Source organism: Primulina eburnea, chromosome 1 (genome assembly GCF_022965805.1).
Source record: "Primulina eburnea isolate SZY01 chromosome 1, ASM2296580v1, whole genome shotgun sequence".
NCBI lineage: Eukaryota > Viridiplantae > Streptophyta > Magnoliopsida > Lamiales > Gesneriaceae > Primulina > Primulina eburnea.
The window spans coordinates 44,305,461-44,449,639 of NC_133101.1; the positions used below are offsets into that span (position 1 = coordinate 44,305,461).

Consider the following 144,179-nt stretch of genomic DNA (forward strand, 5'->3'; position numbering starts at 1 on the left):
CTAAAAGTGGAAATTGCTGAGCTCAATGCTGGAAGAAGCAGGAATCAATCAATGATTCAGAAGTTGATGCATGAAAATTCAAAGCAAACTGAGCTTGTTCAAGTTTGGAACAAATCATCTGCTGCATTAACTGATATACAGAACATACAGAATCATTTACTGATAAAACTGGTTTAGGGTTCAGTAACCAAGATGAAATGCCTTCCAATGATACTCGACCAAAACTGAATATGGATAAAGGGAAATACATTCACTTTTTCAAACCAGTTGTGGCGCAAGAACAAACTGAGCCAATTAAACTGGTTGAACAGCCTACTGAAAGTACGAACAAGGATAAAAGATATGGTATTGGTTATAGCCCAAAAGTTTTAATTGACTCACGCAGTAAGTCGTCAAAAAGATTCAGCAAGAATTATTCAAATGACTACTCCAATTAATATAACAACAAGCCAGTTCAGAAAAGATATCGGCTGAACAATCAGTTGAACAGAGCCAAATCACATGTTTTCTCATCTACACACTACACACCAAGCACACACAAATCGAGAAAGACCATTTGGAATACAGCAACTGGACAGTTAGTTAGACTGATCCAAGTCTGGATTCCTAAAGGACTAATCAATTTTGGACCCAAATAGTAAAGGGTACCCATATTATATTTTGTGTGTGATTGCAGGTAACAGGTATAAGCAAGGAATCAATCTTGTACTTGGATAGTGGATGCTCACGACACATGGCGGGAGATGAAAATTTGTTATCTCAACTGATCAAGTACACTGGACCAAAATTAGTTTCGGAGATAATTCCAAAGGTAAAACTGTGGGTAAGGGTAAGCTTATCCATGGAAACTTTATCATTAACGATGTTTTATTAATTGAGAATCTCAAGTATAATCTGATTAGCACTAGTCAGTTATGCGATAATGGATTCTCAGTTCAATTTGACAAATATTCTTATTCAGTCAAAGATGCAACTGATGAGGTCATACTAACTGGCAAACGGTGTGGAAACCCTTACAAATTCAGTTGGAATGATCAACCTTATGCACTAGTATGCTTCATTGCTTCAAAATCTTCTAAAAACTAGTTGTGGCAGAAAAGATTCAGCAAGAATTACTCAAATGGCTACTCCAATTAATATAACAACAAGCCAGTTCAGAAAAGATATCGGCTGAACAATCAGTTGAACAAAGCTAAATCACATGTTGTCTCATCTGTACACTACATACCAAGCACACACAAATCGAGAAATACCATGTAGAATACAGCAACTAGATAGTCAGTTAGACTGATCCAAGTCTGGATTCCTAAAGGACTAATCTTGGACCCAAATAGAAAAGGGTACCAATATTATATTTTGTGTGTTATTGCAGGTAACAGGTACAAGCAAGGAATCAATCTGGTACTTGGATAGTGGATGCTCACGACACATTACAGAAGATGCAAATTTGCTATCTCAACTGATCAAGTGCATTGGACCAAACATCAGTTTTGGAGATAATTCCAAAGGTAAAACTCTAGGTAAGGGTAAGCTTATCCATGGTAACTTTATCATTAATGATGTTTTACTAGTCGAGAATCTCAAGTATAATCTGATTAGCATTAGTCAGTTATGCGATAATGGATTCTCAGTTCAGTTTGACAAACATTCTTGTTCATCAAAGATGCAACTGATGAGGTCATATTAACTGGCAAACGGTGTGGAAACACTTACAAAGTCAGTTGGAATGATCAACCTTATGCACCAGTATGTTTTATTGCTTCAAAATCTTTTAAAAACTTGTTGTGGCATAAGAGATTAAACCACCTGAACTTTAAATCTATTGCATATCTGAGTAATCACGATCTTGTCACTGGTTTGCCTAAAATGGATTTTACCAAAGATAAAATTTGCTCAGTATGTCAGTTTGGTAAACAAGTTAAATCTTCTTTTAAAAACAAGGGCAGTATATATTCTTCCCGATTCTTAGAGCTGTTACATATAGATCTATTTTCTCCAATGCCAGTCATGAGCTTAGGGGGAATGAAATACACCTTGGTGGTTGTAGATGATTTTTCAAGATTTACTTGGGTTATTTTTCTCAAATCCAAAGTCCAAACTGCTGCTCAACTGATCAAGCTTTCCAAAAGAATATTAAACGAGAAATCAGTTGGAATTGATAGCATCAGATCCGATTGAGGAACTAAATTCATCAATCAAATTCTTTCAAATTTTTTAAAAAATGTTGGAATTAAGCATGAGCTCTCAGCAGCTAGAACTCCTCAGCAAAATGGTGTAGCTGAGAGGAGAAATCGGACCCTTAAAGAAGAAGCTAGAACGATGCTTGCTGATTCTGGTATTTCTCAAATGTTTTGGGCAGAGGAAGTAAACATTGCGTGTTATACTCAGAACAGATCGATGATTAATAAAAATCATTTGAAAACACCTTATGAGATCTGGCATGGACGAAAAAGTGTGGTTTCTTATTTCAAAATATTCGGATGCAGATGTTTTATTCTTGACAATGACAAAAATCATTTAAAAGCCTTTGCTAAATCTGCAGAAGGAATATTTTAGGATATTCGTCAGTTATCAAAGCTTATAGAGTCTTTAACAAGAGCACATTAAATGTTGAAGAGTCTATATGTGTTTTTTTTGATGAAACTGTTCTAACTGATAAGCAAACTGATCCAGTTGAGCTAGTTGATCGATTTACAGATACCAGTTTGGAGGATGATCATGAAGAAGAAAATCATATCAATCGAAACATCCTTCAAACACCTGAACCTGAAATTGTGGATCAATCAGTTGAACAGGAAGTAGTTCCTGAAAATCAGTTGGAAGAGCAAAGAAATAATATTCAGTTACCAACTGAAATAGCTTCAACTGAAACTGAAACATTCAGTTGCCTACTGAAGAAATTGCTGATACAGAAGCAACAAACGCTGAACTCAGATGAAAGAAATCACATTTTCCAGAATTGGTGATAGGTAATTGATATATGTGATTTTTACGTGTTTTTATTTCGTTATTTTGAGTCCGTAATTGCATAATTTTATTTTGTTGTGTCTGTATTTTATCCATTTAGTTTATAATTTATATTTTTGAGTCACTCCTTAATTATGTTGATTATTTTACAGAAAAATTGCAAAAACAAAAAGATGGAATCAAACACAGCTGAAAAAATAAAAATCTGGACAGAATGGTCCGCGCTCGAGCGGCCATTTTCGACTGCTCGAGCGCGAGACGCGCGCAAGAAATATCTCGGGAAAGAAAATCCATGGAAAGAGTGGAGCCCACCGATTTTGACTGGAAAAGAGCCGACTTTGACTTTGAGATTTTGGGCTCACGTGAAAAGCTATGAATTGAAGAAAGAGAATTGCAAGTTAAGTGGGCCCCCTCAATTGCAATTCTCTTTCTTCAATTCATAGCTTTTCACGTGAGCCCAAAATCTCAAAGTCAAAGTCGGCTCTTTTCCAGTCAAAATCGGTGGGCTCCACTCTTTCCATGGATTTTCTTTCCCGAGATATTTCTTGCGCGCGTCTCGCGCTCGAGCAGTCGAAAATGGCCGCTCGAGCGCGGACCATTCTGTCCAGATTTTTATTTTTTCAGCTGTGTTTGATTCCATCTTTTTGTTTTTGCAATTTTTCTGTAAAATAATCAACATAATTAAGAAGTGACTCGAAAATATAAATTATAAACTAAATGGATAAAATACAGACACAACAAAATAAAATTATGCAATTACGGACTCAAAATAACGAAATAAAAACACGTAAAAATCACATATATCAACCCCCTCATACTAACCTTTTGCTCGCCTCGAGCAAAATAGGTGACAAGACACAACAAAAACTAAAAACAAAAACAAAAATCAAATAAATAAAATAAAATGAAAACTAATTCAATGATATGTAATGGCTCAACTCATGCATCAACAAATCTTAAGTATATTTTCCATTGATCAACGTACAACACAAGTCATCGCACACCCCTTGAAATTTCCACACTAATTTTTCTGCGTTGAACGTGAACGTGTGTGAGTGCAATGTTTTTTCCAGTATCGTGTCTTTCAAGTAGATTCATTCCTAAAATTTGCAAGATAACTCGATTTACATGTTAAATGCAAGTTCACTTTCATGCTCCAGTCTCCACTCATTGCTAACAAGTAAACACAACTAATTAGGACTTCATATTTGCGCAATAGGATTCAATTATTATCAAATTTAATCAATTGATTAAAAGACGATAATACACAGCTCATTTTCATTATGCACTTGTCAGATTTTTTATCCGACATTCCTCGTCTCTTTACATATCCAACTTTTTAGCCTAGGAATAGGATTTCATTCCTTTATTTGGCTCTCCCTCACCTTACATCTCCTTTTTTTTTCTTTTTTTTTAAGTGCACAATTTTCACTATGTACTCCATATTCAAATCCATAAAAAAAAATTGTCTAATTCATTATTGTGCCACTAGTTAGTAATTTATTTCATAGACATGCACTCAAGTTCAACTCACACCTCATGCTTCTCAAATTCCCCACAAAAATTCAAAATTTCACTACTGTTCATGTGGGGACCCGGACGCTAATCAAAATGAAACAGGGTCTAAATTTTTTATTTTTTTTTCTTTTTAAAGTGCGGAACGTAGTGAAATTAAAACATATATACATATCCGTATATAAAATACAAATCCTGTATTTCAACATTTATTCAAACTAGGGTTTAGACTAAAGTCAAGTTTTTAACCCTATATCTAGTCCAAGTCCGGTGCCACCACTCTAATCACGATCTAGTTCTTCATCTCCTCGACCCTGGACCTGTCCCACCTGTTGTCAAGTACACATACAGACAAGACAACAGCCGGATATACCGGTGAGAATATAATCCCCAGTATAAATCAATAAAACATGCAATCATATAAATCATATAAAGCATGAAATCAGGTAACATGAATACGTATCAAAATCTGAAACATAAACAATATCAAATCAAACTGTCGACATAAATCATAATTCAGACTAGACTCAATCCTAGTCTAGGGATCCCGGTTTCCAGATGTGGTATTCCTATATCGAATTCCGTAAAGGATGGAACCATAATATCTATTACTCGATATAACCAGTGCCCTGATATTCCTATATCGAATTCCGTAATAGAAGAATTCCGATACCCTTTACTCGATATAACCAAATATGGTGTTCCTATATCGAATTCCGTAATAGATTCCATTACTCGATATAACCAAACATCCAGTGTCCTGACCTAACCGTCAAGGACTATAGCTCTATCACTAGCATCCTATCTTGAGACATAGTGCAATGTGCCGTGGCGATACCACCACTATCCGGCACTTCTGTCACAAGATAACTTGTCTAATACCTGTCATCTAAATACAAGAGAACAAGTACATTAATCAATGTAATGCAAATATCCATGCAATAAAATGAAGTATGTGATTTAGAGAAACCCAAGTCTAAACCGACTCAAGTCCATCTCCCAATACCACATTGACTTATACCTTTCTTTCGTCGGTTTCTGGCTCAGTCGAAGTCCTGAACTCACAATCTGTCAGGTACTGACAATACAATCTATAATCAATCCATAATCCAAATCTGTCCGGTATCAACTGATTATAATCCGAAAATCATAACAATTCCATAATCAGTCTATTTCTTAATTTGACTTCGATTCTACGATGTCTAACATATCAAGAACATCATATATGAATCCTATTTAATTCTGACAATAGCATAATTTCAAAGCATGTCAAAACGTAGCAAAACTTACGTCAAAGTGTAGCCTACGTCGATAGGATAACAGTGCCGAAGTCGGATTACAATTCGGACGGACGGATTGATCACACGATTGAAATTGAATTCAAATTCCAAAACTTTCTCTCAATTCCTCGATTTTTCGTTTCTGAAAGAAATAAATTGCAATGTATATATATATATATATATATATATATACACGTACATGCAATTGCCAAATGTCGAATTTTCCTTCTGCATGACTCGCGCATATGCGCCACATCTTCCGCGCATATGTGCGAGACCTACTGGATTCGGCCTCGGCAGCTCGCGCATATGCGCGACTCTTTCCGCGCATATACGCGAGGGCTACTGGAGTTTATCGTGGCGTTCCGCACAACTCGCGCATATGCGCGCACATTCATCGCGCATATGCGCGAGACCTTCTGTCCTGTTGGCGCATGTGCGCGCATTGGTTCGCGCATGTGCGCCACAGCTACTGTCCTCGCACATTCCTTTTCACATGTAATCTTATTTCGTGTCTCGGTTAATTCTTTCATAATCATATCAAATTATAATTCAATAATTACTGATTACTGGGATTAATTTTCCAGGCATTACAGTTCACAAAATTCACTAGTTACAACATGTGTTTAAAAATATTCAACATTCAAGCAAAAATTTCATGCTTCAACAACAGGGGTATCTAAAACTAATGAAGAAACAAGATCAATCAGCATGTTTATCATCAATTCGCATTCATCATTGGCCAAATTTCGTCATCCAACTTTTTTTATATTTTTTTATTTTTTATTATTTTTATTTTATTTTTTTTCAAATGACACCAAATAACTAAAAGAAAATACCTACCTCACCCCCTCATACTAAATTCGTGCAATATCCCCATTGCACTCGACTGACATAGAAAAATTAAATAAATAAATAAAACCAAACAACTAAATGCATGCATCATAATAATAATAATAATAATAATAATAATAATTAAAATTTAATAATAATAAAATAAAAACTCCCCTGGTTGATTATACTGTAGTAGTTGTAGACATCAATCATCTCCTATTGTACGAGCTCCTAAGGCCATCAATCTCCCACGTCCTCCAGTATGCTCACCTCCCAAGTAGCGCCTGATTTCTAGTTGTCGGCTTGACCCTCCGAAGTCCTTATCAAAGAGCGGCTGATGCCCAAAGTAAGTGTCATATGACACCACATCTGGGTCTGGATTCCATATGCCCTCAAGTCTGGCTAGATATAGACACATTAAGCTCGTCACCTCAGCAACACACAACTCTGAATAATCGGCATGAGATGAGAAACACAGTGTCGGCACTCCTTTATCAGAAAATTCTTCAAAAATCTCTTCCGACTGAGGCTCACATATCAGCGAAGGTTCAAACAACTCTAGATGTTCAGTCTTATCCAACTCATTCTCACTATCTTGGTTGTTTGAGTCATCATCATCAAACCAAACCGGAGCGATCACCGGTTGAGTATCTCGCTTCATTTCATGTTCTCGGCGACTCTGAAAGATGAATTTCTTGATATTCTCTATTTGCTCCTCAAGGTTGCGCAGAGAATTAATTTGATTTTCTATAGCTGCCTCAGTCAGTGCCACATACCTATTCCCGATATCTTCTAGTTGAGTCGTGATCAGTTCATGGCTATCTCTCTCATCATTTTGAAACTCAAATGGTTGGTCTATAAACTCTGGGTAATGATCTTGTGTGTATTGATGACTCCAACACTGTGGTGAAAGACCCCAATACCTATGGTAGTCAAAGTCCGCCATATCACCCAACAAAAGTATCATTTCTTAATCATCTCGGCAAAATAGTGGACTGCCTGTTGTTAGTGCTCCGTCGATCACCCATCTTCGTGTTACTGCATCCAAACCATTAAGGAAAAGTTTAAGAAGAGAATAATTAGAAAAATCATGATACAGGAAATTGTTTGCTAAATAATCGAATCTCTCCCATGCTGCATAAAAAGGCTCTCTGCGTTGTTGGGCAAATCTTGTGAATACTTTTCGATGAAACATCTCAAAGTATTGTACAAGAAAATTTCCTGCAAAAAGAAAATAGAAAAAGGGAGATTACGCAAGAATGAAATAAAATAAATAACAAAAAAAATTTATAATAACTAAATAAAATAACAAAAAGAAAAATTTGTCAATTTCAGTCCCCGGCAACGGCGCCAAAAACTTGATCGAGCAAAACTTGCACAGTGAAATCCCCAATAAAATATGATTTTGTATGCTCAAAAATTAATCGCAAGTGCACGATGTCAAGTAATAATATAGTGTACGTGAGTACGACTATCGTTCCACTGAAGACTGTGTTTTACAATTATTATTTTCAGTTATTTAACATTTAGCAACGAAATTTGAGTGATTATTTTATAACTAATAAAACTTAATAAAACTAAATAAACAAGTTTAAGAATTTAATGATAAAATATGAATGCTCGATCAATTGATTAAATTTCAATAATAAAGGAATTTGTTGGGAATTCTGGTTCACCTACCCCTTATTAATTAATTAATTCGTTCGATCGTGTTCTACGCTTCCGACAGGATTTCCTATTCAATTGAACACACTCTCTCGAGCTATGCCAAAATAATTCTACTCAGTAGAGTAATTAAATGTCTTTAATTATTTACCAAGAGTGAATCACATTTCGATTTATGAAACCCCCTAGTTTTCGACCCTAAGGACTATAACTATCGGCACGTATCCAATTTCATATGTCTATGCAAATTGTAGATCCGCGGATTATACTACTCGATCCTATCACTAGTTATTCTCTCGAACTAACTCGTGATATAAAAATGTCGTTAAAGTTAGCTACGCTCGAACGACACAATGAAAATCGTAGTACAATCAAGAACAAAGCACAAATCAAAATATAAATTAACTAAATAACAGTTTGGGGTAGGATCCCCTTAAATCCCAATGAATATTAAAGGAGATAAAGAGAAAAAGCTGTTGAGTTCTTGTTCCGGTTCCGTTGAGCTATCGCATGCTACAGTGCTCTTCTCGTCCAAATCGCGGCGCCTCCTCCCTCTATATTTTCTGTCTCCCCTTCGTATTTTATTCGTGCGCGACCTTCAGATTTCTTTTCGTACGGCCCAATTCAATTGCAAGTTAAGTGGGCCCCTTCAATTGCAATTCTCTTTCTTCAATTCATAGCTTTTCACGTGAGCCCAAAATCTCAAAGTCAAAGTCGGCTCTTTTCCAGTCAAAATCGGTGGGCTCCACTCTTTCCATGGATTTTCTTTCCCGAGATATTTCTTGCGCGCGTCTCGCGCTCGAGCAGTCGAAAATGGCCGCTCGAGCGCGGACCATTCTGTCCAGATTTTTATTTTTTCAGCTATGTTTGATTCCATCTTTTTGTTTTTGCAATTTTTCTGTAAAATAATCAACATAATTAAGGAGTGACTCAAAAATATAAATTATAAACTAAATGGATAAAATACAGACACAACAAAATAAAATTATGCAATTACGGACTCAAAATAACGAAATAAAAACACGTAAAAATCACATATATCAGTAATCCATCTGACCCGGTAAGAACATGGAATCAAATGCTTAATCTATTTATTCATTCAGCTTTTGTATCACAATTGGAACCGAAGAAAACTGATGAAGCTCTTGCTGATCCAAACTGGACAAATGCAATGCAAGAAGAGCTGAATCAGTTTATCCATAACAATGTCTGGAACTTAGTTCCAAAACCAGTTTCAAAAACTATTATAGGTACAAAATGGGTGTACAGGAATAAATTGAACGAAGATGGTTCAGTTGTGCGAAACAAGGCGAGACTGGTAGCACAAGGATATAGGCAAGAAGAAAGGATTGATTATGATGAAACATATGCACCAGTTGCAAGACTGTAAGCTATCAAAATATTCCTTGCCTATGCATCATTCAAGAACTTCAAAGTCTACCAGATGGATGTAAAGAGTGCATTCCTGAATGGCCAGTTGCAAGAGGAAGTCTATGTTGAAAAACCTCCAGGTTTTATCAATCATCATTTTCTTGATCATGTCTACCATTTGAACAAAGCCTTATATGGTCTTAAACAAGCTCCAAGAGCTTGGTATGAAACTCTTTCAAAATTCCTAACTGATCACGACTTTTCTGTTGAATCAATTGATAAGACATTATTCAAATTTTCAAAGAATGATCACATTTTACGCGTTCAAATTTATGTTGATGACATCATATTCGGGTCAACTAACCCCAAATTATGCAAGAAATTTGCTAAGTTGATGCAGGAGAAATTTGAAATGAGCATGATGGGTGAACTGACATTCTTTTTTGGATTACAAGTGAAGCAACTGGAGACAGGCACTTTTATTAGTCAAACAAAATACACGAAGGAGTTGCTGAAGAAATTTGGCATGGAATCATGTTCAGCTGCAAGTACTCCCATGAACTCATCAGTAAAACTGGACACTGATCAAGGGGGAATATCAGTTGAGACGACACTTTACAGAGGTTTAATAGGTTCATTATTGTACCTAACTGCTAGTCGTCCTGATATTGTATTTGCTGTCTGTATGTTTGCTAGATTTCAGGCAAACCCTAAGCAATCACATTTTTCAGCTGCCAAGCGTATTTTAAAATATCTTAAGGGAACACAAAATGTTGGATTATGGTATTCTAAAGACTCCACTTTCAATTTAGCTGGATATTCAGATTCAGATTATGCAGGATGTAAGCTTGATCGTAAAAATACAAGTGGATCATGTCAGTTTCTAGGAGACAGACTGATATCTTGATTCAACAAGAAGCAAACATCCATAGAAACTTCCACAACTGAAGCAGAATACCTTGCTGCTGGAAGCTGATGTGCTCAACTGCTCTGGGTTCAGCAACAACGGAGAGATTATGGAGTTGACGCCTAAAGAATCGCCCATATTCTGTGACAATACAAGCAAGATTGCTATTACCTACAATCCAGTTCTTCACTCGAGGACCAATCACATAGATGTAAGGCATCACTTCATCAGATATCATGCCTTGAACAAGGACATAAGACTGGAATATGTCTCAACTGAGCAGCAAGCAGCAGATATCTTCACCAAACCATTGCCCAAGATTAAGTTTTCTCACTTTCGCAATATACTTGGATTAATTGATTTATCCTAATTAGTTTTGCTGTTGATATATCAATTGTTAATTAATTTGTGTCATCTATCAGTTCTATTGTCAGTTACTATTCATTCAGTTTGTTATTTTATCCATTTGAATTTCAACTGTTGTCAGTTAATCATTTGTCAGTTATTATGTTCAGTTTATGAATTACTTCTCAACTGATGAGATTAACTATTTCAGGAAAATAAAAGACAAAGATAAACGAAATAAACATTTTATTCACTTGAAGAAATTGGTGCAAATTACGTCATACAACTCTTCCTGAACAAAAGACCTCCACTTGTTCAACCAGCGGTTTAAATCACCGGTGGAAGTCTTAAGGAAGCTATCGGAGTCAGCTATACTCTCAAGGATCATCCTTTCCTTGTAGAGCATCAGCCGGTAGACATTGTCTTCGTCGAAGATGTCCACCGTGTTAGCACAATGCAAGCATTCCTGATATTTCTCCAGTTTTGCCATCAGTCTGGGAGTGGTAGCCATCCCACACTCCTGGAGATACTGGTGTCCTTGCAGGTCCTCCCAGTAGCAAAGGATTTTATGGAAGACTTCATCTTCCATCTCAGCTTTTCGTTTTTCCAAAGCTGAGCTCATGAAGTCTTCAGCCATGTTTGGAGTCTTTGAGCTACCTGCACCTGTCATTCTAGCTGCTGAATATTATTTGATGTTATGTTTAAGACTAACTGAGCTACTCTTATTTATAGCACAGGGTCGAGGAAGATGAAAAGAAAAAGTCATTACATTAGACGATTAACCTTCTAATAATAAGATTTTATTTAATTCGTCTTGCTTAAATTTCTCGTAATCTTTATATGCATTTATTAAGGGGGAATATTGGTTTAAAAGGTTAACTGAGAAGACAGCAGTTAGTAAATTATCAACTGAAAAGACACAGTTTCACAACTGATCGTTCAGCTGATTATTTTACTAATCTGCTCACATAAGTTAACAAATTAACCATTTTTATTCCAAATTTAGCGATGTGATTGATTATCAAGCGCTAAATGCTATCTTTTAACAAATAACAAGTTGAAATATGGACCCTTTTTAATCCATGTATTTTCAACAGGATTTTACCACACGTACACACGTACACACGTCTTTTATTCAGAATTTCCTGGACTCACACGTGTCCAATAATTCGAACAGTCACGTACTTTAGTACTTTACCCGCTCCATTTCAGTTCTTCTTCCTTACGCTTACTAAAAATTCTCAGAGCAAAAGCAAATTCAAGCTTTCTTTTTCACAGGAAATCATTCACTTCAAATGGCAAATCAAATTCCCGTTCACATGTTGAATTCTATGGCTATCAACTTTGGATCAGTTCTATCAGTCAGAGAAGCTGATGTCAAGAATGTCTTTCTGAAGCTAGAATCAACTGGGCTGAGGACATTTTTGGGGCAATCTTCACAAGAGAACTACCCAAAGGAACTTCAAGACTTCTACTCCAATGGAAAGATAAATTCTGATGGAAGCATCATTACCCAAATCAAGCAAAGAAAATCTCATAGTTTTATGGAAAACATGCATGTGATGCATAAGCAAGGGAGATGTGCCAAGCGTGAAGATATCAAAAATCAAAGACGAAAAATATGTTTTTAAATTAGAAAAAATTTAAAAGCAAAGCAAAAAGGGAAATGGTTTTGGGTTTCATTTCCCTTTCCTCCCATTTTCCTCCGAATTGGCGACGGGAAAACGGTCTATTTGGTAAGCCACCTCAACTATAACCAATGACCCATCATTAACAAACCCATTCTACTGACAATGGTCAGTTGTTGACCATCTCTGAAGATTCTTTTGGAGAAATGTTCTTGTTGCCTTCTGATGGACTGGCACATCTTGCTGAAGTCAAAGCATCTGATGTCGAAGATATGCAAATCCTACTCTCTGCTGATGGACAGAAAATCAAATTTTCCGATCCAAAGAAGGAACTGAAGCATGAAGTTCAGTTGCTGGCCGATATTGTAGCCAAGGGACTATTGGCGAAGGCAGGCTCTTTTGCTACTCTAACTTTGGAAAAATTTCAAGCCATTACTGTTATCATGGCTGGACGAAGACTTAATTGGAAGCACCTTATCTTCAACATCTTGAAAAATATGTTTCAATCCACCAAGCAGTCCAAAGGATTTGCAGTTCAGCTGAGTTATCTGCTGAAAGTCAAAGGGCTGGTGGCTGATGATTCAGAGAGCATCAAAATTCAAAGTTTTCAATGCCAAAAATGTTCAGCCACCAAAGACTAAACTGGACATCTCTCCTGATGAGTTTGTTAAGATCAAAAAGGAGATTGGGACTCAGCAGGCTGCTCCCAAATCAGTAAAAAAGGCCAAGACTCTGGCACAACTGAATAATACCAAGAGAAAACTGATCGTCAGTGGATCAGATTCTGAGGAAACACCTTATCAGTTGATTACCAAGATACAAAGGACGCAGAAGACAAATCCAGTAGCAACATTGGCATCTTTCACTGCTGAGAGGTTGAAGCCATCAGATGCTCAACAGCCTATTCAGGCTATTCCCTTGAAAGCTATTCCAGCTGATGTTTCAGCTAAAGATCATTTACCTCCACCAACTGATCTATCCAAGAAGGCCGTCTCTGCAGCTGATAAGAAGAAGAAGAAATCAGCAAAAGTTGCACATCCCTTAATCAATATCAAACGACCTACAATTCTTGCTCCTGCTCGACCCAAGGGAATCATCATTTAGGAACGAGTGGACACTACTCACTCTGGACTGATCATTCCACATAATCTTTCTGATGAGAAAGGAAAGGGCAAGTTGATAGAAGAGACCAGGCCATCAAATTCCATTCAGACTCACATTATCCTCACACAAGGGCTTGTGCTCTCAACTAGCTGATTTCTTCATGCTAACTGCCCATGCTTTGAATCCTCTTCAAAGCTATTGTTTGATCTTCAATATGTTGTATTTATAAGCCCCAACAATGATATATACGTTAGACACGAGAATATGACCGTTTGAAAAGTTTCTGTACTGTTTCCGAGATTGTAACGGTCAAATTCAGCTTGCTGGGCATTTTCCCGACTGGTCAACTCTGGTCAACTCAACTGGTCGTTCAGTTCAACTGGTCAGTAACTGGTTCAGTTCAGTTGGTCAACTGCTGGTTCAGTTCAGTTGGTTGGTCAGCAGGTCAGCAGCTGGTTCAGTTGGTTCAGTTTCAGCTGGTGTGCTGAAATCAGCCTAGCTGATTTCAGTTTGTGCAGAACCAGTAGCTTCATTGTCATTTATCAGCATCGTAAGCTTCGAGTCAAACTTTGACTTCTCAGAATGATTTGTAGATCATTGTCTTATCTTTCCAACGCATACTGAATCGCTTCGTTTCGATAACCGAGCTGAGAGATATGACCAAAATACCGCAGCTGCTCAAACCCAGCTGATTGATGTTTTCCTGTGATCAGTTCGGTAATTGAGCGATCAGTTAGACCATGATAAATTCCGATTTGGCCCAAGTGACGTGAAATACGACTTGTTCCAAATTGAGTTTTCTGATCAGTCCAATTGGCGGAATGTCATTTGAATCATCCAGTTAAGAGATATCATCAAAAATCCGAAGCTTGCCAGAAATTCAGTTTGTGCATAATTCAGTTTCAGCTTTCTTCTTGTGTTTGCAACTTCACACTTGAGTAAATATGTTAGAAACACAATAAAAAGTTTTGTTAACATCAAAATCAAGATTGAGAACTTGAAAAGTTCCAACAGAGTTACTAAATAATTAACGATTTTTAAAGGATTAAATATGATATATCTTGGTCATATGAAGTCCAAATGAGTTGAAATTTAGATATAACGTAGAAAACTCAAAGATATAGAAGTTTCATGTTTTGAGTTTTGGAAAAATTTTATCATTGACTGGTTCAAATGGATATACCGGTATTAAAATGTTAAATATTATTTATTATATTATATTATATTATATTATTAATATAATATAATATAATATTTAAAAAAAAAGGAAAATTGATTGAGTCGGTGGAATTCATATTTGAATTCCACCGAACTCATCAGAAACAATTGAAACAGAGGAGAGGTGAGAGAAAAGACGGTATACGGTATTGATTTTCTTTTCGATCGTGCGGCTTATCGTTTTATCCAATTGACTAACCGACTTCAGTTTTGGAATCGTTGACACGAGGTCTTCGATTTGAGGTATATATTTTATAGTTTTGGTGATGTTTGAAATTCGTCGATTTCTAGAATAAATCCGATAAATTGTTAAATCATACAGAAATTGAAGATTGTTGAATAGTGTATGTAGAGAAGATTATGGTATTGTTGTTTTGACTTATTCCCAATTTATGATAATTAGGGATTTTTAATCGTTGAATTGAAATTGGTGAGTTGTTTATCAGTTGTTATTAATTCTGATTATATATTCGGAGTCTACGAAGTATAGGCTACACGTTGATATAAAGTTTTCGTAATCTGACGGATGTTGTAAAATAGCATATTATTTGAAGTTAATTAATTAGGGTGTATTTGATGGTAGTATTGTGAATTAAATACACCAGAATATTAAATTGTTGCACGATAAGAATTTATAATCGAGTTTTATATTTTGTTGAATTAATTTTTGTTGGGCTATTTGATGTTATATATTGAGGCTGTTATGATTGTATTGATACGATGATAATGATCTGATAATTGTTGTTGAATTATTTAGATACAACACAAGCCTCGGGATCAAAGAAATAGCCAAATTATATATATACTCGATTATCAGGTACGTGTTGACGTACGAGCATATGTTATTATTGTTTAGTTGTAAGGCCCGAGAATTTTATTCTGTTAATCTGAAATGATTTGGGGATAACTGATATGATTATAGACGGCAAGGATTGGACCGGGAAAGACGAGAAAATGCATGAAAATGTGCGAGGAAAAACAGTAGCCTCGCGCATATGCGCGGCACAGATGCGCGCATATGCGCGACAGAGGCAGAGGACCTCGCGCATATGCGCCAATCAGCCAATAACCAGACGAATCAGCTGGTGACTAGGCGAATCAGCCAATGACTAAACGAATCAGTAATCAATACATGCAGTGGCTATGAATCAATAGACTACAAACATCAATTTCAAATATCAATGCAATAAACTAAGTATGTGATTTAGGGAAACTCGAGTCAAACCTCACTCGAGTTGTGCAATCCCAACTCAACATTAATTTATACCTTTCTTTCTGATATTCTGACTCTGTCGAAGTCTCGAACTCAAAGCCTGTCAATACTCAATCTGACAATAACAATATCGAGGGTACGGTGTCAATACATCACTTAATCAATACTGGATATAATCAGAATTCAATCAAATTCTGTTTCAACGGCATAACATTATAATCTCAATATATCCAGCAATCCCATATCAGTCAGATATCAATTCTAACGTCTTATACTCGATAATCACTCAATCTTGATATCAAATCTTACTCAAATCAACTCTAAAAATCATAACAATTTCATATGGTATCTGTTTCTCAATCCAGTTTCAGTTATACGATGTCTAACATACCAAGAACATCATATATGAATCATATCATATTCTGACAATACCATAATTCAAAAACATATCAAAAAGTAGTAAAACTTATGTCCAGTTGTAGCCTACGTTGATAGGAACACAATACCGTAGTCAGATTCAAAATCGGATGGACGGATTTCTCACAAAAGGCGTAAGAATTTTTCGTAACTTTCTTCGGCCCTTTCTCGATTCTTCTTTTCTACGGCTGTTTCGCCCAGACACTGGATGTATGAATTATATCGATGCCGTTTAGGGTTGATTCATTCCTACCGAGTGAGATTCGATATAATTATTAATATCCAGACATCGGGATCCCTAGGTTAGAGTTGAGTCGAGTTTGAGACGACGCGATGTTTGAGTCGAGTCTGAGTCTGAGTGTGATTCATTGCTTGATATTGATTTATGTTTCTGATTTGATACATGTTATGAATATTTCTTATATGATTTTGTATAGGCTTTTATATGATTGCATGTATACATTGTTTATACTTGGATGTAATTCTCACCGGAGTTATCCGGCTGTTGTCTTGTTTTGTATATGTGCATGACAACAGGTGGGGCTGGATCAAGGTCAAGAAGAGAATGAGGGAAGACAGTTAGCAGTGGAGATCCGGACTTAGGAGTATATCTGTTACATCACCTGAGATAGTGTGAAGAAACAGTAGATATGATGATTTACGTTTGTACAGGACTTGTACTTAGATCTGAATAGTGATCTTATAAATGAGATAAGACTTATTTCATATGCTGCGTACTCTTGTATTTTAAAAAAAGAATTTAGACCCTGTTTATTTTAATTGATTAATTATTCCCTGAAAGTGATTAAGAATTGAATTACGTTCGGGTCCCCACAACAGGTGGGGAGAAATGTAAGGCTCGAGAATTTTATACTGTTAATCTGAAATGATTTGGGGATAACTGATATGATTATAGACGGAAAAGATCGGATCGGGAAAGACGAGAAAATGCATGAAAATGTGCGAGTAACAGTAGCCTCGCGCATATGCGCGGCACAGATACGCGCATATGCGCGACAGAGGCAGAGGACCTCGCGCATATGCGCGAAGTGAGTCGCGCATATGCGCGAGCCCTTGAAAGCGAAGTCCAGAGGACCTCGCGCATATGCGCGGAAATAAGTCGCGCATATGCGCGAGCTGTCGAGAAGCCGAGAACCGAGACCAGTAGGTCTCTCGCATATACGCCGATGATGTCGCGCATATGCGCGAGACGTGTAATAGGCGGAATGAGCCACTCGTCCTCTTGCATGTACGTGGATGTATATATATATATATATATATACACGAATCCTTCATTGTTCAGAAGAAAGGAAACGAAAAGAAAATTGAGAAAAGGTTTCTGAAAAGGGTTGAAAATCCTTACGACTTTTGTGAGAAATCCGCCCGTCCGATTTTGAATCTGACTACGGTATTGTGTTCCTATCGACGTAGGCTACAACTGGACGTAAGTTTTGCTATGTTTTGATATGTTTTGAAATTATGGTATTGTCAGAATCTGATATGATTCATATATGATGTTCTTGACATGTTAGATATCGTATAATTGAAACTAGATTGAGGAACAGATACCATATAAAAAATGTTATGATTTTTAGAGTTGAGTTGATTGAGATTTGATATCAGAATTGACTTGTTATCGAATATGAGATGTTAGAATTAATATCTGACTGATATGGTAATGATGGGTATACTGAGACTATGACGTTATACTGTTGAAACAGAATTTGATTGAATTCTGATTATATCCAATATTGATTGAGTGGTATATTGATACCGTACGCTCGATATTGTTATTGTCAGATTGAGTATTAACAGGCTTTGAGTTCGAGGCTTCAACGGAGTCAGAGTATCAGAAAAAAAAGGTATAATTTAATGTGGAGTTGGGATTGCACAACTCGAGTGAGGTTTGACTCGAGTTTCCCTAAATCACATACTTAGTTTATTGCATTGATATTTTTAATTGATGAGATTGATGTTTGTAGTCTATTGATTTATAGCCACTGCAGGTATTGATTACTGATTCGTTTAGTTATTGGCTGATTCGCCTAGTCACCGGTTGATTCGTCTGGTTATCGACTGATTCGTCTAAACTTTGGCTGGTTCGCTTAATTACTGGCTGATTCGTCTAGTTATTGGCTGATTCGCTTAATCCTTGACTGATTCGTCAATTCTGCAGCTGTTTCGCCCAGACACTGGATGTATGAATTATATTGATGCCGTTTAGGGTTGATTCATTCCTACCGACTGAGATTCGATATAATTATTAATATCCAGACATCGGGATCCCTAGGTTAGAGTTGAGTCGAGTCTGAGACGACCCGTTGTTGAGTCGAGTCTGACCTTGAGTATGATGCATTGCTTGATATTGATTTATGTTTCTGATTTGATACATGTTATGAATATTTCTTATATGCTTTTGTATAGGTTTTTATATGATTGCATGTATACATTGTTTATACTGGGTTGTAATTCTCACCGGAGTTATCCGACTGTTGTCTTGTTTTGTATGTGTGCATGAAAACAGGTTGGGCTAGATCAGGGTCAAGAAGAGGATGAGAGAAGACAATTAGCGTGGAGATCCGGACTTAGGAGTATATCTGTTATATCACCTGAGATGTAGTGAAGAAACAGTAGTTATTATGATTTCTTGTTATACAGGACTTGTACTTAGATCTGATTAGTGATCTTGTAAATGAGATAAGACTTATTCATAAGCTGCGTACTCTCGTGTTTTTTAAAAAAAATTTAGACCTTGTTTATTTTAATTGATTAATTATTCTCAGCAAGTGATGAAGAATTGATGAATATTATTGTGTTGAACGACGATAAATCACTGGATTTGGGTGATTTTGTATTATAGTTGTTGTTGTTTATTATTGTTGATGTTGTTGGCTATCGTTGTTGGGAGACGTGTTGTTGATGTTGTCACGTTGATGTTGTTCGTTCAACCATATTGTTGTCGCCGGTGTTGGGGTGCGACGTATCGTTTATGTTGTTATTCGTTCGACGATATTGCTGTCGCCGGTGTTGGGGTGCGACGTATCGTCGATGTTGTTGTTCGTTTGACGATATTTTTGTCGCCGGTGTTGGGGTGCGACGTATCGTCGATGTTGTTGCATTGTGATGTTGTTGAGGTTGTTGTTGGCTGATTGTCCAGAAATGGCAAATGGGGTATTTCTATTATGATTTCAGTTATATTTTATGTTGTTAATATAACTGTTATGTATTACGATGATGATTGTTGTATATGATCACCCTTTGAGGGCTGTTTCTGTTGGGCAGGTTACAGGACTATGCGTGAGACATGATAGTGGTGAAGGACTAGGTGTGTCTAGTCAACAGTCCTGTAGTTGATAGTAGATAGAGACAATATAGCTTATTTTCTTACTTGAGTTGTATGTGTATATTTATTATACTGTTTCTGCTGCATTGACGTAGATAGTGTGGTGATTGAACTATTTTGTCGTATATGCATTATATTATGACTTCGTCGAAAAGTAATTTTTGTATGACGTCGCATGTTGTATGACTACGTGGCGAGTTTTGAGGCGCCACATTTGGTGGTATCAGAGCATATGTTAGATGTCTGGGATGGTTAGGAGTTGGGTTGGTGATGAGGGAGTTGGATGACGATATTATTTGCGTGTGTCTGTGCATTTGAGTTGGTCTTGATATGATTGATCGTTCTTTAGTTGTGTGTGCTTTCGTGCGAAAGGTGTGATGATGATTACTGGATTGTAATTGTTAAATGTTATAATTAACAATTTGATTTCCAGTGATGGCAGCTAGAGAACAGGTACATCCACGCGAAGAAACGGACGAGGTTGACAGTGGGTTTGGTCAGATGAATCCATTGCCACTCCTCCTATGGGACAGGCACCTGCAGATCAGCCTTTATTACCTGGTGAGTTGACTTTGGCACAATTCAGCAGTTATTTTCCGCCGAGATTTGATAGTTCTGAGATTGGTGATCGAGCAGAGGAGTGGATTGAGAGGATAGAGCAGATATTTGTGACCGCTCCGTTTTCTAGGTCTGCTTGGTTACGATTGGCTACATTTCAGCTTTCGAGGAATGTACTGTTGTGGTGGCAGATGAGTGAGGCCGGATTGAGAGCTCAGGGCCGTACTGTTGATTGTGATGTGTTTCGATCTCGTTTTCTTGATAAATATTTTTCTATAGCAGCCAGACAGAAGAAAGAAAAAGAATTCGAGGATTTGAGACAGGGTAGTATGTCTGTTGCTGAGTATGAGTCTCGGTATTCTGCATTTCTGAAATATGTGCCACATATTGCTACAAATGTTCATGCTAAGATGAGGCACTTCTTGAAAGGGTTGAAGTTAGAGTTATTTGATCGTGTGCAATCAAATAACCCGATATCGTTTGAGGATGCAGTGACGAGGACTGAGATGGCTGAGTTGGTGATGCAGGAGTATGGGGCTCAGGGACGATTATCAGAGCCGACTAGGGAGTCATTGCGACCACAGGGACAGTCTTTTAAATATCAGAAGGGTTCATCTTCTTCATCCTCATCTAGGGAAGCACCGATTTGATTCACGACGTGTTGAGAGCCGTGGGGGCAGTTCTCAATCTGTTCAAGGGCAGAGATGGGAGTCCAGAGCAGTGAGATGTTTTCGTTGTGGGGGACCTCATCTGATCAGAGAGTGTACGCAGACCGAGATCACCTGTTTTGAGTGTGGCGGTGTTGGTCATCTGGCGAGACAGTGTCCTAGTCATGAGGGACAGCGAGAGCGTAGGAGTGCTAGAGGTAGATCCTCAGAGAGAGGAAGATGATAGCCTCAGCAGTTTACACCACGACCTTCTGGAGGACAGCCACGTATGCAGGGAGCTGGTCCGTCTCAGGCACAGGTATATGCTTTGACAGGAGAGTAGGCAGAGGAGGCACGAGAGGAGATGATAGCGGGTAAGTGTTATTTGTGTTCTTATCCTGCTTATATTCTTATTGATACTGGTGCCTCGCATACATTTATATCGAAAAGGTTTGTGGTTGAGCATCATATGCGCTCGTCTCCATTGTCTATGTCTCTTTCTGTTTCGACACCTTCTGGAGTTGATATATCGGTTGTATCGATGATATCAGATGGTATTATTTCTTATGAGGAATATGAGCTGAGATCTGATATGATTATTTTGGACATGACTGATTTTGATTGTATCGTGGGAATTAATGTGCTAAAGAGATATTGTGCGACTGTTGATTGTTATCAGCGGGTAGTATATTTTTATACAGATGAGAAAGAGTGTTGGACATTTTATGGGAAGGGTTCTCGTCCCCGTGTTCTGTTGGTATCTGCCATCCGGATGTCTCGGTTATTGGAACATGGACATGAGGGTTATCTTATTTATGCTGTAGATGTGACAGAGAAGAAGAAGGAGGTGGGAATAGAGGAGATACCTGTAGTTGCTGAGTTTGCCGATGTATTTCCTGATGAGATTCTAGGCTTCCCACCAGCCCGTGATGTGGAGTTTGGGATTGAGTTGATGCCAGGTACTTCCCCTATTTCTCGTACTCCTTACAGAATGGCACCAGCAGAGTTGAGAGAGTTGAAAGCCCAATTGCAGGACTTGCTGGACAAGGGATACATTCTCCCTAGTGTATCGTCTTGGGGTGCACCAGTCCTATTTGTAAGAAAGAAAGATGGAACGATGCGACTTTGTATTGACTATCGACAGCTGAATAAGGTAACGATTAAGAATAAATATCCCCTCCCTCGTATTGATGATTTGTTTGATCAGTTACAGGGAACCTCAGTATATTCGAAGATTGATTTGAGGTCAGGATATTATCAGATACGAGTTAGAGAGGAGGATATTCAGAATACAGCATTCAGGACCAGATATGGGCATTATGAGTTTTTGGTTATGCCGTTTGGGTTGACGAATGCTCCAGCTGTGTTCATGAGTTTGATGAATAGGGTATTTCAGCCTTATCTGGATCGATTTATTATTGTGTTTATTGATGATATATTGATATATTCCAGGAGTGAGGTTGAGCATGTTGGGCATTTGCGTTCAGTGTTACAGGTTCTACGAGATAGACAGTTGTATGCAAAACTCAGTAAGTGTGAGTTTTGGTTGGATCGAGTGGTCTTCTTGGGTCATGTTATATCGAGAGATGGGATTTCCGTTGATCCAACGAAGGTTGAAGCCATGTTACAGTGGTCTGCACCTACATCTGTACCAGAGATCTGTAGTTTCTTGGGTTTAGCAGGTTATTATCGTCGATTTATCGAGGGATTTTCAAAGATTCCTAGGCCTTTGACACAGTTGACTCAGAAGGGTGTGCGATTTCAGTGATCTGAAGCATGTGAGAGGAGTTTTCAGGAGTTGAAGCACTGACTGACGACCGCACCGGTGTTATCAATTCCTACAGAAAACGGGAGGTTTATTGTTTATATTGATGCATCATTACATGGGTTGGGATGTGTTTTGATGCAGGATCGACATGTTGTGGCATATGCCTCGAGACAGCTGAAACCACACGAAACAAGGTATCCCGTGCATGACTTGGAGTTAGCAGCCATTATCTTTGCTTTGAAGATATGGCGACACTATTTATATGGTACCTCGTTTACGATTTATACTGATCATAAGATCTTGAGATTTCTGTTTACACAGACAGATTTGAATATGAGACAGAGATGGTGGTTAGATTTGCTGAAGGATTATGATTGTGAGATTGAATATCATCTTGGTCGAGCTAATCTTACTGCTGATGCATTGAGTCGTAAAGTTAGCTGTACTGCAGAGGATGTGGGTCGTTTATCAGCTATGATGATATCTTGTTGTTCCTTGGGATATGATTTTGATATCTCGACGACTCCTATCCAGATATCTACCTTATTAGCTGAACCTGATATATATGGTTGTATTCGTGATGCACAGATGACAGATGAGAGAGTTCAGCGATGGAAGGAGTTGGTTTCTCGGAAACAAGATACTTGTTTTAGAGTGGCTGATGATGGAAGTTTGAGGATGAAGTATAGATGGATAGTTCCTGATGCATCTGAGTTGCGCCAGGGTCTGTTGCGGCGTGCACATTGTAGTCGGTATTCTATCCACCCTAGTGGCAAGAAGATGTATAAGGATCTACGCTCTCAGTTTTGGTGGAAGGGATTGAAACGTGATGTGATTGATTTTGTACGTCGATGTCTCAATTGTCAACAAATCAAAGCTGAGAGGAGAAGGCCGGGAGGTGAATTGAGGAGTTTAGAAGTACCGACTTGGAAATGGGAACACATATCGATGGATTTTGTGACTCATTTGCCAAGAAGCACTGGAACTATTGATGCTATTTGGGTGATTGTTGATCGATTGACGAAAGTTGCACATTTTATTCCCTATAGCATGAGTAGTACATACTTGACGATGGCACAGTTGTATATACGAGAGATTGTACGATTGCATGGGATTCCAGTGTCTATTATTTCTGATAGAGATCCTCGATTTACTTTTCATTTTTGGGAAGGACTGCAGACTGCGATGGGGACAGAGTTGAGATTGAGTACGGCTTATCATCCACAGACAGATGGTCAGACTGAGCGTACTATTCAGACGCTGGAGGATATGCTGCGTCCTTATGTCATGGATTTTAAATCTGTTTGGCAGTCATATATTCCATTGGTAGAGTTTGCATATAACAACAGTTATCAGAGTAGTATTCAGATGGCTCCATTTGAAGCATTGTATGGGAGGCGTTGTAGATCTCCTTTATACTGGGATGATGTTGATCGAGCTGCAGTTACCGGTCCTGATATGATTCATGAGATGGAACAGAAAGTAAAGGTGATACAGCAACGATTGAAAACAGCTCAAGATAGACAGGCCGCCTATGCAAATAAAATACGAAGACCCTTAGAGTTTCAGCAGGGCGATCGAGTATTTTTGAAATTTTCTCCTTTTCGTGGCACAGTGCAATTTGGTATGAAAGGAAAGTTGGCACCGAGGTATGTTGGTCCGTATGAGATATTGCAGCGGATAGGCACTTTGGCTTATCGATTGGCTCTACCTCCATCCTTATCTGGTATTCATGATGTGTTTCATGTGTCGATGTTACGGAAGTATGAGCCAGACCCTTCACATGTGTTGGATATTTCTGAAGTTCGGTTAGATCCTGATGTGTCTTATGTTGAGAGACCAGTTTGTATTTTGGATCGATCTGAACGGAAGCTTCGTAGTAAGCTTATACCGATGGTAAAGGTTCAGTGGGAGCACAGAGGTGTCGAAGAGGCCACTTGGGAGACAGAGCGGCATATGAGGGAGCTCTACCCCTACTTATTCTGATGGTATGACGTATCTGTTATTTATGCATTTTATTACTGTTGTTGATTAATTTCGGGGTCGAAATTCATTTAAGGGGAGTAGAAATGTAATGCCTGAAGTAAATATTACAAATTGTTGATTTAGTAACGTGAGTTACTAAATAATTAACGATTTTTAAATAATGAAATATGATATATCTTGGTCATATGAAGTCCAAATGAGTTGAAATTTAGATATAACGTAGAAAACTCAAAGATATAGAAGTTTCATGTTTTGAGTTTTGGAAAAAATATATCATTGACTGATTCAAATGGATATACCGGTGGTAAAATGTTAAATATTATTTATTATATTATATTATATTATTAATATAATATAATATAATATTTTAAAAAAAAGGAAAATGGATTGAGTCGGTGGAATTCATATTTGAATTCCACCGAACTCATCAGAAACAATTGAAACAGAGGAGAGGTGAGAGAAAAGACGGTATATGGTTTTTGATTTTCTTTTCGATCGTGCGACTTATCGGTTTATCCAATATACTAACAGACTTCAGTTTTGGAATCGTTGACACGAGGTCTTCGATTTGAGGTATAAATTTTATAGTTTTGGTGAGGTTTGAAATTCGTCGATTTCTAGAATAAATCCGATAAATTGTTAAATCATACAGAAATTGAAGATTGTTGAATAGTGTATGATTTTAACGAAGTAGAGAAGATTATAGTATTTTTGTTTTGACTTATTCCCAATGTATGATAATTAGGGATTTTTAATCGTTGAATTGAAATTGATGAGTTGTTTATCAGTTGTTATTAATTCTGATTATATATTCGGAGTCTACGAAGTATAGGCTACACGTTGATATAAAGTTTTCGTAATTTGACGGATGTTGTAAAATATCCTATTATTTGAAGTTAATTAATTAAGGTGTATTTGATGGTAGTATTGTGAATTAAATACACCAGAATATTAAATTGTTGCACGATAAGAATTTATAATCGAGTTTTATATTTTGTTGAATTAATTGTTGTTGGGCTATTTGATGTTATATATTGAGGCTGTTATGATTGTATTGATACGGTGATAATGATCTGATAATTGTTGTTGAATTATTTAGATACAACACAAGCCTCGGGATCAAAGAAATAGCCAAATTATATATATACTCGATTATCAGGTACGTGTTGACGTACGAGCATATGTTATCATTGTTTAGTATTGATGAATACTATTGTGTTGAACGACGATAAATCACTAGATTTGGGTGATTTGGTATTATAGTTGTTGTTGTTTATTATTGTTGATGTTGTTGGCTATCGTTGTTGGGAGACGTCTCGTTGATGTTGTCTCGTTGATGTTGTTCGTTCAACGATATTGTTGTCGCCGGTGTTGGGGTGCGACGTATCGTGGATGTTGTTATTCGTTCGACGATATTGTTGTCGCCGGTGTTGGGGTGCCACGTATCGTCGATGTTGTTGTTCGTTCGACGATATTGCTGTCGCCGGTGTTGGGGTGCGACGTATAGTCGATGTTGTTGCATTGTGATGTTGTTGAGGTTGTTGTTGGCTGATTGTCCAGAAACGAAAAAGGGGTATTTCTCTTATGATTTTAGTTATATTTTATGTTGTTAATATAACTGTTATGTATTACGATGATGATTGTTGTGTATGCTCACCCTTTGAGGGTTGTTTCTGTTGGGCAGGTTACAGGACTATGCGTGAGACATGATAGTGGTGAAGGACTAGGTATGTCTAGTCAAACAGTCCTGTAGTTGATAGTAGTTAGAGACAGTATAGCTTATTGTCTTACTTGAGTTGTATGCGTGTATTTATTATACTGTTTCTGCTGCATTGACGTAGATAGTGTGGTGATTGCACTATTTTGTCGTATATGCATTATATTATGACGTCGTCGAAAAGAAATTTTTTTATGACGTCACATGTTGTATGATTACGTGGCGAGGTTTGAGGCGCCACATCCAGGCTCTCAAGGCTGCTTCTAGGAATAATTTAGAATGTGTTAGTGTGTTTTTGGTTCAATGGTTCAAGTCCATACACGCACAAACAAGGAAATGACAGCAACATTTCCCTCAAGTGCAGAAATGGAGTGACGGTTTTTGTCATTGAATGGTTTAAGGGGGTATTCGAAACTTGGCTATCCTAGGGGCTGTAGCCATGGTTAGAACCCTCCCTTATCATTTCTAGGACGTGATCATATTAGTTTTTCAAAGATTTGGTCATGGTTCCATCAGATTTTTAAAACAGCAACACAAGCATCACTCGAAAATTTATGGGCTGTGATTAACTTCGGTTTTGAGGTGTTGGGATGGGCTGTGGCTGGCTTGTAGCCCATAGCCATGGTTCATACTACACTTCATCGTGTCTAGATCGAGCCATGGTTGATCATATTGCCACTGGAACGATCTAAGATGACAAAACAATTCAATTTACACCCCTGCACAGAATATGCACTCTTGGCTAGCATGTTGTATTGTCCCATGTGTTGGCTCGGTTTGTGGGTGGATTTTAGCCCTTAGCCATGGTCCAAGCCATGCCTTAGGATGTCGGTAAGATTCCTTGGGCGGTGGTTCAAGCCATTGGTCATTAAATTTCAGTTTACACCACAAACACACAAGCTGCTACTGCTGTAATTTGACAGCAACTTTCAGTTCGGTTTTGGTGCTTGTTTGAGTTCTTGGTTGGCTTTTAGCCCATGGCCTTGGACTGTACAGTATCTTAATGAGTTAGAAAAGTCATGTTTTTGGTCGTTCGTGATTAGGTCGAGTTTAGAGGTCGTACGAGAATTTACGTTGAAAGGTACCAAAATGACTCTCGAAATAGTGTTTTATGTTTTTGGATTCTTTTCACCCATTTTGTGTTTTACAGTTATTATGCATATTTTTCAGTATGTTTGGGGTATTTTTAATCATGGTTAAACGTCGGTTTAATGTTGGTTCGGGTTGGTACGAAGCCATGATTAAAAATCAAGTTATTGGTTCTAATCGTCTCGTTTTTAGTTCGATTGTTAAGTTTTTGTCAAGTTAAGATTTATTGCATGTGTCACATATTAGAATTAAGTCGCAGCAAGCCTGTGAACGATCCAACTCATCCGGTAAAAATCAAGTTATAATTATATTACGTGCATAAAAATATAAAATGTTTATTTTTGAGATATATGTTATATGTCTTGTGGCCACATTATGTTTATGGGTTTGGAAGTCGGTAGGCGTAACCGAGGACCTCTCCACCCGGTGACTTACGACCAGTTTATGATTATGTATGGGTACGTACATCCAGTCCAAGGACTGTGATTGATCTCTACCGTCCAGTATACTGTGGTTTAGTCTGATCAGGCGCTCATGTTATGTTATGGCCACTTGCTTAGAAATATTATCTCTACCAAAAAATTATGACATGACATGACAGAGCTCTATTGAGCAAAGCTTTTACGTATGATTTTCAGATATGCACGTAGTTATAATTATTCATGATACGATTTTCACCATGCGCTTTACGATACCATATTTTTACGTTGTGTGCGATTTTATGATATATTTACTTGTTATTCATGATATATACATGTTGAGTCTTTAGACTCACTAGACTTGATTGTTGTAGGTACTGATGAGGTCGAGACGGAGGGCGTAGACCAGTGAGAAATCTTGTGGCAGCAGTAGTAAACCCGAGGACCTCATGTTTTAGTTTATGCACCTTTTATTATTCAAACTCAGTTTTAATACGTTGGATTATTTTTAAATTGTTGTTTACGTTGGATTATTTTGAAATTGTTGTTTGAAAACAATATTTGTTTCCGCTGTTATTTTAAAGTTCAAATTATTTACATGTTTATTTTATAAATGAGGCAAGATAATTATTTATTTAGAAAATTTTTAATAATTCCGCTAAAATATGAATACGAAATACGGGCCTTTACATCGCCTAAGCATGGTTCGATTCCCAAGTCGTTTGGAAATTCGTAGGTTATTTTAATTAATTTGGGGTCCCATGAGCACATTTGGGCTCTTGTGCTAAGTTTTGTTAGTTAAATTTTAAGGTTGTGGCAGCAAGTCCGAGGTGTTCCAACGAAGTCCACGATGTTCAAAAATATGTATCACATGCAAAATAATTATTTTTGAGCTATGCGATTTATCTTTGGCAAAATTATGTTACGGGTTTGGAAGCCGGAGAACGTGTCCGAGGACCTCTTCAACCTCTTCGGAGGATAATAATATGTTAGGGTGCGGATATCCAGTCCGAGGGTTGTGGTGATCCCTGCCGGCCCAGTACTGTGGTTTAGTTTGATCAGACAATTTATGTGTATGGGCCACTTGCACTGAACAGAACTCTACGCAAAATTATTTACATTTATGATTATGCATAACAAGTATGAAAATATGATTTTATGAAATTGTTTATGCAAGGAAGTCGCGTTATACATATTTATGCCTATAATATTTTATGTACGAGCTAAGTTTAAATTGCGTGGATTTTATTATGTATTACTCGTTATTCAGGATTTATGCATGCCGAGTCATTAGATTCACTAGACTTGATCGATACAGATGATGTAGATGAAAGAGACTGGAGGTGGTGACCAGTGAGAATGCTCGGGCCAATGGTAGGCCAAACCCGAAGACCTTGTAGTTTATGTTATATTTTTACACACGTTTTTAAAATATTTACTCTGACTTTTGATTTATTAGGATTGGTGATAAGCAAAAAAAAAAATTTAATTTATAATTGAATTTTATTTGTCTATTTTTAAATTAAATTAGTTTTTTTTTTTTTTTTGGATTTTTGGATTAATTGGATAGAGGTGTTTTATTTTAAATGATGCAGTTTTAATAGTAATATTATTATAGTATGAGTGGTGACCGTTAATTTATTTTAAGAGCTATACTTTTAATAAATTATTTAATAAGAAAATTTTAAATATTTCCGCAAATGTTAAAGTATTAGTATTTTAAAATACGGTTCGTCACAATACGAGTGTCCAAAGATATTGTTTAGACGTCAAAATAAAAATTTTAAAAGTTTCACTGCGTTTTGGACACGAGAAAACCGATTTCCCTACATATTACACAAATATGCCACCAAATCTTGCTACTAACTCATTCATACAAGCTAGTTAAGTTTATATAGTCTAAAATATATCTTAATCTTTGAAGTAGTGACCGACGATTTCGGTTGGGAATAATCCTAGCAAGCGGACTAGGTCAAGTTATAGTAAATGGACGAACAGTCCAAGTATCGATCCCACAGAGACTATTATTTAAGTACCAAGAATTTATTATTTGATTTAATCTAGGCAACGATAAAAAGTGATTTGATGATTATTTAAATTAATTAAATTGAACTAATTTATGATAAGTAGATGACTAGAATCAGATTAACAGAAACGCTTGGAACTCGGGGGTTTTCGAATTTAAATAAAGTGACCGGGACACACAACGGTAACAAACTCAGATTTTATCACGCACTGGAATAATTTAACCACAGGTTATTCGCTGTCACGATGCAATTCTCTAATTTAATTATAAATCTATTTCTAGAATTTATAATCCTATTTTCATTTAACAGTCCAATTATTTCTAATTGAATTTAATTAAACAAAAACGCATTTAACAATGATAGAATCGCAGCTGTCGCCTAAAATCGCACACTGAAATCGAATACTATTTCTAGTCGATTTAACCGTGTGTTGATTAAAGACTCAAACGGTCCAAAGATCGCCTAAATCATCCCTAAGTCACCATCGTTCGTATTTTCGCTTCGAGGGCTAATCAGACAAGTTCTAGGGATCGTTGTTCGATATATATATATATTTTTTATTTTTTTATTTTTTTTATTTTTTTATTTTTTTTTTTAGTTCACAATTCACCCATTCACTATCAATGAGTAAAAGTTTGACCACGTGCATTGAACAAAATGTTGATACAAAACTGGTTCATGTTAGACTCTCTCCTTGAAACTACGACTCCTCTCACTCAATACTAGGCATGAAGCAATTTTCCGGGTGATCCCAAAATCTAACAAATTAATCCGATTATCAAGTGAAACACGAGTTCTTAGTCTACAAATAGTGCCATCCTACGTGAAAAGTGTTGTTAAGTGTTGTGCAACGATGTGTAACAAAACTGACTCACCCCCACACTTTGAACTCGACACTGTCCTCAGTGTAAAACAATATAAACAGAACTATCGAGAATGTGAAAGCAAAAAAAACACTTCCCTGGTTAGATGTCGAGTACGTGGTGGACAGAGGTAAAGATCAGCAACTCCTGAAAGAAATACATCGAATGCACCAAACCCAAAAACGTAAAATGGAAAAGATAAAGCACGCAAACACTTTAATAAATTCAAAAATAGCGTACACATAAAGAGCATGTCCACAAATATCAACACAGCATACGAATGAAATGATAAAGTCCAGAAATGTGAATACAGTCCTCCACACAGTCTAACAAAATAAAGCTCCTAATCGTCGGCGGAGTCCGCATCCAAATCCTCCATGTCGTCAAGGCCAGATCTGTCATAGGGGGGCGCGGAGACATCGTCAGCAGAGGGCGGAATCCCTAGATGATGCTCAATGCGAGCCATTCTGGTGCTGAGGTTGTCCAAGGCATCAAACAATGACGAGTAAACCTGATGTCTACTCCCCGAGGCTCTCTGTCGTGGTGGCACATGACCCTGAGGGTCGGCGCGATCATCGAAGCCCGCTTCTTCCCGTGCACGATCGTCCCAAGCTCGGTCATCGATGGCGGGTGGAGGTACCGGTGGGTCACGGGGGTGCGGAGTGATATGTCGACTCGAAGGGTTACGGTACCAAGCACCCTGGCGGAAGATGAAGTACATGCCCTGCATAGCCTGGGGGGTGAGCATCTGTGTAGAGGTGGGGAGGAGGGATGTCTCGCCACTGAGATCTACGCCGTGGGCCGATAGAATCCGGGAGATGATAATCGGAAAAGGGGCATATGGCCGCTTGTTCTTTGTGGGGTCAACATGCGCGACAGAGCGCATATGACCGAGAATGATCGACGCGACCGGAATCGCAGGTATGGCCCCCAATCCATTCAGCAGCTTGTCAATAATGTACAAGTCCAAAATGCGGACCTCGTTGTTCCCGGCCTTCCTCGGCAAGATGTTCGCTCCCGTGAAATAACAGATGATGCGATCGAGCAACGGGAGGGAAGTAGGAAGGACGCTCGAGCGAGAACCCGTCGGAGAAGTGAAATAGTGAAGGCGACGTCGGGCCTCGGGGATCCGAAACGTGATGTCGGAGAAGAAAATGTCTAGCTGATTGTGGCTCACCGGAGGGCCCTCATTTGGCACATTCAACAGATTGGCAAGAGTGGCAGTGTCGAACTCGATTAGCACCCCCTTGACGAAAGTGCGAACTCGCTGCAATCCAGTAATGCCCTTGTCTTCGAAGTTGGCATAGAATTGCCACACCAATTCAGGAAAGTAGGGGCCGGTGATGTCCAACAGCGATCCCCAACCAAATTTATCAAATTCAGCTCGGATGGGTACCTCGGCGTCAATCCGTGGGTGGATGGATTTTTCAACAATCATCGCATTCTCGTGGAGTGCCGAAAACCATTCAAAATTTTCGAGGCTTGTGAATCTGGAGGCATCATAGGGGGATGAGGTATCGGCTCGGGCGCGCTTACTGATTTGTTTGCGGGGTGGCATATTGATTCCAGCGATGATATCTGAAATTCCAACAATTCAATAACAATAATCCAATACACCAATCTCAAATTCCCCGACAAACACGTACACCAATCCAATAATTCACCACAACAGAACGAATTCACTCCAACTGATCCCAACACAATGAAGGAAACCAATGCCCTTGCTAGTCAACTCACATTAAACAATGCTCAACAACAATATATCCCGAGAGTAGACCCAATGCAAAAACAACGCAAATCTCAACAATCCAAACAATAATCGAACTCAATCACACTAAGTTAACTCGTATGGATTAGCATGAATCTCCTAACACTGATAATCGCCAATTTGAGAGAAACGGAGTAGCCACGCTCACCGTAACTCGAAGATGATGACACGGTGAAGGGGTGTATTCCGGCGGTGGTCGGCGGCGTGAAGGCGGCGGCGTGAGGGGCGGCGGCGCGACGGCAGTGGTGGCGCAAGGCGGCGGTGTGAGTGGTGGTATGAGGGTGGAATGAATTTTGGGGGTTTAGGGATTGGGGAGGGTCTGCGCGTTTTTATTCTGAGAATTCGCGAATTTAGAAGGCACGGACCCCGTGTAGGGGTTCGTCCTTAGGTCCGTGCTGATGCGCAAATGTGAAAATTCTGGAAATGCTAGACACGGACCCCGTGTAGGGGTCCGTCCAAAGGTCCGTGCAGACTCGGGTTTTCGGCATCTTGGAAGGCTCAATACACGGACCTCGTGTATGGGTCAGGAAAGTGGTCCGTTCAGACTCGGGATATTGGTTCTTTCGAATATCTAAACACACGGACCCCGTGTAGGGGTCCGGGGCAGGGTCCGTTCAGACTCGGTATTTTCACCCCAAATTTTTTTTTTTTTTTTTTTTTAAATAAATCCCTACGCACTCTAGACCCAACACATAATGCAAACCAGGAAAGAATAATTCGAGACATCTGCACAACAAAATTTAAACGCAACCAAGCACACAAGATGCAGGAATTGTACAGAAACTTCCCTGGCCTATTTGGCGTTCTGAATCCGTCGTTTTTATAGAATCCCATGCCTTATAAATCCCGCCACCGGTGAATAAGTTACCTGCACCACCAAACACTGAGATCAGCTCACGAGATAAGAATAAAACAAAACGAAAATTAAAATAAAAACGAAAATAAAAAACAAAACACTGGGTTGCCTCCCAGCAAGCGCTAAATTTATAGTCTATAGCCCGACTGTACTCCCTTATTTAGTTTGGATCCTGCAGATCCACAGTGGTTTGCACGTCGGGGATTGTACCTCCATGGTAAACTTTCAGCCTATGCCCATTTACCTTGAACGCTCCGGTAGCTTCGCTAGTGATCTCCACTGTCCCATAAGGAAACACTTGCGTGATGGTATATGGTCCTGACCACCGTGAACGCAACTTACCTGGCATCAACTTCAGTCGAGAATTGTATAGTAGTACATGTTGTCCCACCACAAATTCTCGACCAACAATGTTCTGATCATGCCAGCGTTTGGTTTTCTCTTTGTAAAGCTTGGCATTCTCATACGCCTCCAACCGAAACTCATCCAATTCATTCAACTGCAGCACTCTATCATCACCTGTGGCTTTAGCATCAAAATTCAAAAATTTAGTCGCCCAGTAAGCCTTATGTTCAAGTTCAACAGGTAGGTGACACGATTTCCCATACAGCAATTTAAAAGGAGACATGCCAATGGGGGTTTTGAACGCAGTGCGGTACGCCCAAAGTGCATCGTCGAGTTTTCTAGACCATTCTTTCCTCGAAGCACCGACAGTCTTCTCAAGAATGCGTTTCAGTTCTCTATTTGAAACCTCGACTTGGCCACTAGTTTGGGGGTGATAAGGTGTTGCCACCTTATGTCGGACCCCATACTTAGCCAACAGACTGTCAAACTGACGATTACAAAAATGCGTACCTCCATCGCTAATAATGGCTCTAGGTGTGCCGAAACGTGAGAAAATATTTTTCATAAGAAATTGAACAACAACCCTAGAGTCATTAGTTTTGCATGCAGTAGCCTCTACCCATTTAGACACATAGTCCACAGCCACCAAAATGTACTTGTTCCCAAAAGAAACCGGGAACAGGCCCCATGAAATCTATACCCCAAACATCAAATATCTCACAAACCAAAATATTATTAAGAGGCATTTCATGTCTTCTAGAGATATTACCTGTGCGCTAACAATTTGAACATTTTGTAACATATTCATGCGCATCCTTAAACAAAGTAGGCCAATAAAAACAAGACTGGAGGACTTTGGACGCAGTTCTAGTTGCTCCAAAATGGCCCCCAGCCGGACCAGCATGACAATGAAACAAAATTTCACTTACCTCTTCCTGGGGAACACATCTACGGATTATACCGTCTGCACATATTCTAAACAAATAAGGATCCTCCCACAAATAATATTTCAGATCTGAGAAAAACTTCTTCTTTTGTTGATAAGTAAAATGGGGAGGTATGAACTTACTTGATAGATAATTAACAAAATCGGCATACCATGGTAAACTGTCGATTGCAAAGAGTTGCTCGTCTGGGAAGTCATCACGAATAATTGCATTACCTGAACTTGGATTCTCCAAACGAGAAAGATGGTCTGCAACCTGGTTCTCTGTTCCCTTCCTATCGATGATGTCCAAATCGAATTCCTGCAAAAGAAGAATCCAACGAATTAGCCTTGGCTTTGCATCCTTTTTAGCCATCAAGTATTTCAAGGCGGAATGGTCAGTATGCACGACTACTTTGCTCCCTATCAGATACGATCTAAACTTATCAAGAGCAAAAACCACGGCAAGAAGCTCCTTCTCTGTAGTGGCATAGTTCAGTTGGGCGGCTGACAGTGTCATACTAGCATAGTAGATGACATGAATGCATTTATCCCGTTTTTGGCCCAACACTGCCCCTAGAGCTGTGTCACTTGCATCACACATCACCTCAAATGGCGACCCCCAATCAGGTGCTATCATCACTGGTGTGGTGATCAACTTCTCCTTCAGGACCTGAAATGCCTGCACACACTCATCAGAAAAATCAAATTTCACATCTTTTATCAGTAAATTGGTCAGTGGCTTAGAAATGCAGGAAAAATCTTTGATAAAACGTCTATAAAACCCTGCATGTCCTAAAAAATTACGCACTCCTCGGATGTTTGTTGGGGCAGGGAGTTTCTCTATCACTTCAATCTTAGCCTTATCAACCTCGATTCCATGTTCAGAAATTTTATGCCCCAACACGATCCCCTCTCTCACCATAAAGTGGCATTTTTCCCAGTTCAGCACCAAATTTGACTCCTCACATCTCTCCAAAACTTTAGACAAATTAATCAAACAAGTATCGAATGAAGAGCCAAATACAGAAAAATCGTCCATAAATATTTCAATGAAATCCTCAATCTTATCATGGAAAATTGCCATCATGCATCGTTGGAAGGTTGCTGGTGCATTACATAGACCGAATGGCATTCGTTTATATGCAAATGTCCCATAAGGACAAGTAAAAGTGGTTTTCTCCTGATCTTCAGGGTCAATAGGAATTTGCATATAACCTGAATAACCATCCAGGAAACAGTAAAAAGGATGCCCAGCTAACCTTTCCAACATTTGATCAATAAAAGGGAGGGGGAAGTGGTCTTTACGGGTGGCGTCATTAAGTTTTCTATAATCAATGCAAACACGCCACCCTGTAACAGTTCTAGTAGGGATTAATTCATTATTCTCATTCTTGACAACAGTGATCCCACCCTTTTTCGGAACTACTTGCACTGGACTAACCCACCTACTATCAGAAATCGGGTAAATAATACCTGCGTCCAGTAGCTTAATCACCTCTTTCTTTACCACCTCTTGCATAGCTGGGTTCAGTCGTCTTTGAGGTTGGGTAGAAGTCTTGTGGTCAGTCTCCATCAGAATTTTGTGCATGCACATGGATGAACTGATCCCTTTGATGTCTGCAATGCTCCAACCAATTGCTTTGATATTATCCCTCAGAACTCGCAGCAGCTTTTCTTCCTCCAAACCTGTCAAGATAGATGAAACAATTACTGGCAGTTTATCATTGTCAAGCAAAAATAAATATTTCAAATGAGAGGGAAGAGGTTTCATCTCTAAGATTGGGGCTTCTTCAATGGATGACCTTAAAGGTCTTGGGACATGCCCAAGCTCCCCAATCCTAGAGTTTACCGTTCTCGAGATCGGTCTGCCTGCTTCCAGATAAAGCATGTATTCCTTAACATCATCATTCTCCAACTCTCCTGAACATGAATCAGTCAAACAAAACTCCAAAGGATCTTCACCGATCAATTCCTGCAAACTGCACTCAACAAGTTCGTCAGTAGCATCAATTCTAAAACAATCAGATTTATCATTAGGATATTTGATAGACTGAAAAACATTAAACACCACACTCTCATCATTCAGTCTCAATACCAACTCACCCTTTTGTACATCTATCAGAGCTTTCCCAGTGGCTAAAAATGGTCTTCCTAAAATTAGAGGAATCTCACGATCCTCTTCCATGTCTAACACAACAAAATCCACTGGAAAAATAAACTTGTCAACTTTCACCAACACATCCTCTACAACTCCCCTAGGAAATTTAATTGATCTATCAGCTAACTGTAGAGAAATTGTAGTTGGTTTCACTTCACCTATTCCTAGTTTCTCAAAACATGAATAAGGCATCAAATTAATGCTTGCACCTAAATCACACAAGGCTTTAGCAAAAAATGAAGTTCCTATGGTACAAGGGATAGAGAAACTACCTGGATCCTTAAGCTTTGGAGGTAATTTATTTTGTAAAATAGCAGAACATTCCTCCGAAAGCTTAACTGTCTCAAAGTCAACCAATTTCCTCTTGTTTGATAAGATTTCTTTAAGAAATTTTGCATATGAGGGCATTTGAGCTAAAGCTTCTGCAAATGGGATATTTATGTGCAGTTTTTTGAAAATTTCAAGGAATTTTGAAAATTGAGTATCCAATTGCAGTTGCTTAGCTCGTTGGGGAAAAGGGAGCAAATTAATATCAATATTGGAGTTCAAGTTTAGGGACTTACCTTTCTCCTTCGTGTCATTGGATCCTTGCTTTGATAATTCCTTCTCCTTCGCATAATTATCGACATCAACCACCTCTTGCTTTATAGGAGACGTCACCGTGACTGCATTGACACCTTTAGGATTCTTTTCCGTGTCACTAGGTAGTGAACCCGGAGCTCGTGTAGACATTTGTGTCGCTAGCTGTCCTAGTTGAGTCTCCACTCTTTGCATCATGGCATCATGATTTTGCCATCTCATCTCATTCCCTGCTATGTACTTTGCAAGCATGTCCTCAAGGTTTGACTTGCCATCTTGTGGCTTAAAACCGGGTGGCATAGAAGGTCCAGCACCTTGTGGAGGTTTAGGTGGTTGTTGAGGAGGCCTTTGCTGTGTAGGATGCTGTGGAGGATTAAACTGTAATGGCACAACAGCATTTTCTGACTGTCTCCACCCGAAATTTGGATGATTCCTCCAGCCTGGATTGTACGAGAAACTGTATGGATTGTTCTGCTGACGCCCCTGGTTTCCCAAATAATTTACTGAATCCCATCCAAAACACTGTATTTCCTCACAAGGAATATCCGGCATGAATGGCATGTCGCAAGATGGGCCACCACCCATTTCAGCATTTCCTTGGATCTGATTCACTGACTTGACTGGTATTGACTTCTGCGCTTGTAACTGTGACATCTGATGTGTCAATCCATCAAGTTTTGCTGTAATCGCTGTCAAAGCATCCATCTCAAGGAATCCTACTTTCTTCTCCCTGCGGTTGTCTTGCCAACCCACATTGCTCTCGGCCATATTAGATATGATTTCGAGCGCTGCAGTTGGCGTTTTCCTGTATAGACTCCCATTTGCTGCCGCATCAAGCATAGATCTCACAGAAGGATCTACCCCATAGTAAAATGTCTCCACCTGTTGGCCTACTGAAAAACCATGTCTCGGGCACATTCTCAACATCTTTTTAAACCTCGCTCATGCTGAATTCAGTGATTCCCCATCTCTCTGTCTAAATGAAGTGATTTCATTTCGCATTTGTGTAATCTTAGTAGGGGGAAAATACCTGTGCATGAAGAACTCAACTAGCCCATCCCAAGTAGTGATAGAACCAGCTGGAAGGTCGCGAAGCCACTCCATAGCTTCTCCTTGCAAGGAGAATGGAAATAGTCTGAGTCGTATGGCATCAGTACTCACCCCATTGCACTTGATCGTATCACAGATTGACAGAAAATTCTCCAGATGTGCATTGGGGTCTTCAGATGGTGCTCCACCGAACTTTACTTGCATTTGGATCATCTGGATGATGCCTGGCTTCAGCTCGAATGAATTTGCCTGAATCGTAGGGCGGATGATACTAGACCCATAACCTCCAAATGCTGGCCGATGAAGTTCCATCAACGTACGTTCATCCTCTTCTCCGGCCATTCCTTCGAATTCTGATTTAAGATCTATTTCAGGTTCTGCTTCAGACTCGGACTTAAAAGACAGGTTGTTGTTCCTTCGATTTCTGCGGATGCTGCGAAGGGTGCTTTCAATCTCCAGATCAAGTGGCACTAGATTTTTGACGTCCTGAGCACGGTTCATATAACACGAGCTAACCCCTGAAATCAAAAATTTAAGTGCACAATTTAAGCCCCAAAAGAGTATATAATAAGAAAAACTGAAACAAAATTAATTAAAATACTAAAGAATAGAATAACTGAAAAATTTAAAACTAAGAATAAAAGCCTAGTCTCAAACAAATAATTTATCCTAATATTAAATAAATAGTCCTCGGCAACGGCGCCAAAAACTTGACCGACGATTTCGGTTGGGAATAATCCTAGCAAGCGGACTAGGTCAAGTTATAGTAAATGGACGAACAGTCCAAGTATCGATCCCACAGAGACTATTATTTAAGTACCAAGAATTTATTATTTGATTTAATCTAGGCAACGATAAAAAGTGATTTGATGATTATTTAAATTAATTAAATTGAACTAATTTATGATAAGTAGATGACTAGAATCAGATTAACAGAAACGCTTGGAACTCGGGGGTTTTCGAATTTAAATAAAGTGACCGGGACACACAACGGTAACAAACTCAGATTTTATCACGCACTGGAATAATTTAACCACAGGTTATTCGCTGTCACGATGCAATTCTCTAATTTAATTATAAATCTATTTCTAGAATTTATAATCCTATTTTCATTTAACAGTCCAATTATTTCTAATTGAATTTAATTAAACAAAAACGCATTTAACAATGATAGAATCGCAGCTGTCGCCTAAAATCGCACACTGAAATCGAATACTATTTCTAGTCGATTTAACCGTGTGTTGATTAATATTTTTGAAGCTAAATTCAATCTATTTTCTTTCGAGTCAAGATCAAACAACAAACATACAATTAATTGGCCAAATTAAAAGCATGAAAATTATGCAAATATTAATCAATAACAAGAAACAATTTTATTAATCAAACGATCCAATGAATAAACAAATCAATCGTTTGTCCCAATCGTGGTCCCGATCAACAGAGAAACTACTCCATAAATTCAAAACTAAATTCAAATCTAATGTTTGAATTCATGTCTGAAATTACGAAAATAAAAGAGAAGAGAAAATCTCAGTGATGATGTGCGGGTCTTGCGTGTGAAGCGCGCGATTTCCTCTCGTCTCTCCCGATTTTCTCCCAAGCCGTCACCGTCTTCAAGAGTCAGGAAATTTTTCGCCTTTTCTCCCAAAAGTCGGCTGCTAAGGGTTCTGCGTCCCAGAAAGTCCCCCTCAATCTCTAAATTTCTTTCCTTTATTCTTCCAAATCTTCGCGAAATCTGATCTCAAACTAGGGTACACGGACCCCGTGTCTACCTCCGGCTTCGGGTCCGTGTAGTCGCGATTTAATTATATGTCTGGGAGATGCTGGACACGGCCCCCGTGTAGGGGTCCGGGTGAAGGTCCGGATGATCGCGCAATTTTCTTTTCTCGGTTGTTTCTTGACACGGACCCCTGCACGGGGTCCGTCTTTGGGTCCGGAGTGGCTCGAATAAATTATTCTCTTGGCTTCTTTAGACACGGACCCTTGCACGGGGTCCGTGTATGTGTCTGGACTTTGGCCCTTTCTCTTGTTTTTCCTATTTCTCCGGGTATTTCTGACGTGGCCTTGCGAAGTTTGACTTTTCTTTCTTTTCTTTGGCTTTTATCATCTTTTGGTCAAACCTGCAAATAGCCATAATGAGACGAATTAAGCGCAAAACCCGGAATAAAAATGCCAGATAAGCTCGAATACGACAAAATAAAGACCCTAAAACGCTATATAATTCGTGCTTATCAAGTAGCAAGTTTATTAATGTGAATATTCAAATAAACGAATGTAAAAATTGCCAAACCGATTATTTAAAATAATTAATTCATAAACGATCGAATCCATACCTTTTTTGAATGTCACATTTGCCATAATACATGATTAAACTTTTAATTGTATCACTAGCTAGCGTGATCTATTAATTATTTGAAATTTTCAGAAATCCAAATTTTAAACGCAAAATTCATGTTTTTAACAATTATAAAACTCCATTACCTAAGTCATCTTCGTAAATATATACAACATAATATAAGAAAATACAAAATCAAATATATTAAATATTTCCTCCCTATTTTCTTAATTTCCATTTATTTCTTGATATGAAATCAAAATTTGAAGAATATGGGGGTTTCTTTATGGCTCGACAGTGGCATTGTGGTCTGAAGTAGATGGAAGCAGGCGCTGTGTCATCCATCCTTTATCTTTTGATGGTCTTGGATTCTTGTAAATTGCATAGAGAAACAACTGCAGGGCTCCAAGTAAAAATCCAATCACATTTGGTACCTAATTCATTTCATTCAATCCAATGTATTTAATAATCAGATATTTTAAATTTTTTCGAAGTATAAAGGAAAAATACCACAAATACATATATGTAATATTTTATAAATATACAGTAAAAATTGATATTTCTAATGTTACCTAATCAAAAAAATTTATATGCTATAAAATAAAAGGAAAAAAAAAGGAAATATTTTTAAGAAAATATACATTGAAAGAAAAAATAATTACTTTTTTAGAATATTTATTTAGATTTTAATTAGACATAATTACATATATTAAAAACCAGAATTGTCAAAATGGATCAATAGGACGGACCAGCCAACAACCCGTCCCAACCTGCTATTTGGCATGGCGAGGTAGGTCGACCCATCATTTGGGCTTGTTGGGATATTACCAACTCAACCCCCTATTTGGCATGGTTGGACTGACCAATCCGTCAATTTTTAGTTATATTTAACAGTTTGCTGGATTAACCAGCAACTCGTCAAAACCAACCATTTTGCAGGCCGAGGTGGGCTACCCACCATTTGGATGAGCTAGAAAATTGACAAATCAATCGGTCTATTTGGTCAGACGAGAACGAGCCTTACCTATATGACAAATTATTAAAAGCTATCAAATTTAATTAGGTCAGTAAGGAAAAAGGTTGAGGAGCACAACACCTTGAAAAAATCACATCATACTATATATGTAAGGAAGAAAAACCTGATATATTTATCAAGCCATATATTTCCTGCCACGGGTCAATGAGATCGTCCGATTGTTAAAATAGACTCTCAATAGATCTTATGATTGATTATCTTTGTCCAAATATATGGGGGTCACCTTTGACTTCTTGACCCCTCATAAAATTTTTTGTAAATCAATGATAATCATTGAATCTAATTCGAGTAGATAATATTATCGATGTTAAACTAATGTTCGGCAAGTCAATTTTTTACTTGAGCTTTATCGACTGTAATGTATAAACAATCTTTATTTTAATAATAGTTTACGATTTTATCCAATTATGACATTTATTTTATTTATATATCCATGAAAACTACATTGATAAAGACCTTGAATATATTATAAGTACCATTAGGTATGACTCTCAACGTAAGATCATGAAGCTTATTAGGAAGCATATTGTATATTCTAAACAAGTTCTTAATCGATTCAACAGCCTAAAATAAGGATAAAAAATGTCGATTTAGCTTGATACTAACATCTGCGATATAAACAAGATGTTTCATTAGTAAGGACATAATGATGTCTATTCATACAAGTGGGTGATCATTAGATGATGGACTGAACAACCATCCATCAGACTATTCAAGTGAATATCACTTATCTAGTAAAATAGTATGCAGTTATGGTTGTACATCACTAATGAATTAACCCGGGACAACGTAAAAGCTCTATATGCTATCATGCACTTTGATTCGTTACCAACTGCATTGAGAGTCATCAGGAGGCGATGTTATGTGTTATTTACGTAAGAGTCAATGCATTGTAGTCAAATATTCACCGTTTGTCTACGGGTGAAAATATTATATGTGATCTTATGAGTTTATAAGTTGATTCCATATAATGAAAGATGTGGAAGTTAACTTAATAGTTAATTAAGTTAAGAGTGTGGAATGTCTGTTTTAGTGAAGGAGTTCACAAAATTTTCATCTACCAAAAATTGATCAGTGAAAAATTGTCCTTTGAAATTTTTATTTTTCATTAAGTGAACGAAATTTGTATCCTCGATGCATCGGCATTCTGATCGTGGATCGTAGTTAATAATTAGTTAGTTATGCATAGTATTTTCAAAAGTAGAAAATACATCCACGAGAGATTTTAAATAATGAAATTACTATACCCTGATTCAAATAGGATTCCTGATTAGATCAGAATTAAAATTTATAAATATTTTATTAAGAGTTTTATGAAATAACATAACTTTTTGCAAACAAATTTTCTCCACAAAATTTCATCTCTCTCTCTTTCTCGGTAAAGTAGACCCTACCCCTGCGGGCACTGCCCGCAGGGTAGATCTAACGGCTCGGAAAAATCCGAGCCAATTTTTTTTTTTTTTTTTTTATACATGGTGGTGGGCCCGGATCACTCATGTGGAGTGATCCGGGCCGTTCCCTTCCCGTGCAGGCACTGCCTGCACGGGCAGGGTGAAATAATCCCTCTTTCTCTCTCCCTAAGAAAATTTCGGCCAGTCCTATTTTTTGTGAAGAATTTTTTCGGCGGCTTCTTTCATTATATCGCCCCCGGATATCTGAAATTCCGCTCGGTTAAATCGCGACACAAATTTTGTTTAGATCTCTAGTGCGATCTATACAAAGAATTCAATCTTTGATTGTGGACTTGATTAGACGATCGGATAAATGAGTAGATCCGTTATGGATTTGTTAGAATAGTCATATATGCATAAAACCCGGAATAGTCGAAGCTTATATTATATATGAAATGGTAAGTTAAACTAAACACCATATTAATATTTATTTAAATCATACGATGCCTAAAAAACGTTTTAAACGTCAAAAAAAAATTAAAACTAATGTTGCATCTTGGGTATGAGAAAAAGGTATTCCAACAATGGTATCAAAGCCAATGTTTCTCAATCGCGTGACTTTTTGTTTAAATCATGTTGAACGAATTTATGCGGTTTGGCCCGAAATAGTTCCTGGATGAATATGTGTGTGCGCTGCAGATTTGTATAGCAACCACTTCCCAAATTTGTTTTTAAATTAAAAAAAATTATTTCGAGAGCTGTTTTGAGCAGAGCAGTGCGCTGCCTGTTCGCAAAATAAATCTGCATGCTGGAAGCTGCCAAAATATTTCGGGAAGAGTTGGGCAGTGGGTATACATAAATCAAGGATGTCTGAGATGATCTCGGGTGGACCCTGGCCCATGGGCTCGACAAATTTGTGATATATACAATTTTATAATTTATCAAAATTATGGGCCAAAGTTGAATTTTTTGAAAATTAGATAATTTTGTTAGTGTAAATATTTGTAACAAAATCATGGAATTCTCTTATAAAATAATTAATCTAAAAATGAGTTTTATTATTTATGGTAAAATTTGTTTTACAAGAAATTTTATTACCAATAAATTGGATGATTAAATAAAGGTATTTATTTAATTTTCAATTTAATCTTAATTATGATGATTAGTGACATATTTGTAGGATACATGATTTATTGATAATATTTGATATTATGGTTTATATAATATTTGATATTATATGGTAAAAGGATGATCAAGAGCCATGACCAATTTTTAGGTTTATGTTATGATAAATTTTTTAGGTTCATATTCAAGCTCCATTTCTGGTTATTCAGCAATAATATGAGCTTTTGGATTAGGAAAATGATCAACTGACTGCTGGATTCATCAAAATCAACGTGCTCAACTGAAGTAGTTTGTACAACTGAAGTGTTTGCAATTTGCTCAACTGACTCAACAACTTCAGTTCCAATTTATTGGATTTTAGTTTGGTATACGACTGCAAACGACTCTTCAACTACTGATGAGTTCGGAGCCAATGATTCCCCATAGTTTCAGACATGAAATATTTTTCAAGAACTACAACTTCAGTAAGTTGAACTTCCATAGGCTGAACTAGAGAGGAACAAGTTGAACAAGAGTAACAACTTCTCTCACAAATTCCACTTCTTCATTCTCTAATTCCAAATGTTCTTCAATTCTCAACAAGCCAATTACTTCCACAGATGGAGTAGAAGCAGTTTCAGCAACAAATCATTCAATGTGAACAAAAATCTCCTTATTCATAGTCTCTTGTTGAATTTGAACAGATTCTTCCATTTCCGATTCCTCGGTTTCACCCCAAATGGATTATTTTTTAAAATTTCTTTCTCATGACCTTCTAGAATGCTTTTAGTTATTGTCTTAAAAATGTCATCAATAGTAATCTGCTCATCCTAACTGGATGATGTTCCAACTTGGCTTGTTTTTTATTGATCTTAATGAAGCATTTTGTTTGGAGCTGGAACTGATTAATCCTTTTTTGTTGTTCCTATTGATTCTGTTCATTTTTGGTAGAGTCCAGATGAATAGAGTCCTTGGTAGATATATTACTCTTGTTGTCAATTGGAATGAACAACTGTTGGTTCATCTCCTAGAACATGACTTTCATTTGCAGTGAGCACAAATCTACATTCAACTGAGTGAACGTAGCTCGATCATCGTGGGCAGTTGAATAGGTCAATTCATAATTTCTCTTCAATTCTTTATAAATCAAGGTCAATTTCTTAATTTTCATTATATTAAAGAAATATTCCCTCCTCTCCAACGCATGAACCATCGATACTGCTTTCATAGCCTTCATCACCATTTTCTCAAGAGCAATTAACTTCTTTAAAGTCTCATTCCTCTTCAGTTTTCGAGCAGTAATGATTGTTATAAAATTATACCATTCATCATAGTATTCAGTTTTGTACTCATTCACCTCTTCCATTAACAAATTTATCTGAGTTTGGACTGTAGATAATGGTTTGGAATCATCAATTTCAACCATATTTCCTTTCTTTTCCCTTTTGTCCCTTTAGAAGAGAATCTTAAGTCATGTCCAGATCAGTTGTACTCAATTCAATCCATGATAATCATGCCTTTAGGCCATGCTGTCTGTAGTATGCTAGGTTGAACAATTGTTCACAGAGGAGAAGCTATCCCAACCAAGGTCAAATTCTCTACACATTTAGTAGAAACTTTCTTGTCAGTTTCCTTAACAGGAGCTTCCTTGACATCAGTTTTGTTCAATTTCGGATCAATTTTCTCCGCCTCAACCTTCTTTTCTTTCTTCTTCTTCTTCTCACTTTCGTTATCAATGGGAAAAGATGCTAGTTTTCTTGGAGTAGAAATTGCTTTAGTCTTTGTTGTCCTAACCTTCTTAACCGGTGGAAAAGGTACTTTATCATAATCACTTTCAAAGGTTATTAACTTACTGTTGGCTTTTAACCTAGTGGCTAAACCGACTTTGCTCATCTCAACCTTAGATTTCTTAGCTTGAGCCATTTCTTCTCCAATCTTCTTCTTTACCTTTAACATACTAGCAGGTGAAGTAGTCAGGGCTTGGCCCTTTGGCCTCAAAGCCGAAATGCTCTATGTATTGAGCATCCTAAGCTTGTGGAGAGTTTTTATTGCATTTAAAATTCCAGAAACCTCGATGTAGAGAAATGCGGTTACATTTCCTCCAAATCAGTAGTAGAGATACCAGAGAAGTTAGTGATTCCTTCTTAAGTTAACTGAAACAAGGCTGCAAAAAATCCCTTGTCAATTAGTAGGGAGTGACTGTTGATATTCATAACAATCTTTCTCTCTTCATAGAATGAACTCTTCTCATAGTGCAACTTTGTCACAAAGATATCCAAGGAAGTAGTAGAAAGAAATCCTCTGAGTTTAGATGAATCTAACAATCGAAAAACTCATGAGATTTCTTTGTCTTCCTTGGTATAAATTGAATTGAAATCTACAACAATGGAATTTAATATTAAGCTACTTAAGATTATGTCATTTCGAAAGGAAATCCTAACAGATTTAAAAAAATTTCTATATGAGAATCAAGAAACTAAAAGCACAAAGAAATGCAGAAAACACTTTGAACAGTGAAGGAACAATATAAGGAGTTAAACTCAGGAACTTATGTACGATGACTTTTTGAATTTCCTTTAACAAGACACGTGTCATTGGAACAAAAAAATTATTTTTGAAATATTTAGATACTGATTTTAGGAAAACTGAGTATTCAAGCGTAAGGAATTAAACTAAATTAACAATCATTCTACTAAATGATAATATCAGTTTGTCCAAAAGTAGAAAATTTCAGTTTAGTGAACTACACTGACTTTCATTGAGTTCACGGTAAACTGACTTGTCTTATCAGTTGACCTTCTTAAAACTCAATATTCTTTGTAACTTAAGCATCAAGATAAATAAATAAGCTATAAAATATTTCTAAAGTAAGAAAACTTAGTCCTTGGTAGTGGCTTGGCGAAAATATCCGCTGCTTGTTGATCATTTGAGATATATTCTAGCCTTATATATTTCTTCAATGTATGATATCTGATTAAGTGATGTATGACAAAAATGTTTTTGGTCCTAGAGTGTAGAATTGGATTCTAGTTGATCACTATGGTACTTGTATCTTCACAAAATATTGATTACTCTTGTGCAATGATCTCATAATCTCTCAAATGTTGTTGAATCCAGAGCTGTGGGGTACAGTAGCTTCCATCAGCTAAGTACTCTGCTTCAGTTTTGGACGTTGCTACATAAGTTTTCTTCTTGCTAAACTAATAAATCAGTCTGTCTCCTAGAACTGATATGATCCACTAGTACGTTTTCTATCAAGCTTGCACCCAGCATAATCTGCATCTTAATAACAAACTAAATTGAAATAATAGTCTTTATCATACCATAGTCCAACATTTTTTTTGCCTTTAAGATATGTAAGAATTCGTTTGGCAGCTAAATAAGGAGATTGATAAGGTTCAAACTGAAACCGAGCACACATACATAGGACAAATATATTATAAGATTGACTGACAGTTAGGTACAATAAAAATCCAATTAAGCCTCGATACATGCTTAATTCAACTGATATCCCCCCTTCATCGTTTTCTAGTTTAACTGATGAGCTCATCGGGGTTGATGTTGTATACATATTTCCATTCTATATTTATTGATTAGTTCATTTGTGTACTTAGTTTCATTGATGTAAATATCATTATCCAATTGTTTAACTTGCAGGCAAAGAAATAATATCAGCTCACCCATCATGCTCATTTCAATTTGTCTTGCATCAGCTTAGAAAACATTTCATAACATTCGAGGTTAGTTGACCCAAAAATAATGTCATCGACGTAAATTTTCACTAATAAAGTATGATCTATTTAGTATATTTAAATAGATTCTTATCAGCAGTGCCTATGATAAAATCATGTTCAATAAGATATCTAGATAGTGTATCATACCAAGCTCTTGAGCCTGTTTCAGACAATATAAAGATTTGTTCATTATATAAACATGATCAGAAAATAAATGGTTGATAAACCTGATGGTTTTTCAACATAAACTTCCTCTTATAGTTGTCCATTCCAGAATGTTCTCTTTCCATCCATTTGATAAACTTTGAAATTATAGTAAGAGGAAAATTCAAGGAATGTCCTCATAGTTTCCAGTCTAGCTATTGAAGAAAAGGTTTCATCACATTTAATTCCTTCTTCTTGCCTAAATCCTTGAGAAATTAATCTTGATTTGTTCCTTACCACTGTGCAATTTCATTGAGTTTGTTCATGTACACTCATCTTGTATATATAACTGATTGATAAGAAGGTTTTGGAACCAAGTTCCAAATAGAATTTCTAGCAAACTGAGTTAGCTCTTTTGGAATAGCATCAATCCAACTATTTTCAGTTAAAGCTTCATCAATGTTTTTAGGTTCAATGTTATAAATGAAAGATAGTGTAAAAATAGATTGAGCGTTCGTTCTCTGGTTGTCACTGGAGCAGATGTGTTACCTACTACTAAGCCAGGTAGGTGATTCTTGTTCCATCTATAATTGGGTTCATCAATGTTGTTATGCGGAACTGAATCAGTTTTTTTGTGCTCAGTTTTGTTGGCATCAGTTAAGTTGACTTCATTTTTGTTCTCATCAATTTTATTTTCAATTTTTCTTTGTGTATCCGCAAACTGGTCAACTGGAACACCGTCTTGTTCAACTGTTGACCAAATAGCTCATGCTATGGAGATTGAAGTGTCATTTTGTTAATATGGACCTCATTTTTACTCTCGTCTTTGAGATTTATATCTTCAAATTAATTGTTGAAATCAGCTGGATCAGTTGACTAGCCAGTTTACAATGTTCATCAAAAACAATTTGCATTGATTCTTCAACATTTAAAGTTCTTTTGTTAAATACTCGATAAGCTTTGCTAATTGAAGAATAACAAAGAAATATAACATAATCTAACTTAGCGTCAAAAGCAGTCAGATGATTTTTACCATTATTGTGGATAAAAAATTTGCACCCAAAGATTTTGAAATAAGATGCCATAGATTGCTTGCCACGTCAGATCTTATATGCTATCTTGCCATGTTTCTTGTTATGCATAGATATGTTCTGAATATAACATGAAGTTTCCACTGCCTCTCGCCAAAACTTTTTAGAAATGTCAGAATCAGCAAACATTGTTCTAGTAGCCTATTTAAAATTTCTATTCCTGCTCTTTGCAAGTTCATTTTGTTGAGGTGTTCAAGTTGCAGAGAACTCATGCCTGATTCCATGACTTTCGAAAAAGGTAGATAAATTTGGTTGTAAAGTTTAGTTCTTTTATCAGATCTGATTTTGTCAATCCCTTTTGATTTTTCATTTAAAAGTTTTTGAAAATCTTGATCAGTTGAGCAGCAGTTTCATCTTTTGATTTTAAAAAAGACTACCAATGTAAACCTTGAAAATTCATCAACAATAACTAGAGTTACACAATTTGTTATTAAACAATGACCTAACTTGCTTCCCAACTGAGAAGCTCAACAAACTTTATCCATGGAAAATTCTATTTTGTTCAAAACAGTGACCAAATCATTCTTACTCGGATTTGCAATGGCTTAGAAATTTAAATGGTTTAACCTCTTGTGACACAAATAGTTTTTTGGTAAGTTAGAAGCAATAAAGCACACTGGTTCACTAGGTTGTATAGTCCAACTAATTTTGTATGCATTTCCACATCTGTTACCTATCATTATAACGCATCCAGAAACATATTTGAAAATATAAATATGTTTGTGGAACTCAATTGAATAGCCATTATCACACTGTTGACTTATGCTAATCAATTTTTTTTAATATTTTCAACAATTAGTATATCTTCATTATTATGTAACAATGGATAAGCTTACCATTACCCACGATTTTACCTTTAGAAGCATCTCCAAAAGTAATCTTAGGTCCAGTAAACTGAGTTAGTTTAGATAACAGTTTAGCTTCACAAGTCATGTCCCTTGAACATCCACTAAGAATGTACCATACTGACTTCTTGATTAGTTCAGTTTCTATGTTCTGTTCACAAATGAGGAATAACTATTGGTACTCATACCTACTTGGGTCCACATGAGATTAGTTCTTTTGGAACAAAAACTTGGATCAGTCTAACAGATCGGCCACTTTTTTGTTCCAAAGAGGTTGTACATATGCATTTTTGTGATATGTTTTATGTACCTTAGATACAAATGTTGTTTGGACCTTCCAACGCCATCGGGCTTTGCAACTTGACGAATTGGTTCATTATGTTAATATACCAAATTAGATATCAGAAAGTGAATGTACTTCTCTTTTCACATGTTTAGCTTCCGTTGAGTAACAGAGTAATAAATTCTTTCATTGTTGTTAATACAAGTTTTGTCTCCAAATTATTTTTGCGACTCTTGAATTTCATTTAAGAAACTGATGACTTGTTCTAAGATGAAACTAGTTCAATTAGCTTCGTATTATCAGATTTTAACTTCCGATTTTTATCTGGGGCCCTGTCATTCTCAGTTTTAAGATTGACAATCTCTGCTTTTAGACTCAACATCTCACTAGATTTTTCCAAGTCAGGTTCAGTTTCGTTGTCTAGGAGATCATTTTGCTTAGCTGTAACTTCCTCAAATGAGAGAAAAATTTTCGTACTCATTTACCATCTCATGAAGTGCAGTGACAAGATCATCTCTTGTGAAATCAGTTGAGCTAAAATATAATACTTGTTCACTGGTAGATTCTAGCTCAGCATCATTTGCCACCAAGCACTTCACTTTCTCATTATCACTTGAACTACTTGAGCTTTCTGACTTAGATGATTAACTGTCAGAGTCATTCCACTTTGATTTGATTTCCTCTGCCACCAACACCTTATGCTATTTGTTAAAGACTTTTTTTTCATCTTTGGATCCGCTTCTGTCTAAAGACTTATTGTCCTTCTCAACCAATCTCTTGTAATTCTTATTTGGTTTGGTATAGTCAGCTATAAAATATACAGTTTTGCCACAGTTGAAACAAGCGTTGGAATCATAAGTTGATTCCCTATTCAGATAAGATTTTTGGTGAGAGCCTTGAATATTTCCATGATTCTTCCTTAGAAACTTGCCAAAATTATTCACAAACAGTTACATGGCATCAGTACTCAACTTCTTGGTTGACTTCTCATTCGAAACTGATGGTTCTAAATTCACCAGTTAAGGCCTTTGTCAATTGAGAGGTAGATTGATCATCCTCTCTAGTTCACAACTCAAATTCATAAGCTTTTATATATGTGAATAGATCATGTAGTTCCAGCTTCTTTAAATCTTTTGATTCTCACATTTCTATTGTATTCAAATCTCACTCTTTGGGCAATCCACGCATTACTTTCAAAATAACTTCTCGGTTACTGTACACTTTTCCAAGTGCACTCAATTAAATGATAATATTATTTATCCGTTCATCAAATTCAAACATTGATTCTCCTTATTTTATCTTGATGCTATCAAACTTCTGTATAGCAACAGAAAGTTTATTTTCTTTTGTTTTTTCTTTACCCTCGCACAACTAAATCAGTTTTTCTCAAATTTCTTTTATTTTCTTGCACATCTTGATCTTGCGGAATATATTCTTGTCAAGATTTCTTTACAACATGTCTTTAGTCACATTATCGATGTTGGCTTTCTTCTTATTATTGTTTGTCCATTCATCCTAGATTCATCCCCAGGCTTTTCAATATTTTGAAGTTTTCAGTCAGTTCTAGCAATAACAGTTTTTTTTGCTTTCACAATTTTTAGTGATCCATCAGTCATGATGTAACACATATCATCGTCTTATGAACTAAATGAGCATGCATCCTTATCTTCCAATAATCATATTCTTCTTTGAGAACATTGAGATCTTGTTGATTTAGGCCGTTTTAGAAAATGTTCAGAAACGAGAATAAGCCGTCTCTGTTACCACTTGATAGAGTCGATTGAAACGTTTAGAAGCATGCATCCTAAAATTTCTTTCTTCAATAATAATTCCATCTGGTTAGAAACTTAACTTGGTATTCTCGATTATTAGTGTCAGTTTGCTAACAAAAATATATGCAGAAAGAAGCTATACCTGACATATTAGAACAATTCAAGTAATGGTCTGACTATGTAAATCGAATAGTAACCTTAAAATAAAATGTATGCAATTGTGTTTCTGAATGTTCGGAGAACTTAAACTCCTACGTCACACCCCTTTTTCCTTTCTGAAGGCTCACACTAGGAAGCTTTGGTCTTTACGGGCAATTTACAAAACCCAATTCATTTTTGACATAACATTGTCAATCTGAAACCCCTCGTCTACTCAACTAAACGAAGAAACAGTATACAAACTGTTCTCGAATGCAATTAATTTCAATGAATCTTCCTAGAACTAGATGACCCTTAATGATCATATGCAACTATGTAAAGTGGGCTTGAGTGTACGACTAGTTTTATTTGTAAGCTTAAAAGCTTGAATCAAATGTTTGTCTATGTAATCTATCATATGCAAATGTTACTAGACGCTCTTATGATGATCTGATGGGTGCAATCAGACTTCAGTTCTAAAATTCTTGATCAAGGGGTTGATGAAAGTAATGAGGCTAATTAATGCCAGCTCTAATAAGAATAAATGATATTTTTAATCACATGAAGTTGTCAACACAAGGCTAGCTGTATCCCTGAACCATTGGGGGTCACACAAATATTGGATTCAGTTTTCCTGTGGAGATATTCAAGTTCAAGTAATTGAATTCGACGACTGTAGTTTGATGGAGATCAAACAGCGTGCTTATAAAGTATTTTATAAGTTGATTTCATATCATGAAAGAGGTGGAAGTTAGCTTAATAGCTAATTTAGTGGGAGAGTGGAATTGCTTGTTTTAAGGAAGAGTTCAGAAAACTGCAACTGGAAAAAATAGATCAATGAAAATTTCTTCATTTCATTAAGAGATCAAAATTTTTATCCTCAATACATCGGCTGTTAAAAAAATATTATTCCCAAGAATTTTGGTGTATGACAAAAACAAGTCAGCTTGAAATCAACTACGGTTCGTATATGAGATATGCATCAGTTCAACCGCTTGGTTCGTCCACTGGTATATCTTCTTAACCGGCTAAAGCTCCAAGAAGTCTCAACCTCTTACTTCAGACCGTTAGCAGATTCATCTTGGACTTTAATGACTCTCAGAACCGGATCATTAAAGAGAACTACTTATTGCTCAAAGACATACTCTGACCGGCGATACATTCAAAATATTACACTGTCTTGAAGTCAACGTATACTTTCGTCAGTTCCAAAAATGATCTGCATTTATATCTTTATCTCAGAAAGGGTAAACCAAGTATAGACTTCCAGTTCTGAGTAAAGAAGACAGTTACCATAAAAGGAAATCTTCAGGTAAAGCACTTCAGAACTATGCCGAACAAAAAGAACATTAAATGCATCTATGCAAGATCGTTTAATGCTCATCAAGTCGACAACAACTCATCTATTCAGTGGAACAGGTTAACGTTGATACATCACTTCCGACCGTTAAGAAGATCGTTTATATTAACAGAGGAGTGTGCTAGTAAGAAAACACTTGATCTACCAGCTGAAAAATCTTGTTGCTTGCATTCACAAAAAGATCTTAGAGTGCTCTTAAAAGTTTACATACTTCATCGCTCCACGAGCACGCTTTGAACAAAAAATTATTTGATCTTAGGATCATTTTCGTGCTACTCACTCCAAATCGTTTATTCACATCAGTAACCTTTTGGTATTAGATCAAGTCTTGGTGTCTGGTGACCTAAGTGATCTTAATATCCAGAAGTGTAAAGTGATCACTAAGAGTTCCAATACAGGCAGTGTGATAAGTCCTGGTTGGAGTGGGCTATTGCAAAAACGTTGTAATGCCAAAGTCTTTTACTGGAATCCTTCCTAAAGAGAAAAAAAGGGTGACGTAGGAGTATTAATTCTCCGAACATTCATAAAAATCTTGTGTCATATTACTTCCAGCAATCACTTACTTTTCAGTCCTTATTGATCAAGCATGTTAACGTGTTCAAGCTTCATTGAATATTGTGAACCATTTTTCCGCACTTAACAGTTGTTCATATTTTCAACAGTTTGAGAAGAATTTTTCAACCGCCTAAAAACAGTTAAAATCAATTTTAAAAGAGAAAATTTGAAAGAGTTCATTCACCCTCCCCCTCTAAATTCTTTCCCGATCCTAACATCGGGGTTGTGTGATAATCGATCGGAGTTATAATGAGTTTACAATTATTTATTTAGTACATTTAGAATCTATTAATTAAATAATAATTTTAGTAGTAGTGACTACTAAGTGCAAAATTCTCATAAAAAATTATAGAAGCATCTTGAATAAATTAATTATTTGATTAATTAATAAAAATTATTTAATTTATATATATTTCTATATATATATTTATATTATATATATATAAGTGGATAATGATTTAATTATGTATTTTATTTTCATAAGTATAAAATACATACTTGAGATATTTTAAATAATGAAATTAGTATATCCTAATTCAAGTAAGATTCTTAATTAGATCGGGAGTTAAAGCTTATAAATATTTCATTAAGGGTTATATGAAGTGACATAACTTTTTGCATGCTAATTTTGTCCACAAAATTTCTCTATCTCTCTCACTAAGAAAATTTCGCCAATCCTATTTTTGGAAGAGATAATTTTCGGCCCCTTCCTTTCACACCTGCCACCGTCCAAATGTCACCGCAACGCCATCGGATTTCTGAAATTTGTATGATACAATCTCGACGCAAATTTCGTTAAGTTCTCTAGTGCGATCTATACAAGGAATCCAGTATCTAATCGTGGACTTATTCAGCTGATCGAAGAAAGGAGGAGATCCGTCAGTAGGGATTTTCAAGAAAGGCTATTTCCGATTAAAACCTATTATAGTTGTTGATGATGTTATATATGCAAAGGTAAATTAAACTAAACACTCTATTAATGTTTATTAAATCGTATGACGCTCAATGAACGTTTTGAACATCAAAACCAAAATTTTAAATTTCTGCTGCCTATTGAGTAAACAAAAACTTAATCTAACACTTTACACTCGTATAAGTTGAACTTTAAACTCATATAAAATATTCATTATAATTTTGAGTTTCCAATCGTCCGATCAGATGTCTCCCTAAACGACCTGAATCAAGGCACAATGACTTCAAAGTTTTAATCGTGGCTAGTAGAATGCATGTCAGATCAATTGTTAATCTAGATATACGATCAGATCAACAACTATCAATCTTGACCTTTACAGACTCGGCAACACTCATGTTTATCGTATATGTTAAAAAATTGAGTGGTTATTGGCTTTAATTTTTATGGGTTTTAGTGTTTGTTTGAGAGAGATTTATTTATTTTAAAGTGATTTATTTAAAGTAGGGGAGAAGAAAAAGTAGAGAGTATTTGGAAATAAAATTAGATGCAAGCTAAAGTTTGAATGCTTGAAGAAAAATTGATTCGAAGCTTAATTTTTTTGTAAAATTACAACATCTTTCAACTACATAGTATTTTTCTTTTATAATTACCTAAATTTGGTATTCACACCAAAATAAATATATTTATAAAATTATTTTAAGTTTTGAATATTTTGTATCAAAATTAATTTATCTTTTTGTTAGGATCAAGCACTTACCACAAGACCAAAAACTATAGTTGTTAACCAATGAGTAACTTTATTTTCTTATATTTGTGGCAGCACAGAGTGCACCTACTTAGATGCAAATGGGTTGTGTTGTTAAGCTCATGAATCCGAGAAGGTGGATGTCTATCTGTTGTGTTGTCTCATATCCCTTAAAAATCAACTTATCATTTTCCTAGCGTCGGCTCTATCTCAGCAGAGATAGTGAAGGGAAATAATATTTCGTTTTTAAATGATATATTTTATTTATTTCCCTAATATAGTTTTCCTTGTTGATTTGATTGAGCAAATTTAATATGACTTTGTCTTCCTTAGATAATGAGATAATAATTCAAGAGATATGGTATTATTGTTGAAAAAAGAGTTTATTCCTAATAAAACTCTCACTTTCCTTGTATTTTAGGTTTCTTTGTAGAGATATGATTCTTCACCTATAAATAAGAGGTAAAGCTCATTGATAAAGGCTGCTTCGATATCGACCATATATACACACACGTAGCAGAGATTTGTAGAGTAAAATTATTCTCGAAGCCGTTGCTGTAAAAGCCAAGCCTGGTGAACGGTACGGTTTAAGATTTTGTATGTTTATTGACTAATTGGTTAAGTTTAATTATGGTTTTGATGTTAAAAGTTGTGATTTATGATTTATAGTAATGTTGGTTGTACTTGTTTTACGGATTTATTGTTGCGTTGTTGCGATTTAATTCATGGTAATTAGTATGTTGAGCCAATTGGTATGAGGCTGATTGTAGTGGTTAGATAAGATACAGAGCTGCAACTTTCTTGTTGGGAGTGTTGCCGGATTTTGAAGAGAAGTGACGTTGCGACTCGATTTTTTTATCGCATTAAGTTGGTTGTTGGCTACAAAGGTGACCGCACCCGCGGTCTATAAGGGACCGCACCCGCGCTCCTCATGCTTCAGAGTTTCTGTTGTTTTCTAGTAGGCAGAGCGCACCCGCAGTCAATCTTGCAGCGCACCCGCGGTCGTCATTTTTGGAGTTTTGGATGAATTGCCGAAAGCATGGCACACCCGCGGTGAAGAAAGCGGCGCACCCGTGGCCGGTGAACAGTAGAAGCGTGTTTTTGAGATTTAAGTGATATAAATGGTAGAGTTACTCTCATTTCTCTCATTTCTCTCCATTCTCTCGGTTTGCAGCTCAAGTGAAGGCTAGGGTTCCATTTCCTTTCACTTCATCTCTTTGATTCTAGCATCTTGTTGGAGTTTGGTAGTGTGAGAAAAGTTATTGTGGGTTCTAAGAGCTAAGGTAAGCTTATGGGTTTGTTTATTTCTTGGTTTTGGTGTTGGGAGAAGTATTGGGTTTGTTGATTGTGTTGGTTTTATGGATTTAATGGTATGGTTTGTGATTATTGAGATGATAATGGTGCAATACTTGGTTTATTGTTGTAGGTTGTGTATCAAGAGATTATATTCAAAGGTTCTATTTGTTGTAAGTGGAATTTCATTCCTTGTGCTCACATGATAATATATGTATGGTGTTTCAATGATTTTAATTGGATATTCCTTCATTTGATTCATGTTATGTATTGATACACTTTGTTGTATATTATGGAGGCATCTTATGTCTCAATTGCGAAAAAGGGAATACAAGAGAATAGAGTCTTCAAAGTGTTTGATTTAATGCCAAAGAGAGAGTTTAAATGATTTATTGGATTGATAGATACATAGTCAGAGATTGCATGCAATTAGTTGATCAACGACCATAGGCTTATCTCTCAGAGTTATTGATTTACATCGATGGAATATAGGTACAGAGACAGAGATACTATATAGATATCAATCCAACAGAGAAAAGAGAAATACCGTCGTTATTATTATTCATGCTATGATATTTATATTTCAGAGTTGATGGTATTTAATGTTTTCAAAATTATGATTTTCAGAGTATGCTATTTATCCATTGCTATGTAAGAGTTCCACTTGCTGAGTTTTATACTCATTTCAGTTATTTCATGTGATGCAGATAAGAGTGACGAGCCGGGACGTTGATTGTGGGCCGGAGTCATATGCATAAGAGAAGCAAGGAAGAATGCTATTTTGCTAGCTTTTTGACATGATCACAAAAATGATATTTTGTATTTTTGTTGTATCATTTGATTGATCGTGTATATACTTTTGATTATACTTTGACATGTATTTTAAATCCTTCTTTCTTTTTTAGAAAATTTTAAATTCTGCTATTATTTTATTAAAACCGGTCAAGGCGTTACAGTTGCTATTTGGAGTGGTGATTCCCGTGTTGCGCTAAATGTTGCCAACATCTATAGACAACATCCGTAACAATGTTGACTGAAGATTGCATCTAATTGATAGTGGTTTCCGGGATCAAGCTTTTCTTTCTTGATTACGTTTATTTTTGTTTTGGTTATTTATTTTAGAGAGCTTTTATTTTCTCAACTTGTTGAGGAAATTGATTTTTGGTACAATCACTAGTGATAGGTTTTTATGTAAACATTGTTGGTTTTCTAGTGATTCATTTTTTCCATAAGACACCGGACAAGTATTTATACTTGTGCATATTTAATCTTGTCCATCTATTCATTTCAAGTCAATTTGTGTTATAAAAGTTAATTTTCCGCTGCATGTAGATGTTGTCCGAGATGTTGTAACACCTGGCACAACATTTAATTCTGACAAAACACAAATTCACTATTCTTAATCTTATTCTAATATTTTTATTATTTTTAGCATCTTTCGGGAAAAATAATCCTTACAAGTGGTATCAGAGCCTACTCTTGATATACTAAGTGCTGATTCTGGTTTTTGTTTTTCTTTGATAGAACTAATCAAATGGACAATTCTATTGCAAGCGCAGCACTTCGACCACCAGTTCTAGATGGTACCAACACAGCCTATGGAAGGTCAAAATAAGATACTACAAAAAATCTCTAGATGAACGGGCATGGCAGCGTGTCATCAATGGATGGACTCCACCAGTCATAATAGATCAAGAGGGGGACAAACAACCAAAGCCTGAAACTGACCGGACTGTTGATGAAGTGCAAAATTCGAACCACGACTCAAAGGCTTTGAATGCTATATTCACATCGGTTGACATGAACATGTTCAGTTTAATCACAAACTGTACTTCGGCTAAAAGTGCATGGGATATCCTCTAAATTCACTGTGAAGGGTCTGAGAGTGTGCGACGAACCAGATTAAGGATGCTTACTTCCAAATTCGAGATGACGAGGATGGAAGAATCTGAGAACATACTCCAGTACGATCGCTGCCTATGGGAAATTTCTAATGAGGGCATTCAGTGTTGGAGAAGCTATCTCCAATGAGCGTTTAGTTAGCAAAGTCCTCCGTTCTCTGCCCGAAAGATTCAACATAAAAATTTGCGCAATAGATGAGGCTAAGGAAACTTCTAAGATGGCATTGGAAGACCTTATCAGTTCATTACGTACTTTCGAGATGAACCTGGACATGCAGAAGACGGATAAAGGGAAGACAATTGCACTCCAAGCTTCAAATGACTCCTACAATGAACTCCTTCAAATATCTCAAGAAGTCAATGATTCTGCTCTCTGCGAGGATTCTATCCCCTTTAAAACAAAAAAATTGGTGATTAATTGAAAAGAATCCGAGATAAAAATAAGGATGCACAACCATCTAACTTTCCTAGCCTTCCTGCACCTGAAAAGTCACAAAAGTACCCTGCCAAGCAACAATTTCAGCCAAGGAATGAAGGCAAGGGACAATACAATTCAAAAAGTTATGATTCGTTGCAGTGTAGAGAGTGCAAGGGCTTTGGACACTATGCCAATGAATGTGCTAACAGATTGCGAAAAAACAAAGGCTACAATGTGTCTCTCAGCGATGAAGAATCCGATGCTGAGGAGAAATCCACTGATGAAGAAAGTCAAACCTCCTTGACTGCACTGTTTACAGAAAATTGCTTGCTGCAGGTGAATCCTTTAGTTGTTGCCCTAGGTGTTGCCACACCTGGCCGCAACATCTGCAAAAATTCAGTATGTTTGAAATCCACAACTTCTGGAAATTTGAGTGGAGATGATGAATCAGAAGCTGATGATGAAGACATCACTCTTGAAAGTGTGCAAAAGCTTTATGAAGAGTTATTTGAAGATTGGACCAAAATAAACAAGTTGAACTCAAGTCTTGTGAAGGAGAACACTGATCTAAAAGCCGTAGTTGCCAAACTTGAGGTAATTTTGAGCAAAAAGGAAATGGAACTTGGAAAGATCAAAGAAGAACTCCAAAAATCAACTGAAATCTTGTCCAAGTTTCATTCGAGCACATCAAACTTGAAACCATTCTTTCAATGGGAAGAGATGACAAGAAGGGTTTAGGATTTAAAAACAGTGTAAATGAAACTGTTGAATCTTCAAAATCCAATGTCTTTGTGAAAGGAAAAACTGAAACATTCACACCGCCACAATCAACATCTTCAACCAAAAGCCTTCCACCGAAAAGACAACCCACTGCATCTGTTACTAAGAAGAGAAAACGAATGTATGTATGACATTAATGTTTTAGGCCCTACTGTTTTAAACTCAGGGATGATCGTATGAATCGAAAGTCGAGTCGGATGTTGCCCCGAATGTTGTCTACCACTTACCGCAACATCTTCCACCATCGACCTACAGTAAGACAAATTTGGGTACCAAAGGTAAAAACGCACTGTAAAGTTGTCTATACCTCGTTAAAAACTAACACTGCAGGTCATTGGTACTTTGATAGTGAAAGCTCGTGCCACATGACTGGATCACGAGAATGTCTCACCGATTATGTTGAACAAAAATGTGACAGAGTGACATATGGAGGGGGAGCTAAAGGAAAAATGGTTGGAAAGGGTACTTTGAAAGTTGAAGGACTACCAAAGCTCCACAATGTGCTTCATGTTGAAGGATTAAATTCAAATTTGATAAGCATAAGCCAATTGTGTGATGATAATTTTCTTGTTAAGTTTGATAAACATACAAGTGAAGTTTTTGATGAATCTAACAAGTGCATTATGACAGGTACAAGGTCTTCGGATAATTTCTATCAAATAGGTGAGAAACTTTCTCGCAAACATGTGCAAATCACCGAACTTGACCTTTCGCATCAAAAACTCGGACATGCAAATTTCAAAACCTTGAATAACTTGAGCAAGTACGATGCAGTACGAGGTATGCCTAATCTTTTATCTGGAATATCATATGTGTGCGGAGATTGTCAAAAAGGAAAACAGACGCGCGTGTCGCACCCAGTGTTGCCAACATCTGGGACAACATGCTGTCTGGAATTACTGCACATGGATCTTATGGGTCCCATGGAAGTAGAAAGCGTTGGAGGTAAGAAGTATTCTTTTGTGTGTGTTGATGATTTCTCACGGTTTTCATGGGTTAGCTTCATTAGGGAGAAATCAGACACTTATGATGTGTTTAAACAATTGTTCACAAGAATCTCAAACTTCCATAATTTAAAGATGAGAAGGATCAGAACTGATCACGGTAAAGAATTTGAAAACATATCCTTCTCATCCTTCTGTGACAGGAAAGGTATTTCACACGAATTTTCAGCACCAAAAACCCCACAGTAAAATGGCATTGCCGAACGCAAGAACAGGACTTTGCAAGAAATGGCAAGGGTGATGCTAGCTTCAAAGAATATTTCAAAGCGCTTTTGGGCAGAAGCCCTTAATACAGCATGTCATATATCGAATAGGGTCTATTTAAGAAGTGGTTCAACCATGACTTCTTATTAAATCATAATGGGAAAGAAGCCTAACCTTAAATATTTTCATGTTTTTGGTTGTGTATGTTACACTTTGAATGACCGGGATCAACTTGCCAAGTTCGATTCAAAGAGTGATAAGTGTTTTTTCTTGGGATATGCTACTAATAGTCGTGCTTATCGTATGTTCAATCTAAGAACGAGGACTATTATGGAATCAATTAATGTTGTTTTTGATGATTGTGCAGATCTCAAAAATAAAACTGCTGAAGATGACGTTGAAGACCTTCTGGAAACTAGAACCTCACTGGAAAATACAGATGTTGCCCCAGATGTGCAACATCTGGCATAACATGTGACACTGAAGTCATCAAACCACAAGAAGATGCTCACAACAATGATGAGGCAGCAGATGATGGACCGTGTATTCCAAGCAAAATCCAAAAGAACCATCCATCATCTCAAATCATTGGAGGAATGCGTGAAGATGTCCAAACCAGGAAGAAAGATAAAGTCGACTACCGAAAAATGGTTGGACAGGTGTGCACTTGTACTACGTACTTACAGGTAAGATTTTCGTGCTTTATATCTCAATTTGAACCACAAAATGTCGACGAAGCTTTAAAAGATGAGTTTTGGATAAATGCTATGCATGATGAACTTGAGGAGTTTGTTCTAAATGATGTTTGGACTTTATTTCCATCTCCTGACCATGGCAATGTAATTGGAACAAAGTGGATTTTTAAAAATAAAACTGATGAGTCAGGAAACATCATTCGAAACAAAGCAAAGTTGCTTGCTCAAGGGTACACACAGGTTGAAGGGGTTGATTTTGATGAGACCTTTGCACCTGTTGCCCGCATTGAGTCTATCCGACTTTTGCTAGCTATTGCATGCTTTATGAGAATCAAATTGTTTCAAATGGATGTTAAAAGTGCATTTTTGAATGGGATTTTGTGTGAAGAAGTTTATTTTAGACAGCCTAAAGGATTTGAAGATCCACATAATCGTGATCATGTATACAAGTTGAAAAAGGCTCTCTACGGCTTGAAGCAATCACCTCGTGCTTGGTATGGCAGACTGACTGAATACCTACTCAAAATTGGATTCAAACGAGGTGAGGTAGATAAAACTCTCTTTATTCAAAAATCCAAAGGTGATATCCTTATTTGCTAAATCTATGTTGATGACATAATTTTCGGCTCTTCATCCCAAAAGCATGCTAATAATTTCGTTGAAAGCATGTCTACTACTTTCGAAATGAGCATGGTTGGCGAATTACATTTCTTTCTTGGCTTACAAATCAACAAATGCATGATGGCATCTTTTTGTGCCAAAGTAAGTATGCCAAAAATTTGATAAAGAAATTTTCTAATGAGAACACCAAGCACATGAAGACACCTATGGGCTCAAATGAAAAATTATCCAAAGACGATGCTGCCGAAGATGTTGACAACACCCTATATCGCAGCATCATAGGAAGTCTCTTGTACTTGACTGCTAGCCGCCTTGACTTAATGTTTAGTGTTTGTTTGTGTGCTAGATACCAATCTAATCCTAATATCTCTCACCTAAAATCCGTAAAACGTATCCTAAGATACATAGCCGGAACAATTGACTTAGGATTATGGTATACACACGAAACCAACTCAAATCTAGTAGGGTTCTCAGATGCTGATTGGGCTGGGGATTTAGATTATAGAAAAAGCACTTCTGGGGGCTGTTTTTATCTTGGCAATAATCTGATTTCTTGGCATAGCAAAAAACAGAATTGTGTATCACTTTAAACTGCTGAATCTGAATATGTGGCAAGTAACCCGAGATATTGAAATATAATCACTAATTATATTGGGTCTGTGTTTAGAAGGAAAGATAGAAAAAGCTACATAAAGTAGCCCAATGAAGGCTGGACTTTAAGTGTGAGAGCTACCCTTCTAAATGGTAACACAAAAATAGGAGAAAATGGAAAAAGCTACCAAGAGGAGTCCAATGAAGACTGTTCTTCTAGTGTGGGAGCTGCCACTCTTATGTTCAGAAAATTCCTAAATCATTTTGAAGTAAAATTGGAAAATGTCTTGGAATTGTGGGTGTTGTCAGACGATTCTGCCAACATTTGTGACAACACTTCATCTGTACACATCTCTCATATTTGCTCACATGTTTCTATTTATGTTACATTCTGTTATTAGGCACCCTTAAGTCATGCATAAACATAACAGTGTGAATTTTTTTCGGTCACAAGGAAACTCGTATGTCCAAATTCTTAGAAAATCCAATTTCTGCAATATTTCGAATTCGTGTAATCTTTGACTTCTAGTGGTGCTAAAGTTTGATGTGGAGTTAATTCTGGAAATTTTGAAAAGTTGTTAGTCTAAAATTGTCTCAGTAATTTCTGAAAAGGTGTTAAGCTCTTAAACAGTGCCGTTACCTTCTTACCGTTGGGAGAAATTCAGTGGAATGAATTATTTCGTTTTACCGTTTTTGGGCTCATTTGACTGTTTGATTTTGTTACCGTTGCACTGTCCATTCACACTTATCTCATTTTTACACTGCCTAATTGGTTCTCGAATTTCCGTACCGTCTTTACGCTATTTCTCTCTGAAAAACTTCCTTCTCCGCAAAATCTTTTGATATTTCTCCTTACTTGGAACTTATCTCGTGCACATGGCAGGAAGGGATACAATCCTCACGCTATACGAAGTGAGATGAGATACCGTGAAAGTGTTGCCGCTCCTTCACCAACATCCGCCACGACATCTCCTATAGAACCCTCCATTGAAATTGTTCCTATAGAAGATCAACCCACACCACTGGAAGTAATCGCTCCAGGGGAACCGGGAAATGCTCTTGATGTTGATAATCCACCAATAATTCAAGTGTTCAAACCTCCGCACCATCAAGTTCGCCGTTCCAAAAGACAAGCAGGGTATAACCCTGATTTGACCACCTCAAAGCGATTCCGTCGCAAAGGAGAAGGTCCAAGCCGTCCATCCCTTGCTGATCCTAAAAACTCCTCAGGGGATGATTCTTATGATGCCAACTACGAGTTTGTGGCTCGCAAGACGACTGCACCTCCGCCTAAAAAGAGTAGTTCTTCCTACATCACAACCGCTGAATCTGATGAGGGCACAACCCCTGTTCCTCCACAACAGCCCTCACCCTCTACTGTTGAAGAAATCATGTTGGCCAAATCATGGCCAACTTGAAACATCAGAAACCTACAGCCTCAGCTGTTCCTGTTGCTCCTCCAGAAACTGAAGACTCTATTGACTCTAGCAGTTCCAATGCCAAAGTTGCCGAAGAAGATGTTTTCTCTGAGGAAATTGCACCTGTTGCATAGGAAGTTGACGAGGATGATGACAACACTGAGGACGGAACTGACCTCAGTGCATATGACTTGAACTCCACCTTCTCTGCAAAATTTTACACTGAGCACGCCAATGCCCAGTGGCATATTTATGCCACTCGAAACCTCATTGAAGAGAGGAATGTTGACACCGATGCCTTTGAGAGGCATAATCTGATAACCTTCCTGAAACATTGCTCCTTACTCTCCACAGTTTCTGCAGTCACGCCGTTTAGTCGAGGGCCTGTGTTAGAATTCTACGCGAACCTTACACCTGGTGTAGGTGATGAACGATCTGCAAAGTATGGGAAAGTGGTTGTCCGCAACCAGATCTATGAGTTCAATCCTACAATCATCAATGCACATTATCAGACTCCTGCCGAAGATGAAGATGGTCTTGCCCCGGACATTCACCTAGTAACTTCCACTCTCACTGGGGGACTAGTTACTCACTTTCCAACCCATCCACAGAAGTTATCCGCAGCAAAATTAACCTCATTTTACTTCGTGCTCCACAAGCTGTCAGTACGAAACTGGACACCCTCTACAAATACCACTGCTGTCACTCGACACCAAGCTTTGGTCTTATACTCCATTGGCACAAATGGGGTCTTCAACTTCGGGAAACTAGTGTTCCATACAGTCATGCAGTATGCTAATGGTGGTCTTAAATCATCGAAGCTCCCATACCCAAGTCTGATCTATGGACTTCTGATCTAACAAGGTTTTGTTAGGGATATCACTGAGCAACTTTCTGATCTCGGGGAACCCCTCAAGATTGCCCCTGCATTCTTCGAAGGCACTCGAAAGCTAAACCTCGCCTGGTCTGCATCACCTCCAGCGACTACCACAGGCACCTCTCAGAACGCCTCTACCACAGTACCTCCTGCTACCGGCTCGCCTCCTAGTTCCACATCTCGACCACCTAAACCTGGTTATGTGAAGATTACTGTAGCAGGTGCCCAGGCCCATCTCGATCATGCTCTTAAGAAAATTGCCCAAGCTAAGGCCGACTTGGCCTACTATGAGAGTTTGGCTGCTGCCATCAGTGTCATGTTAGAAATGGCCGTTCATGGACAAAAAGGGAGAGATGATCAAACTGGTGCTGGTCCGTCAGGGACCAAGGATGATGAAGACGAAGAGGACAGTGAGGATGAAGAAACTGAGGATGAGGAGGATGAAGATGGTGATGTTTAGATTTTGTCGGTTTAAATGTTTCTATTTCTGCTCTTAATTGTCTATTAATGTTTCTGTTTGTATTCTTGTTTTTGCTAATATCTCTGCCCTGGTCTATTTCTAAACTATTGGTGAAACTGGTTCAGGTGTTGTGTCAAGTGTTGCCAACAATTCTAACAACACCTTTGCAAACAGTAATTTATTCAGGGGGAGAAAATCTAAAACTCAGGGGGAGTTGATTTGATCTTAACAAGGATAAATGGGTTTGATCTCATTTTGTCCAAGAAAGGGGAGATTGAAGGGAAATAATATTTCGATTTTAAATGATATATTTTATTTATTTCCCTAATATAGTTTTCCTTGTTGATTTGATTGAGCAAATATTTAATATGATTTTTCCTTCCTTAGATAATGAGATCATAATTCAAGAGATATGGTATCAGTGTTTAAAAAAGATTTTATTCCTAATAAAACTCTCACTTTCCTTGTATTTTAGGTTTCTTTGTGGAGATATGATTCTTCACCTATAAATAAGAGGTAAAGCTCATTGATAAAGGCTGCTTTGATATCGACCATATATACACACACGTAGCAGAGATTTGCAGAGTAAAATTATTCTCGAAGCCGTTGCTATTTGGAGTGGTGATTCCCGTGTTGCGCTGAATGTCGCCAACATCTATAGACAACATCCGTAACGATGTTGACTGAAGATTGCATCTAATTGATAGTGGTTTCCGAGATCAAGTTTTGCTTTCTTGATTACGTTTATTTTTGTTTTGGTTATTTATTTTAGAGAGCTTTTATTCTCTCAACTTGTTGAGTAAATTGATTTTTGGTACAATCACTAGTGATAGGTTTTTGTGTAAACATTGTTGGTTTTCTAGTGATTCATTTTTGCCATAAAGCACCGCATAAGTATTTATACTTGTGCATATTTAATCTTGTCCATCTATTTATTTCAAGTCAATTTGTGTTATAAAAGTTAATTTTCTGCTGCATGTAGATGTTGTCCGAGATGTTGTAACAACTGGCACAACATTTAATTCTGACAAAACACAAATTTACTATTCTTAATCTTATTCTGATATTTTATTATTTTTAGCATCTGTCGGACAAAATAATATTTACAGATAGTATTACGAGTTAATCTATAGTGCCACTCTTTTACGGCCAGTCTAGCCAACCAGATTAAATAGTGCAACGTCGATAGCTTGATTCATGAGAACTTCCCAAAAGATTATCCATCACAGTACTACTCTCACTAATGCACGTTTAACCCAAGATTCCTCTTAAAATATATATAAATATGCTTTATTGGAGACTTGAACTCATGATCTCGTTCTGATACCAATTGTTAAGATCCAATTCTTACCACAAGGCCAGAAGATTTAGCTGTTAAACAAGGTGTTACTTTATTTCTTTATATTTGTGGCAGTTCAGAGTGCATCTACTTGTGTGCTAATAGGTCAGGTTGTTAGGCCCATGAATCCCGTGAGGTGCATATCTATCTGCTGGTGTTGTCTCGTGTTTATTTGATATTAGCATTACCCTTTCTCTACCATCTGCCTTGTCCTTAGCAGAGACAATATTATCCGTTAAAATCTGACGTCACTCTTTTACGGGCCCACTTAACCAACTAGATCAAGCGGTGCAATGTCAACAACTTGATGTATGAGAAATTTCCTGAAAGACACTTCTCTCGGTACTATTCTCATTCATGCACACTTAACCTAACACTTTTTATAAGGTGAATGCTTGAAAATTTATTTAAGATTTCATAAAAAAAAAAACAAATGAAAAAATTTGTATAGATGTCCAAAATACTTAAAAAAAAATGAAAATGAAAATTATAAAAAATATTTAATATCAAATGCTTATAATAAATTGTGATTTTGAAATTTATGATTTTCATTTGAAATTTTTTAAAACTCATATATAAAAAATTTAATATTTTTTTAAAAAAAATCTCTAAAAATATTTATAAAAATTGAGAGTAAATGTGGGATATGATAAATTTTTCAAAGATTCAAATGTCAAATTGTAACTTTAAAATCATTAACAAAAAAAATACAAAAAGAAAAAAAATCTCAATTTTCCTTCTAGGTTTTAGATAAAATTAAAGTTATACAACTTTAAGCAAAAGTTGATTTTCACGAATACCGCAAAATACTTCCAGTGAAGCAGAATGCAAGAAATGCTTACCAGAAACTCTCATAAATACCGTCTTGATTTCTCTCAAATTAAAGAAACTCTCCTTTGGCACTAAATTAAGTTGCTCATCTGACCTCTACCACCCTACCCAGCTGTCTACAAACAAAATAATATCTCCTATTTTTTTTGGATTTCAAGACGTGTCAAAAAATAATTTCGTATATGCTATATAAATCTTGCATATTTCAACTGTATGATAATGGACCGATCTTTAGTCTTGGCCTCCATTTTTTTACAATGCCATATTTTACTTAGCCCATTGAAGACCACTCTTTTCACACCCAAAACCCAACCAGAAAAAACTTTGATTTATTTAAAATCAGAGGGGCTGGGAGCTCTCCCTCGTAATGTGTCGATCGGGCTCAACTCGCTCGGGGTAGCTTAAACAAAAATCAATAAATAAAGTTATATATACATTGAAAAAAGAAAAAGCTTTCCTTCATTTAAAAAAATTATAAATGAAAAAACTCTCCGAAATATCAATTTTAATATAATTCATTATTTCATAGTTTGTTAATTCTTTATTTGTATACTCATGTGATCAACATAGATAAAGACCTTGACTACACTTTAATACAAATGAATCGTAATTCGATATTGAAACTCATTTGTAAACACTGTATAATCTAAATTTGTTCCTAGTCGATTCAGACCCTTAAAACATGGATAAAAGTTGCTTGAGCTCGAAACTAGCACATGTGATGTTTGTGTTCTGTGTTTCTTGGTAAGGACATAAAGATGTCCAAACATGCAGATGGATAGTCATATGATAATTATACCGAACTACCCTCCTTCGGAATTTACAAGTGGTTATCATTCATCGAGAGGATAAATTTGTGGTTATGATTATAAATCATTAGTTCTTACTACCCGAGACAACACTGAGGCTCTATACGCTAGCGCTGTGATTTGACTCGTTTACCGACTCCAGGAATGTGATGTCCCATATTTTAAAAATGAAATATTTAAAATGAGTTTATAATGACTTACAATGGACTTCTATAACAACTTGGGTTAATCATTTTCGTAAAGTGAGTACGAATATGAAATAATTGCTATAGGGGCCCATTGTGCAGTCACGCAGCAGCGGGTCTGGGCTCGGGGCGTAACAGAATGGTATCAGAGCTGGTCACCGGCATGGAACACCGGGAAATAAGTGCTATGCGGGACAAAGTGCTACGTGTATGGGAGCCACCTCTTGAACCTACGGGGAAAAGTGATACATGACAGGAACCACCTCTTGAACCTGTAGGAGCCACCTCTAGATTCTCGGCGCTGGTGGATCGAGGGGTCAGACCGCGACTAGGGCGTCGCGTTCTGAAGAAGAGGTGATTGTGATGTCTCACATCTTAAAATTGAAATATTTAAAATGAGTTTATAATGGCTTATAATGGACTTTTATAGCAACTTGGGTTAATCATTTTCGTAAAGCGAGGACGAATACGAAATAGTTGTATGTAGAAAACATAATAGAAAACTTACTCCAAGAAACCAATCTTGCGCAAGAACGGCATAAAAAGTCCAAATCCCTCCATTCAAGAAAAAGAAAAACGAGAGAAAAAAGGGCATGTATTCCACACTTTTCGTCATCACCACCCTCTTCTGCAAAAAGTAATATAATATATTAATTTCTTCCTCAATTAATCATCAGTGTTAATTGAAAATTTATAAATGAAAATTTGTGTTTTTTGTCTGTTATTTTTGCCTTTTTGTAGTTTTGATCATTTTTGTTGTCAAATTTTAGTTTCAGTCCGCATATATTATTTTTAATAATTTTATTCATTTTTTCAACGTGACGGTGATGTAGCACCAATGTAGAGCTGATGTGACGCTGACATTATTGTCATATCAACAATCTCAATAAAAATTGACTAAAATTGAAAAAAAAAATCAAAAAATGCGGGATGTAACCTAAAATTTTAGCCTCATCTAAATGCTCAATCTTTAAGGAATATGACTAATTTCATTTTCACTGTATCGAAGAGACGATTGCAACATGATTACAATTCATGACAAACAGTACTTGTCCCTTGAAAATCAAATTTCTTCTTTTTTATGCTAAACTTGAATAATTTTAATTCAATAAAATTGAGTAGTTATTTGGCTCCCATTATCACACATTACCATGTTTTATATATCTTATATTATTTCTTGAAATAAATTCAAAGATTATAAAATATGCTACGATATAATGATTAATTGTTTTTGGAAACTCTTTCTTTTTATTTTCTAAAAAATAATTTTAAAATACCTCATACGATATAAAAAAATATCATGCATACGTGACCTCTAAAGCGAATATCACGCAGACATTCTTAAACTACATGGTGTTTGTTCACAAGAAATAATATTTTAGGGGAAGTATGCTCGTCTTTATATATATATATATATATATATATTGTTGGTATGATATTCTTTTGATTTGGGAAATCTCGGGATAGAAATGGGTGAACCAAATGGCTAGTAGAAAAATAGTCGAGGCAAGAGTTTGACTCTTTTTCCTTAAAACGATATTGCCCCGCCCCGATGCTTACGGTTGTTGGCAATTCGTTTCCCAAGATACAACGACTACGGCTTTAAAATAGTAGCACTACAAATTTCAAAGCCACACGAACTTGAGATGTTTAGAACGCTATCAAGATGGTATGCAAACTTTCTAATTTCGAATTCTAAGCGTTAAACTTAAAAATCCAATTCCAAGAGTTTATATCTTGCAAAACTTGGATTTAAGCGCAAATGCTTAAAAAACTCAAAACTAGAAGACAACTCTCAAATTTAATCCCAAAGTTCGAATTAAGCGTATAAGCTTAGAAAATTCAAACTCAAGATTTTATATCTTGAAAGTTTGAACTTTAAGCGCTAGTGCTTAAAATTCGCATAAAGAATTAAACTTGAGAGAGAAGGAGAAGAAGAGAAAATGAGCAATGAATGCAAATAAGAGATGTGCTATTTATAGAAAATGAAAAGCCTCCATTAAGTGATGCACCACTTCATATCATTGAATCAAAACCAATCTTGGCCATTCGGCCAAGACCAAATAGGCGCCTCTTGAAAGAGGCGCCACATTCACTGAATCACACGGCCAAATATGGCCGTGTGATTCCAATTTTTTATTTTTATAAAATAAATTATATATATATATATATATATATTATATAATATTACAATATAATAATATATTATAATATAATAATATATTATATATTATAATAATATATATGTATATATATAATCCTTTCGATTCAATCTTTTCATTCGATAAAATTTGAACTCAATTAATTTCTCATTCACCCTTATTGGTAATCGAGAAATATTTCCGTTCGCTACGTAGCTCGTTCGAATTATTTTATCGATTCTAAATGAGTACAAAACTCATTTTTCTAACAAACCCCACATGAATGAAAATTAATGCATGTGACTATGCTGACTCGACAAATAGCGTTCTAGCAAAATATTATTGCATCAGGATAGGTAGCTTTTGGCTTTGAACCTTCCTTAGTAAGATATAATCGGATTTACTTGGCAATTAGTGGACGTGATGCCTTGAACTATTCGCCGTTTTGTGTAAACCAAGACAATTATATTCACACAATAACATTTCTAACATTTCATTATGTTCTCACTGTTGGGTCCATTTCGGCCATTGACACCGCTTGGTTACGCGAGTGCTTTCCATATTTGAAGCGGCCACACTTCGCACTTACGCCGGTGATCTCCTAGGAGAGTATCCCACTATACTCCAACATACGTATTAGTATATCTTAGGAATCATTAAAGGTAAAACCTAGCCTCATACCCCTTTGTGGGTAACACCACTTATCATAGGAATAGGTAGGAGTTTTCTCCAAGGTGTTTCTACCAATCTTGTAATTTAGTTGTCCCTTTTGAACCTAGATCTTGGGATCTCCAGTCAACTAGGTTGGGTATCCACTACAAGATTTAATTTTGGGGTTTTAATCCCATTCCTCTTGATAAACAATTCATTTGATCTCTCGGTATACCTTTTGTAAGTGGATCCGCTAGATTCTCTTTTGATTTTACATAATCAATGGAGATAATGCCATTAGAGATCAATTGTCGTATGGTATTATGTCTACGACGGATGTGTCTAGACTTACCATTATATATAGTGTTTTGTGCCCTTCCAATTGCTGATTGACTATCACAATGGATTATTATTGAGGACACTGGCTTATTCCAACAAGGGATTTCTTCTAAGAAATTTCGAAGCCACTCGGCTTCTTCTCCAGCTTTGTCTAAAGCTATAAATTCTGATTCCATTGTGGATCGAGCAATGCATGTTTGCTTAGAAGACTTCCATGATATAGCCCCACCACCAATGGTAAATACGTAACCACTTGTGGATTTTGAATCATTTGTGTCAGATATCCAATTTGCGTCACTATAACCTTCTAGGACCGCGGGATATCTCGTATATTGTAATCCATAGTTTAAGGTGTATCTTAAATATTTAAGTACCCTTATTAATGCCTTCCAATGATCATTGCTAGGATTACTTGTAAATCTGCTGAGTTTGTTTACAGCATAAGCAATATCTGGACGAGTGCAGTTCATGAGATACATCAGACTGCCTATGATCTTCGAATACTCTAATTGAGATATGGGTTCACCTTTATTTTTGGAAAGATGCAAACTTGGATCTACAGGTGTTTTGATCAAGGACATATCATTCGCATTATATTTTTCCAATATTTTCTCAATATAGTGAGATTGCGACAAAACACGTCCTTCCGATGTTTTGGTGACTTTTATTCCCAAAATGACATCTACTTCTCCCATATCTTTCATATCGAAGTTTTTTGTTAACATCTTCTTAGTATTCTTGATGATATTGATATTGCTTCCCACAATTAACATATCATCGACGTACAAGCATACCATCACATATGCTTCAGGTGTGCCTTTGATGTAAATACATTTATCACACTCGTTAATTTTGAAGCCATTTGACAACATAGTTTTGTCAAATTTTTCATGCCATTGTTTTGGCGCTTGTTTAAGCCCATATAATGACTTAACGAGTCTACACACTTTTTTCTCTTGTCCAAGAACTATATACCCTTCGGGTTGTTCCATATATATTTCTTCCTCAAGTTCCCCATTGAGGAATGCCGTTTTCACATCCATTTGATGTATTTCTAGGTTATGTAATGCCGCAATTGCTATCAATACACGAATAGATGTTATTCTCGTCACTGGCGAGTATGTATCAAAATAATCAAGACCTTCCATTTGTCTATATCCTTTGGCTACTAATCTAGCCTTATATTTTTCAATAGATCCATCGGTCTTGTATTTTCTTTTAAGAATCCACTTGCATCCTAATGGTTTATTTCCCGGAGGAAGGTCAACCAATTCCCATGTATGATTTTGCAAGATAGATTCTATCTCACTGTTCATTGCCTCCTTCCAAAAGGGGGCTTCAGGACTTGATAGTGCTTCACTAACTGTCCTTGGTTCATTTTCCAACATATAAGTTAGAAAATCAGGGCCAAAGGTCTTTGCTGTTTTAGCCCTCTTACTACGTCGTGGTTCTTGTTGTTCTTCTTGAACTCCACCGCTCGTAGTTTCATAAGTCCTTTTTCGAGAACTTATTTCCTTATTTTCTTTACAAGGAAATGTTGTTTCAAAGAAGACAGCATTCCTTGATTCAATAATTGTTCCTTCATGCACATCGCTTATTTCAGATTTATGTACCAAAAATCGATATGCACTACTATTATTTGCGTATCCAATAAATATGCAATCTACTGTCTTTGGTCCAATTTTTACTTGTTTTGGTTTTGGCACTTCAACTTTTGCCAAACACCCCCACACTTTTAAATATTTGTAGGAAGGCTTGTGGCCTTTCCATAATTCATAAGGAGTTTCGTCCTTAACTTTGTGTGGTATTTTATTAAGAATGTAGTTGGCTGAAAGGATTGCTTCCCCCCACAAGTTTTGGGGTAATCCTGAACTCAATAACATTGCGTTCATCATTTCTTTAAGAGTGCGATTTTTCCTTTCAGCAACACCATTTGATTGTGGTGAATATGGTGCAGTAGTTTGATGAATAATGCCACTTTCGCAACAAAATTCGTCAAATGGTGCTCCATATTCTCCACCTCTATCACTACGAATAATTTTTATTCGTTTAGTCAATTGGTTTTCAACCTCATTCTTATAGTGTTTAAACACTTCGAGAGCCTCATCTTTGCTATGTAGCAAATAGACATAACAATACCTTGTGCAATCATCAATGAAAGTAATGAAATACTTTTTTCCTCCTCTAGTTTGCACAAACTTCAAATCACATAAATCAGTGTGAATTAACTCTAGAGGAGTTGTATTTCTTTCCACGGATGGAAACGAGGCCTTTTTAAATTTTGCCTCAACACAAATCTCACATTTGTGTTTTTTGTTTATGTCAATTGAAGGCAATAAATTTAAATTTACTAGCTTACGTAGTGAATTATAACTTACATGACCCAAACGATCATGCCATAAATCACACGACTCAACCAAGTAAATTAAATTGATACTTTTATTGCTTTCAATGGTACGAAGTACATTCATCGCATTCAGTTTGAAAAGGCTCTTTTCTAGATAGCCTTTTCCTACAAACATATCATTCTTAGATAGTACAAATTTGCTAGAATGAAACACTAGTCTAAATCCAGCCTTGACAAGTGCTGATCCCGACACAAGATTCTTTCGAATATCCGGAACATGTAGCACATCAATAAGAGTTAGTTCTTTGCCGGATGTCATCTTGAGCACCACTTTTCCAAGTCCCACGATTTTTGACGTAGTAGAGTTACCCATGAAGAGTTGTCGTCCACTAATCGGGGTATAGGTAGAGAACATCTCCTTTTCAGCACAAACATGCCTTGTTGCTCCTGTATCAATGAACCATTCTTTTGGATTGTCCACTAGATTGGATTCAAACACAACAGCAGAAAGCATGAGATCCGTCATGTCATTTGACAATTTCTCATCTTCGGTGATGTTCACTTGGTCCCTTGACTTCTTTTGATTACCTCGGCAATCTCGTGCCAAATGGTTAGGCTTGCCACAATTGTAACAATTGCCTTTAAACTTTTTGGTCTTTCCTTTCTTTGGACCATTTCCTTGGTGCTTTCTTTTCTTGCTAGCATTTTGTTCCACCAAATTTGCTCTCGCCTCAAAGTTGCTCTTTCCGGCCTTCCTTTCGGATGCCCTGTTGTCCTCCTCAATTCTTAGGCGCACAATCAAGTCTTCAAGATTCATCTCTTTGCGTTTATGCTTGAGATAATTCTTAAAATCTTTCCACATAGGAGGCAACTTTTCAATCATGGCCGCCACTTGGAATGAATCACTAAGAGTCATTCCTTCCGAATGAATTTCTTGCAGAATTACTTGTAACTCTTGCACTTGGGCCATAATTGATTTGGAATCAATCATCTTGAAATCCAAGAATCGTCCGACAATGAATTTCTTCAAGCCGGCATCCTCGGATCTATACTTCTTGTCAAGTGACTCCCACAATTCTTTTGATGTTTTCACTTGACAATACACGTTGTATAGTGCATTGTCTAGTCCATTCAAAATATAGTTTTTGCATAGGAAGTCGCTATGATTCCATGCATCAACGGCTGCCCTCTTTTGAGTATCTTGTTCTCCTTCATCAACAGTAGGTGGATCTTCTTTGAGGAATTTCGCCAAAGCTAAGGTGGTCAAGTAGAAGAGCATTTTTTTGTTGCCACCGCTTGAAATCAACACCATGGAACTTTTCAGGTTTTTCTCCATGATGGACAGTTGGAGGAGTCGTTGTACTTGTTGAGGCCATTTTAGTTCAAATATCGTTTTAAGATTGTTGGTATGATATTCTTTTGATTTGGGAAATCTCGGGATAGAAATGGGTGAACCAAATGGCTAGTAGAAAAATAGTCGAGGCAAGAGTTTGACTCTTTTTCCTTAAAACGATATTGCCCCGCCCCGATGCTTACGGTTGTTGGCAATTCGTTTCCCAAGATACAACGACTACGGCTTTAAAATAGTAGCACTACAAATTTCAAAGCCACACGAACTTGAGATGTTTAGAACGCTATCAAGATGGTATGCAAACTTTCTAATTTCGAATTCTAAGCGTTAAACTTAAAAATCCAATTCCAAGAGTTTATATCTTGCAAAACTTGGATTTAAGCGCAAATGCTTAAAAAACTCAAAACTAGAAGACAACTCTCAAATTTAATCCCAAAGTTCGAATTAAGCGTATAAGCTTAGAAAATTCAAACTCAAGATTTTATATCTTGAAAGTTTGAACTTTAAGCGCTAGTGCTTAAAATTCGCATAAAGAATTAAACTTGAGAGAGAAGGAGAAGAAGAGAAAATGAGCAATGAATGCAAATAAGAGATGTGCTATTTATAGAAAATGAAAAGCCTCCATTAAGTGATGCACCACTTCATATCATTGAATCAAAACCAATCTTGGCCATTCGGCCAAGACCAAATAGGCGCCTCTTGAAAGAGGCGCCACATTCACTGAATCACACGGCCAAATATGGCCGTGTGATTCCAATTTTTTATTTTTATAAAATAAATTATATATATATATATATATATTATATAATATTACAATATAATAATATATTATAATATAATAATATATTATATATTATAATAATATATATGTATATATATAATCCTTTCGATTCAATCTTTTCATTCGATAAAATTTGAACTCAATTAATTTCTCATTCACCCTTATTGGTAATCGAGAAATATTTCCGTTCGCTACGTAGCTCGTTCGAATTATTTTATCGATTCTAAATGAGTACAAAACTCATTTTTCTAACATATATATATATATATATATATATATATATATATATATATATATATATATATATATATATATATGAGGTACAAAATCGAATGTTTCTCGTTTTATCAAAAGCTATAGTTAATGGTAACGGTGCAACTCAAATCTTTTAAATAGTATAACATCTCAAGCATCATGTTTCGATTGCTCTACCTAACAGAAACAATTATTGTACCAAACAATCTATCTCTCTATAATTGCATTTCTTGCCATCAAACAGAATCAATCTCGTTATCAATTATAGGACCAAACACTTGCAGCTTTATAAAAGATTATAGCTGGTAGTAACGGTATAATTCAAATATTTTAAACGGTAAAACTCAAACATCATAGTTTGATTGCCCTACTTACTAGAGAAGTTATTGTAGCCAACAAATAATCACATCTTATGGATTTTCAATATAGGTGACAATTTTTTTAAAAAAAAAATTTAAAAAAGCTCGCAGTAAATCCATTTGTCATAATGCATTTATGAAGGGGTTGATAAAAAAAAATGGCTAATTAGGATAAGGAAGAATAAGAAATAATGTTATTCTGAATCACATAGAGATGTGAACTCATGGATAGCTGTATTCTTGAACCACTGAGGGTCATACAAGTCTCGGTTTTTGTGTTCCCGTTGAGATAGTCAAAGTTCAAGGAATTAAATTTGGCAACTGTAGTTTGATGAAAATCAATCAGAATGTGTATAAAAGAGTTTATAAGTTGATTACATATGATGAAAGAAATTGAAGTTAGCTTAACTACAAATTAGGAGAAAAAAAAAGTGTAACTGCCTATTTTTGTGAAGGAGTTCACAAAATTGACGGCCGTCAAAAATAGAAATTTTTAATTTTCATTATATGAATAAGATTTATATCCTTGATACATCAGCGATATCAAATCGTCTATCGAAGTTATAATGAGTTCATGATTATTCATTTAGTAAAATTGTAATTTACTAATTAAATAATATTATTATTAGTAGTCACTACTAATATATACAAAATTCTCTTAAATTATTCTAGATGGACTAGAATTAATCAAAGAAATTAAATAATTGTTATATAATTTTAATTAATACGTCTATGCATATTAAATGTGCATGTATATATATATATATATATATATTAAATGGAGTTATAAATATGTTTATGTAAAAAATATACATGATCAGAAGTTGATTAATAAATAACATAGTAATATGAGCATTTTAATTAATAAAATTAAGAATCCTAATGACATTAGGATTAGGAACCTAGTAACATAGGACTTGTCCATTTTAAATAAATATATTGTCGTTGATAACGCATAACATAACAATAATACACAACACAAAAGCTTCTCTCGTCATACATCAAACTTTCGGCCATCACAAGCTTTTGAAATAAGATATCTCGACGGTGAGTTTCTTCAACCTCACAGACTCGTTGCCGCCGCACCGACTCCAAATTTCTGAAATTATTATGTCCTAGTCTCAACGCAAAATATGTTTGTGATTTCTAGTGCAATCCAAACAAGGAACAGAGTCTCCGATCTTGGACTTAATTTGACGATCAAATGAGAGAGATCTGTTCGAAGGGATATACATGAAAGACCAACTCCGCTAATCTAGGAGTGGTTCGGTTTGATAAAAGCAAATGTAAAATTTCAAAACACCCTATGGATGTTTAAATTTATACGACATACATGGAAAGTTCGAGCGTCGAAACTAAAAATTTAAAACTTCTAATGCGCCTTGGATGATAGAAAACGGTACATCAACAATGGTATCAGAGTGAAAGTATCTCAATAGTATGTTTTATTTAAAAACATGTTGAGATTATTAGTTCTAACCATGTTTGAAGTTCCTGAAAAATAACCGCTTCTGAAATTCATTTAAAAAAAATCTCGCGGCTGGCTGGTAAAGTTCCATGCAGCGCGTGCGGGCAGCGCACTGCGTACCAAATTTTTTAATTTTTTTTAAAGGTCGTGAGGTCGATGCTCGAACAATCTGGGAATCGGGTAATCACCCTGCTCGAACTTTTCAGACAATGCATAAGGGCTCGTGCAGGTGCCCTAAATGGTCTCAGCTGTCCTGACGTATTTTTCAAAAAATTTAGAAATTTTTTGGCCAAAATTGATATTTTATTAAAATCGATCAAATCAAACTGCAAAATTAAATTGTGATTAAATTATTAAATTTTCTCACGAAATAATTAATTAGAATTGAATTTTATTTATTTGTGGTAAAAGATGTTTGTACAATAAATTTAATTAATTGAAGTTAAATAAAAGATTTTGTTTAACTCAATATTGATAGTGGTTAGTGATAATTTACAAGATACATGATTTGATGATAATATGTGATATTATGAAATTAATATAATATTTAATATTATATGATAAAAAGATGATCGAGAACAATGACCAATTTGCAAAGTGTATGTTAAGATATTTTACATGTTATTTTTAATTATTAAAAGTGGGACTAGTTTATGGCATGTTTCCACTCCGTAAATTTATATCGCAACTTACCATGTAAATTTAATATAAATATTATATTTAGCGGGAGATCAAGATTTGAACATGGTGGGCCAGATAATCGAAAAGAATTTTTAATATCGAAGACAGGTAAAATATTAGAAGTTTATGTTATATTGCATTTGCATTCCTACATTTACCTAGGTTTGGAAAAGGATCCATATATGGCTAATATGGATCAATTAACTCTCGGTTATCGATCATCCGTCATTATTTATAATACACGTGATATATTATAAATAAGCAGTATGTGTGTTATTATTAATATAATAACGTGAGTTTCATGAATATGGCAAACATAGAAACAAACATGGCACAAGATTTTAGAATTAATGCTGAGAAAATGTTTTAAAATAAAATCTTTCATTTTGGATCTTGATAAGATCTAAAATTTAAATCAAGCCCCTTAAAAAGAAATGTTTAAAAAAAGTTTAATACTTCCTTGCCTTCTTTTCAACTACCGTTGAATGATGAATGCTGCCCACGGTCAGTGTTTGGCTCATATTATTGGGGAGATCTAAACGCCGAAAAGTTGTTACTCCTAGTGACATTTTTTATGTGAACTACGTGAAACTCCCATGATATCAACTCATATTATTGGGGGATCACATGGCGACCATCCACTAAGCTTCGACATTTATAGGTCGGGCTTGACACTTGAAGAGAAAGTGGACCCCTCCTCAAACGTGAGGCAAAATTATGTGAGAGTTGCTAAGAGTAGTTATTGAGCTCTACGTTTTGGAAATTGTGATTGACTAATATTATTCGGGATCATATTCTAGCAATTGGGCCTTACGTACTCATTAACAAAATTAGGTTTCCCATTTTCATCAAAAGATGGTGAAAATGTCAAAATAATGGAAGGAAATTCATACAAGAAAAAGTCCATATTTTATGTTTTACAAAATATTTTAAAATATTCAGTGATGTTTATTGCGCTTCCTTTTCAGTATATTTATGATTTCTTCACGAAATGGTAAATATACAGTGATACTCAGTCAAAACAAGTTAACTAGACATAACTATAACAACTGGTTGAGAAACTTAAAAATAGTTTTAAATTCCGAGAAAATAGCATATGTGCTCAAGAAAGCTTCTCCAAAAGAGGCTGATGCTAATGCCCCTCCTGAAGAATTGGTTAAGCTTGAGAATTAGTTGTACCATGATCTACAAGATATGAGCTATGTGTTGAATTCTATGTCAAACGAGTTACAGATGTGGTTTGAGGAAGCTGTGAATGCTTATAACATTTATGGTCACCTGCAAGAGTTGTATGGTGAATAAGGTAAACTACCGTCAAAGTGCTCATAACATCATGCCTGCGAGAAGGGGTCAACTTCATGAGCATGGTGTGAGGATGAATGAGCTCATTGATAAGTTAGTCGGCCTGGATTTGTTATCCCGAATGAACTATCCACAGACATTCTGCTGATGTCACTGCCATTTTTGTTTGATGGGTTTGTGGTGAGCTTCAATATAAACAACTTGGAGGTCAGCATTGAAGAGTTGGTCAACTTGTTTACTAGTTATGAAACCACCATCTAAAAGGAAAAATCTATTTTCCTCGTGGGCTCTTCGTGAGTGACAATGAAAGGCCCAAAATTGAAATGGAATAAACGTTCTGCTCCTTCGAAGAAAAAAAACCCAATAAGAATCAGACTTCTAGTATTTATAAAGAGCCTACAAATCCCAATAAATTATAAAATGTTTGCTTCTACTAAAAGAAGCCTACACATTAGAAGCGCAATTGCAAGGAATCTCTTGCCCATAAGGGATTTAGTGACGGTATGCTTTACATTGAACTAAATATCTCAATTAATTGAAACTATTAGGTATCATATACTTGATGTGGTTCATATCTATACAATGATTTGAAGACGATGACAAGAAGTAGAAGGATAAGGAAGGTGAAACAATGGATCAAGAATTGCTGCAAAGGCAGGCCATAAGAGATGTTTATTTAATATTAAACAATGGTTTTAAGTTTTTTTAGATATGTTATATGTTCCAGACTTGTATAAAAACATTATTTCCATTTCTATGATTGATAAATATGTATTTTCTTGTTTATTTGATAAAAGTGTTTGTTATATTTACAAGAATGGAAGTTTATTGAGAACATATGATATACAAAACGATCTCTATAAAAAATAAAATATATTAATATTTACAAGAATGAAAGTTTATTTGGAACATATGAAATACAAAACGATCTATATAACTTAAAAAATATATCAAAACAATTATGTCCAAGTAAACACGATATCAGCAACAACGAAGAAAAGAAAGCAAGATAGTCTAAATCAAGCACACTTGTGATATGCTAAGCTATGACATATTTACCTAAGTACGCTGAAACTGAAACTGATCAGGCTTCGAATTGATGAGTTACCAGCTTAAACTGAAGCTATCGAGATGTAAACTGAAAGTGCCAACTAATTGATCGAACTGAACCGGTACAACTGAAGTATCAAGAGAAATTCAACTGATTGCCAGCTGATAGGTGGTTCAACATAAAACCTTCAGAAGACCGGCCAGCTAATGAAGTGTTCAACTGATTAAGAGCCCAACTGACCAGTTTAACTAAATCAATGAAATCTGTTTAGCTGACGATTCAACTAATTTAGCTTCACCAGTTCAACTGATACCATTCTGTCATGCTCCGAACCCAAGCTCACGCCTGCGTGACTGCACAATGGGCCCCTATAGCAACTACTTCGTATTCGTCCTCGCTTTACAAAAATGATTAATCCAAGTTGCTATAGAAGTCCATTGTAAGCCATTATAAACTCATTTTAAATCTTTCATTTTTAAGATGTGGGATAAGGATATCACAATCACCCCTCCTTCCAAACGCGACGTCCTTGTCGCGGCCTGACCACTCGATCCACTAGCCCCGAGAATCTAGAGGTGGCTCATACAGGTTCAAGTGGTGGCTCTCATCATGTAGCTCTTTGTCCCGCTGGTTCAAGAGGTGGCTCCCATGCACGTAGCACTTTGCCCGGCATAGCACTTATTTCTCGGTGTTCCATGCCGATGACCGGCTCTGATATCATTCTATTACGCTCCGAGCCCAAGCTCGCGCCTGCGTGACTGCACAATGGGCCCCTATAGCAATTACTTCGTATTCGTCCTCGCTTTACGAAAATAATTAACCCAAGTTGCTATAGAAGTCCATTGTAAGCCATTATAAACTCATTTTAAATCTTTCATTTTTAAGATGTGGGAAAAAGATATCACAAAAACTATTGTACGATCAAGTTAAAATAAGAGAAGTCACAGCAGCGCTTAAAGCCATATGTTCCAGATATCTATTTTGGGGAAAAAATTCAAAATGCAACGGATTCATTCACTGAGTCTCACTGTACGTTTAGCCAAATGCCTATAATTAGAATCCGAAGCTTAATGAAGACGTTGATGGAGTTGATGAGTGAAAAGATAAAATACAGATAGGGCACGCATAATGCTTATCAGCTTTAAAGAAGCAATCAGCCCAGATGGAATACTTCAACGTGTTATCAGCTAAGTTTTAGAAGCATATTTCCCTCAGTGTGTGAGAACACCTTTCGGGTAGTTTTCAGAGATTAGTTCACACACACACACACCCCACCACTCTAATTCCATCTTGCACAAAGATGTAAAACATGTGGATGTAGTCTTTGACACACAGACGTTAAACAAGTGTTGGCTGGAAGGTGATGCCATCGGTCTAGGCCAGGAGTTCAGGTAGGCAGTGGAGTAAGTCCTAAGCTGAGTGGGTTTGTACAAGCCATTGTATAGATCAAACTTTTCTAGTGGATCCTACCCGAGGTGGTAAAGAGGATGACGTAGGAGCAGTTGAAGTCTCTGAACATTCATAAACATATTTTGTGTTATTTCTGTTTAACTGCTTGTTTTTTTTTTAACTGATTGATCGATTCAAGTGATATCAGTTTAGTTCTGTCCATAATTGAACTGATACAAGCCAGAACATATCCTATGTAATTTTCAGTTATTCAGTTACACGGATTAACTTTCTTAACAAAGGATTATTTCGAGTGTCTTCCACTTGGTTGAAAACTAAACTCGATCTAATTCATCGGTGTTTATATTCTTAGAACACGAGCTATTGCAGCTCATTGAGAATAATGTGTTTGAAGCACTTCAAGGTGCCCATCACATGATCCATCAATTACGTTTAGTGGTGACTACTCGAGGTATGAGTATGTGTGTTTAATGAAATAAAAGTCTGAAGCCTTAGAAAATTTCAAAGAATTCGAAGCTGAAGTTGATAAACAATTAAGAAAGAGTACTAAAACACTTTGAACTGATCGAGTTGGAGAATAATTAAGTTCTGAGTTTTAAGACTACCATAAGAAGAATGAGATTATCTCACAGTGGGCTCCCTCTGCCACACTTCAGTTGAATGGTATGTCAGAGCGTCGTAATCAGACATTGATGCCTATGGTTTGATCTATGATGAGACTCATTGAATTGCCGCCATCTTTTTTGGGATTTGAGAATGAAACAGCGGAAAAGTTTTTGAACCAAGTCTATACAAAGGCAGTGGATAAAACACCATATAAGATATGAATAGGAAAGCCACCCAAATATTATTTCTTTAAAATATGGGGATGTCATGCTAGCGTGAAGCAGACAGTGAGAGACAAATCTGATAGTAGAGTCAATTTGTGCTATTTTGTAGGATACACAAAGAATTTTGTTGGATATTACTTCTATGAACCCAATGAAACACATGTTTTTATTTCAATGAATCTCACCTTTTTAGAGAAGGAGTTTCTATTAGATAGAAAACTCGGGATGATAGAACTCAAATATATTCGGGAACCACCCACTTATGAAATACAAGAATCCATACTCCAACAGCTAGTTAAAGAAACACATGCTCTTAGGAGATTCGAAAGTGTCTTAAGCCTGCCATTCCTGGAAGTGATCCAAGACATTTCAAAGAATCATTGTGTGATGTAAGTTATTCTAAATGGCTTAAATCCATGTAGTCCGAGATATAGTCCATGTACTCGAACCAAGTATGGTCCTTAGTAGATTCACCTTACGGAATTATTCCCATAAGATGCAAATAGTGATATAGAAGGAAACTTGGGGCGGATGGGAAGGTAGTGATCTTAAAATCGAGATTGGTAGCATAATAATAGGCTCAAATGCAGGTATTGACTATGAGAAAACTTTTTCTCCAGTCCATTAGGTTACTGCTAGCTATAACAGCATGGTATGACTATGAAATATGACATATGGATGTGAAGAAAGTGATCCTTAATTGTGACTTTGAGGAAGAGATTTACATGTGTCAACCCGAAATATTCACATTAGTAGGAAGTGAGCATAATGTATGCAAACTTCAAATATCCATCTATGGGCTCAAGCAGGCATCTAGGAGCTGGAACCATATTTGACAGCACTATCAAACAGTTTGATTTTTCAAATAATCCTGAGGAACCTTGTGCATACAAAAAGGTTATTGGGAGTTCATTGACATTCCTAGTACTTTATATTGATGACATGATACTCATTGGGAATGATGTTGAGATGTTGCAAACGACCAAAGGATTGGTAACTACTAAATTCTCCATGAAAGATATGGGTGAAGCATCCTATGTATTGGGGATTAAAAATATATAGGAATAGATCAAATAGGATACCAGGTCTCACTCGGTCCACATATAATATTGATATCATACGAGGAGATTCTCTATTAAGTAGTCCAATATAAGACATCTCCCAATGTGTCATGGTGTGATTTTATCCAAGTCGATGTACCCTAAGATTGATGAAAAGATAGAAACCATGAGCCGCATTCCATATGGGTCGTCTCTGTAGGTAACATTGTTGTTGATCCACTGACGAAAGACCCTACTAGGATCATTGTTTGAGAAACATTATTAAGCAATGTGTCTAAGTTCTATGGGTAGTTGGCTATATGACAAGTGAGAGATTGTTAGAGTGTAGTTGTCCAGCGAGTCAACTTGTGGCTTGAGCTTTATTGACTCTAATGTGAAAACGATCTATATTTTAATAATATTTTAAGATTTTATGCAATTATGATATTTACTTTATCTATTTACTCATGCAAACTATATAGATACAATCCTTGAATATATACAAGGTAGCAGCATGAGGTGTGCCTCTCAATATAAAATAATGAAACTAAATCGAAAGTGCACCATATATTCGAAACATATTCCTAGTTGAATCAGTCATCGCCTAAAATAAGGATCAAGGTCTATTTTGAGATTAGCATCTGTGATGTAAACTTCATGTTTCATTGGTAATGACATTAAGATTTCCATTCATACAGATGAGGGATCCCAGACTGTCCAAGTGGTTATAACTTGCTGAGTTGAATAGTTCACGGTTATGGTTGTATATAATTAGTCCTTTGATCTGGGACAACGTAAAGGATCTACGTAATAGCGTTCATTCTGATTCGTTTACCGACTCCCTTGAAAGTCATCAGATGACGAATTTGGCTGTAGTTTTGAAATATGTAAGAGCTAATGCATTGTATTCGAGGATTCACCATTTGCCTACAGGTGAAGATATCCTTATGATCTGATGAGTTAATGATGAGAGGTCTATGGAAATATTAAAATATGTGCATTTTAAAAAGGTCTTTCCTAAGTTTCACATATCAAGGGAGGAATTTCGATATATCAATGGTTGCATATTCGATCGGGATATATGAATAGAAGAAATCGTACTTTACGCTAACCATAACTTAAATTTCTTGCAAGCATTATAAGCGATACCTATGGGATCATGGTAAGAGATCATGGAGAAATTCTACTAGACGCTCTTACCATGATCCGATGGGTGCAATATAAATGAGTTCTGACATTCTTGATCAAAGCGTTAATGAAAAGACTATGGCTAATTAGGGTAAGCCTGAATAAGAATAAATGTGAATCACATGTAGATGTGAGCCCACAAATAGTTATATCCCTGAACTATTGAGGGTCACATAAGTATCGGATTATGTTTTTCCGTTGAGAAAGTCAAAGTTCAAGTAGTTGAATTTGGCAAATGTTGTTTGATTAAGATAAAAAAAAAAGAATTCTATAAAAAAAATTATAAGTTAATTTCATATGATGGAAGAAATGAAAATTAGCTTAACTGCTAATTGACAAAGGAGAGTGGAAATGCTTGTTTTGGTGAAAGAGTTCACAAATTGGAAAATGGAAATTTTGATACCGAAATTTTCGATTTTCAACATATTAACAAGACTTGTATCTTTGATATATCATCGATGTCAGATCGTCGATCGTAGTTATAATAAGTTTACAATTATCTATTTAGTGAATTTTTAATTTACTAATTAGATAATAATATTCGTAGTAGTGAATACTAATATCGACAAAATTATAATAAAATACTCTACAGAGGTCTATAATTAATCATATAATATATATATATATATATATATATATATATATATATATATATATATATATGTGTGTATGTACTATCAAAAATTGATTAATACATGATATAATAATTTGAGAATTTTAATTAATGAAATTTAATAGTCCTAAGAATATTAAGATTAGGAATACTAGTAAAATAGAACTTGGATATTTTAAATAAATATATTATCAAAGGTAGATAACAAATAATATAACAATAATACGCAACACAAAATCTACTCTCCTCACACGTCAAACTTCGAGCCATCACAAGCTTTTGAAATAAGATATTTCGGCCGTGTGTTTCTTCCACTGTGCCGCCTCGTTGCCGCCGTACCGATTCCGATTTTTTGAAATTCGTGTGTCGTAGTCTCAACGCAGAAATTTTTGTGATTTCTAATACAATCCGAACAAGAAATAAAGTCTCCGATCGTCGACTAAATTTGACGATCAAATAGGGAGATCCGATCGAAGAGATATACAAAAAGGGTGGCCAACTCCGCTAATCCTCGGACTGGTTCGGTGTCCAGCGTAATATACGTGAACATAATAATTCTAAATATCCTAAAGATGTCTAAATTGATACGACACTCAAAGAAAATTTCGAGCCTCGAAACTAAAATTTAAAACTTTCGCTGTGCTTAGGGTCATAGAATCAAAAAATATAAACAAAAAACACTACTTTTTGATTGTTCTACTCACTAAGAAAATTATTGCAGCCAACAACTAATCATCTCTTATTTACTTTCAATATAGATGACAATATTATTTTAAAAAAAAAACTCACAGTAAATCCATTTGTCATAATTAGGGCTGCAAACGAACCGAACATGTTCGCGAGTTTTTCGAGCCGGCTCGATAAATATTCGATTCGTATTCGAACTTATCGAATTTGAGCCGAACTCGAACGCGTTCGAACTTTTTTTCGAGCCGAACTCGAGCCCAAATTATTTTGTTCGATAGCTCGCGAATAGTTCGCGAGCCTTAATATTTTATTAATATAATATAATTATATATATATATATATACATTTCGAATATTTCGAGCATTTCGAGCTTTCAAACCTTAATATCCGAGCAATAATTCGAATAATTCACGAATATATTCGAATATTTCGAGCCGAACTCGAACTTCATTTCGAGCCGAGCTCGAGCCCAAATATTTGAAATTATCGAACTTCGAATCGAGCTCGAACTCGAATATACCTATTTCGAGCCGAATTCGAGCCTGACTTTTTTAGTATTATTCGGCTCGATTCGGTTCGTTTGCACCCCTAGTCATAATTCCCTTCATATTATTTTAGTTAAAACACTCTCGAGTTAAAATTTAAAAGGTATAATATCAATCAGAAGATAATTTTAAAATAAAATTATAAAAACCCCTAAAAAATTATATATTATTGTGTTTTTTACTTGTTCGATAGTATTTTTAGGGAAAAAAAGATGGGAAAAAAGAAAACAGAAAAAAAAAAAAAACATATATACTTACCATGCCTGCAAGAGGAGAACCATACATAACAATATTGAGTCCAGAAGCCATGTAGCCAGTCGCATTAATCCTCATATCCCCATTCAACAGCAAATAGGTCACGCATAACACAGCTGCTAAAAATCCAACATTGAGAATCCCAAACAAAATTGCTGTTTTACCCTGTTCAAAAATAAAATTAACCATCGAAATAATTTTAATTTTTTTATAATAAATCATTATTATTGAAATGTGGTGTTTATTTTTATTTATTAAAAAAATGATTACATAATTAACGCAACTATAATATTAAAGTCACTAACAATCACATACTTAATTTATCGAAATGTGGTATTTTTTTTAAAAAAAATAAATAAATAAAATAGATAGTATGGATAAAACATTGAATATATAATACTACTGACTACTGACTACTGACCTTTTGAAATGGAGGAGCACATAAAAGAAACAAAAAGACATATACGGTCTCAACCACCACCCCGAAGCCATTAACGGTGGCCACAAGATAACTTCCAGGCTTTATGATTCCATAGTATGTCCAAAGAGATGAATTCAACAGCGTGCAAATGTATGCAAGGCTCTCAAATTCCTCTGTTGATCTGTTCTTCACTATTCTCCAAAATGTCTTCCTGAAACAACATATCATCAATCCATCCTTAATTTTCACACACACCAACTACTACTTAAATCAAATTTGTATATATAATCATAAAAACTTGACTTACACTGGAGAAAGAAACATAAGAACTGAGATTATATTCCCTGTAGCAAATTATTAATAAATGTTAAAATTAACACACAAACATATATATATATATATATATATATATATATAGGTTGGAGATCATGTGTGTATATTTATATGTACCTATGACACCAACAATCAAAAGTAATTCCACCATTTTTGGCCTAACCAAAAGAAAGGAGAGAAGAAAAACGATCGAATGTTGATATTTTGTATAGAATCGAAGTTTTGGCTATGTATATTTATATTGAATCCCGACCGACAAAAATAAAAAAACCAAGTGTTGATTTCTGTTGTTGGTTATGTTTTTGAGAACATAAGTCGTGATTAAAAGTGGTTGTAGAAACGTGAATAAATTAAAGGAGGAAAAGTTTTTGTTTTTATTTATTTATTTATTTGTTTGTTTATTTTATATATACTATGCTTCACGTGTGATTCGTATCTACACATTAAATTTTAATACAGTTATTTTAAGTACATATACTAAATTTGGTTACCAAATGATTGTATTTGAACAATTTGTTCCTTTCAAATGTTAATGTTGTTGTAGTACCTTTTTTCTCGCACCTAAAATACAGAGGAAATTAAAAAAAATTCAGTTTTTATGTTCGAAACATTCATTGGACATTATATGATTTAAAAATTATCATGATGTTTATATTTGTTTATATTTCGTTATTTAACGTTGGATACCAAACCAATCCGAGATTAGCGGAGTTAGTCTTTTTTGTAAATCCCTACGAACGAATCTCTCTTCTTTGATCGCCCAATCAAGTCCATGATTGGAGACTGAATTTCCTCGCTTACAACGCATTAGAGATCAAAAAAAAACTTTGGATCGAGACTGAATCGCGAAATTTTTTTGTGAAATTATAGGTGGCTGAAATTTTCCTTATGATGGAGAGGGATGACAAAATTTTCTGAATCAAAATCTGGGTGTGAAAACTTGTCTTGTTTTAGTTAACCCTTAATGAAATATTTATAAGGTTTGATTCTTGATTATATCAGTAATCTCGCTCATATTAAGATTCATAATCTTAATCCCATTAGGATTCATATTTCAGTAATTAATTAGTATTTTCCTGTTGTATATATCTCTATATACATTTTTATATTAATACATCTATATATACACATACACATATATACATGTATAGAGATATATGTAAAATTAAATAATCATTATTCAATTTATTAATCAATTGTTAATTAATTAATCAATTCTACATTCCTCTGGAACATTTCACGAGAATCTTGTACATATAGTAGTCACTACTACTACTAACATTATATTTAGTTAGTAGATTCTAAATCCACTAAATAATTGTGAATTCATTACAATCTCGATCGACGATTAGATAACGTCGATATACCAAGGTTACAAACCTTGTTCAAATAATGAAAATTTCGAATATCAAGATTTCCATTGATTCATTTTTGGCAGCTACCAGTTTGGTGAACTATTTCATCAAAATAGGCAGTTACACTCTCCTCACTTAATTAACAATTAAGCTAACTTACACATCATTCATCATATATAATCAACTTATGAACTCTTTTAAAAGAAATGAAACATCTACTACTTAAAATACTACTAGATTTTTTTAAAAAAAGACTCATTTCAAAAATTTACATCTTTAAGCATGCATGCGATAAAAGATGAAAATTTCATATTTTAAGAATAAAATTATTCAACTTTCAGTAAAAACACTGCAGTTAAAAATATGACGAATGTCAAACCCTAGACTGTCGAGCAAAATAATTCACAAGCAAAGCATGCAAAAATCTTAACAACCAACAACATATAAAACGAAAGCGTATAAAAATATCCAATTCACTCCTATCTCATAAACATGATGTGCGGAAAATACGGTCCTCGGGTTTGCAAGCGTACTTACAAATATGCCTACTCAATCTTCGGCACCTCCAATTTCATGATCAATATATATACATGCATCATTCACACCTAGTGAGTCTAAAGACTCAACATATCGTAACATTATAACGAGTACATAGACATAACATGCAATAGTGAAAAATACTGTAACCAACATACATTTCATGATCTTAAAAGCTTAAACGTATACGTAACAAGGCATAACTGAAAGGGATCGGTTACGGTGACCGGAAGCGCAACGGAAGTTTAAAAAATCAAATTTTTCATCAAGAAATTCGGCCACCTCATGATATTGTGTAGCAAATACAATAAAACACAAAAATGACATTCATAGCGTGTTTAGAATTGTACCTATCAATCACAAAGATTGATGTATGGCTCCAACTAAGGTATAAACACCTTAGCTCTTCAATGGTAGAAACTATCTTCAAGCTTCTTTTGAGCACTCCTTGCTCAACTATTATACCCACCACCAACTAGGTAGATCCCCTTCTTAATTTGCACTAGAAAACTAAGAGGATTTTTCAAGGAGAAGAATATTTCTTCCTCAACACTTGAAGAAGAAATTGAGAGAAAAACTTGGAGAGAAATTTCATGAATATTTCGGCCATGGTAGTGTGAATTAGGGGGAAGGGAGACTTGTCTTGGTCTTGCAAAAAGCAAAAGTAAAAGTAGCATGCCAAGCCTTGATATTTGAAAAAGTTGTCTCCAACCCTTCACCTCCCATGCATGCATATATTATATGGTTTTTAACAAATTAAAAACCCATGGACTTAATTTAATTATCTCTAACATTTTGAGACTAATTAAACATTACTTGAATTTACTCAAGTCCACTAGTTAAATAATTTATTTAAATTGAGCTCTACAAGACTCAATATAATTTAGTTAATTCAACACTTGAATTAATTTAATTATTTGGACTCTACTAGGTCCACTAGTGTTTAATTAATTCAACACTTGAATTAATTTAATTTAGTCCATAATAATGTTTATGAAAATCACAATTTTCAAATACATTATTCACTTGGCCAACTTTTAATTTAGGAACACATTCATAAATTAAAATTTACATTTCTCTCATAGAAGTCATACTTCTATTTTTCTTTACGCTTATAAACTCATTTATAAGCCGTTCAATCAACACATTGAACTATTTTCTCCTTTATAGAAGTCATAATTCTAATTTTTCTTTACGCTTATAAACTCCTTTATAAGCCGTTCAACACATTGAACTATTTCTCTTCTCAACGGGATCTAGAAAGCTAGTACTTGTGTGGCCCTCAATGGTTCATTGATACAACTAGCCGTGGGTTCACATCTCCATGTGATTCGGACTAAACATGTCCTTATATGAGCATACCCCAATTGCTCCATTCTTACTTATCAACTCCTTGATAACAAGAATGTCAGAACTCAAGTCTGATATTACCCAACCAACTAAGTTAAATGCCTAGCAGCATCGCTTACATGATTCCCTAGGTATCAAATGATAGTGCCTGCAAGAACCATTCACACAGTCCCTTCAACTCATATATACCGACTGATTCGACAACCATTAGTATATCGAGAGTTGTCAATGAATCGATACTATGTGTCATGTCGTAGTTGCATTGATGGTGTAATCTATGAAACCCCTTTCATAATACCACCATATTCTGATCAGAGATTTCAACTTACATACACATGAGAACACATAGGATATCCATACCCTAAGGATAAGCGGTGAATCCCCGACTACAATGCATCGACTCCTATATGTTTCAACAAAACACCCAACCATACCACCTGATGACCCCTTGAGAGTCGGTAAACAAGTCAAAGTGTAATTCTAGCACATTGAGTCTCAATGTTGTCCCGGGTCATAAGGACTAATGGTGTACAACCATAAACTAGGACTTTTCCACTCGATAAGTGAGAACCACTTGGAAAGTCCTTTATGGAGGGTTGTTCAGTGCACTCTACCAGGAGCACCTATCTGCATGCTTGGACATCACAATGTCCCGTACCAATGAAACATGGTACTCACATCGCAGATACTAGTCTCAAACTCGAGCGGCCTATATCCTTCTTAGCGGCAGGCTGAATCGACTAGGAACTGTTTAGAATATACAGTATTCCAAATATGAGTTTCATGATACTCATCATATGAGCATCTCATATTCTTTCTACTATTTGTATATTCAAGGGCATTATCTATGCAACTAGCATGGGTATACAGATAAAGATTTGCCAAAACAATAATTTCAAATATTATTAAAATAAAGATTGCTTATACATAGAGTTTCATTGTGAACACTCGGCCAACACTTGGTTCGACGGGCACCTACTCTAACAATCTCCCACTTGCACTAGAGCCAACTACCCATATGCTTCAAACCCATTGATTCGCGACGCATCTCGAATAATGGTCCAGGTAAAGGCTTAGCTAGTGGATCAACAACATTATCTGCGAAGCCGACTATGTCAAAAGACACTTCTTCCTCTTTCCACAATCTCTCCGAGGATGTGGTACTTTCTCAATATATGTTTGGACTTCTGATGAGACCTGGGCTCCTTTGCTTGAGCTATAGCTCCCGTGTTGTCACACAACACCGGGACAGGAGCAACTCCATTAGGAATGACGTCCAACTCTTAGACGAAATTCCTTATCCAAACAGCCTCTCTTGCTGCATCTGATGCAGCAATGTATTCGGCCTCTGTGCTGGAATCCGCAGTATTGTCTTGCTTGGAACTCTTCCAAGAGACAGCAGCACCATTGAGCATGAATACAAACCCAGAGGTTGACTTCGAGTCATCGATATCGCTTTGGAAGATAGAGTTGGTATAGCCTTCCAATTTCAGTTCTCCACCCCATAGACCAAGAACAATTTATTGGTCCTTCTCAACTACTTGATGATGTCTTTCACAGCTTTCCAGTGTGGAAGACTAGGGTTCGATTGATATCTACTCACTACACTTAGTGCGAAAGCCACGTCAGGACGTGTAGATATCATCCCATACATGATGCTGCCAATCGCAGATGCATAAGGAATGCTTGTCATCGCCGCTATCTCTGCATCAGTCTTGCGAGACATAGACTTGGATAGGGACATGCCATGACACATCGGTAGATGTCCTCTCTTGGACTCATCCATCGAGAACCGCTTCACGATGGTATCAATGTTTGTGGACTCGGTGAGACCAAGCAATCTTCTTGATCTATCTCTATAGATCTGTATTCCCAATACAAAAGATGCTTCACCCAAGTCCTGAATCAAGAACTCACTTGCTAACCATATTTTAGTTGATTGCAACATTCCTACATCATTCCCAATGATTAGAATGTCATCAACATAAAACACCAGGAATGTCACAACACTCCCACTGACCTTCTTATACACACAGGGTTCCTCAGGATTCTTATCAAAACCAAACTATTTGATTGTACTGTCGAATCTGAGGTTCCAACTCATAGATGACTGTTTTAGACCATAAATAGATCTTTGAAGTTTGCATACCATATGCTCACTTCCGATAGATGTAAATCCTTCGGGTTGAGCCATGTAAATCTCTTCCTTAATATCCCCATTAAGAAATGCTGTCTTTACATCCATCTGCCATATCTCATAGTCATACCATGCAACTATGGCTAGCAAAATCCTTATGGACTTGAAAATTGCAACTGGAGAAAAGGTTTCCTCAAAGTCAACTCCTTGTCTTTGTGTATATCCTTTTTGCCACCAATCGCGCCTTGAAGGTCAATACCTTCCTATCCGCCCCAAGTTTCCTCTTGTAAATCCATTTACACCCAATGGGAACAATTCCCTCAGGTGGATCCACGAGATTCCACACTTGGTTCGAATGCATGGAATTCATCTCAGATTCCATCGCTTCAAGCCACTTGGATGAATCGGCATTAGATAACGCTTCCTTGAAGGTCCCTGGATCACATCCATGGATAGGCTCATCATGACCCTCTTCCAGAAGCAGACCATACCTCATAGGTGGTCTCGAGACTCTCTCGGATCTTCTAGGAGCTTGTATCTTCTCTATTGGCTCTTCGGGTGTGGGTTCTACAATTGTGGGTGTCTCTCGAACCTCTTCGAGTTCTATCATCTCGCCTTTTCTATCTAATAGAAATTCCCTTTCCAAAAAGGTTGCATTTCTAGAAACAAACACCTTTGTTTCTTGGGGATGATAGAAATAAAATCCAACAGAATTCCTTGGATATCCCACAAAGTAACATAAAATGGATCGACTATCCAATTTATCTCCCACTACCTGCTTCACATAAGCAGGGCTCCCCATATTCTAATATAAGAATATTTGGGAGGCTTACCCATCCATATCTCATATGATGTCTGCCTTTAAATGGACATTTAGTGGAATATCTTTCAATTTTAAGTTATAGAGATCGTTTTCAAGTTTTCCAGTACCAATTAAACATTCATTCTTGTAAATGTTGCAAAAACCTTTGCTAAATAAACAAGAATATCCATCTTTATCAACATAGAAATGGAAACAATGTTTTTCACCAAATCCGGTACAAACAAAACATCTCATAAGATTAACTTAAAACTATTGTCCAACAATAAGTAAACATCTTTAATAGCCTTGGTAGCAACTCTTGCTCCATTGCCCATCCTCTAGAAGGTCACACCTTCCTTAAGCTTTCTACTTCTTCCCATCACCTGTAACTCATTACAGAGATGTGAACCACAACGGGTATCTAATACCCAAGAAGTAGAGTTAATTGAAATGTTTACTTCAATTTAGAACATACCGTTTCCAGAACTCTTCTGGGCAAGATATTCCTTGCAATTACGCCTCCAATGTCCAGGCTTCTTGCAGTGATGACAAACATCACTAGTCTTGTCAGCCTTAACTGGTGTGGCTGCCACGACGGGATTCGGAGATTGCCTCAACAAGGTGATATGTGTCGTTTTTACGTGTTTCATTGCATTAGTCTGTGTGTGTTTTGCATTGTGCATCGTTTATTTCAATCACATTCTGTTCATTTTAGAGTAAATATTTGCATTTTATCCTATCTCACTCGGGCATGTTGAATTTGTAGGAAAAGTGGCCGGAAAACCAAAAATTGGAGCCAAGTGCCAAGTCAAGAAAATGAAGTGCAGCAAGGTCGGCGCTCGAGCGGTAGTTTTCTACCGCCCGAGCGCGGGAGGTGAAAAATTACAGAGAGTTTGGCGCTCGAGCGGTACTTTTCTACCGTCCGAGCACGAGCAGTGATCCCCAAAAGAAAAAATACAGAAGAGTCGGCGCTCGAGCGGTAGTTTTCTACCGCCCGAGCGCGAATGCCGAACGCCCCAAGGAGATTTACAGAAGGTGTGGCGCTCGAGCGGTACTTTTCTACCGCCCGAGCGCCACCTATTTTTGGGAAAAGATCAATCTCAATTCCATTCCTTAATTCTGAAGAGGGAAGATATGGTAGGGGAGAGGCACGAATTCAGGATTATTCAGACTTGATTTGGCAGCCGTCACAAGCTTTTGGGAGAGAACTTTGCGCTTGGATTGAAGATTTGAAGCTTTCCGGGCACCGTTCTTCGCAGATTTCGTCTCGCCTAGTATTTCTAATCTAGTTTCTTTCATTCTAAACATTGTTGCATTTATTTTTACTATGAATTCTAGTAGCTAAACTTATTATTTGTTGGGATTAACGGGGATCCTACCCCGAACGTTGAATCGAATTAATTTATATTTTGATTGTGCGTTATTCTTGATTTTACTATTGTTTTATTGTGTCATTAAAGAATAGCTAACTTTAACGACGTTTTCATATCACGAGTGAGTTCGAGAGAATAACGAGTGATAGGATCGAGTAGTAGAATTCGCGGATCTACAATTTACATAGATATATGAAATTGGATACGTGCCGATAGTCATAGTCCTAAGGGTCGAAAACTAGGGGATTTTATAGATCGAAATGCGATTCGCTCGTGATAAATAATTAAAGATATTTAATTACTTCATTGAGTGGAATTAGTCTGGCATAGCTCGAGAGAGTGTGTTCAATAGATTAGGAAATCCTGTCGGAAGCGTAGATCACGATTGAACGAATTAATAAATTAACGAGGGGTAGGTGAACCGAGATTCCCAACAAATCCATTTTTCATTGAATTTTACTCAACCATTTTAGACATTATATCTCATTACTTGATTTTGAATCTTTTTATTTGCATTCTTATTTGATTTTAGTAGTAATAAAACAATCAAATCACTTTTCGTTGCTAAATGTTCAATAACTGAAAATAACAATTGTAAAACACAGTCTTCAGTGGAACGATACTCGTACCCACGTACACTATATTATTACTTGACATCGTGCACTTGCGATTAATTTTTGAGCATACAAAATCATATTTTATTGGGGATTTCACTGTGCAAGTTTTGCTCGATCAAGTTTTTGGCGCCGTTGCCTGGGACTGTTAATCTACAATTTATTTTTAGTTATTTGCTTTAGCATTGTCTTATTATTCTTGAGCTGACACTCCATATTTTATTCTAGGTATCTTGTCTAGTGCATGCCAAAGTCACTTGACGTGGAGCTTGAGTTCGACCCTGAAATTGAAAGAACTTTTCGCAGGAGAAGACAGCAGCAAAGACTGAAAGAACTGATGGAGAGACACGAGCCAGAACGTGAAGAGGAACAGCGTGAAGAGAGACATATTGAGATGCCACGCCGCATACCAATGTTAGAGTATGCCCAGCCTTCTTTGGATGGTGCACGCCCTAGCATTGTGAGGCCTATTGTGCGGGCAAATCACTTTGAAATCAAGCCAGCTACAATCCAGATGATTCAGAACACAGTCCAATTCGGAGGAACTGCAGTAGATGACCCAAACACGCACATCGCGGATTTTCTTGAGATTTGCGATACTTTTAAATTCAATGGAGTTTCTGATGATGCTGTTAGGTTGCGTTTATTTCCTTTCTCTTTACGTGATAAAGCTAAAGCATGGTTGAATTGTTTGCCTGTAGGTTCAATCACCACATGGGAGGACATGGCGAAAGCGTTTCTTATCAAATACTTTCCTCCATCAAAAACCATGAAGCTGTGGGCAGACATTACAACATTTGCTCAATTCGATCAGGAATCTCTATATGAGGCATGGGAGCGTTTCAAGGATCTACTACGAAGATGCCCACATCACGAGTTACCACTTGGGTTAGTCGTTCAAACATTTTATTATGGTTTGCTTACTCCTAACCATACTATGATAGATGCGGCTGCTTGTGGAAACCTGTTGAGAAAGACCGCGGAGGAAGGATATGAATTGTTAGAGGAAATGGCTGCTAGCAGCTATCACCCTCAATCTGACAGGAACAACCAGCGGAGAAGTGCAGGAGTTCACCAGGTAACTGATTTTTCTGCCATTACTGCACAACTCGACGCTTTAAACAGGAAAATAGACGGCTTGAATGTGGGTGGCACGACTATGCGTCTTCAAGAGATATTCTGTGAAAAGTGTGGAGGAGAGCACTATGTGAAAGACTGTCAAGATGGAAATCCCTTCTATGTGCAAAATGAGGCACCGGTGAATCAAGTGGGAGTCCAAAACCGCCCAAGGAATGACCCTTATTCGAACACATACAATCCTGGGTGGAGGCAACATCCCAACTTCTCGTGGGGCGGTCAAAACAGTCAGAATAGACCGCAAGGAGGACAACAATATGGAAAAAAACCGATGTATAGATCCGATCCTCCTAGAGAAGAAAAGTCCAACTTGGAACAAATGATGTCTAAGTTTATTTCATCCACTGAAACTCGACTCCAAAACCAAGATGCATCAATAAAGGGGCTCGAGAATCAAATTGGACAGTTGGCCAAGATGATAGCAAGTAGAGAGCCGGGCACCTTGCCAAGTAATACCGAGACTAATCCAAAAGAGCAAGTGAAGGCCATCGAGTTGAAGAGCGGAAAAGTTTGGAGCCTAGAGAAAAAGAGAAAAGCCAAGTGCCGGATGAACAAGATGCGACATCAAAAGGTAAGTCAACTAACCCTACACCGGCACACACTACGCAGGCTAAGATTGTTATCCCTCCACCTTTCCCTGCAGCATTGAAAAAAGCAAAACTAGATGCACAATTCGGTAAATTTCTTGAGGTATTTAAAAAATTGCATATCAATATTCCTTTTGCCGATGCGTTGATGCAAATGCCTAGTTATGCTAAATTTCTTAAGGACATCTTAGCAAACAAGAGGAAGTTGGAGGATCACATGACGGTAAATTTGACTGAAAGCTGCTCTGCCTTAGTGAAAAATAAAATCCCACCGAAACTGAAAGACCCAGGGAGTTTCTCTATTCCTTGCATGATTGGGGATGTTGTTTTTCATAAAGAATTGTGTGATCTCGGTGCCAGTATTAATCTTATGCCATTGTCTGTGTTTAGGAAACTTGGGTTGGGAGAACCAAAGCCGACGAGGATGTCTCTACAACTAGCTGACAGATCTGTCAAGTACCCCCGCGGAGTGATTGAGGATGTGCTAGTGAAAGTGGACAAATTCATTTTCCCTGCGGACTTCGTGGCGCTTGACATGGAGGAGGATGCGGAGATGCCTCTGATTTTGGGTAGACCGTTCCTTGCAACTGGAAAGGCACTGATTGATGTGCAAGAGGGGAAGTTGAAACTGAGAGTGGGCGAGGATGAGATTACTTTTGATGTTTTTCACGCACTTAAGCACACATTGCATTCTGATAGTTGTTTTAGAATTGATGCTTTTGACTCTCTTGCGTCTCACTATGTGCAGGATGCTCTTAGGGACCCTTTGGAGGCCACTATAAATACTGAATTGGCAGAGGAGGAGTTGGATGAAGAAAGAGCTGAAATAGTGGCACACTTTAATGCCAACCATCCATGGAGAAAGCCAATGAGGATGCGACTGGAGGATCTAGGAGAACGGAGGGATTTGACCCCTCAAAGGTCAAGCATCGAGGATCCACCAACACTTGAGCTGAAGCTGTTGCCTCCACACCTCAAGTACGTATACTTAGGTGAGAATAACACTTTACCTATCATTATTTCTGTAGTGACCCGTTCCAGAATCACCTACTAATCAAAAACTAAGCATGCATCATATGACATATAACAATGCAGCAAATACTCATGCAACACATATATGAATGTATACTCAACCAGGATATCTCGGATAGTACTTTCGTACCTCTATCACAGCAAGCCTAGCCTTACGCAACACCGATAATCAGGTCTAGCACAAGCCTACGCATCAAAAGCATACTCAATCAATACTACCATGCTCGACTAGCAAAACCAGTACTCCCTAGTACTACCAAAGGTTTAGGGTTTACCTTCGTCCGTCGACAGCCCTTTGATGTCGATTGCCTTGAAACTCAGGCGCCGCTACGCTACTACTCCTGGCAGCTCTTGGCTATCGCTCGACCAACAACTAACCCTAGAAACCTTCCAAATCCTCTCAACTATGAGGCAAAATCATGAATTGGCAAGTCACAAATGAGAAATCCGAGCACTATTTATAGGCCATGTTCGGATCCTCCGAACAACACTTCGGAACGTCCGAACGCTACGTGTCCATTGGCTCTTGACAGCTCATGATCGGATCCTCCGATCATACACTTCGGACCGTCCGAACTCCCACGTGTCGATCAACTCTTGACACCTAATGATCGGATCCACCGAACCCACTTCGGATCGTCCGAACCCTTCGGTGCTTCCGAACCCTCTTCGGTCCGTCCGATCATGACCATAGCCAAAATTACACCTTAAACCTTCTTAATCACCATTACTCCGTTAATTACCCAATTTGGAATTCGGGCTACTACAATTTCTGCTGCTTTGACAGATGTGATGGAGGACAAACTGTTGGAGGTATTGAAAGCACACAAGGGTGCATTTGCGTGGAAGGTGGCGGATATCAAAGGGATTAATCCATCAGTCTGCATGCACAAGATCTTGATGGAAGAGAAGTACTCACCTCATGTGCAACCTCAGCGAAGACTGAATCCAAAGATGCAAGAGGTAGTAAAGGCTGAAACAATTAAGCTTCTCGATTCAGGTATTATCTATCCTATATCTGATAGTGCATGGGTAAGTCCTGTTCAGTTTGTGCCAAAAAAGGGTGGGATTACTGTGATTACAAATGAGAATAATGAATTAATACCCACTAGGACTGTTACGGGATGGCGTGTGTGCATTGATTATAGGAAACTAAATGATGCCACCCGTAAAGATCACTTTCCCCTTCCCTTTATCGATCAAATGCTTGAAAGGTTAGCGGGTCATGAATTTTATTGCTTTTTAGATGGGTATTCAGGGTACAACCAAATTATGATTGCGCCGGAGGACCAAGAGAAGACCACTTTCACTTGTCCTTACGACACTTTTACTTTTAGACGAATGCCCTTTGGTTTGTGTAATGCGCCGGCCACTTTTCAGCGATGCATGACTGCTATATTTCACGACATGATAGAAACGTTTCTTGAAATTTTCAAGGATGACTTCTCGATATTTGGCTCTTCTTTTGATGATTGTTTGCAGAATTTGAAGGTGGTGTTGAAGAGATGCGAGGAGACGAATTTGGTACTTAATTGGGAAAAATGCCACTTCATGGTACAAGAGGGAATTGTCTTAGGGCACAAGATTTCGGGGCACGGAATAGAGGTGGACAAGGCGAAAGTTGAAGTTATCAAGAACTTACCACCTCCGGCGTCCATAAAGGGAGTTAGAAGTTTTCTAGGCCACGCCGACTTCTACCGGCGTTTTATCAAAGATTTTTCTAAAATTGCAAAACCTCTATCTTCTTTACTCATGAAAGATGCACCTTTTGATTTTAATTCGGATTGTTTGTAGGCATATGAGAAGTTGAAGGAGCGCTTGGTGACGGCTCTTGTCTTGGTGGCACCGGATTGGGATCTACCTTTCGAGGTCATGTGCGATGCCAGTGATACTGCTGTTGGTGCTGTCCTCGGCCAAAGACTAAACAAGGTATTTCACACTATATACTATGCAAGTAGGACTCTAGATGAAGCACAATTAAATTATGCCACCACTGAAAAAGAGTTACTTGCATGCACTTGACAAGTTCCACTCATACCTTGTTTTGTCGAAAGTAACTGTGTTTACTGATCACTCTGCCCTTAAATATTTACTTGCCAAGAAAGATGCAAAGCCACGCTTACTTCGGTGGATTTTATTATTGCAAGAATTTGACGTAGAAATAAAAGATAAGAAGGGTGTTGAGAATGTGGTTGTGGATCATTTGTCTAGATTGGAATTTATCAGTGATGATTGTGTGAATGATGCGATTAATGATTGGTTTCCAGATGAGCAGTTGTTTGAGGTGAAAAATTGTCCATGGTATGCAAATTTTGTAAATTTTCTTGTTACAGGCTCACCCCCCCAAATTTAACATTTCACCAAAGAAAGAAATTCTTTTCGGATGTGAAGTATTATTTTTGGGAGGAACCTTTTTTGTTCAGAATTTGTGCAGATGCCATGATTCGGAGATGTGTTGCAGAGGAAGAGTTTGGGCAAATCCTCAACCATTGCCATGACCGTGAGGTAGGTGGTCATTTCGGACCAACAAGGACGGCATCCAAGGTACTCGAATGTGGCTTTTATTTGCCAACTCTTTTCAAAGATGCTCGTTCTTATGTGTTACACTGTGATAAATGCCAGCGGTCAGGTAACATCTCTAACCGTCATGAAATGTCGTTAAATAATATCATTGAATGTGAGGTTTTTGATGTGTGGGGAATAGAATTCATGGGACCGTTCCCCAGTTCTTTCACGAAAAAATACATCTTGGTGGCGGTTGATTATGTGTCTAAGTGGGTAGAGGCGGAAGCGTATGCCACTAATGATACTCAAGTGGTCCTAAAATTTTTAAAGAAAAATATTTTTAACCGATTTGGAACACCACGAGCAATCATTAGTGATGGTGGCACGCATTTTTGCAACAAACTCTTTGAAAAACTTTTAAGCAAATATGGTGTCACACATAAAATCTCTACCCCTTATCACCCTCAGACGAGTGGGCAAGTTGAGGTGTCTAACCGAGAAATTAAGCGGATTTTGGAAAAAGTGGTAGGTGTCAATAGGAAAGATTGGTCGGTGAGGTTTGATGATGCTCTTTGGGCATATAGGACTGCTTTCAAAACACCAATAGGCACGACACCGTACAGATTATTGTTTGGTAAAGCATGTCACTTACCTGTAGAGTTAGAGCATCGGGCATATTGGGCAACAAAAGCACTAAACTTTAACTTTACTGATGCAGGTGAACGACGTTTACTTCAACTAGATCAGTTGGAGGAATTCCGGAATCTGGCCTATTATCTCGCACTAACCTACAAGGAAAAGACGAAGAAGGCCAATGACAAGCGGATCATCGAGAGAGAGTTCAAAGAAGGTGAAAGTGTCCTACTCTACAACTCCCGGTTGCGACTATTTCCCGGAAAATTGAAGTCGCGATGGTCTGGTCCATTCGTGATCTCAAAAGTTTATCCATCGGGAGCTGTAGAAGTGAAAGATGGGAAGGAAGGGGACATTTACGGTCAATGCCCATTGCCTGAAGCACTACATGAGTGGCACAATTGAGCCACAACTTGGAATCACCCGGTTCCAAGACATGCCGAACTGAGACAGACCGACAGTCAAGCTCTCGACTATAAATTGAGAACTATTTTCTTCCCCTTCTCTCGCATTTGATTTAGATTTCCCTTCGTGTCAATTTAGTTATTTTCTATTCCTTTTGTTTTATTTTATTTTTTAAAAAAAAAAAACAAAACAAAATAAAAAAAAACAAAACAAAACAAAAAAATTCTAAAGAAAAACAGACGTGTTCGCGCTCGAGCGGTAGTTATATACCGCCCGAGCGTGAACGCCTACCTCGGGATACAAATTCCCGAGAGATTGGCGCTTGAGCGGTAGTTTTCTACCGCCCGAGCGCGAGGGTGTACCTCTGGAAATAAACTCCAGTGAGGTTCGCGCTCGAGCGGTAGTTTTCTACCGCTCGAGCGCGACAATTTTTAAAAAGCGCGGACCCCTTCCCCTTTCCTCATTCTGCACGAATTATTTCCCCCAAATTCACCCCCAAATCCCTAACTCCTCTCAATTTGTTTTCTTCTCCTCGATTCTCTTGTGCAGGCACCACCATCTCCACTCCTCTTTCCGGCGGCAAGGCGCACTCTCCCTTAGGAAGCAAGAACATCCCTCTCCAATTCAAGGCACCAACTCTTCCAACAAAATGGCTCCCAAGAAGCCAAAAGGTAACCCCGGTTCTTCCTCTTCATCCTCATTTGATAGACACCGTTTTGTTAGTATGGAGGCTAGGGCTCGATACGAGCATGCGAAAATTCATCGCAACCCAATAGCCGAGAGGGGAGTCCGGCGACAGTTAGAGGACAGATACTTGGATATTATTGTTGATTTGCAAAGGCGTGGATGGGAACAATACGGTGAGCAACCTAAGGCGGCGGTAGTCTCTGTGGTTCGCGAATTTTATGCCAATGCAGCGGAGGGGCGAAATGGTTTGGTGTTTGTTAGGGGTAAACATGTGCCGTATGACTCGGTGACAATCAATGCACTGTTAGGGACAGCGGAGGATGATGACTCCCACTTCCAGACATTAGCTGCCAACCCGAATTATGATACGATTCTCGCCACATTGTGCCATCCGGGCGCAATATGGAAACCATTTGGCTGCTCGCCGAGTTGTTTTGACGAGAAGTATTTGAAAGCCGAAGTTGCCCTTTGGTATTTATTTGTGGCTCGGAGAATGATGCCGGTCTCGCATAAGAGCGAGGTCCAGAAAGAGCGGGCGGTGCTGCTTTATGCTTTGACCGAGGGATACGCCATCAACGTGGGCACACTTATCAATTCACAAATCACACTGAGTGCCCACAACAGTCATGTGGGCCTGTTCTTCCCCACCATTATCTCCGAGTTGTGCGCTAGAGTGGGAGTCGTATTTCGCGATGATGAGGAGTGGTTGCAGCCCATGAAGCCTATTTGTGTCGAAGACCTCCAGCGGAAACGAGCTAAGCGAATCAGTGCATTTCCCCCTCGGGAGGAGGACGCCGGTGGATCTAGCACTGCCATCCCACGCCGCCGCCCACCACAACCCCGCAGGCGAACTCAAAATGACAAGATGGATGAAAATCTCGCCTTCCAAGCGCATCAGAGTCAGTTCAACTCTTACGTCACGGACCATTTATCGCACATTGACTCCATGATGCGCTCTTTGCTTGTGCACGGGGGCGTTGACCCGTCCACCATTCCACCGACTCCGCTACCTACTCCCCCATTCCAGTTCTAGTATGATTATTCTCAGCAGGGGGACGCTGCCGGAGTGCCACCACCCGAGCACGACGATGACGACGAGTCTTGATCAGGGGAGTTTACTGTTTCCCCTTTCTTTTTATTCTTTCTGCTTATTCTGTCGTTGCATTTGCATTCATGAGTTTTTTGGTTTTTAATGTTTGTTTCGTTTTGTGCACTGAGGGCATTGCACAACTCTAGTATGAGGGGGGGGAGGGTAGATTGTTTTGGTTGTTTAGTTAATTGGTTTAGTTTCGTTGCATTTCTTTTGTTTGGTGTCGTTTATGGTGAGAAGACATAGTTTGTGAGCCAATGATGATGTTGAATTGATAGTTTACAAAAGTATTGATTGGGTCACTTCGTGAATGGTACTCTTGATTGTTAAAGCATGAATTTTGGTACAAAATTTGAACTTTTTGAGCACATATGCGTGGGGACTAGAATTTTGTAGGAATAATGGTGAAATTTGAAAGTTTTGTGTGGTTAACTTGAAAGGCACCATTTATGAGTTGATTTAGCATGTAAACCCGTAAAAATAAGTCGCTAATTGGGACCTTGAATGAGAAAATTTGATTTGCCTTGAACTTTACATTTACCTCCTTTCCAGTGCACTGAATTAAAATGTCATACTCCTAACCAGCTGTAATCCAAAGTATTATATTCTTAGCCTAGGGAGTACATGTGTGTAAATTGTGCATTTTTAAAAAAATAAAAAAAAAAAGAAAAAGAGAAGAAAGAAGGATATGTAAGGTGAGCGGGAGACGAAATAAAAAGAATGAAATTCTATTCCTAGGCTAAAAGTTGGAGATGTAAGGAGACGAGGAAAGTCAGAGGAAAAGTCGTGACGATTGCACAATGAAAATGATCGGTGTACTCCCAACTTTTAGCCACTTGAGCTTATTTCCCTTCTTTTCGACACCCTTATCTGCACTTAAAAGTTGAATAAAGTTCAATTAATTGCTAGTGATAAATGGACACGGGGATGCATGCTAGCGAGACTTGTATTGAAGTGTTAATCGAGTGACTCGCATGATTTGATAATTGATCTATTTGAAGTACGAATGACTAGACCCATCATGACACACACACACGTTCAAATTAGTGTCGAGATTTATGTGTAGATGAGAATGAGTATTCGGTTGCGATTTGACTTGATTATGATTGGTAGTGGGAAAGTGAACTGAGGCATGGACATAAACGTTGTTAACTCACCATTGACATTTACTTGTGTTAGTTATTTCTTGTTTGAGTAATTTTGTGGTTGTTGAGTTTGTTTAGTATCTCGTGCTTTAACCTATTTTACTCGAGGGCGAGCAAAATGTTAGTATGAGGGGGTTGATATGTGTCGTTTTTACGTGTTTCATTGCATTAGTCTGTGTGTGTTTTGCATTGTGCATCGTTTATTTCAATCACATTCTGTTCATTTTAGAGTAAATATTTGCATTTTATCCTATCTCACTCGGGCATGATGAATTTGTAGGAAAAGTGGCCGGAAAACCAAAAATTGGAGCCAAGTGCCAAGTCAAGAAAATGAAGTGCAGCAAGGTCGGCGCTCGAGCGGTAGTTTTCTACCGCCCGAGCGCGGGAGGTGAAAAATTACAGAGAGTTTGGCGCTCGGGCGGTACTTTTCTACCGTCCGAGCGCGAGCAGTGATCCCCAAAAGAAAAAATACAGAAGAGTCGGCGCTCGAGCGGTAGTTTTCTACCGCCCGAGCGCGAATGCCGAACGCCCCAAGGAGATTTACAGAAGGTGTGGCGCTCGAGCGGTACTTTTCTACCGCCCGAGCGCCACCTATTTTTGGAAAAAATCAATCTCGATTCCATTCCTTAATTCTGAAGAGGGAAGATATGGTAGGGGAGAGGCACGAATTCAGGATTATTCAGACTTGATTTGGCAGCCGTCACAAGCTTTTGGGAGAGAACTTTGCGCTTGGATTGAAGATTTGAAGCTTTCCGGGCACCGTTCTTCGCAGATTTCGTCTCGCCTAGTATTTCTAATCTAGTTTCTTTCATTCTAAACATTGTTGCATTTATTTTTACTATGAATTCTAGTAGCTAAACTTATTATTTGTTGGGATTAACGGGGATCCTACCCCGAACGTTGAATCGAATTAATTTATATTTTGATTGTGCGTTATTCTTGATTTTACTACTGTTTTATTGTGTCATTAAAGAATAGCTAACTTTAACGACGTTTTCATATCACGAGTGAGTTCGAGAGAATAACGAGTGATAGGATCGAGTAGTAGAATTCGCGGATCTACAATTTACATAGATATATGAAATTGGATACGTGCCGATAGTCATAGTCCTAAGGGTCGAAAACTAGGGGATTTTATAGATCGAAATGCGATTCGCTCGTGATAAATAATTAAAGATATTTAATTACTTCATTGAGTGGAATTAGTCTGGCATAGCTCGAGAGAGTGTGTTCCCAACAAATCCATTTTTCATTGAATTTTACTCAACCATTTTAGACATTATATCTCATTACTTGATTTTGAATCTTTTTATTTGCATTCTTATTTGATTTTAGTAGTAATAAAACAATCAAATCACTTTTCGTTGCTAAATGTTCAATAACTGAAAATAACAATTGTAAAACACAGTCTTCAGTGGAACGATACTCGTACTCACGTACACTATATTATTACTTGACATCGTGTACTTGCGATTAATTTTTGAGCATACAAAATCATATTTTATTGGGGATTTCACTGTGCAAGTTTTGCTCGATCACAAGGGCACGTTCTTCTTGGGACGTTGGAAAGAACGCTTCTTTTCCTTCCCATGTGGATCAATCTTCGTACTAGATGAAGAACCCACAAAAAGAACCAACTTCTCTTTCTTGATGGTTGATTCAAACGTAACAAGCATATTCACCAACTCCTCTAGGGTCGGCTCCATCTTGTTCATATTGAAGTTCACCACAAAAGGATCAAATGAGCTAGGCAATGATAAGAGCAACACGTCGGTGGTCAACTCCGAAGGCAAGATCAGATCTATGCCAACGAGCTTGTCCACGAGCCCAATCAACTTCAGGCCATGCTCATGAACCGAGGCCCTATCTCGCATGCGCAAAGTGATCAGCTCCTTGACGGTAGCATGCCTAAGAGGCCGTGTTTGCTCACCAAAGAGCTTCTTGAGATGCAAATTAATGTCAGCAGCACTCTTTGCATCCTCAAAACGCCTCTGCAGCTCATCATTCATAGAAGTCAGCATATAACACCTGGCTATCAAGTAATGGTCACACCATTCCTTGTAAGCCTGCAATTCCTCAGGAGTGCAGTCAGTCAGAGCCTCAACAGGGGGCGACTCAGTCAGTGTATATGCTACCCCTTCCGAATTCAAGACGATTTTCAGGTTTCTTAGCCAAGTGAGGTAATTAGGTCCAGTTAATATGTGTTTGTCGAGTATTATGGATATCGGATTGCGAATCGAAGACATTGTCAATTTGTACTGAAAAGTAAAAACAGATAAATGTTGATGACTATTTTAAAATATTTAGTAAGATATGAAGTTTGGACTTTTACTTCATAAATATTTGCTCCCACTATTTTGACATCTTTCACTACCCTCTAGTGAAAACGGGAAACTCCTTTCCTCAGTAGGTACGTAAGGTCCAATTAGTGAATTATGATCCCGAATAATATCAGCCAATCACAATTCCTAAAGGTAGTTTCCAATTGCATCTCCATGCAACCCTCTACGTAAAATTTTGTCTCTAGTTTGATTAGGACCCAATAATATGACGTCGTTCATCTTTATGTGTCAAGCCTTACCCATCGATGTTGAATCTTAATGGACGGTCGCCATGAGTTCCCCTAATAATATGAGCCGAAATCATGGGAGTTCCACGTAGTTCACATCGCCATGTCAATGGATGTCACAGCTTTCCGGCACCCAGAGCTCCCCCAATAATATGAGCCGAGCCCCGAGTACGGGTAGCGTTCATCATACACCCATTGTCGATGGAAGACAAGGAAATTATAAACAAATTTATAATTCCCCTTTTCGGGCTTGATATTAATTTTGAATCTTATTCAAAATGAGAGTTTTTAATTTTGAAAGGTCTCATCATTAATTTTATTTTAAAAGCTCGCCATGTTTGATCGTATGTTTGCCGGATTCATGCAACTTTGTTATTATTATAATAATAACGCACATACTCATTATTTATAACATATCATGCATATATTATAAACAGTAAACGAACAAGGATGATCAATCGCCCCAATACTAACGGCCCGTGTGAGCTAAACACGGGCCTAGGTCCAATCCTAGGGAAATGCATGGGATCCAAATGCAACTATTACATTAGCTTCCAATATTTACATGTCTTCGATCTTCATAATCATCATGACCACCATCTTCCAATCTTGATCATCCACTATACTAATATTTACAAATAAATATCCATGGCAAATAGGGATACATCTCATGGGGTGGGAACGGGCCATAAACCAAGCCCACTTTATAAATTGATAATTATTACTATCATTCAACACAAAATATCCTAGCATACACCTAGCAAATTGAGCTTGGGCTTTTGATCATCCTTCATGCATAATATCACATATCATACACCATCAATTAATTATCACAATAATTAATTGATCCAATATTATATATCTTGATCCAATCACTAACCGCCACGATTATAAACTAAATTAACAAAGTATACAAACACCTTTGTCTACTTTCAAATTAATTTATTCATAACCGAATTTCTTGTAAATCACCATTTACTATAAATATTTAAAGTCCAACTTAAAATATTTATTTCATGAGAAAATATTTGCAACTTTTGTAATTTTAAACTTAAGAGCCCAAAAACTTATTTTTCACCATAAACATTTTGGCCCATTTAAAATTCACAAATATGTTAGCCATCCAATGGCCCAACAACTCAAGACCCATGACACTTTGATAATCCAAAACACTTTTTGAAATCCTAGTCATCATCGCCGTCGCCGGATTCGGGCGACAAATTTTTTTTTTATTAATAAAACATAGGGGTTTCGGGCAGCCCCTTGGACTGCTCTTGCTGCCCGTTTCGTGCAGCCCCTCGGGCAGCTTGGGCTGCCCGAAATGGCAGCAACAAGCTGCCGAAATATGCCCCAAGGTAGCCTTGATTTTGTTGCAAAATTTTGTTCTCATGCGGTTAGAAATCAATCTCAACATAATATCTTGTAAATGCTACACAAAATCGTAACCATAGCTCGGATACCACTTGAAAGGGGATCGGTTACAGTGACCGGAAGCGCAACGGAAGTTTAAAAAATCAAATTTTTCATCAAGAAATTCGGCCACCTCATGATATTGTGTAGCAAATACAATAAAACACAAAAATGACATTCATAGTGTGTTTAGAATTGTACCTATCAATCACAAGGATTGATGTATGGCTCCAACTAAGGTGTAAACACCTTAGCTCTTCAATGGTAGAAACTTTCTTCAAGTTACCTTCGAGCACTCCTTGCTCAACTATTAAGCCCACCACCAACTAGGTAGTGAAAGGGGATCGGTTACGCTGACCGGAAGCGCGACGGAAGTTCAAAATTTTATTTTCTTGTAGAAAATTTCGGCCACCTCATGAAATGTGTAGCAAATACAATAACACACAAAAATGACATTCATAGTGTGTTTAGAATTTCGTTACCTATCAACCTCTTGAGGTTGATGAAGGCTCCAACCTAGTTGATATACAACTAAGCTCTTCAATGGCAAGACAATCTTCAAGCTTCTTTTGAGCCCACCTTGCTCAAATATTAAGCCCACCACCAACTAGCTAGAACCACTCTAATTTTGCACTAGAAAAATTAGAGCATTTTTCTTTGAGAAGTGTATTGTTTCCTCAACTATTGAAGAACAAAAATTGGAGAGAAAGATGAGGGAGAGTTCGGCCATGGTGTTATGTAGGGAAGAGTGGGAAGACTTGTCTTGGTAGTGGAAAAAGTACAGACCAACTTTTGCATGCCAAGCCTTGGTAGTTGGAAAAGTTGTCTCCCAACTCTTCACCTCCCCATGCACATTCGATTTGGGCTTGTAACAGTTACAAGGCCCATGGACTTTTCTTTAAATGTCTCAAACACATTTGAGACCATTTAACATTTACTTGATTTTACTCAAGCCCACTAGTTTAATAATTAATTCTAATTGGGCTCTACAAGGCCAATGTAGTTTAATTAATCCAACACTTGAATTAATTTAATTATTTGGGCTTTACGAGGCCCACTAGTGTTTAATTAGTACAACACTTGAATTAATTTAATTTAGTCCATAATAATGTTTATGAAAATCATAATTTTCAAATACATTATTAATTTGGCCAACTTTTAATTTAGGAACACTTCCATAAATTAAAATTTACATTTCTCTAATAGAAGTCATACTTTTATTTTTCTTTACACTTATAAACTCATTTATAAGTCGTTCAACACATTGAACTATTTCTCCTTATAGAAGTCATACTTCTAATTTTCCTTACGCTTATAAACTCCTTTATAAGCCGTTCAACACATTGAACTATTTTTACTTCTCAACGGGATCTAGAAAGCCAGTACTTGTGTGGCCCTCAATGGTTCACTGATATAACTAGCCGTGGGTTCACATCTCTATGTGATTCGGACTAAACATGTCCTTATATGAGCATACACCAATTGCTCCATTCTTACTTATCAACTCCTTGATAACAAGAACGTCAGAATTCAAGTCTGATAGTACCCAACCAATCATGTTAAACGCCTAGCAGCATCGCTTACATGATTCCCTAGGTATCAAATGATAGTGCCTGCAAGAACCATACAATTATGGTTAGCGTACAGTACGGTCCCTTCAACTCATATATCCCGACCGATTCGACAACCATTGGTATATCGAGAGTTGTCAATGAATCGATACTATGTGTCATGTCGTAGTTGCATCGATGGTGTAATCTATGAAACCCCTTTCATAATTACAACCATACTCTGGCTAGAGATTTCAACCTACATACACATGATAACACATAGGATATCCATACCCGAAGGTAAGCGGTGAATCCCCGACTACAATGCATCGACTCCTATATGTTTCGACATGACACCCAACCTTGCCACCTGATGACCCCATAAGAGTCGGTAAACAAGTTAAAGTGAAATGCTAGCACATAGAGTCTCAATGTTGTCTCGGGTCATAAGGACTAATGGTGTACAACCATAAACTAGGACACTTCCACTCGATAAGTGAGAACCACTTGGAAAGTCTTTTAATGGAGGGTTGTTCAGTGCACTCTACTAGGAGCACCTATCTGCATGCTCGGACATCACAATATCCCCTACCAATGAAACATGGTACTCACATCGCATATACTAGTCTCTAACTCGAGCGGCCTATATCCTTCTTAGTGGCGGCTGAATCGACTAGGAACCGTTTAGAATATACAGTATTACAAATATGAGTTTCATGATACTCATCAAATGAGCATCTCATATTCTTTCTACTATTTGTTTATTCAAGGGCTTTATCTATGCAACTAGCATGGGTATACAGATAAAGATTTGCCAAAACAATAATTTCAAATATTATTAAAATAAAGACCGCTTATACGTAGAGTTTCATTATGAACACTCGGCCAACACTTGGCTCGACGGGCACCTACTCTAACAGGTAGATCCCCTCTTAATTTGCACTAGAAAACTAAGAGGATTTTTCAAGGAGAAGAATATTTCTTCCTCAACACTTGAAGAAGAAATTGAGAGAAAAACTTGGAGAGAAATTTCATGAATATTTCGGCCATGGTAGTGTGAATTAGGGGGAAGGGAGACTTGTCTTGGTCTTGCAAAAAGCAAAAGCAAAAGTAGCATGCCAAGCCTTGATATTTGAAAAAGTTGTCTCCAACCCTTCACCTCCCATGCATGCATATATTATATGGTTTTTAACAAATTAAAAACCCATGGACTTAATTTAATTATCTCAAACATTTTGAGACTAATTAAGCATTACTTGAATTTACTCAAGTCCACTAGTTAAATAATTTATTTAAATTGAGCTCTACAAGACTCAATATAATTTAATTAATTCAACACTTGAATTAATTTAATTATTTGGACTCTACTAGGTCCACTAGTGTTTAATTAATTCAACACTTGAATTAATTTAATTTAGTCCATAATAATGTTTATGAAAATCACAATTTTCAAATACATTATTCACTTGGCCAACTTTTAATTTAGGAACACATTCATAAATTAAAATTTACATTTCTCTCATAGAAATCATACTTCTATTTTTCTTTACGCTTATAAACTCATTTATAAGCCGTTCAATCAACGCATTGAACTATTTTCTCTTTTTATAGAAGTCATACTTCTAATTTTTCTTTACGGTTATAAACTCTTTATAAGCCGTTCAACACATTGAACTATTTCTCTTCTCAACGGGATCTAGAAAGCTAGTACTTGTGTGGCCCTCAATGGTTCATTGATACAACTAGCCGTGGGTTCACATCTCCATGTGATTCGGACTAAACATGTCCTTATATAAGCATACCCCAATTGCTCCATTCTTACTTATCAACTCCTTGATAACAAGAATGTCAGAACTCAAGTCTGATAGTACCCAACCAACCATGTTAAACGCCTAGCAGCATCGCTTACATGATTCTCTAGGTATCAAATGATAGTGCCTGTAAGAACCATTCAATTATGGTTAGCGTACAGTACGGTCCCTTCAACTCATATATCCCGACCGATTCGACAACCATTGGTTTATCGAGAGTTGTCAATGAATCGATACTATGTGTCATGTCGTAGTTGCATCGATGGTGTAATCTATGAAACCCCTTTCATAATTACCACCATACTCTGATCAGAGATTTCAACCTACATGCACATGAGAACACATAGGATATCCATACCCGAAGGTAAGCGGTGAATCCCCGACTACAATGCATCGACTCCTATATGTTTCGACAAATCACCTAACCATGCCACCTGATGACCCCTTGAGAGTCGGTAAACAAGTCAAAGTGTAATTCTAGCACATTGAGTCTCAATGTTGTCCCAGGTCATAAGGACTAGTGGTGTACAACCATAAACTAGGACTTTTCCACTCGATAAGTGAGAACCACTTGAAAGTCCTTTATGGAGGGTTGTTTAGTGCACTCTACCAGGAGCACCTATCTGCATGCTTGGACATCACAATGTCCCCTACCAATGAAACATGGTACTCACATCGCAGATACTAGTCTCAACCTCGAGCGGCCTATATCCTTCTTAGCGGTGGCTGAATCGACTAGGAACTGTTTAGAATATACAGTATTCCAAATATGAGTTTCATGATACTCATCATATGAGCATCTCATATTCTTTCTACTATTTGTATATTCAAGGACTTTATCTATGCAACTAGCATGGGTATACAGATAAAGATTTGCCAAAACAATAATTTCAAATATTATTAAAATAAAGATTGCTTATACATAGAGTTTCATTGTGAACACTCGGCCAACACTTGGCTCGACGGGCACCTACTCTAACAATAACGTCTCAAAAAATGTCTCAACATATCATCATATATGTGTTCATTTTTTTTATTGAACTCAGTTTGCTAGTTGTGACTTTCATATCAGCTCCATCGTCTATTTGACAAATTCGTCCACGTATAATCGTGGTACCCGACGGCAGGGACATCAGCGACAATATTACCCATCCACTGAGTTTTGGCCTTACATGCCATCGTATACATATACATAATAGTCACAACCAACTCACATATTTCAAAACATGTCATCATATTTATCACTTATTATATACATAATTTTATTCCTGGACCTCAAAATTTTAATCCCGGACCTCAAAATTTCGACCCAAAGCGTACCAAACTCCTCAAAACATAATTTCTTGGAAATAAACTCGAGCCCATTTCAAAAATTATACGATTCGTTTTAAAACTTGGATCGGGGTCCTGATTTTAACCTTAATCAACCCGAAACTTAACCAAATTTTTACCACGCCTTAAACACATCCTATCAGCCTCCACACAACCCAATTACACCTTAAAATTATCGCAAATTAGGAATTTGATCCCAAAAATTCAAAAAATTCGAAAAAAGTCCTTAAAATTTTGTTTTTTACTATTAGTTCCCTATACTTTCAGCGTTTGCAATATGGTCCTTAAAACACTTAATCAATTCAATCCTTAAGTCCAACTATTTAGAACATGCAACCTAATTTATTCAAGGTTTTAAATCCCAAAATAATCCCCACAACAATCATATAACACATGCAATCAAGGCGGTAAATTAAAATTCTTAAGCATAAAGGTTACCGGTGATTAGTGTAAAGTCTGCCTCCACCTCAGCCTCCTCCGCATGCATCACATATGCCCTGCCAGTAGTGCGGCCCTTGTTCTTAGGGCAATATGCTGCCTTGAGACCCTCATGCTTGCTATGAAACATTTGAAGGTCCCCCACATACATTTGCCGAAGTGGAACCAGTTGCACTACTTGCACGGTTTTATGTCCTCCGGCTTAAGAGCCTCTGGTGTTTGTGGTAGGCTCTGTTGTCGGGACCTCTTGAACTGTCCCTGAGGCTTTTGCTGCCCTGATGCCTCGGTGGCCCTGTGAACTGCTTTTTCTGTGGTTGTGTTCTAGACTGGACCTGATTCCTCTTCCACTGTATCTCTATATCAATGTCCCTTAGAGCCTATTCCGCCTGAAAAGCACAAGCGATGGCCTCGCCATAGCTCGTCGATCTCATCAACATCACATCTCGGCACAAAGTGGGTCTCAGCCTATCCATGAAATGCCTCAGATTTTGTGCGGCATCTCTAGAAATAAGGGGCACAAAGTGATGTCCTCTGTCAAACTTCCGAATAAACTCTACCACGGTCGAGTCCCCCTGACGGAGACTCATGAACTCACTCTTCAGGCGACCCCTAATATCTGCTGGAAAATGCTTGCCATAAAATACCTCCTTGAACTGCTCCCAAGTGAGGGTAGTCAAGTTCACCTGTGAGCGGTTCCCTCCCACCATAGGGATGTGTCATCCCTCAGCATGTAAGTGGCGCACCTGACCCATGCCATCCCTCATATCTAAGTATTGAAAGTGTAGCTCCAAAGACCGAATCCAAACGATGTGCCTGCTCCATAAGTCTAGCAATACCCTCCAAGACTTGGGTAGCAGCATCTCCTGGCGCCGGTGGTGGTGGTGGAAGGACTTTATCGCCTCCAGAAATATCATCATGAAGGTCAGTTCTAGGAGAGCGTCTGGGAGGCATGATATCAGAATACAATCCAAATTCTAAACCTAACCCATCATGCAATTTAATCTAGATTTCAAAACACATAATCCTCAAATCGTAAAAATAGCTAGACATGTACTGGAAAACGCTGAAAACATGTATCGTATGAACATGCAGGTGATAGCATTAAATAATTTAAAACATTTAAATTATACAAACTTACATACTTGAGGCTTGAAGACTGAGCAGCAGAAGCTGTCAATGGCATAACCCTATACATGACCCTTGCTCTGATACCAACTGAGACATCTATTACTTAAAATGTTACCAGAATTTTTTTAAAAAACTCATTTTCAAAAATATACATCTTTAATCATGCATGCGATAAAAGTTGAAAATTTCATATTTTAAAAATATAAGTATTCAACTATCAGTAAAAACATTGCAGTTAAAAATATGACGAACGTCAAACCTTAGACTATCGAGCAAAATAATTCACAAGCGAAGCAGGAAAAAATCTTAACAACCAACAACATATAAAACGAAAGTGTACAAAAATATCCAATTCACTCCTATCTCATTGTGGGGACCCGGACCTAATTCATATCTTAATTATCTTTGGGAATAATTGGATCAATTAAATAAACAAGGTGTAATTTTTTTAAAAAAATATACATAAATGCGGAACATGTAACCATCCATTTTATATAAACATTAAGAGTTAAAGTACAAGTCTTGTACTACAATATGTCATAACAACTATTGTTCTTTCACTACATATCAAGTAATGAAAACAACTCTACTTCTGGGTCCGAATCTCCTCGCTAAACTGTGATATCTCATCCTCTTCTCGACCATGATCATGTCCCACCTGTTGTCATGCACACATACAAACACAACAGCCAGATAACTCCGGTGAGAATAATATTCCCAGTATAAATAACGCAAACATGCAATAATATAAACATATACAAAAGCATATAACAGTTATCAATAACATATATCAAAATCTGAAAGACATGAATTGATATAAACCATAAGTCAAACTCTTGACTCTTAATCTCTGACTCGACTATTCTCTAATCTAGAGATCTCGGTTTCCAGACGTTGGCATACTATATCGAATCTCAGCAATAGAAGTCGATCTACTCCTAAGCAACATCGATATAAACCGAACATCCGGTGTCTTGTCACCTCCGCCAAATACTAGGCACATCCGCCCATGACTCTTTCTCGATATCTATCTTCTATTATCTGTTTTTCTAAAAATCAATGAATTCAAAGGTATTAAAAAATACAAATAAGTATGTGGTTTTGGGAAACTCAAGTTGTATCTAACTCGAGTCGTATCTTCCGGTTCAACATTGATTTATACCTTTCTTTTGTCAGGTTTCGGCTCTGTTCTGTCTTTGAAATCTTCAATACCAATCTGACATAACATATTCGAGGAATACAATATCAACATATACCCCAATCAATACCAGATATAATCAGAACTCAATCTAATTCTGTTTCGACGGCATAACAGTACAATCTCGAAGTACCGGTAATACAAAATCAGTATATACCAATCTCAATAAATCATAATCAATCAACAAACACAATCTGATACCAAATATGTATAATCTCAATCAAATCAAATCTGAAAAATCATAACAATTTCATACGGTATCCGTTCTTCAATCCGGTTTCGATTATACAATGTCTAATATCTCAGGAACACTATATATTGATCATATCTGATTCCTTCAACACATGAATTTCGAACCATGCTAGAAATCAATAAGATTTACCTCCTCTTGAAGTTCTTGACGAGAGGAACTCGAAAATATAGTCGGATTGAAATTCTAACGGGCGGATTTTGCCAAATCACAATTATACTACAAGAAGAAAACTTAAGAATCTTCACAGCTTTCTCGGTTCTTCTCTCCGTTCATATCTGAAGGAATGAAGTTGTTTATATATACATGTGCATGGCCAGGACAAGTGGCTCATTTCTTTGCACTGCACGTCTCGCGCATTTGCGCGACCTCCCTCGGTGCATATGCGCGAGACATACTGGTCTCGGCAGTCATGAATTCTTCTGCTCGCGCATATGCGCGCCCTAACCCCGCGCATATGCGCGAGACCTACTGTCTCGGGAATTGTCACTTGCACATGCTCGCGCATGTGCGCGAGGTTCTCTGCCCATCTCGCGCATATGCGCAACTCGTGTCACGTATATGCGCGAGACCTTCTGCCCTCGCACATACAATATCACATGTTGTTCCAAATCGTGTCTCAGAGTGATTCTTCTATAATCACATTAATTCATAGTCAATACTCTCGGATTAACAGAATATAAGTCTCGGGCATTACACTCATAAACATGATGTACGGAAAATACGGTCCTCGGGTTCACGTGCGCACATCCAAAACTTCCTACTCAGTCTTCGGCACCTCCAATCTCTGATCAATATGCTCACCTGCATTCACACCTAGTGAGTCTATAGACTCAACACACATTTAACGTTATAATGAGTAAATATATATAACATGCAACAGTGAAAAGTACTGTAATCAACATACATTTCATGATCTTAATAGAATATACATAATAAGGCATTACGTCTCAAAACATGTCTCAACATATCATCATATACATGTTAATTTTTTGATTGAATTCAGTTCGTTAGTTGTGATTTTCGTATCAGCTCTATTAAATAGATCTATCTACGTATAACTGTAGTACCCGACGGCGAAGACATCGGCGATAATATTACCCATCCACTGAGCCTTGGTCTTACATGTCATCTTATACAAATACATAATAGTCACAACCAACTACCATTTTTCAAAACATGTCAACATATTCATCACTTATCAAAATCATGCATACACGTAACTTTTTTCAAAATCAAGGATGCAACGTACTTTTCATAATTTCATAGAAGTCATATACATGATAATATAAACATTTAAAACATGTCAAATCGTGTTTAGGGCGCTGCTAGGACTAAAACTTGACCTACGTGCAAAATGACCATTTTGCCCCCAAAAACCCAAATTGACCATTTTACCTTTGGACAACAAAATTTCGACCCGAAGTCTACCAAACCCCTCAAAACACCTCAAAACATAATAATAAGAATTTCTTTGATGTAAAATCGAGCTCGTTTCAAAACTTATACGATTCGTTTTAAAACTTGGACCAGGGTCCCGGTTTTAACCTAAATCAACCCGAAACTTAACCAAAATTTTACCACGCCTTAAACACTTCCTACCAGCCTCTACACAACCCAATTACAGCCAATTTTCACTCGTTAAAACTCGCTGTCGCTTGCTGGAAAATTCTGCTCTTGCCAACTACAAAACCCTAGCAGATCAAGCCGTAAACCTTCGACCCTAGCCCACATGAAACCAAACAAGCATTGAACCAGCGTACCCTAGGACCAAGACCGAGCCCAAGACACCTTCCCGGGACCACTCACCTGAACCTACAGCACCATCCACTTGAATTAAGGCGAAACACCCGAGGAGCAACCAAACGCGACCAAACCTCAAACAACTCTCTTGATCGGATTTGTGGTCAAGTCCAGTAGTGTTTGAGGTGTCTCAGACCATGACTCAGACCCACCAGGGTCTATTCCAAGGCTAGGATCAGCCTTTGCACAACCGGCTCGCTCAAATCCTCCGACTTAGCCACCCTCGACTCACGTAACCAAGAGAAACCCTTCGGCCTATGCTAGTTCTTGACCCTGACTCGAATCCAGCCCATAAACACCATATATCACGCCAATAAAAACCCTTAAACTAATAGCCATGGCAGCCCCTCGCATCAAAGCCAAGAAAAACATTAGTTAAGAATCAAAACATGTATATTTCATGTCAAAACTTTGCAAAAAGAATACCACAATAAAGAATAAATTATTCCTCATGCATGAACAAACAAACAGAAGTATTATGATGTGAATGAAGAGGAAAACAAGATTTTTGGCATGGCTTTGCATTTATACGCTCGAAAACCTGAAGGTACCTGCGTAGAACGTGTACCGAGAGACTGAGGAGGAGTTTTCTTAAAAACTTTGAGATGACTTTGTGAGTTGCTGCTGGTTTTTTCTTCGAAATGGCTTTTGATGGAGGGGAGGGGCTGCTGTTAGGTTTAGTTTAGGTTTAGGATATGCTTAATGACGTAATTAAATCAAACTATAAAGCATTAATGGCTCTTAATTAAAGTTAAAAGGGATAAAAGTGTTTTGATCCCATTTAATATTAAAACAAACCTATCAAGCCTAATAACACTCTTGAAAAATATTTCGTTTGGGTACATTTTTAAAAATATTGCCCGAACCCTCAAAAAGTCCTTCGAATCGTTAAAATTTGCATACCTGCTAAAAATATAACTCGACGAGTAAAAATATTAAACCAAGGCCCATTTCAAAACAAACATACCTAAGTACACCATATATTAAATAATTAAAAATAATTATTTAATAAAAACATTTTTTCTGAATATCCCCGGTTTCTGTTCCTCGTTCGAGCGCGAAATGCAACTTAAAACCCTAATGCATGAAAATTTAAACTAACCATGAAATAAACACTTATCCATGCAATATTCATGAATTAAACGCATAAAAATCATTAAACACATATTTTAAATAAAAACCATAGATCTCATGCAGTCGGGTTACATAGTTTGAATTTCCTAGACCTTACAAAAAATCTGTTTGATCTCAATCAAACTACAGTCATCATAATTGTTGAAACTTTTCAAGTTCGCAATCTTGATTTTGATGATAACAAAACTTGTTAATTTGTGTTACTAATAATCTACTTTAGTATGCATGTCACGCCCCAAGCCCGCGCCCGCGCCCGCGCCTGCGTGACTGCACAATGGGCCCCTATAGCAACTACTTCGTATTCGTCATCGCTTTACGAAAATGATTAACCCAAGTTGCTATAGAAGTCCATTGTAAGCCATTATAAACTCATTTTTAAATCTTTGATTTTTAGATGTGGGACAAGGGTATCACAATCACCCCTCTTCAGAATGCGACGTCCTCATCACGGCCTGACCCCTCGATCCACCAGCACCGAGAATCTAGAGGTGGCTCCTACAGGTTCAAGAGGTGGCTCCCGTCATGTAGCACTTTGCCCCGCAGGTTCAAGAGCTGGCTCCCATGCACGTAGCAATTTGCCCCGCATAGCACTTATTTCTCGGTGTTCCATGCCGATGACCGGCTCTGATACCATTCTGTCACGCCCCGAGCTTGGACCCGCGCCTGCGTGACTGCACAATGGGCCCCTATAGCAAATACTTCGTATTCGTCCTCTCTTTACGAAAATGATTAACCCAAGTTGCTATAGAAGTCCATTGTAAGCCATTATAAACTCATTTTTAAATCTTTGATTTTTAGATGTGGGACAAGGGTATCACAATGGAGTAGCTGGGATCACTCATGATTTACATCGCAAGCTGAAGACCTAACTGATCACACAAACTGAATCAGTCTAACTGATTACGTCAATTGAGCATTCCAGCTGATTGTCCAGTTGATAAGTGGTTCAGCAGGAGAACCTCAAAAGCCTGCCTAGCCGAAGGAGTGTTCAACTAATGAAGAAACACAACTGATCAGTTCAATTGAACGAGAGTGAAATCAGTTCAACTGACGAGTCTACCGATTTCATCCAGCCCAACTGAAGATCAGTTCAGCTGACCAGTTCAAAGCATCACTAAGAATCTTTCAGTTGTAGATGAAGACAAAATATTACAGTGGATTCCAGCTACGCATGAAGGTACGAAGCCATTGTCCAGTCAAAGGACAATAATATACGTTGCATCAAAGCATTAAAGACAAAATGTGTCCAGTCAAAGGACAATAAGAAACGAATTCAAGATGCAACAGATACAATAAATGAGTCTCATTGTACGTTCAGCTTTTCCGCCTATATAAAGAGAAGATCAGTGAAGGCTCAAGTAGGATAAGCAGAAGAATCTGAAGAAAAATAAAAATATAAAAATCAAAAAAGCTTCTTCGAGAGAGAATAGAAAAGGCACAAACATTGCACATCATCTTTCAAAAGCAATCATCCCTGAGGGACACTTTTAACGTGTTATCTGCTTAGTTAAGAAGCCATTTTTCCATCTCTGTGTGAGAGCATCTTTGTTCAGTTCTCACACACAAATTCTCTCAACCAATCAAATATAGTCTTGCACGAAGACGTTAAACTTGTTTATGTAGTCTTTGACACATAGACGTTAAAGAAGTGTTGGATGGAAGGTGCTGCCTTCAGTCGTAGCTAGGAGTTCAGTTTAGGTAGTAGTGTAAGTCCTAGCTGAGTGGGTTTTTACAAAGAGTTGTATAAATCAAAGTCTTCTAGTGGATCCTACCCAAGGCGGTAGAGGGGGTGATATAGGAGTAGCTGAAGTCTCCGAACATCCATAAACATATCTTGTGTATTTAACTGATTAACTGCCGTTTTCAAACTTTTTGGATCAGTTAAAGTATCCGTTAGTTCAGTTGTCACCATAACTGAACTGATGAATGAAAAAACGATCTACCCTTTTTCGGTTATTCAGTTTACATAAGTTAAAATGTTTTCTAATATAACAGTATTCACGAAGGTTTACTTCAAGTTTCTTCCGCTTGGTATTAACCAAACTATATTTAATTCATCAGTGTTAATATTCTTAGAACACGAGCTATTGCAGCTCATTGGAGAATAGAGTGTTTGAAATGCCTTTGAAGGCACTAGCACACTCGATCCTTCAATAATCAACTCCTTGAATTTGACTATCTCAACGGGAAAGTAGAATCTGATACTTGTGTGAACCTCAATAGTTCAGAGATATTGCTAGCCATGGGTTCACAACTTCTTGTGATAGAAAATAACATTTATTCTAATTCGAGCATACCCTCATTAGTCTCCTTCTTTTCATCAAGCCCTTGATCAACAATATAAGAACTTAAGTTTGATTGCACACATCAGATCATATTAAGAACGTCTAGTAGAAGCGCCCCATGATCCTGTAGGTAACAATAATAGTGCATGCAAGAACTATAAATTATGGTTAATGTACAGTACGACCCCTTCAGCTCATATATTCTGATCGAATCTGCAACCATTTGTATATCAAGAGTTGCAAATAAATTCAATAACAATATGATATATCTTTGAGTAATAATAATGACATGGTATGTGTAACTGAGAAAACACCTTTCCAAAATGTACATGTCTTACTCCGGCCGTAGGATATCTTCATGTAGGCAAACAGTGAGTCCCCGACTATAATGTATTGACTCCTACATATTTTGAAACTACAGCCAGCCTCGACACCTGATCACCTTAAATGGAGTCGGTAAATGGATTAAAGTACATGCTAGTATGTAAAGTTTCTAGGCTATCCCAAGTCAAAAGACTAATGTTTTACAACCATAACCGTAGACTATTCAACTCGATAAGTGAGAACCACTTGGACAGTCTGAGGGAGGGTTGTTAAGTGCATCATTATATAATCATCCATCGGTATGAAAGGACATCTTCATGTTGTTACTAATGAAACATGATATTTTACATCACATATGTTACTCTAACCTCAAGCAAAATTTATCCTTATTTTATGTGGCTGATTGGACTAGAAACATGTTTAGAATATACGGTACACTTTCTAATGAGTTTCATGATTTTATGTTTAGAGGCAGAGCTCATGGATCAACTTTTGTGTCTTTCTTGGAAATCTTCCAGGAGACAACACCACTATTGAGCTTGAATACTAATCCAGAAGTTGATTTCAAATAATCTACGTCTGGTTGAAAGCTAAAATCAGTATAAAATTCCATTTTTAATTCTCCATTCATGTAAACCAAGAAAAAAATTTAGTTTTTCTCGAGTACTTAAGAATGTCCTTCACGACCTTCCAATGCAATGGTCTGAGATTCGAATGATATCTGCTTGTAACACTCAGTGTAAAGGCTATATCGGGTTGAGTATATATCATAACATACATTATACTGGCTATGACGGACACATACGGGATACGACTCATGGTTTTTATCTCATCATCGATCTTAGGGCACATAAAATTAGATAGAGTCACACTCTGACACATTGGGATATCATCTCTTGGACTCTTTCATAGAGAATCTCCTCGGTATAGTATTGATATAAATGGAATGGGTGAACTCTAGAATCCTCTTTGATCTATCCCTATAGATTTATATTCCTAATATATAGGATGTTTCACACATATCCTTCATTGAGAATTTATTAACTAACCGTACCTCAGTTGACTACAACATCCTTAAATCAATCCCAATAAGCAGGTATGTCATCAACATAAAGTACTATGAATGTCACTGCACTCCCACTAACATTGTTTTATATAAAAGGTTCTTCAAGATTCTCGACAAAATCAAACTCTTTGATAATGTTGTAAAATATGAGGTTCCAGCTTCTTGATGTCTGTTTGAATCCACATATGGATCTCTGAAATTTACATAATTTATGCTCACTTCTTATTGATGTAAATTCTTCTTTATGAGACACATAAATCTACATTTACAATTAAGGAACACTGAATTCACGTCTATCTTACATATTTCATAGTCATAACATGCTGCCATGACTAGCAATATTCTAATGTACTTAAACATTACAACTTGAGAAAATTTTTCCCCATAGTCAATACCTTGCCTTTGATTATATTTTTTTGCTACCAATCTTGCTTTGAAGGTCATTACCTTTCTATCCACCCCAAGTTTCTTTTTGTAAATCCATTTGCTTCCTATGAGAACAATTCCCTAAGGTGGATCTACCAAGGACGATACTTGGTTTGAATACAAGGAGTTCGTATCGGACTGCATGGCTTCAAGACATTTAGATTAATTGGCATCAAACAATGCTTCTTTGAAGTTACTTGAATCATATCTAGGAAGAAGCTCATATTTTCCTTCTTCAAGAAGCAGGCTCATCCTCTTAAGTGGCCTTGAAACCCTTTCGGATATCCTAAGATCTAGTGTTTCTTAAACTGGTTGTTGGGGGTGCAGGTTCTACTATTTCAGAAGTGGGTGGATCTCGAATCTTGTAAAGTTCTATCATTCTGCATTTTCTATCCAATAGAAACTCCTCATCCAAGGAAATGGCATTCCTAGAAACAAACATATTTGTTTTATTGGGAATAAAGAAATGATATCCAATGAAATTCTTTGGATATCCCACAAAATAGCACAAATTGGCTCTAATATCCAATTTGTATCTCACTGCCAACTTCACATAAACAGGACATCCCGATATTCTTAAGAAAGAATATATGGGTGGTCTTCCTATCCATATCTCATATGAAGTTTTATCCACTTCCTTTTTATGGAATTGATTTAGTAACATTGTTGCAGTTTCAAGAGCAGATGCCCAAAAAGATGACGATAATTCAGTGAATTCCATCATAAATCGAACCATGTTCATCAATATTCTATAACATCGTTATGACACTCCATTAAACTGGGGTGTGGTAGGGGAAGTGCACTATAAGAGAACCTCATTCTTCTTAAAGTAGTTTTGAAACTCAGTACTTATTACTCCAATCAGATCAAAATGTTTTATTATTCTTTCCTAATTGTTTCTCGGCTTCAGCTCTAAATTTTTTGAATATTTCAGACTTAAAACTTGTATTTCATTATATATGCATACAAATACCTCGAGAATTTATCAGTAAAGATAATGAAGTAGGATTGATCATATATCTTGCTAACACTTAGCGGGCCTGACACATCTGTATGGATCAAATCCAACAGATCATGTTGACATTGCACTTTCCCTAGAAAAATGATTTTTGTAATCTTTTCATTCAGAAAATACTCGTATGTTTCAGGAGAGTTAATCTCTGACATGTCAAACATTCCATCGCCCACTAGCTTGTGTATCATTCTTTGAGAAATATGTCCTAACCTAGCGTGCTACAAGTGTGTTTGATTTAGACTATCTTCTTTTTTCTTGTTTGTTGTTGATGTCATGTTTACTTGAACATCGTTAATTGAAATATCTTTTATTTTTAAGTTATACAGATTGTTTTGTAATTCGCCTCTTCTAGTTAAACACTTATTCTTGTAAATAATGTAAACACCTTTATTAAATAAATGAGAAAATTCATCTTTATCAAGTATAGAAATGAAAAACTAAGTCAGTAACATTTAAAAGTAAATTATTTTTTAATACTAAGTAAATGTCTTCTACGGCCTTCCTAGTAACTCGTGATCCATTGTCCTTCGTCGAGAAGGTCTCAACATTTCTTAATCTTCTACTCCTTGTCATCACCTGCAAATCATTGTATGTTTGAGATTCATATCCAATATCTAATACTCAATAAGTTGAATTAATTGTGACATGTACTTCAATATAAAACACCAAATTTCCAGAACTCTTCTGTTCTAGATATTCCTTGCCATTGCGCTTCCAATGTCCAAGATTTTTGCAGTGGAAGTAAATATCTTCTACTTTATCAGGCTTTGTGGGCCCTTTATAAATGTTTGAAGCTTGATTTTTACTTGGTTTGTTTTTCTGTGCAGAATGTTTCTTTCCCTTCTCTTTTGGGCCTTTCTTTGTTCTATATGAGGAGCCCACTAGAAAAACATGTTTTTCTTCTTGATGGTTGCTTCATAGCGAATAAGCATGTTGACCAACTCTCAAGGCTGGCCTCGAACTTGTTCCTATTGAAGTTTACAACAAACACATCAAACGATGGTGCTAGAGACAGTAGTAGAATGTCCAAAGACAATTCGTTTGGAATAACAAGGTCAATGCCCATTAGCTTTTCGATGAGCCCAATCATCCTCACACCATGCTCATGGACCGAGGCCCCTTCTCGCAGATGTGATGTCATAAGCTCCTGAACAATAGCATGCCTTAATGGACATGTTTGTTCACCATATAACTACTGCTGATGATCGTGAATGTCAGCAACATTTACAGCTTTCTCAAACCGCCTCTACAATTCTTTTGACATAGAAGCCATCATATAGCTCTTAGCTTTTAGATCATGGTCCCACTATTTCTTAAGCTTAGCCAATTCCTCAGCAGGGGCATTGCCAACAGCCGTTTTCAGATGCGCTTTGTCAAGCACATATGCTATTTTCTCATAATTTAAAACAAATTTTAAATTCCTTAGCCAGTCTAAGTAATTTTTTTCGGTTAGCTTGTTTTGATAGAGTATAAGAGAGAGGATTTCACGACGACGTCATAAATATACTGAAATGAAACATAATAAACACAGCCAAAATTTTAAAATATTTTGTAAGACATAAAATAAGAACATTTTTGTATGAATTTGTTCCCACTATTTTAATATGTCCAAAACTTAGGTAAATTCAGAGATTCAAATATAATATTACATAAGCTTCTAATATTTTACATGTCTTCTATATTAAAAGCTCTTGAAAATCTGGGTCCACTAGGTTATGTGTGATATATATTAAAAATAAAAAAAAATTGTGTTATGGGTGATATAGTTTTTAAAAATATTTTAAATATAAATAAAGATGAATGAATATTTTTATATGATACAATAATTATATATAAATAAAAATTTACTCAAATAGTTTTTTATTATATATTTTTATTTTATAAAAACGAAATTTTTTTGTAATTTAAGAATATGTTATTTCTTGTTTATCAAAAAATATATCATTACTACAAAATTTGTTATTCTAAGCTCTTTAACTTTAATAATATACATATATACCTGTTTGTTCGTGCATATATATGTATATGTATTATTGAAGGCTGAATTAAAAATTAAATGTAAGCATCATTTGTCAACGAATTCCTATTTCCCTTGATTAATTTTTAGAATCAACGTGTTCGTGTGTTGATTAATGATTGGTGAATTAAAAGGTGTGAATCTTAAGATTGGACAGTTTCACGAAATCTATTAAAATTTATTTTCTGGAAACCAAGATCAAATACATTTATTTTTTGTGATAAATAATCAGTTTTCCTAAACGTGATAATTGTTGCGATTGATAAAGTGGAAAAGTTATGAGACTATGGGGCAATTGAATCAGCTAATAATTTAATTATTATTTCATCAATCGGACCAGACCAGACCGAGTTGACCGAAAACCGATCACGAGTATGGCATTGACACTTTTCCAAAAACCGTTTTAGTGATTAAAACCGGTGAACATGTTAAAAAGCGGTTATATCGCCCATCTCTTTTCTTATTTTTTCTATCGTAAAAAAAAAATTAGATTAATTTTTAGTAATATATGATAATTCAGATTTTAAAATTTTTTAAATTTATCATTTTAGTAGTATTAAAGCTTATTGATTTTTAAACTTTGATAATTATATAATTTTATTATATTTTTGAAATTTAAAATATATTATTTATTATATCATATTATTATTTTATATGATATAATAGTTTTCAAATTTGACTGTTCAATGGAACCAGTCTGATAGATCAAATTTCTATTTTAAAGGCGATCGATTAATTATTAAAACATTGATTCAAATGTTTCTTATTTATTTATTTGACGATTTGTTGAACGGGTACGTAAAAGCACGTTTCACGTTGCATATATTTTATTGCAATGTTCTAGTGATTTTACGAAGAAAATATCTTGGCATATATTAATTTATTATTATTGATGTAAACTATTAATTAATTGTTGAGTGAGTCTCATGTGAGACCGTCTCACGGATATCCATGAGACGGGTCAACCCTACTCATATTCACAATAAAAAATAATACTCTTAACATAAAAAGTAGGCAAAAAATTATGTGAGACGGTCTCACGGGTATTATTTGTGAGACGGATCTTTTATTTGGGTCACCCATAAAAAGTATTACTTTTTATGCTAAGAGTATTACTTTTTATTGTGAATATGGGTAGGGTTGACACGTCTCACAGATTATGATCCGCGAGACGGTTTCACATGAGACTCACTCTAAAAAGTAATATTTTTTCATGAGTGACCCAAATAAGAGATCCGTCTTATAAATACGACCCGTGAGATCGTCTCACACAAGTTTTTGTCATAATTGTTTCAACCGTTAACACAAGAAAAGGACCTATTGGTATTTGATTCTTTAGAAAAACCAGCTGCCTCATTATTTTTGGCCAAGTTCCAAGGTCGTGAGTTGTGTACAGACGCAACACCATTTTGGTTACGTATCATATTGGGCAACATGACTCAATGAATATTAAAATAAAAAGTAAACACATATTTATGGATATTAGACACGATTATACACTACTTTTTTCTAACAAGGCCAAAGTCATTTTGTAAATTTAAAAAATTAGTGTTTTCTAAAAAACATATAATTGAAAGAAAGAACAAATTGGAGCTATTGATATTTTTTATTCATTAATTTTTATTATGGAAAAATAAAACGTTTATCAATATTTGACAAACATATGATCCAAGAGAAAAATGAAAACCCGGTTGGTTACTGCACGAAAAGAAACTAACAGACATGATTTGAACACATAAATAAATCAAGTAATAATTTTTTTGGATATGAAATGAAAACTAAAAACAGGGTAATTAAATGTAAATTATATACAAGTTTGTTTCTGGATGTTCGGAGACTTGAATAACTCTTACGTCATTCCTTCGTCCTCACAGAAAGATTTTCGCTATAAGACATTGGAAATTACAACACTTTGTAATAACTCGATTCACTAAGTCCTATCACTGCTTAATTGAAACTTCTAGTACCTTATAAACTTAGTAAAACTTTATTAGAAAATTTTTACTATCAAATTATAAATATTTCAGAATGAAAATTCTATGCACAAAAGATATTTGATGATATAATATAAAGTGTGCTTCTGAAGATCTTGATCAGTTTGGCTATTGATAACTTGAAAGCAATAGATGATTTTTAAGGTAGAGAGGGAGAGAATCATTGTGCTTCGATCCAACGGTCGACAAAGATTAAATTTGAAATGAAGTAGTCGTTTGTCAGGTCAGATCATACATCCTTTCATCATGAGCATATACAGTTTTCTATTTTTAAATTTGGATCTTTAATCATGACTTTCCTTTCCTCATAAGGTCGTTGGATCCATCTACATATAACCACAGTACATGGTGACGGGGATATCAACGACACTATCACTCATCAACTGAGCCTTGGTCTATCCTCATCATATGGAAATACGATCGTTGGGCTCCCTCTGGGCCTTCGCCCATAGACAGGCTCCCTCTGGGTCTTCTCCTGTAAATGGGCTCCCTTTAGGGTCTTTCTCCTCATGATATCTCCATTTATATCATCATATCATTATAATAGTCACAATTATTTCACCTCCTCCAATGTTTCACATTTTCATCACTTTATAAATATCATGCATTTAATATAATTTTTCTTTTAAAAATAAGCATGCAACATATCTTTTAACGTTATCGTTTTATCATAAAATTCCATAAATAATCATAAAATTCCATAAACATTTAAAATATGCATTTTTAACATATAATGATAGAATTTATTTTTGATTGTGGTGATGAGATTCAAAACTAATAGATCGCGCTAGTAAAACTAGAAAATAGTATAAAAGAAGTAGTTCTCGTATCGCCTTAACAAAATCGTACTTTTCGAGTACTTATCAGCTTAGATAAACAGAAGTAGAACTTGACTTTTACTAAATCAGAACCTATCGAACATATATTAAATGTTACTGTTACTTTATCTAGTACGAGTATTAAATGCATCATTAATGTTGAACAAAGTCATTTAATACGTCTTACCAATTTTGGTATGAAACAAGACTGATTGTTCTGAAGCTTTTTCAAGGAACCTTTTTCGGTAATAAAGCTGATTCTATCAGAAGTCAAAGAAGCTGTTTTGTTTATAGACGTTGAAATTAGGACCTCTATAAATACATATGATCAACGACGTTTATAGGTTACCTAATAACGATTACGTTCTCTATCATATGAACGTCGTCGATTTTAACACTCAGAACTACTTATCATCTTCAAGCTCAATATACAGAAAAGCAGCACACACTTCATAATAGTTATTTGATCTTTTGAGATCATATTGTGCTGACTATTTCTTACTCTATCTACAAGCCATTCACTTTACTATATATTTGAGAAGAGTTTGTAATATGGAAAATAGTCTTTTCCAGAACTTTGCTGTATTTGTTTTATTGTGTAGAGAAACTAAAAGTTTCAGTAGGAAAAGGATAAATCCTGATGAAGTGGGTGTGTACAAGTGTTGTACTGTAAAATCCAAAGTCTTTTTGTAATACTTTCTGGAAATAGAAGAAGGGGAGACGTAGAAGATTTCATCTTCGAACTTCCATAAACAACCACTGTTCTACTGCCTACTGTTTTATTGTGTTTCACCGTACTCCAGCGGATGGTTTCCGCACTTATTATTGTGATCTGCTGGACTTACTCTTTGAACGAGATAAGCTATAATCTCTAACAGGATTCTAGCACCCTTTGCGAAAACGACCAACAAAGGAACGAGTTTATTCACCCCCTCTAAACTCTATATCGATCCCCAATAAGTGGTATCAGAGCAGATTTTTCTTGTTCAATATTTACAACAGATATATCACACTTCAGCAAGGTTCCCATGTTCTCAAAAGAAGACTTTGATGACTGGAAGATCCGGATGCAAGCTCATCTTGTAGCTCAAGACGATGACATTGTTAGAGTAGGTGCACGTCGATCCAAGTGTTGGCCGAGTGTTCACAATGAAACTCTATGTATAAATAGTCTTTATTTTAATAATATTTGAAATTATTGTTTTGGCACTTCTTTATCTGTATACTTATGCTAGTTGCATAGATAAAGTCCTTGAATATACAAATAATAGAAAGAATATGAGATGCTCATATGATGAGTATCATGAAACTCATATTTGGAATACTGTATATTCTAAACAGTTCCTAGTCGATTCAGCCGCCACTAAGAAGGATATAGGCCGCTAGAATTCGAGACTAGTATCTGCGATGTGAGTACCATGTTTCATTGGTAGGGGACATTGTGATGTCCGAGAATGCAGATAGGTTCTCCTGATAGAGTGCACTGAACAACCCTCCATAAAGGACTTTCCAAGTGGTTCTCACTTATCGAGTGGAAACGTCATAGTTTATGGTTGTACACCATTAGTCCTTATGACCTGGGACAACATTGAGACTCTATATGCTAGCATTGTACTTTGACTTGTTTACTGATTCCCATGGGGTCATCAGGTGGCAAGGTTGATTGTTTTATCGAAACATACATGAGTCGATGCATTGTAGTCGGGGATTCACTGCTTACCTTCGGGTATGGATATCCTATGTGAACTCATGTGTATGTAGTTTGAAATCTCTGATCAGAGTATGGTGGTAATTATGAAAAGGGTTTCACAGATTACACCATCGATGCAACTACGGCATGACACATAGTATCGATTCATTGACAACTCTCGATATACCAATGGTTGTCGAATCGGTCGGGATATATGAGTTGAAGGGACCGTATTGTACGCTAACCATAATTAAATGGTTCTTGCAGGCACTATCATTTGATACCCAGGGAATCATGTAAGCGATGCTGCTAGGCGTTTAACATGATTGGTTGGGTACTATCAGACTTGAGTACTGACGTTCTTATTATCAAGGAGTTGATAATTAAGAACAGAGCGATTGGGGTATGCTCCTATAAGGACATGTTTAGTCCGAATGACATAGAGATGTGAACCCACGGCTAGTTGTATCAATGAACCATTGAGGGTCACACAAGTGCTAACTTTTTAGATTCCGTTGACAAGTAAAATAGTTCAATGCGTTGAACGGCTTATAAAGGAGTTTATAAGCATAAATAAAATAGAAGTATGACTTCTAAAAGGACAATGTAACTTTTAATTTTAGGAAGTGTTCCTAGATTAAAAGTTGGCCAAATAAATAATGTATTTGAAAATTGTGATTTTCATAGACATTATTATGGACTTAATTAAATTAATTCAAGTGTTGAATTAATTAAACACTAGTGGACCTAGTAGAGTCCAAATAATTAAATTAATTCAAGTGTTGAATTAATTAAATATCATTGGGCCTTGTAGAGCCCAATTAGAAATAATTATTAAACTAGTGGACTTCAGTAATATCAAGTAAAGTTTAGATTTCAGCAATATCAAGTAAAGTTTAAATAGATTCAAATGTGTTTGAGACATTTAAATAAAAGTCCATGGGCCTTGTAATTGTTACAAGCCCAAATATAATTGCATGCATGGGAGATGAAATGTTGGGAGACAATTTTTTCAATGTCCAAGGCATGGAATGCTTTTGGTACATCACAAACTTTTTGCTAAACCAAGAAAAGTCTCATCTTCTCTCCTTGGACATGGCTTGGACGAAATTTATTCTCATTCTCCACCATTTTTGCTTCTTAAATTGTTGATGAAAAGCACACACTTCTCAAAGAAATATGCTCTAATTTTTCTAGTGCAAAATTAGAGTGAATCTACCTTGTTAGTGGTGGACCTGATTTTGAAGCAAGGAGAGCTTGAATATTGTCTTGCCATCAACAGCTTAGTTGTATATCAACTAAGTTGGAGCCAACATCAATCTTTTAAGATTGATAGGTATATTTTCTAAACACCCTGTGTATGACATTTTGTGTTTTTGTATTTGCTACACATTATAGGCTTAAGGTGTTCGAAATTTTTATGCTAGAAAATTATTTCGAAACTTCCGTTGTGCATTTGAACACCTTAATCAATCCCCTTTCAGACATGTGGTTTATCATCACAGATAGTCCATTGAATATCTTAAAATCTAGCACTACTGTTGCTGTTACTGAGGGAGCACCTCAGATGTTTGAGAAGCACATAAGTGAATGGACTGGCGAAGATAAAAAGAAAGTCAATCTTGATAATGTTGCGAAGGACATTCTCTACAAAACTCCCGACAAAAATACCTTCAGCAAGATCAAAATGTGTTCTACTGCTAAAGAGATTTGAGAAAAACTCATCCAAATCTGTGAAGGAAATGAACAGACAAAGGAGAATAAACTGTCTGTAGCAATGTGGAAATTTGAGAATCTCAAAATGAAAGTTGGAGAAACTCTAAATGAGTTTGATGAACGTTTCAGCAGCTTGGTAATGAACTAGTAGCTCTTGGGAAAGAATATGGCAACAAAGAAATAACACTCAAAGTGATGAGACCTTTACCCAGGAAATGAGACGTTAAAACAATGGCTATGAGAGTATCTAAATATCTAATACAAGTTGGAGCTACATGACTTGTTTGCTGACTTAAAAGCCTTTGAGTTTGAACTAGAAGTGAGAAGTGGAGAAGAGCCATCATCGAATCTACCTACCAAGGCTCTTGCTGCTGCTGCTGCTACTACTACTACTGTTGCTGCTGTTGCTGCTGCTGTAGTTGTTACACAAGCACTACCTTCTACCATTATTGAGAGCACTTCTGAAAAGACCGCTGAAAAAATCAGCAATGATGCTATGTCTCTATTTGTGAAGAAATTGTCCAGATTCATGAAGAAGAATCACCGAGCTTATCAAATCCCTAACTGGAATTTCAAGAAGGATTCACCACCCGGTGACATGGCGTGTTTTAACTGCGGAAAGATATGTCACTTTATTGCTGATGTCCAAAGCCCAAGAAGAGATCAAATGTCTCATGGCAGATATTAAACCAACCTCGACATCTGGATAGGTACTTGACTTTGACTCTGACGAATTTACACGAACTGATTTGATTAAAGCACTGCATGACATGGTGGAAGAGTACTCGAGACTTTCTCAATCATTCGAAGAAGTTAAGATTGAAAATCAAGACTTAAAGGATCAAGTCAGTAAGTTCACTTTCTTGGAAGAGAACAGCTGCATTGATTTAAAAGTTGAGATGAGTAAGTTAAGAACTGAGTATGAAAGAATGAATGCGGACTACCGAACAATGAGGTCTTAGAACCAGAAGCTATCTGTTTTGGTAAATGCATGGAACAAGTCTTCTGTTTCTTTAGAGAAGATGCAAGAGTTGCAGAAGCAATCCAGACAAGAGTGGTCTCGGATTCAGCAATAATGAAGCACTTCTGAAACGAGTACTAAGCCAGTACTGGATAAAGGAAAAGGGAAATTCATTCACTTTGTCAAATCCAGTGTGGTATATGAACCTGTAGTACCAACTGTTCGAGTTGAAAAGATTGTAGATCAGACGAACAGAAGGAAGCATTATGGTCTGGGTTATGTTGAACCTAAGGGAAGAGTTCACCAGAGTTCTGGATCCAGCAAAGATTCAACTCAGGAGGACAACCCTCTATGCAGGTTAAAAACTATCAGTACTATAATTCTAGACCTGTTCAGAAGAGATACATACCAGACAACAAAAACAGAAGGGAAGAACAATATTCTAAGATGCATTCTGTTAGAAATTGCAGACCTTCTGTTTCACACACCTCTTTGGATACCCGAAGTACAAGGTCACCTAGAAATGTACAAATGTGGGTTCCTAAAGGACTGATAAGGATTGGACCCAAATAGATTGGGTACCAGATACTAAAATTTGTGTTTGCAAGAACATGAGAGGAAAGTCAAAATCAGCAGCTCCACATGGTATCTAGACAGTGGATGTTCCAGACACATGACTGGACAGAGGAATCTACTGTCAGAAGTAATGAGTTGTACTGGATCAAGGATAACATTTGGGGACAACTCAAAAGGTAAAACTGTGGGTAAGAGTAAGATTATCCATGGTAACATTACTATCAATGATGTACTCTTAGTTGAAAATCTTTGTTACAACTTGATTAGCATTAGCCAACTATGTGATAATGGTTACTCTGTGGCTTTTCAGAAGCACACATGCACAGTTAAAAATGCTGATGAATCTACTGTATTAACTGGAAAAAGAGAAGACAACACATGCAAATTTTCATGGAATAAAGATCATATTAATGTTCCTACATGTTTAGTTGCTTCTCTTAGTGATAAACATTGGCTACGGCACAAGAGATTGAATTATCTGAATTTCAAGTCAATCAATAATCTCAAGAAGCATAACATAGTTGATGGCTTGCCTGATATAAACTTCGTTAAGAATCATGACTGTTCTGTATGTCAACTTGGTAAGAAAGTCAGATCTAGCTTCAAGAATAAAGGTAGTAAATCAACTTCAAGGTGTTTGGAATTATTGCATATGGACTTATTTGGTCTAATCCCTATCATGAGCTTAGGGGGAATGAAGTATACACTTGTTGTTGATGATGATTTTTCTAGATTTACGTGAGTAATATTTCTTGCTTGAAAAGCTCAAACCAGTTGTCCACTGATCAAGCTTCTGAAAAGAATTCAAAACGAAAAATCAATTTCTTCCATTAAAATCAGAAGTGATCGGGGCATTCATCATGAATACTCAGCTGCCAGAACGCCTCAACAGAATGGAGTAGCTGAGAGGAGAAACAGAACTTTTAAACAAGCTGCTAGAATAATGCTAGCAGATACAGACATCTCTCAGCGCTTCTGGACAGAAGCAATCAACACAACATGCTACACACAGAACAGGACAGTGATCAACGAGGCATAATCAGACTCCGTATGAGACATTGAAATGGAGTAAGCCTAATGTAACTTATTATCATGTATTTGGTTGCAGATGTTTTGTTCACAATAACGGTAAAAATTATTTGTCTTCATTTGATTCAAAATCAGATGTTGGACTATTTCTTAGATATTCAGCAGTAAGCAAAGCTTTCAGAATTTTCAATAATAGAACTCTTAATATTGAAGAATCTATTCATGTAGTTTTTGATGAAGATAGCAGTGCTCCTGGAATTTCTAACGTGTCAAATCTAACTAACATGTTAGACATGATTCATCTGGAACTGGATAGTGAAGATGATGCAGAACTTAGCGTTAAAAATGCTCAAAATCCAGAACCAGACATTCCTCTGGTAGAACCAATTGTTCAGACACATGATTTACCAGAACCAAAAGTGGACATTCCAGAACCTACTACTGTTTTAGCTGAGCCTAATTCGAATCCATCAATCTAGGAAGAAATTTCTTTAAACCCTTTTGTCTGGAGAAAATCTCATCCTCCATATTTGGTTATTGGTAATCCAGCAGCTCCATTAAGAACCAGAAGGCAAATTATTAATGAATATATGCATGCGGCTTTTATCTCTCAGGATAAACCAAAGAAAATTGAAGAAGCTCTTCAAGATCCCAGTTGGATCGAAGCTATGAAAGAAGAGCCAAATCAATTTAAAAGAAATGAAGTTTGGTTTCTTGTACCTAGACCATCTCATCAAGCTGTTATTCGAACACGGTGGGTGTTTAGAAACAAACTAAATGAAGATGGCATTGTGGTCAGAAATAAATCAATACTGGTAGCTCAAGGTTTCGGACAAGAAGAAGGAATAGACTATGATGAAACCTATGCACCAGTAGCAAGGATTGAAGCGATCAGAATATTTTTAGCCTTCGTTGCTTTCAAAAATATCAAAGTTTATTATATGGACGTGAAGCGTCTTCCTAAATGGTCTACTGCAAGAATAAGTTTACGTTGAACAACCCCCAGGTTTTATCGATCATTTCTTACCAAATCATGTATTTAAATTACACAAAGACCTGTATGGTTTAAAACAGGCACCTCGATCTTGGTATGACATGCTCTCACAATTTCTAGTCAATCATGATTTTACAATCGACACAGTAGACAAAACTTTGTTCACCTTAGCTAAGAATAAGCACATTCTGTTAGTACAGATTTATGTTGATGAGATTATCTTTAGGTCAACTAACCCCAAATTATGTGCAAAGTTTGCTAAGATAATGCATGATCAATTCGAAATGAACATGATGGAATAATTAAAATTCTTCCTAGGAATGCAGATCAAGCAACTTGATACTGTAATCTTCATAAATCAGGCTAAGTATACTAAGGAACTACTGAAAAATGAGCTCATCTACTAAACTTGACAAGGATTAAAATGGAATTTCATTAGAGGTAACTCAGTATCGTGGTCTTATAGGTTCACTGTTATATCTTACTGCCAGTAGACTTGATATTATGTTAGCTATCTGTATGTTTCAAAGATTTCAATCTAACCCTAAGCAATCACATTACATTGCCGCTAAGCGCATACTGAAATATTTGAAGGGCACTCAAAATGTCGGCTTATGGTATCCTAATGATCCATGTTTCAATCTTATTGGATATTCAGATGCTTATTATGCAGGTTGCGAATTGGACAGAAAAAGCACAAGTGGTTTTTGTCAATTTCTTGGTGATAGGCTAATCTCCTGGTTTAGTAAAAAGCAGACTTTCATAGATATGTCTACTGCAGAAGCAGAATACCTTGCTGCTAGAAGCTGCTGCTCTCAAATATTGTGGATGCAACAACAACTTAAAGACTATGGAGATCAAGCTTCTGAATCACCTATCTTCCATGACAATACCAGTGCAATAGCAATCACGCAAAATCCAGTACTTTATTCCAGAACAAAGCATATAGATATCAGACATCATTTCATTAGAGATCATGTGCAGAAGAAGGACATTCGTCTGGAATACGTTTCTACTGATCAACAAGCAGCAGACATCTTTACAAAGCCTCTGCCTGAGAATAAGTTTTGTGGGGACCCGGGCTCTAACTCTTTTCTTTGGGATTAAACGGATCATTAATATAAAAAGTGGGTCAAATTTTCGCTTTTCAACATTTATTCTAATGTTGTATAAACAAGCATAAAGTCTTTATTTATTTTACAAACAGAAGGTACAAACATGTCTTGTTCCATCTATTGTCAACAACTAGTAATTAAATACAATACATATCAAAAGTACAACTACTAGTTCTTCTGCTATGCCCGAGATCACCACGCTATGTCCATCTCTCATCCTCTGCGTGACCTAGATCCTGCCCCACCTGTTGTTATGCACACATACAAACATAACAACAGCCGGAAACTCCGGTGAGAACAAATCCCAGTATAAACATGTATGCATGCATATAATCAAACTAAAACATGAAACATGCTACTATGAATAACATCATATAAACATGCAATGCGAATCAAATCATGTCTGGACTCGACTCGACTATAACTCTAGGGATCCCGGTGTGAATAAGACGTCAATGGCTGTCACCTACCCTCCCACTCGGGGTGACTGTACGTCTTATTCCTAGACTTCGGTCTGAGCTGTATCAACGACTGCAATAGGAGTCAGGGCTGCTCCTAAGCTGAGATACACCGAACATCTAGATATGTGACAATGGCTGTCAACGACTCTCCTATCTTAAATGCAATGAATATCAATCTGTAAACAAAGCATGCTCATATTCATATCTGAATATCACAATGATATTATATGCTTGAATACAATTCTATAATCAAAGCATAATCATGTTACAAGATTTGAATATAACTCTATAAACAATTCATAAACATGTTACCATATATATACAATAATTCTAGTATGTGATTTTGGTTGGGAAACTCAAATAATATCTTATTTGAGTTGTGGCTTCCCAAACAAACATGGCTTATACCTTTCGTTACACACTCTGTGTCGCAGTCGAAGTCTCGAAGACGAATCTGGCAAACCAAATCTGAAATGGAAATGTTGATACACATTCTATCAATCTCTAATCTCAATGAACACATACCCACTTAAATACTTGGTTTCGGTATCTTTCAACGGCATAATCTCCATATTAAATAATCTATATCAATTCTCCTAATTCATAATCGATAACGGTATAAATCTAATACCATATCCCAGCTAATACAACCCTGAAATTCATAACAATTCTATACAGTGTTCGTTCTTAAATCCGCTTACATTTATACGATGTATAACATGTCAGAAACAACATTTATGAATCATATCTGATTCCTTCAACATCATAATTTCAAGACATGTCAAAACATAGTTAAACTTACGTCCACTCGTAGCCTGTAACACTAGGAACACAGTACTGCAGTCAGATTCAAAATCTGACGGACGGATTTAAATATAAAGGAGTAAGGATTTCAGAAGCTTTCTCGTAACTTTCCTTTCTCGATTCTTATCAATTCTGAATGAATTGATACATGTATATATATCATGTTGCATGCAAAGCTACGTGTCACACATTTCTTCAATCCGGATTGGCGCTCGGGCGGTAAGAAAATACCGCTCGAGCGCGGCACTTTCTATCCCAGCATTTCCGTAATGCTCCTTGGCGCTCGGGCGGTCACAATCTACCGCCCGGGCGCCACATCTTCTGCCCGAACATGCTACATTGGCGCTCGGGAGGTTATTTTATACCGCTCGGGCGCCAATGGTTCTGCCCAAAACTTGTGTAATTTATATGCTTTGCCCAATCTGGTCTCGTAATGGCCCGTTTATAATTATCTCTATTCAAATTCACCAATCTCATAGCAAATTACGATAATCAAATTCTCGGGCATTACATTTCTCCCCCTCTTAGATAAGAGTTCGTCCTCGAACTCACAAGAAATCAATTAAATCAAGTGAAAGAGTAATGTAATCAAATATTAAATGAATACTCACATCATAGGAATAACTCGGGATATCTCTGTCTCATATCTGCTTCTGTCTCCCAAGTCGCTTCCTCAATGCCATGACGACTCCACTGAACTTTCACAAGTGGGATAGTCTTCGTACAGAGTTGTTTTTCTTTCCGATCAAGAATCTGTATCGGTTGCTCAAAATAACTCAGTGTTTCGTCGAGCACGGCCTCATCAGGTTGAATGATATGAGAATCATCAAGCATGTATTTACGTAACATCGATACATGAAAAACATCGTGTATCCCGGATAGAGAAGGAGGAAGAGAAGGTCGATATGCTTGATCGCCAATCTTTTCAAGAATTTCATACGGACCAATGTATCGAGGAGACAATTTCCCGCGTTTGCCAAATCTGACAACGCCTCTGAAAGGAGAAATCTTCAGAAATACTCTGTCTCCTTGCTCGAATACCAACGGTCTACGTTTGACATTGGCGTATTTGGCTTGCCTATCTTGCGCCGTCTTCATTCTTTTCTGAATGATTTTCACCTTCTCAGTCATGTCACGAATCATATCTGGCCCAAGTTCTGGTACTTCTGAGACGTCATCCCAGTATAGCGGAGATCTGCACTTCTTACCATATAAAGCTTCAAACGGTGCCATCTCAATGTTTGTCTGATAGCTATTATTGTAAGAAAATTCGCAAAGATATAGAGAATCTTGCCAACTAGTGCCAAAATCTAGCACTACGGATCTCAACATATCCTCTAAAGTCTGGATAGTCCGCTCTGACTGTCCGTCTGTCTGAGGATGATAAGCAGTACTCAGATGTAATGTCGTACCTAAGGCCTGCTGTAAACTGTGCCAGAAGTGTGAAGTGAATCGTGGATCACGATCTGATACGATAGACTTCGGCACACCATGTAATCTGACTACCTCTCGGACATATATCTCCGTCATTTGATCGTGTCTGTAAGTCATTTTGTACGGGATGAAACAAGCTGATTTGGTCAGTCTGTCGATAACGACCCAAATCGCATCACAGCCTCTAGATGATCGAGGTAACTTCGTCACGAAATCCATGGAAATGTGATCCAATTTCCATTCTGGAATAGCTAAACTCTGAAGTAGACCTCCGGGCTTCTTCCTCTCGGCCTTCACCTGTTAGCAATTTAAGCATTTAGACACATACTCTGCGATGTCTGACTTCATCTGCTTCCACCAGAACTGTGTCTTTAGATCATGGTACATCTTCCTGCCACCAGGATGAATGCTGAACCGACTACAGTGTGCTTCGGACATAATCTGATGCCTCAAGTCTGAAACATCTGGCACTACGAGACGGTTATTGACATACAAAACATGCTCACGCACCTGATATTCTGACAAATGCCCTGATCTGACCATTTGAATCGATCTTTGCACATTCTGATCTGTTCTTTGTGCTTCTTTAATCCTCATGATCAAGTTTGGCTCAACTTGAATAGCAGCAAGTCGTAGTGGCCTCCTATCTGTATAAAATTCTAATCCAGAGAAACAGCAATTTTCAACTAGCTTTGTAACACCTATCGTTGATAAGGATAAGGAACAGACCTTTCGACTCAAGGCGTCCGCTGCTGCATTTGACTTCCCTGGATAGTATTTGATTTCGCAATCAAAATCTTTCAGCAGATCAAGCCATCTACGCTGCCTCATGTTCAACTCCGACTGAGAAAACAAGTATTTTAGACTTTTATGGTCTGAATAGATCTCAAATTTCTCGCCATAAAGATAATGACGCCAGATCTTCAATGCAAATACGATAGCCGCCAATTCAAGATCATGAATGGGGTATCGAGTCTCGTGAGTCTTCAACTGTCTTGAGGCATATGCGACCACATGACCTCGCTGCATAAGAACACATCCCAAACCTCTGTGAGAGGCATCACAATATACAACGAAATTACACGTACCTGAAGGAATCATCAAGACAGGTGCACTGGTCAGCCTCTTTTTCAATTCTAGAAAGCTAGACTCACACTCCTTAGACCATAGGAATGGCGCATTCTTCTGTGTCAATTGTGTAATTGGCTTGGCAATACGGGAGAAATCTTGGATGAATCGTCTATCGTATCCTGCTAGACCCATGAAGCTGCGTATTTCTGGCACAGAAGTCGGTCTCGACCAATTGATCACAGCTTCAACTTTACTCGGATCTACAGAAATACCATCTCCAGATATGATATGTCCCAAAAATACAACCCAATTCAACCAAAATTCACATTTTGACAATTTGGCATAAAATCTCTCATTTCTCAGTGTCTGCAACACGATTCTGAGATGCGCTGCATGCTCATTCCTTTTCTTAGAATACACCAGAATATCATCGATAAAGACAATAACAAAATCATCCAAATACCTCTGAAAGATTTGATTCATCAAGCCCATAAATACCGCCGGAGCATTAGTTAAACCAAAAGGCATGACAATAAATTCGTAATGCCCATACCTGGTTCGAAATGCTGTCTTCGGTATGTCTACATCTCGAACTCGGAGCTGATGATATCCAGATCGCAAATCAATCTTAGAACAAACAGAGGATCCCTGCAACTGATCAAATAAATCATCAATTCTAGGCAAAGGATACTTATTCTTTATCGTTGCCTTATTCAGTTGCCTGTAATCGATACACAACCGCATCGATCCATCTTTCTTCCGCACAAAAAGTACCGGAGCGCCCCAAGGAGATACACTAGGTCTGATATATCCCTTGGCTAGCAAATCTTCCAACTGTGCTTTCAATTCTTTCAACTCTATCGGCGCCATCCTATACGGAGCTCTC

At 36.9% G+C, this 144,179-nt stretch overlaps 2 protein-coding genes and 1 non-coding gene across 5 annotated transcripts; all 3 read right to left on the minus strand.

Moving 5' to 3' along the window:
* Window positions 1–33,399: 33,399 nt before the first annotated feature.
* Window positions 33,400–38,442, minus strand: LOC140807179 (uncharacterized). The gene is given in 4 exon segments (XM_073163918.1): window positions 33,400–34,529; window positions 34,531–34,565; window positions 34,863–37,181; window positions 37,500–38,442. Coding segments are annotated over 4 exon segments (4,161 nt in total). The 3' UTR covers window positions 33,400–33,665.
* Window positions 38,443–39,270: 828 nt separating this feature from the next.
* On the minus strand, window positions 39,271–89,784 carry LOC140830057 (bidirectional sugar transporter SWEET17-like). 3 transcript variants are annotated; one of them, XM_073193342.1, is made up of 6 exons: window positions 89,603–89,784; window positions 89,460–89,496; window positions 89,153–89,363; window positions 88,735–88,896; window positions 69,946–70,065; window positions 39,271–41,295 (listed from the first exon to the last, which is right to left on the minus strand). In XM_073193342.1, exons 1-6 carry the CDS (start codon window positions 89,634–89,636, stop codon window positions 41,185–41,187), a joined length of 675 nt encoding a protein of 224 aa, XP_073049443.1. In that variant the 5' UTR covers window positions 89,637–89,784; the 3' UTR covers window positions 39,271–41,184. The 3 variants fall into 3 exon arrangements, with proteins under 3 accessions (XP_073049443.1, XP_073049446.1, XP_073049439.1); XM_073193338.1 differs by having other exon boundaries at window positions 39,889–41,334; XM_073193345.1 differs by lacking the exon at window positions 69,946–70,065 and having other exon boundaries at window positions 39,271–41,334.
* Window positions 89,785–98,426: 8,642 nt separating this feature from the next.
* LOC140814846 (small nucleolar RNA R71) lies at window positions 98,427–98,532 on the minus strand. The gene has a single exon (XR_012114181.1). It is a non-coding gene; the product is annotated as a small nucleolar RNA R71 (small nucleolar RNA).
* Between the last annotated feature and the right edge of the window lie 45,647 nt (window positions 98,533–144,179).

Bases quoted from the DNA above. Each gene is read 5' to 3' on its own strand.
- LOC140830057 (XM_073193338.1), bottom strand. From the start codon at position 89,636: ATGGTGGAATTACTTTTGATTGTTGGTGTCATAG. The intron at 88,897-89,152 runs GTCAGTAGTCAG...ATTTTTGAACAG, and splicing joins GTGCTCCTCCATTTCAAAAG to GGTAAAACAGCAATTTTGTT. The intron at 41,335-69,945 runs GTAAGTTTTCTA...GAAATGAATTAG, and splicing joins CGCAAGATTGGTTTCTTGGA to GTACCAAATGTGATTGGATT.